This window comes from Artemia sp. Qi Xiang Cuo, chromosome 5 (genome assembly GCF_049724085.1).
Source record: "Artemia sp. Qi Xiang Cuo chromosome 5, ASM4972408v1, whole genome shotgun sequence".
Lineage (NCBI taxonomy): Eukaryota > Metazoa > Arthropoda > Branchiopoda > Anostraca > Artemiidae > Artemia > Artemia sp. Qi Xiang Cuo.
The window spans coordinates 39,966,833-40,088,728 of NC_142798.1; the positions used below are offsets into that span (position 1 = coordinate 39,966,833).

The 121,896-nt window shown below is 35.5% G+C and overlaps 4 protein-coding genes across 6 annotated transcripts in view; 1 reads left to right on the forward strand and 3 right to left on the reverse strand.

Annotated features, from left to right (window-relative positions):
* Window positions 1–5,546, reverse strand: part of LOC148952127 (uridine phosphorylase 1-like) — a 108,271-nt gene extending 102,725 nt beyond the window's left edge. The window contains exon 1 of the mRNA XM_089089569.1: window positions 5,437–5,546. The gene's annotated coding sequence lies outside the window, so the exon portion shown is untranslated. The remainder of the gene's footprint in view (window positions 1–5,436) is intronic.
* Window positions 5,547–31,100: 25,554 nt separating this feature from the next.
* LOC148952129 (dnaJ homolog subfamily C member 11) lies at window positions 31,101–94,939 on the forward strand. Of its 2 annotated transcripts, XM_089089575.1 has the most exons (12): window positions 31,101–31,203; window positions 39,668–39,794; window positions 45,694–45,826; window positions 57,706–57,837; window positions 62,189–62,378; window positions 64,836–64,974; window positions 68,613–68,820; window positions 71,886–72,002; window positions 77,733–77,924; window positions 79,160–79,388; window positions 81,741–81,870; window positions 94,800–94,939. In XM_089089575.1, the coding sequence occupies exons 1-12, from the start codon at window positions 31,138–31,140 to the stop codon at window positions 94,838–94,840; spliced, it is 1,704 nt and encodes a 567-aa protein (XP_088945701.1). In that variant the 5' UTR covers window positions 31,101–31,137; the 3' UTR covers window positions 94,841–94,939. The 2 variants fall into 2 exon arrangements, with proteins under 2 accessions (XP_088945701.1, XP_088945702.1); XM_089089576.1 differs by lacking the exon at window positions 94,800–94,939 and having other exon boundaries at window positions 81,741–81,884.
* Window positions 94,890–121,637, reverse strand: LOC148952130 (uncharacterized). 2 transcript variants are annotated; one of them, XM_089089580.1, is made up of 3 exons: window positions 121,571–121,637; window positions 100,721–100,881; window positions 94,890–95,211 (listed from the first exon to the last, which is right to left on the reverse strand). In XM_089089580.1, exons 2-3 carry the CDS (start codon window positions 100,863–100,865, stop codon window positions 94,967–94,969), a joined length of 390 nt encoding a protein of 129 aa, XP_088945706.1. In that variant the 5' UTR covers window positions 100,866–100,881; window positions 121,571–121,637; the 3' UTR covers window positions 94,890–94,966. The 2 variants fall into 2 exon arrangements, with proteins under 2 accessions (XP_088945706.1, XP_088945705.1); XM_089089579.1 differs by lacking the exon at window positions 121,571–121,637 and adding an exon at window positions 121,425–121,563.
* LOC148952131 (uncharacterized) lies at window positions 102,809–103,183 on the reverse strand. The gene has a single exon (XM_089089140.1). The coding sequence runs from the start codon at window positions 103,181–103,183 to the stop codon at window positions 102,809–102,811; it is 375 nt and encodes a 124-aa protein (XP_088945266.1).
* Window positions 121,638–121,896: the final 259 nt, after the last annotated feature.

The window sequence follows — 121,896 nt, forward strand, 5'->3', positions numbered from 1 at the left end:
TTAATTATTGTTAATGAATGTTCACTATTCCATGTAGCATGATTTGTCTGCAATTGTAAACCATACAATTCAAAAAAGTCCTTAATCTTTTTCCTATATTTTACATAAGATGGACAATCGAACAAAATATGTTCCATTTTTTCATTTATTCCACAGATTTCGCAATTGGGATTTTCACCGTAAAAACACCCCATATAACTTCCTGGGCCACAAGGTCCTTATCTTGTACAAAAATCCGCTCGTTCTCTGTGTCTATTTAGATGATGGTAAATGCCAAGATTTGATTTGTCTGAGGTCATGCTGTCATTGCTGATTCTGATTGTTGCTGTATTACTTAGCAATAATTGGTCATTTCTTATTATCTCTTGTATTATATTAGCAATCTGGCTAATTTCATTTGGTGTGTCTGGCATTAAAACCTCACCATCCAATATGGCTTCTTTTGCTAGTTTGTCCACAGCCTCATTACCCGGGATCCCAGCATGACCAGGCAACCATTGTAAAGATATTGACCAGCCGCTATTCAATGAATCAAGCAACATAGAGTAACATTTATAAATTTCAGAACTTTTATTCTTTTTTAGATGGAAATTTAGAATTGCTGTTAGAACACTCTTAGAGTCACAAAATATTACATATGGTTCATGCTTTTGGCAATAACTTCTGATCACATTGATGGCAATTTGAATTGCAATGCACTCTGCCTGAAAAATTGAAGAGAGAGGGGGGAGACAATACTTTTTACTTATGTGCAAACTAGGTATTAAACATGCCAAACCGACTCCCTGATTATCTTTTGAACCATCAGTGAACACCTGGATATGGTACTTATATAGGGATTCTGTAAGTCTCTTAAATAAAGGAAGTGCATGTGGTATTATGATTGCAGGGAATTCAGTGCTTCCTGATAGGGATTTCAGTGTCCAAGGGGGGATTTGTATCACTGAGGGAACCTTCAATGTCATTGTTAGGTTCAGTCTAACATCTTCTTCATTTAGCAATGAAAGAGCAAATTCAATGCAATACCGCTTATTCCTTTTCCTGGATGGATTTTTTGTGAGCATTTTACCAGTCTTTATGATTCTGGTTTTAAATTGTCACTGATCCAAACCCTTTGAAGATAACTTAGTGCTTGAATTTTCATGTGGGTCAAAATTAACGGTACTCCAGCTTCACTGTGTAGAAATTTTGTTTGCGTTGTTTTCCTGGCTCCAAAGGCAATCCGAAGTGCTGAATTTTTGATTGCGTCAAGTTTTTTCAGACAACTAGTCCCTGACAAACCATATACCTGCAAGCTGTATTCAATTTTTGGATGAATATATTCGCAGTAAAACACCACAAGGAAAGGAGCTTTTACTCCATGTTTGGGTCCAGTAAGCATTTTCATCACGTTCAGTCTCTTTTGGCACGATCTGCTAACATCATTAACGTGATTTATCCAAGATAACTTAGAATCAATTTTGCAGCCCAGAAATTTAGTCTCTTCAACAAATTTAATTTGATGCCCATCAAGGAACAATGTTGGCTTTGTCACAAACTTTTTATTTGTGATTAACATGGCTACTGTTTTTTCCAAGGAAAATTCAATGTCAGCATCACAGGCCCAGGTTTCCAGAGCTCGAAGTGAACTTTGTAAAGCATCTTTTATTTCTTCGATTCTTCTACCTGTGGCCCATAAAGCTAAATCATCCCCAAAGACAGAAGGGTGAGTAGATCCATCCTCTATGGGTATGTCAATGACACTATAATTAAATAAATGTGGACCCAATGCAGAGCCTTGGGGAACTGATCTCATAGGTGTTATTTGGTCCACTGTAGTTTGCTTTCCAACTTTGACCTTGACATTACGTTTGGTTAAGAAAATATAAATTACTGCAAGTATTCTTCCCTTAAATTTGGCTTCAATAAGATTATTAAGAATTTTTCTATGAACAATCCTATCAAAGGCATACTTCAGATCTAAGAATACTGCAACCATAATCAATTTGTTCTGGAGGCAATGCAGTGCAGTTTATCGAAACATTACCAAGTTTTCAGCTGTATTACAATCTTTGACAAATCCACATTGAAAATCATTCAAATTCTTTTTCTCTGTTGTGATGTAATTTATTCTATTTTTTATAAGTCTCTCATAAACTTTACCAATAACTGGCAACAGGGTAATAAATCTATAGCTATTTAAACTGGTTAGGTCCTTGCCATACTCGGGTAGCACAACTGCAACGGCTTCTTTCCATATTTCAGGAAATTCGTTATGGAACCATTGATCATTTATGATGTCCAAAAGAGTTGTTACCCAAGTCTCAGATAGATTTTTAATGAAATGGGGGTAAATTCCATCATTACCTGGTGCAGTAGCTGGCAAGCTACATTTCACACTATTCAGCTTAACAACTGTAAATAGATCATTATAAGGCTCTTCATTACTCTGGTTGTTGATGTGGTTTATTTTCCAAATAGTACGTGCATCTCCCTCAGAATCTGAGTCGTGGAAACCAACACTGCATTGAAGAAGTTCCAATCCTGCCTTAGCTTTTTTTTCATCTGTAACTAGTACAAGACCATTCAAATATAGAGGAGGATTGGAGCAGGCTGGTGGAGTACCCATCATTGACTTTATAAATCTAAAAACATTGGAGGAAGGTTTTCAAAAGTCAAGACCATCAAGGAACTTCTTCCATGACTCTTCTTTTGCTTTAACTATAGTTTGTCTAAAACTGGCTCTAGCCTTCTTAAGTTCTATGAGATTTTCAATACAGATTACAAGATTATACTTCTTTTTAAGATTGTTGAAATTTTTTTTTGCTTGTTCAAAACTTTCATTCCACCATTTAGACCATTTATGTTTGTTCCTGCCAACAATTTGTGGCACTGTACTGTCTGCAATTTTTAAAATTTCACATTGGAAAATATTTATACAGTCACAACTACTTATACCATGGCTTATAATTTCCTTTATGTCAGTTTGTCTGCACTTCATTGTATATTCATTCCATTTCGCTTTATTCAAGTTATATTTTGGTGGTGTTTGTTTTTCATTTTGTGGTGATAGGTGTTGGACTACTACAATTAAGATACAATTATGGTCACTTATAAAAGATGCAGAGTCTAAAACAGAAATGTTTGCTTTAGAAGCAATATTGGGGCTACAAAACTGAAGATCAATGGTGGTATATGTTAACCTCTGGGAATTATGCCTTGTTCTTAACCCTTTGGGAGTCAATAAACAACATGTGCTATTTAGGAGTAGATATTCCACACTGGTTCCAGCTTGGTTTATAATTGGCCAGTAGCACCAAACACTACTATGAGCATTCAGGTCTCCTACAATAATATAATCACAATTGCTTGGGATTTCACTGACTGAAGCAAGTAACTTGGTACCAATGTCATTGTTCCCTGAAGGATTATAAATATTAATTATATATAGAGGTTTCTTACCTTTAATGAATATATTGCACCCAATTACTTCTATTCCTTTATCATTCATAGAGTCCATAGAATGCATTGTAAATGGAACAAAATGTATATTTTTATTTATTCCTATCATTACACCACCACCATTACCACTGCTTCTGTCCTTCCTTATAGTTTGGTAGGGATATAGTTTTTGAACTATTTTATTCTGAAGCCAAGTTTCTTGTATACAAAAGATGTCAACATTTTCCTTGTCCATACAATTTAGGAAGATTTCTTTTTTGTTTCTAAGAAAAGATTGTGAGTTCCATGTTATTATCTTCAGATAATTAGTTGTTCTGTTCATTGTTGTGAAAATTTAAAATAGCACCTTTAATTTTAAGACTGTCTAATTTTACACTGGTCAAAGTTTGGATAACTGTGCATAAATGATCTATTCTGCTGTTTATACTGCTGTCCTGTATTTGAAAAATCTCAGGTGTGATAGCCAGGGCTGAAACAATAGGTATAAGAATATCTGCTGCTGATGTATTATCTTTACTTTTTTGATTCAATGAGCTGTGGCTGAGGGATTATTTGCAGGCTGTTGGTGCGTATGTTCTGTACACAACCTGGGATCTCTTGTACCCCATGTTATATTTTTCTGCCATCAGTAATACATTTCTATCTTGTTGCCTGATGGGACATTCCCTAGATGTTGAGGAGGAACAGACTTTGTAATTAGCACATCTATAAGTTTGTACTTTTTCTGTAGAATCACTATTTTTGAGAGGGCAATTCACAGACTCATGCTTTACAAAACATCTTAAGCAAACTGGGTCATTTGCTTTACTATTTTTTTGTAGATAACCATAACGTTGGCATTAAAAACACTGAAGAATTCTAAGATTATATACAAAAACTTTCTTTTTCCTTCCACAACACCACACAATAGGTGGCAAGTAATTGCTAGAAAACACCACCATAACAGCATAGCTATCTTCAAGTTTCCTTGACTCTCTATTGTATCTCTTCTGCAGTATAACCTCAGTGATCTGAACTGATGACTCTATGCACTCTTTTAATTGTTCATCACTCAAGTACAAGGGCACTCCCTTGATAATCCCTCTTCTAGTGTATTCCTTCTTCTGAGCTTTCACTTTTACACCTCCTATTGATTGAATTTTTTGAACTTTTTCTGCTTCTTCATTGGTGTTCGCATAAACTGACAGCATATTTCTTTCTCTATTTGATTCAAATTCAAACCTGATGGGGGAAACACACTCCTTTAGTGATTTAAGTATGGAAAATTCATCTACTAATTTTTGATTCTTATCTATAGCTTCAAGCTCTACTCTTGCCAGAAACAATTCATTTACAGGAATATCACAATGTTTTGTAACTGCTGACTCCATTTCTTGTTTTTTATTTTTGCTCTGTGTACTCACACAAGGGGATCTTTCTCATTTCCTTCACAAAGAAGGGTCCAATCCCAGACTCGGGAATCCGATTTTTCCATACTCATTACTGGCTATTATTCCCTCTGCCAACTTAGCATTAACACTTAACATATCTTCATCAGATTCTGCTGGTAAAGATGGGAAGTCATTATTATTGTCAAGAACCTGGAACCAGTTTTGACAGGTAGATTGTAGCCACTGATGCTGGCTGCACTAAGTTGTCCATTAGAGTTATTCACTGAGACATGAACAACTTGTTGATGGGGCTGCCACTGCCCCTGTTGAGAAAAATGGCGAGCCTGATACTGGCTGTATGACATAAGGGCTGAAACATACTGAACATTACTTCCATATTGTCCACAAACACTGGCGTTTGATTGAATGACATATAGGGTAGTGACTGATAAGCACCTGATAAAGGCGCACCCCCTAACTGGGGGTCTTGGTTACCCATGTTGAGCCTACAAGCCAAATTCTTACTGCTTTAATAAGGCACAATAATTGAAAATGTAAATAGTTAAGGCACAATAATTGAAATTGCAAATGATTAAGCAGGATAAAACACAGTAAAAATATATACTTAAGAAAGAAGATGTTTATCCAACCGTTACTCTTCTTCTTCCTCCCTCTATATAAAATTGGTCACTGACAAACGTCTTAAAATCTCCGCGGTTACATACAGTATTGCCGAATTGAAATCAAGCTACTGATCCAGAAAATTAGCTTAACACTGGACAATTCAGACAGACAGCAGTTTCACATAACCTGCCAAAAACTCGAAGACCAAAGCTTAGTTTATGTAAGGCCTATGATAGAAAAAAATATTTCTGTTTATGTAGTATTTTATCATCTTAAAAATCAAGAGTAATTTTATATTCCTAGGTCAAAGACTCAGTAAAGGCATTTTGGGTCTTTAAATATTTGGAAACTATAAGCATTGAAAATCCACTTCCCTAACACATTACTGGAGATTGAAACGACAAATTTCTGCGGCTTTGGTGCCATGATTTTACATCAGTGAGCACCACATAATTAAGATGGCACTGACTCTCTAGAAAAGTAATCTTTGCTTAAAATCATAGCACTTTATTTTTGTTGAATTTAGACTGTGTTTCGTTCAAGCCAAATTTTAGGAAATCAAACTTTTTTCTGAAAATAAGGTACAAGCTGTAGACTTGTCTACTTTCCAATTTTACAAGCATCAGAAAATATTTCGTGGTAACGAATTTTAAGTAAGGAGCAACGCGGCTCAATAGTAACTGAAATTTTAGAAATGGAATCTGGTACCAATAGACATATCAAAAGAATTGTCTGATTATTTTGATTCCAAATATATAGGTTTCATTAAGTTTAGTGTAACCCACAACAGGATATATACCTGATAAATTTTGATTGATTTTCGGAACAGTGAGGGAAACAGCTCCTAAAGGTCAAAGAATCTTAATGCACACGATCAAATTTATCAGAGAACCCTACTGTAGATGTTTCAAGCTTTTATCTGCCAAAACGCGGCATTTCGTATTTTTTTTTGCCAGAAGAAAGATCACGGATAAGTGTTCTTTATCACGGATAAAGATCACGGATAATCGATCCAGTGGTCTTAGTATATCGACTCATTCGAAGGGAAATTAAAAGTTCTAGATCCCTTTTATAGTGACCAACAAATTAGAAGGCAGAAAGGCTCCCTCCCACGTTCTATTTTTCTCAAAATCGTCCGATCTAAATTTTGAGGTAGCCATTTTGTTCAGCATAGTTGAAAGGCCCAATAACTATGCCTTTGGAGATAAACTGACCCCTTAAAGCCCCTAGGGAAAGGTCTATGATTTATAAAATTTAACCATTGTTTACGTATATTATTTGTTATTGGAAAGTATATATACATTTTTCGGTTGCAGGGGAAGAATTTTTGGCTGTGGGGTTTTCCACAATGAGAATTTTCTATGGGAAGGGAAGTTTCCAGGGGGTGTACTTTTCAAGAAAAATTTTTCTTTGAGGGAATTTGCCAGAATTCCTACACGAAATTCATTTTATATGTCTTGCTTTCTCTTTGCCGACTCTTTTCTACGCGCGGAGATGTTAAGGGTAATTGTCCGGGGTAAATTTTACCGGGACTGAAGCGTCTAGAGAATACTTCCTGGGAAAGGGGCATGTTTCCGTGGAGGTGGAGCCAGATCTCCTGGTATTACTTAAAAAAAAATGATCATATATTAAATAAGAAAACAAGTATTTTTCAACTGAAAGTAAGAACCAACATTAAAACTTAAAATGAACAGACATTTTTAGGTATATGAGGGGTTTTCCCCCTCCTCAACACGTTGCTTTTAACGCTAAAGTTTGAATTTTGTCCTAATTCTACAAGAAAGACACCTGAAACACAAGGTTCGTCTAATTAGAAAATTAAGAAGCTGTTTAAAAAGTACTAGAAAACTTTAGGGTGAAGAGCGAGGTGTTGAGAAGGGGGCGACCCCCCCAATATATGTAAAAATTTCTGTTTGTTCAAAGTTTTAATGTTGCTCCTTACTTTCGGTTGAAAAAAAACTTGTTTTATTTATTTAAAAATAGTAAGAGGGTAGAGTTGGGAGCTTCAAAAATTCTTTTCAAGTCTATATAGACATGTATCCTAAGGCCCTAGCTGTATTAACGGAAACCAGACAAGGAGCAGCTTCCTCAGGAGATTTATTAGTCGCACACTTGAGAAGATCACTCAATTTTTCAGTATTCTCCGAATGAGTATCTCAAAGTTAGTCCGCAGTATAATTCGAAGAAGTCAGAAGGTGAATTGTTCAATAGAAAGTGGCTACTTCCCCGCCAATAGAACCCGGAAGGTCAGTGATTCAACCTTATTTATGTCATCTTATTGAAAAACTTCAACCACTCACTAGGTCACTTTTCATTGACCATCTTACCTGTTGAATTTGGTGTCTTATTCCTCCATCCTCATATGCAATTTCTCTACTAGCAGTCATCAACCAGCTAGCCTATACAATACAAAAGCCTTCCCTCATATTTCTGTATATCCTCACAAAATCAGACCAATCAAAATTCGTTCACTGCGTTTTCAAAAATATACATCGGCTTTAAACTTGGCACATGAACAAACACATAGCTGTAAAATACAATTGCACTCCCGGTACCAGCTATCTTTAAAGCTATTGTAAAACTTAACAAAAGTTGAGCTTGTTACAAATCACGTTTACTTTTAGTGCAGTTATTTAATTGTTTTTACGATTCACCCAGTGATTTTTTTCTCTCTACCTTTTCTTTAATTGCTAGCCTTATTGATCTTCTACTGTACTTCGTTTTTACTAGTGTTTACTATGGGGGTTCATTAAATTAGTGTTCACTGTATTATAGAAGTTTCTATTTCCTTGCACTAGGGAATCCTTGGACTAAGAATGGTGGACAGCGGGAGAGATACAGCTTGCCGGATCCTCTTGATGCTGCAGATAAGCATTTTTCCAAGCTTACGGGTTATTCGTCGAACCACCCTTGGAAGGATTTTTTGTTTTAATGCTAGTTTCCTTTTATTTTTTTTTTTTGCCGGGTTACTATTATTTTTTTTGTATTGTACTATTTATTTGTATGATACATTTAAAGAGGCTTACAACCCTTGGAGTGGCTTAATTTTCTGAATTGTTTGGTTTATCGAGTTTTAATTTGCGTTTTAAGTTTTAAGTTTTTTATGTTTCATTTTCTTTCTTTTTGTTATATTCCATCTTCATGCTTTGTATATTTGATGGGTTATAAAATAAATAGATAAATAAAAAAAATCGCTACTACCTCTTTGTGTTAGTAGGGAAGCTTAGCGACAAATGTCATAACAATTGTGCACTTGGTGAAGAAAGCATGAAAATTCCCAGGAATAGGCTTTGAACTATGGAAAATTCAATGGGAACCAGTGTCACTCTGACAAACCGCTATTTTGCGAGCTTTAGGCCCTAAAAGCAAGCTTTTAGAGCGCGTTTCTTCATTTTATCGGTAAGTGGGTCAAAAAGGGGTCTACTAGATGTGCAAATCTTTGTTAAAATCTTGAATATCATATTTGTTTTTGTGTAGGTGCAATAATGTGGGCACTAGGGTGCCAAAAGTGAAAGCAGAAAGAGCCGAAACTGGATTTTAACTCGTCTAGCATGTAGGATGCATTGCATGAAATGGTACAAATAGAAGTAGTCAGTTTGGGAATATTATTTCTGTGCAGAGTAACCTTTTTTTCTTCTCTGGTGCATCCCCGGGGGCAATTGGGGGCAGAGAATAAGGTCATGAAATATCTAAAATGCTTACATAAGTGCCGATGTCAGCAAAAATGCATCTGTCCGATAGATAATTTTTGTTCCATCGGAATGTGTCATCATTTTTTCTCTAGGTAGAAAAATAGGGGCACTAGGGTGCCAAAAAAGTTACCAGTAAGCCCCTAAAATGTTTTTTTTTTACTTAAAACGTTTTTTTTTAGTTCGTATTGTTGGTACCAATACTTCTTTGCGATTAAAATATTTTGCTGAATCCAAATCTGTCATTGGTTTTTACATAGGTCCAAAAAGACGCGCCAGGGTGGAAAAGAAAACAAAAAATTGGCGAGGTCCTTTTTTTTATTCACCAAGTACGTTGGCTGTACTGAACGTGTACACAAAAGAAGACTGGTCTGTTTGGGACTTCCTTCTTTTAGACGAGACGACCATTTTTCTCTGGTAAGCCCCTGTGGGTGCCATGACAGGAAATATCAAAAGCTGTTTTAAATTGCCGCTATATGGGAAACTTTTTGGTAGCTTTATTTTGGATACTTTATTGGTTTTAAAAATCAAACTAGACTTTTATTTCTGTTTTTTTTTGCTTTGTTCATCGATTTCCATTTTAGATATTAGATCCTGTTTCACCCCGAAACCTTGGATACCGGATGGCAGAACTGATTCATATTTTTTCAGGCTGATCAGTGCAATGAGTCGCTCAGAATGCAGCAGTTTGACCCCGAGGCCACCGCTCTGATTGTCGGTGCCAGAAAGTTGTCAACTGACTGGTTCAGATGCATTTTTTATCAGGACGAGAATGTAAAAGATCCGGTTTCCCATCTGACAGAGAGCTACAAATCGGCCGAAGAGAATTTTCTTGGTTTTTCGTCAGTAAATGCTCTACCCCCATCTGCTTGCCTCAGTCGTGTTCAAGATGGAGACCTGAGCATTAGTGCTACCATGTCAATCAGTTAGGGTCTCTGGCACAAGCAGTGTCGACTGATGTATTCATCATCCAGGCTGCCCCAATCCAAAGCAAAATATGAGCATGAAGTTACTGAGGAAGCTCTTAGGAAAAGACTTGACTATAGCCCCTCCACAGGACAAAGTGCATAGAAAAAGCCTTTTACTAGGCAAAGTGGATGCTCTGCCCCCGCTGCGCTTATGTACTTTTTTGTGATACCAGTTTTGATACCGAATCTTACTACGAAGCAACTAGTCTTGAACATAGCAAAGTGATATTACAGCAGTCGAAAGATCTCAGAGATACCAAGCTCTTAGCAAACTTGGCAGCAGGTCATATAGTTGCCATAGAAGCGAAGTGCATTAAGCGATACTTTAATGCTTTTAAGAATAGACACAGGTCTTGGCTGTCAGTGCAATCGAAAGAACCCCTTGGCTGTGAGAAGCAGAGAATTTAGAAACTTTGGTTATTTTGTCTCTTTTTCCAACACGGCACATAAATCTTCCGAATCTTGGGATTATGCAAATTCAGATAACGAACTGACACCGTCTGATTGTCTGTACTGTTATGCCACCCAGCGTCATGCAGAAAGAAGAAATGGAATATGGTGGTCAGATTCAATGCTAGCAAAAAATTGATATTTCCAGTCCTTACTTCAGCACCCCGGCGCCCGCATGGGCTTACCTTAGAAAATTTCCGCCTCGTCTAGAGAAGAAAGTCTGAAACAGATTATTTACGCTTTCATTGCATCCTAAATACTTGGCGAAAAAAAAAAAGAAATCGGAGCTCGACGATTTTGTTTTGCACCCTGGCGCCCCTTTTTAGACCTATTTAAAAAAAAAAAAAAAAATGACGGAATTTGATTCGGCAAAAAAAAATTGCTTCGCATAGACGTTTCGGTACAAACAATACGAACTAAATAAAAACCAAAAAAATTTTAAATGAAAAAACATTTTCGGGGCTTTCTGATTATTTTTTGGCACCCTAGTGTTCCCCTTTTTCAACATAGAAAAAAAGTGATGACATTTTCGGATCGAGGAAAAAATTCTCTATGGGACAAACGCATTGTTGTCGACATTAGCACTTATGTAAGCATTTTAGATATTTCACGCCCTTATTCTCTGTGCCCCCAGAGTGCATCAGAGAAGAAAAAACAGTTAATCTGCACATAAATGGGACTCTCAAACTGACTGGTTCTATTTGCACCATCTTATGCAATGCACCCTACATGCTTGACAAGTTAAAATCCACTTTCGGCTCTTTCTACTTTCACTTTTGGCACCCTAGCACCCACATTATTGCACCTACACAAAAACAAATAGGATATTCAGAATCAGCAGAAATTTGCACATCTAGTAGACCCCTCTTTGACCCACTTACCTCCAGACTGAAAAAACGTGCTCTAAAAGCACGCTTTTAGTGCCTAAAGCGCGCAAAGTAACGCTTTGTCAGAGTGTTACTGGTTTCCATTGGATTTTCCATAGTTCAAAGCCTATTCCTGGAAATTTTGATGCTTCCTTCACCAAGTGCACAATTATTATGCTAAGCTGCCCTACTATGTATATTAACATTAGAATTACAGTCTCTTTTTTTGTTTTTTCGTTTTTTCTTTCTTTTCCTATTTTTTCCCCTTTTTTAATTTTATTAATGCTCCGTCTTTTTTTGTTTATGACGAGTTTTCAATAAAGAATCAAATATAAATAAATAATCTAGGTTCTTAATTCCAACTTGAGAGTCCATTTTCTAAATGTATCTATTTTATGAGCTAGTAAGAAGCCCCCATCTAGACTTTTGATACCTATGAATACGTACGAGTGAACGATGTTTTACGAGTGAACGATCACAATAATAAATAAGATTTTTCCTTCAGAAAAAATAGCCACCTAGAATATTTTAGAACTAACACTGTAATATTTTACAGTGTATTGTAATATTTTAGAATTAACACGTAAAAGCGCAAACTTCTTCTTGGTTGATGGATTGCGTTTAGTGGACAAACCATGAAAGATATCATGTTTTTAAGCTAATAACTAATGGAAGGTGTCAAACTTTGGGAAAGTTTAAGGAGCCAAATTGGGGTTTTCAATACGTAATTGAAATTTGAAATTATGCCTATTTTTGTTGCTTTGAAGCTATCATGCCAAATTAATTAAGAAATTTGGTATTTTCGTTTTGCTAGGGGTTCAAGAGATGTATACGAATGCATGCATATTTAAATAATATCTTACTGTGATAAGACCCAAATACCTCCAATAAGTCTTTAAGCCATTTTTGTTACATAATGGCAATATAGCTGTCTCCTTGCAAATGCAGAATGTTGTGCTCTAGGAGAAATCATGTTTTCAATATTTTCAATATTTTCAGTGACGGGATAGGTCAAAGCTATAGTTTGATAAAGTTACACTAAAAAGTAAAGAATTACGTTTATTAGGTCTCTAATCATAAGGAGTCATTTACGAATTAAGGTTTTCAGTACAACTTCGAATATTTTTAAGCTTTTTCCCGCTTAGTCTTATGTCGGATATAATTGTTTCATATTTTTAAGTAAGCCAATTACACTGACTTACATAAAGTTTGAAAACATTTATACTTAATTCTAGTGGGTAGATAAAGTTTAGTTTCAGTTTAATTTAACTTGATCGGTGTAAGTCACCAAAATTGCAAAAAAAAACGGTACTTGTTAAATAACCCGACCACAGTCAAGAATCTTGATCTGTAACATCTGAGAAAAACCGGTTTGTCTGTCTGCAGTAGGTTATAATTAGCTTAATCTCATTGAGAGAAACTACGATGTAGGTAAATTTTTATTAAATATTTAATATATAGAGATGAGTAGGTTAGGTATTTAACAGAATGCGTTCTGTGCGGCCTTCTCTGATATAGTTTTCATAATTTTATATTTAAAGTATTATAATTTCATCGTATTTTGGTATATTTCATAAGGTTTAACCTAACTTCACTTCTTGGGTGAGGTCGGGATAAATAACAAGTACCGAAAAAACATTTAATTCGGAAAGATCAAAGGTATAGTTAGGTATAATATCACTAAAAAAAATAAAGAATTACATTTATTCGGTTTCTCATCACAAAAAGTCATTTAAAAAATTAAGGTTTTCAATACAAGTTTGATTTTTCATGCTTAGTCCTATATCGGTAATAATGGTTTCACATTGTCTAAGTACACCAGTCACACTGGCTTACATAAAGTTTGAAAACATTTAAAATTGACTCTAGTTGGTAGATAAAGTTTAGATTCTGTTTTATTAAATTTTATCAGTGCACGCCACTGGAATTACAGAAAATTAAATCAGGAAAGATGAAAGCTATAGTAGATAGAATTGCACTACAAAATATAGAATTATATTTTTTTTGGCTTCTACTTATGATAAATCCTTTACGAACTAAGGTTTTAAGTACAATTTCGAACAAGTTTGAGTGTTTTCACACTTAGTCTTATGTAGGCAAAAATGGTTTCACATTAGCTATGTAAGTCAGTCACACTGGTTTATGCAAAGTTTGAACAAATTTAAACTTGATTCTACATGATACATCAAGGTTATTTTCAGTTTAATTTAAATTTATCAGTGCACACCACTGGATTATAAAGAAATAAATCAGGAAAGATGAATGCTATAGTTAGATAGAGTTGCACTAAAAAATACAGAATTACATTTTTTTTTTCTTCTACTCATGATAAATCATTTACGAACTAAGGTTTTCAGTACAATTTCGTACAAGTTCGAATATTTTCACGCTTAGTCTTATGTCGGCAAAAATGGTTTCACATTAGCTAAGTAAGCCAGTCACACTGGTTTACATAAAGTTTGAAAAAATTTAAACTTGATTCTAATTGATACATCAAGTTTAGTTTCAGTTTAATTTAATTTTATCAGTGCACACAACTGGAATTACAAAAAAAATAAATCAGGAAAGATGAAAGCTATAGTTAGATAGAATTGCACTAAAAAATGCAGAATTACATTTTTTTTTGGCTTCTACTCATGATAAATCATTTCCGAACTAAGGGTTTCAGTACAATTTCGAACAAGTTTAAGTGGTTTCACGCTTAGTCTTATGTCGGCAAAAGTGATTTCACATTTGCTAAGTAAGCCAGTCACACTGGTTTATGCAAATTTTGAACAATTTTAAACTTGATTCTAATTGATACATCAAGTTTATTTTCAGTTTAATTTAATTTTATCAGTGCACACCACTAGAATAAAAAAAAAAAAAAATCAGGAAAGATGAAAGCTATAGTTAGATAGAATTGCACTAAAAATACAGAATTACATTCTTTTCGTTGGCATTTACTCATGATAAATCTTTTACGAACCAAGGTTTTCAATACAATTTCGAACACGTTTGAGTGTTTTCACGCTTAGTCTTATGTTGGTAAAAATGGTTTCACATTAGCTAAGTAAGCCAGTCACACTGGTTTACATTAAGTCTGAACAAATTTTACGTGATTCTAATTGATACATCAAGTTTAGTTTCAGTTTAATTTGATTTTATCTGTGCACACCACTGGAATTACAAAAGAAATTAAATCAGGAAAGATGAAAGCTATTTTAAATAGAATTGAACTAAAAAATAAAGAATTAAATTTTTTTTCGGCTTCTTCTCATGATAAATCATTTATGAACTAAGGTTTTCAGTACAATTTCGAACAAGTTTGAGTGTTTCCACGCTTAGTCTTATGTCGGCAAAAATGGTTTCAGATTAGCTAAGTAAGCCAGTCACAATGGTTTACATAAAGCTTGAACAAATTTAAACTTGATTCTAATTGATACATCAAGTTTAGTTTCAGTTTAATTTAATTTTATCAGTGCACACAACTGGAATTACAAAAAAAATAAATCAGGAAAGATGAAAGCTATAGTTAGATAGAATTGCACTAAAAAATGCAGAATTACATTTTTTTTTTTGCTTCTACTCATAATAAATCATTTACGAACTAAGGTTTTTAGTACAATTTCGTACAAGTTCGAGTGTTTTCACGCTTAGTCTTATGTAGGCAAAAATTGTTTCACATTAGCTAAGTAAGCCAGTCACACCGGTTTATATAAAGTTTGAAAAAATTTAAACTTGATTCTAATTGATACATCAAGAAAAGTTACAATTTAATTTAATTTTATCAGTGCACACCACTGGAATTACAAAAAAAATAAATCAGGAAAGATGAAAGCTATAGTTAGATAGAATTGCACTAAAAAATGCAGAATTACATTTTTTTTTGGCTTCTACTCATAATAAATCATTTACGAACTAAGGTTTTTAGTACAATTTCGTACAAGTTCGAGTGTTTTCACGCTTAGTCTTACGTAGGTAAAAATTGTTTCACATTAGCTAAGTAAGCCAGTCACACTGGTTTACATAAAGTTTGAAAAAATTTAAACTTGATTCTAATTGATACATCAAGTTTAGTTTCAGTTTAATTTAATTTTATCAGTGCACACAACTGGAATTACAAAAAAAATAAATCAGGAAAGATACAAGCTATAGTTAGATAGAATTGCACTAAAAAATGCAGAATTACATTTTTTTTTGGCTTCTACTCATAATAAATCATTTACGAACTAAGGTTTTTAGTACAATTTCGTACAAGTTCGAGTGTTTTCACGCTTAGTCTTACGTAGGTAAAAATGGTTTCACATTAGCTAAGTAAGCCAGTCACACTGGTTTACATAAAGTTTGAAAAAATTTAAACTTGATTCTAATTGATACATCAAGTTTAGTTTCAGTTTAATTTAATTTTATCAGTCCACACAACTGGAATTACAAAAAAAAAATCAGGAAAGAACAAAGCTAAAGTTAGATAGAATTGCACTAAAAAGTGCAGAATCATATTTCTTTGGCTTCTACTCATAATAAATCATTTACGAACTAAGGTTTTTAGTACAATTTCGTACAAGTTCGAGTGTTTTCACGCTTAGTCTTATGTCGGCAAAAATTGTTTCACATTAGCTAAGTAAGCCAGTCACACTGGTTTACATATAGTTTGAACAAATTTAAACTTGATTCTAATTGATACATCAAGTTGAGTTTCAATTTAATTTAATTTTATGAGTGCACACCACTGGAATTACAAAAAAATAAATCAGGAAAGATGAAAGCTATAGTTAGATAGAATGGCACTAAAAACACATAATTACATTTTTTTTTTTTGGCTTCTACTCATGATAAATCATTTCCGAACTAAGGTTTTCAGTAAAATTTCGAACAAGTTTGAGTGTTTTCACGCTTAGTCTTATGTAGGCAAAAATGATTTCACATTTGCTAAGTAAGCCAGTCACACTGGTTTATGCAATGTTTGAACAAATTTAAACTTGATTCTAGTTGATACATCAAGTTTAGTTTCAGTTTAGTTTAATTTTATCAGTGCACACCACTGGAATTACCAAAAAAATTAAATCAGGAAAGATGAAAGCTATAGTTAGATAGAATTGTATTAAAAAATACAGAATTAGATTTTTTTGTTTCTACTCATGATAAATTATTTACGAACTAAGGTTTTCAATACAGGTGCGAACAAGTTTGAGTGTTTTCACGTTTAGTCTTATGTCGGTAAATCTGGCTTCTACTCACGATAAATCATTTACGAATTAAGGTTTTCAGTTCAGTTTCGAATACTAAAAATACAGAATTACACTTTTTTCGTTGGCTTCTACTCACAACAAATCTTTTACGAACCAAAGTTTTCAATACAATTTCGAACAAGTTTGAGTATTTTCATGCTTAGTCTTTTGTCGGTAAAAATGGTTTCACATTGTCTAAGTAAGCCAGTCACACTTTATGCATAAAGTTTGAACAAATTTAACTTGATTTTAATTGATACATCAAGTTTAGTTTCAGTTTAATTTAATTTTATCAGCGGACACCAATGGAATTGCATAAAAATTAAATCCGGAAAGATTAAAGCTAAAGTTAGATAGAATTAAATTAAAAATTAAAGAATTACATTTCTTTGGGTTCTACTCGATAATAAGTCATTTACAATATTAGAGTTTTTAGTACAGGTTTGAACAAATTTGAGAGTTTTCACACTTGGTCTGATGTCGGTATTAATTGTTTCACATTGGCTTTAGTAAGCCATCACACTGGTTTACTTAAAGTTGGAAAAAATTTAAACTTGATTCTAACTTGTTCATCAAGTTTGGCTACAGTTTAGTTTAATCTTATTAGTACACACCACTGGAATTACACCAAAATTAAATGAGGGAAGATCAAAGCTATAGTTAGATAGAATTGCATCAAAAAGTAAAGAATTGCATTTTTTTGGCTTCTAATCATAATAAATCATTTGCAGTATTAAGGTTTTCAGTACAATCTCGAACTAGTCTGAGTGTTTTCACGCTTTGTCTTATGTCGGTGAAAATGGTTTGACATTGGCTAAGTAAAGGAGTCATACGGGATTACCTTAAAAATTGAATAAATATAAACTTGATTCTAATTGGTACATCAAGTTTAGTTGGCCAATTGCAAACCATTTTAAATATGAAAGCTACATAGCGTTTAGTATGTTTCGGAAGTGGCTTGGCTGTGAATATGCCCATCATATTATTCATGAACAAATTCATGCATGCTGTAAAGAATGAAGTGCTTTTTTTGGTGTCATGAAATCTTAGAACGTTATATATGACTCAGGCCAACATGGACATTTTCTACAGCCTGTTTAAAAGTAGAGAGTGAATTTTTCTTTAATGAAGGCTTTTTGTGACCTTTATGGGAAGTTGGGTGCTTGAGTCAAGATTCATTCATCTCGCTATTAGTCTCGAACGGTGTTTGAAAGGGTGTTCCTGCTTCTTCACCACTATTCAATAATAGTGCTGCTGAGCCACAACAAAAAGCTGTCATGAATGGTGTTTTTAGAGAGATAATGTTTCGCGAACAAATTGTACTGACAATATTTTTAACATTAAACCTTTTCCAGGCTGGCTTAGAAGAAAATTTTCAAATACTTCGAAAGGAGTGTGTTCGTATTGGGCTAAAATTTTACAAGAGTAAAGCTGAGTTTCTGATCCTTAATCGCTGGTCCATGTCTTGATGAGTATGTTACTTTGAACAAGATCAGCTTACTTAAATTGGCGTGCCTAATAGAATATGCATACAGTTCGCTTTCTCTGCTGAAAGATTTATTTGTGAATAAAATTAGGAAAGTTTATCATCTGCTCGTCACCAGGAAATTTAAATCTTATCGACCCATTTTATTTTAACTGTTAACTGTAGCATCGAGCCGCCTGAGGCCCACACAGCTGTCTACACTTTTACTCAACCCCAATATACTCTAAGCCTCACTCTTTAACTCCTCCCAAGAATTCCCAGTTTCTATTAAGTCATTCCTTATAGCCTCATCCATCAGACTTGATCTTGCATTTCCTATGGCCCCTAGTGTTTTGCCGAATTAGTTAAAAAAAAACTTTCCGTAAAAGAAGTTTTTCAAAGAAAAGTAAAGGCGATTTTAAACTTCAGCTCAGCAGATACAAATACCTATTGAAATTCAAACTCAAAACGACCAGAAATTACTATTAAAGAATAAATGAAACCCCAACCGAACAGAATTAAATACACAATCATAGCAGAAATCATACAACAAGTAATAATATAAATGAATAAATAGATATTAAAGTGAGTAATACTTACATTGAGTATGAAAATCAAGCTTAAAACGAAAAAAAAATATTTTGCTATTGAAAATGAAACTTAAAACGAACAGAAATTAAATATCAATGCAAACAAACATACAATAGATATTAATATAAATGAATAAATAAATCTAAAAACGAGTGAAACTTAAATTGAATATGCAAATCAAGCTTGCAACGAAAAAAAATCACTACATACAATAGTTTTGGTATCGCGTCCTTCTCTCAATGTAAAAGTCTAAAACCTACTGCGTCATTGGCGCTTTACTGAAAAGCAATTTTATTAAAAATATTTTCTTTTGTACTTAATATTGAAAATAAACATTAAAATTATAGTAAAAGTTTGAACTGATGATCTTTCAGCAATTAATATAGTTTTATATCAAATATTTAGTTTAATTTAGTAGTTCTTTCTAAAGTTGTTCAAGACGAATATAGTTTCACTTCAAACATGAGTTTAGATACTGCCCCCTTCCTTAACTGTAAATAAAATTCAAAAGCCTGCTGCGTCATTGGCGCTTAACTGAAAACGAATTATATTTCAAATATTTTCTTTTCCAGTTCTTACAGCATTGAAAATAAAAATAAAATTAAAGTGAAATAGATTCTTGAACAGATGGATTTTTCAACAATTAATATCATTATACATCAAATATATAAGTTGATGTTTTTATACTTTCCAAGACTGTTCAAGACAAATATAGTTTTCAATAAAGCGCCAACGACGCAGTAGGTTTTGGACTTTTACAGTGAGAGAAGGAGGCCATACCCAAACTCTTGTTTGTAGTGATTTTTGTTCGTTTCAAGCTTCATTTGCATATTCAATTTAAGTTTCACTCCTTTTCAGATTTATTTATTCATTTACAATAATATCTATTGTATGTTTGTTTGCATTGATTGTTTATGTAATTTCTGTTCGTTTAAGTTTCATTTATACTTGAATAGCAAATTTTTTTTTCGTTTTAAGTCTGATTTTCATATTCAATTTAAGTACTAATCGCTTCAAGAATTATTTATTCATTTATATTATTATTTGTTGTATGTTTTCTCCTATGATTGCTTATTTAATTTCTGCTTGTTTTTGGGTTTCATTTATTCTTTAATAGTAATTCCTGGTCATTTTGATTTTGAATTTTAAAACGTATTTGTGTCTGCTGAGCTAAATTTTAAAATGGCCTATACTTTTCGTTGAAAAATTTTTTTTCCAGAGTTTTTTTTTAATTAGTTTTAGTTCGTCTTTTATTGCAAAAAATTTCAAGTTTTAAAAATAACCATAATTAAAAATAAAACTTTTTTTCAACATCAAATGTTCATCAAATTGTCAAAACTAGTATCAAAGTAAATATACCAAAGTAAAAAAAATTAAGAAGTAAATAAAGCATCAAAGTAACCAATGTATCAAAGTAACAATAAGCAACTTGCATAACTTACAGCCCTTGCACCGTAAATCGAAGTTGCAACTTAAATCAATAAATTAAAGTATTGAAGCAAACAAAGTGTCAAAGTAACAATAAGCACGTTCCGTCACTCAGAGCAATTTCTCCGGGGCTCAGAGCGGGTAGTGGGTTCAACCCCGGAAGCATAGTTATTTGGCCTTTGAACTTTTTTGAACAAAATTGCGTTTTCGAAATTTGGACCAGATGCTTTTTGATAAAGTAGGACGTTGGCTCGTTGCCTATTGATCACTTTTGACTCTTAAAAAAGAAATAGATATATCAATTTCTGATCAAATGAGCCCTCTCCGAAGTTAATACGACCAACCCTTCTACAAAACCTTATATTCTAATAATAGGCAGCTTACATAAGTTACAAAACTTGCCCTGGGGGCTATGGAAGATTTCTCGAGTAATGCCCGGGGAAAGGCATTGTAAGTTATGGCCTTGAGGCATATAAGGTTCTTATGGAAGGGATGCTCGTATAAACTTCAAATAGGGCTCATTTGGTTGGAAGTTCTAGTTCTTTTTTTTATAAATCAAAACCCCCCCCCCCTGCTCTTTTCCCCAAATGCATGAGATAAAAATTTTGAGATAAACTTTTTGTTAAAAATAGTTCAAAGTTCAGATAATAATAACGCCGGTGTCGACACAGCACCACAGGGCCCACCCAGGAGCAGGCGTTGTAAGTTATGCCCTGGGGACATATGAGGTTCTTATGGAAGGGATGCTCGTATAAACTTCAAAGAGGGTTCATTTTATTGGACATTGAAAGTTCTAGTTCACTTTTTATAAGTGAAAAGTAATTGGAGGGAAACTGGCGTCCTCTTCCCACCCCTTTTCCCCAAATGCATCAGATAAAATTTTTGAGATAGACATTTTGTTAGAAACAGTTCAAAGTTTAGATTAAAAAATACCAGTGTCGACACAGCCCCACAGGGCCCATGGGCAGGCGTTGTAAGTTATGTCCTGGGGGTATATGGTTATTATGAAAAGGCTGCTCGTATAAACTTCATTGAGAGCTCATTTGATCGGAAATTAAAAGTGCTGTACAAAACAGTTCCGGGTTTGAATCCACCCCCAGCCCTGGGATAAAGGGCTGTAAGTTTCATTAGCAGGCCATCGTTAACATATAGAGCTTCTATAGAAAGCTCGGTCGTATAAACTTTGGAGGACGTTCATCCAACCGGAAATAGAAATTTATTATGCCCCTTTTCAGAATCGATAGTGATCAAAAAGTAACAAGCCGCCCCCCTTGTGCCATTTCCCTACAAATGCATCTTATCAAAATTTTGAAATAGACATTTTGTTCAAAATAGTCCAAAATTCTAATTACTACAACTTAGGGGTTGAGAAATCCTTCACAGCCTCCGGGGCAAGGATTGTAACTGATGTAAGTTGCTTATTGTTAGAATATAAGGTTTTGTGGAAGGGTTGGTCGTATTAACTTGGGAGAGGGCTCATTTCATTGGAAATTGATAAATCTAGTTCTTTTTTAAGAGTCAAAAGGGATCAATAGGCAACTAGCCCACACCGCACTTTTTCAAAGGGCATCCGGTAAAAATTTTGAGATTGCCATTTTGTTCGCAAAAGTTCAAAGGCCAAATAACTATGCTTCCGGAGTTGAACCCACCCCCCACCCCTAACCCCGGTAAAATTACTCTGAGTTACGGAACTTACTTAATGTTACTTTAACACTTTGTTTACTTCAATACTTGGATTTAGTGATTTACGTGGCAACTTCGATTTACAGTGCAAGAGCTGTGATTTGTGCAAGTTGCTTATTGTTACTTTGATACATTGGTTACTTTGATGCTTTCTTTACTTTGCTCATTTATATCAGAGGTTCATTTACAAGTTGATGACCTATTTTAGAATCCCTTGTCTCAAAATTACATTTGAATTTGTTGAAGCTAGGAGGTATAGACCTCCTGTCTGTTTAAAGAAAATGGATACACTTCAGTGGGTTTTATTGCATTAACACCCTAGGACCATGGCAATACAAAACAAAGATTGAAAAATAACTTTTAATTATTTTACATTGCAGAAAAAAAAAACAAGAATCAAAACAGAAACAAAGAAACAAAATTTACAAAATTCTTCATCTTGCTCCATCTCCAACTTGAGCAGTTGTCCTAGGTTTTTAAATCCTGAAGCTAAGAGGTATAGACCTACTGTCTGTTTAAAGAAGATGGATACACATAAGTAAGTTTTATTGCACTAACACCCTAGGACCCTGACAATGCAAAACAAAGAATGAAAAATAACTTTTAATTATTTTACATTGCAGGGACAAATAAAAACAAGAACCAAAAACAGAAACAAAGAAAAAAAATTAGAAAATTCTTCATCTGTGCTCCATTGCCACCTTGGGCAATTATCCTAAGTTTTTAAATCTTACAAAATATTCATTCCCTGAATACATTCACAAGCCGTCTCCTATAAAACCTATACCTTCTATAAACTTTATTTTTCAACTCAGTCAATTATACAACACATTCATCACATGGCCCACGCTCTCATTTATACTTTCACAGATCAGACTAATGTAAGGAGCATCTTACTTACATTTTAATCTTATATTTAATGGGTTTAATAGAAGGCTTCTATGGATAAGTCAGTACTTTCAATAAAAGTTCAAATAGGGATAAAATACTTTTAATAGACTGTGATAACTTCCACAAACAGTGATAAAATTTCACAAAAAATAATAGATATTTCAGTCACATGCATATGTAAGCGAAATATCTAGTATTTTTTGTGAAAACTTATCACTGTTTGTGCAAGTTATCACTGTCTATTAAAAGGAGTTTATCCCTATTGGAAGTTTTATTTGTCGTCTTGGAAAGGCATTGTGGTCTCCAAAATTATCTAAGTCAGTACATCTTTGAGCAACCTAAAGGTGGAAAAATAGGGACTTTTTAGACCAAGGAACCAAGTTTATTAGGCTTAGTAATTTGTTCCCCTTTGAGTCCAAGCAATTTCTGGCCAGCATTTTGCATACAAGTCCAGTGGACATTGTCTGTCATGAGTCAAACTACAAATCTTGATCATCCCTTAGTTCTTTGACTATCTACCTTAGTTCTGCCTTAGGATGGATCGATGGATAATAGACTATCTATCAACAAGTAAAATGACTTCATTTTTATACAATCCTGAAAAGGCTGATGCCAAATTTGCCCTCCAATTAGCCTTGGCTTGATGGCAACTTCATTTTAATTAAAGTTGGTATTAAAGTATCTCCCAAATCATTCAACAGAAATTTGTCCATGGTTGGTTTAGACTCTTTCTAAAGTGTTTTAGTACAAAAGGGAATTTAAAATCAAGTTTACTGAATCAGCAATATGAATATTTACATCAGTTTCCAAACGTAGTACTTTTTGAAGAAAAATTTTCAGCAATGCAAATGCACAGCTTTAACTTTATTCTATGTCAACTCTAAAAAATTCCCCAGCAGCAGGTGCAAAATATAGCTGTGAGGTTCCAGATGTCACATTGTCTGCTACAGTTTCTAGCTGGATTTCTTTGTCGGAACCACTTACCTGCTCTAGCAATTCTAATGCTTTTTTTGCTGCATTCAGAGCTATTGTTTCCATTTTCGTTGCGGTTGAAATTCTATCTGGCTAATTGAAATTCTATCTGTGGTTTGAAATTAAGGAAGCTCTTATAAGCCGTTTTTTCAGCTAAAACGACGTTCTTAGAACGGCAAAATAAAACGCAATTTAAGAGTAAAACCGAGAACATCTTCCTATAACTAAAGGGCTGGGCACACGTAGCTGATTTCGAGAACTGATTTCCAAATCAGCGCCGATTTTAAAAAAAAAATCGGTGTCGATTTGAGCTTGAAAAATTTTCTATTTTTCGGCGCCGATTTACAAAATCAGCGCTAATTTTCATCACGATCATCACAAAAAAAATAGGGATACAAATAAATAGTCTGCCAGAGGTATTTGTGATGAAAGACCCCACTACTGAGCTGAGAACTAAACTGAGAAATAAGCTGATATCAATCAAGCAACTATTAATGAACTCCAGTTGACTGTTTATGTCCATGATTTTTTGTTTTGAAAATTTTGCGCAATAAAGTTTTCTTTCAACAAATTTTTCTTACCGATATCGTTTGTCCACTGATGCTGAAATCGGTTCCGAAATCAGCTACGTGTGCCTAGCCCTTTACAGGAAAGATCGACTTTGTGTGTTACAAATATTCGAGGTATATCATTCAGTGTTGGGTCCTGACAAATTAAAATGCTTGTATTGCATACATGCGGGCTTTGGCCTCGCTTGGGCTTATTATGCCATACACAGTGATTTTGTTATGTGAAAAACAATTTATCAAGGATTTGCCATAAAATGCAATATGTGCCCTATTGTTTAAGGCCTTCGTGACTTTTTTTATTTAACAGAACAAGTTGCCCATCGCCCAAGAACCCAAACAAAGAAAGATCATGTCAAGTTACAGGAGGGGAGATATGACTTCTGTCGGCAAACGCATTTCACAGAAACGTATCAAGTTACAGGAAAGATCAAATTTAGATCAACTAAACTGAGAAATAGTCTGAGATCAATCGTTCAAATATTAATAAATTCCAGTTGACTATTTGTGTCCATGATTCTTTGTTTTGAAAATCTCGCGCAATAAATTTTTCTTTCAACAAATTTTTCTTGCCGCTATCGTTTGTCCACTGATGCTGAATTCGGTTCCCGAAATCAGCTACGTGTGCCCAGCCCTTAAGAAAGACGAACGTCGAAAACGAACGCAGCTAATGATTTTGAGGATGGAGATGGGTTTCAGTGTTCTTCAGCAATACCTGAAAGGCATTGCAATCACATAGCTGTCTTAAGGTTTTAACCTGATTTACCCCACCATCCAAAATTTTTCATCGTCCGGTTTAACGAATTTCTCGAGAAAGAATCTGTTAAAAAATTACTTTTAGTCGGAAAACTTTGGAAAAGTATAAATAATTCTGAAATTTAATAGAGAAGTTTTTGTTTAACTAGCTATGAAAATTTCGGACGTTTTGACCTAATTTACCCCACTATCAAGGGTAAATCGTGTCAAAACTCTGAAAATTTTCCAAAAGCTCTGCAACAAAAATTTTCAGAATCTTGACACGATATGCCTCTTCACATAGGGGCAAATCGAGTCAAAATTTGGGAAAAACAGTGAAACTTTCCAAAAGCTCTGCAACGAAAATTTTCAGTTTTGACACGACTAGCCCCTTCATATACCTCTGGCATATGAAATAAGGCAAAGATGGACCAGGAATGGCAGTTCATATCGAGTGTAACTTTATCTGAAGGTTTAAATCTTGAAAATTTGAACGACTTTGCCATAGTGGTGCATTGGTGCCATATCTTTACACTAAATCTGCAACAGGAGCAGTAACGTTTTGAAACGTTTCAAAACTGATACAATACTTTTTTCATTGCCAATATCGAATGTCATTGCTGAGCGCCTTTTTTTGTTTTTTCGAGGATGTCAAAACTGACATGCAAAATCATTTTAGCTCAATAAAACGTCGGAAAAATCATGTTAGTTCAATAAAACGTCAGCAAAATCATCTTAGTTCATCAAAACGTCAGCAGATTCATTTCCTAACTCTTTCGTTAACATTAAAAGCGAAATGTAGTCTGAACCGCCACCAAAAAGGTAGGACAAGCCATGACACGGGGGGGGGCGGGTAAGGCCAATGTAGGTCTCGACGAGCATGACCACGTGACCTATGGGTGTCTATGCGAATGATTCCTGTTAACGTTTTATAATCTTTAATATGATACTTGTCATTAAAATCTAGTCGTTATCACAGTAACGGTCTTTTCCTAGCCATTTTGTTTTCTATTTTTCCATATTTTTTCAGACAATGCCACATCTCAGGGTCATTATACATTATTTCTCCCATAAAAGCTGCAAGAGTTACTTTTGCTATAAAAAAATGGCCTTAAGGTCACCACTAACCCAGTAAGTTCACATGAAGCTAGATGCAATCTTTTCAGGCCTAGTTCTCATGTCTCCAAATACCTTCAACATTTGATTTTGATCGGTCATTTTAACTAGTGTATGTCCCGGTAATGGAATCATGCTTCAGTAAAGAAAGGGGGGTTCAAGAAATAAAGTTTCAAACAACAATGTCTTAGGCACTTATGTAGACAATGGCGTCACTACCTTCTTTGCTTTGAGGTGAGTGATGGAATAAAAATACACTGACAAATCAAAAATCGAATCATGCTGAGGACTTTTTAAAGCAAGTAAATAATACGCTCTATCGAAAAGTTGAAAATTGTAGAAAATCATCACTACAAATTGTATTATTCTTTACATTAATTTTTTTAAAACATATTTTAAGAAAGTAAGTTGCGTAAAAACTGCTTTTGTAACGTAAAGTGTCTAAAATCAAAAATTAAATTAAAAGGGGGAGGGGGAAATGAGCATCTGGTTTGAGAATGTCGTTTTGCATATTTGCTGAGCCAGTAAAATTTTTCAATCCAGCATTCTCGTCTTTTGGAATGCGTCAAACTGTCTAATTTCTAAAAAAAAAAAAAAATGTGGCATAAGACAGGAAGTGTAGACTGGCACACTTGTCGCTCTTTTTTTATTTCCAGGCCAGTATATCAGAGGATCCAATAATTGAAAATTGGGACAAAAACGACAGTATACACAGTATCTCCGGAGAAAGTGCCGAAAATTAAACAAATATTGATAAATAAACTTTTAATATAGTTTAAAATAGAAAATGGTAGAATATCCTGCTTCCAATTTTCTAGAGAACCAATGGTCTGGACAAGCTATTATTCTCGTCTTTTGGAATGCGTCAAACATCTAATTTCCAAAAAAAAAAAAAAATGTGGCAGAAGACTGGAAATGTAGATTGGCAAATTTGTCTCTTTTCTTCGCTTTTAAATAGTCCCCGAAGCCGCGCCACGCCGAAATGACGGCGGCGAATGTGTGATTTTGTATCGGCGGCGGCGCGCCGCCAGGCGTGCCGAAATTTTTTTGGAGGTGCGCAACCTATTTTTAGCCTGGCGGCGCCCCACGGCGCGCCGATGTTTCTGATTAAAAATAATAATAAAAATTCCACTTCACCAAGCACGTTCAACCTCGATTTTAGTAAGGATTTTTGAATGGTTGGCTAAAAACATACAAGAACAATATGACAAAACAGGAATATGTTAGGCCGTGCGGAAAGTGTTTATGTTCACCGTCGATCAGACCAAGTAGAATTCTCATTTTTAGCCACTAGACCCAGGGAAACCTATGATGTGTTTATGTTTAACATCGCATTGTTCTTATAAAATCCCGTGTTTAGTCATTTCCTTCTTGTTAATGATTTGGGCTAATGTGTGTATAACTTTCAAAGTTTGAAGTTCAAACATCTCCTGTTCATCAAATACATACGAAAAGGAAGTGAAAAAACCAAAAAATAACAACATCAAAGAAATACTGTATTCAACTCAGTTACCGTAGCTTAACAACACCAACAATTTTAAAACAGCGGTTACATCACTTCAGTTACAATTGATGGAACAAAAGTAAGTTTGTTTACTCTGCCTGGAGCCCTTGACATTTTTTCCGACACTATCAGTCCGTTCGTGCTAAAAAGCCGTTTAGCTGGGGCACATGTGGCCGGTACAGCCAGAACTTGACGAGCGTAAACTGCCACTTGCGGGATCTGATACTAGTATTGGACCTTGGGGTCCCACAGAATGCCGCAAATAGGCTTCTTCTTTGTATCTGCTGGAATAAGTTGTTTTATAAGGGAGAACAAACCTGCACCTTCGTCATAGGGCTCCTGCGCCCTACACTACAGGAAGAACTACACTGCACCTTTACCCTCTTTTCTTATCAACATGGAATAACCCTCCGAAATTCTTTTTTGAAAGAAGTGGTCAAGTTATAACGTTTCAAGTCAAAGTTTAAGGCTACTTCAACTTCAGTGTACTCTGCTAACTCTGCAAAAAAAAAATGTAATTCATTTCTATAGATATATTTCTATACTAGCTCTAGATAATCTACCAAGTGGGAAACTACCGTAAATCAGCATCGATAAATAAATGAAACCCAAAATGAACAAAAATAACAATAAATAACTGAGTCAAACTCAAAACGAGCAGAAATTAACATAAGTTGGGTTCAAAACCCCTATGCCTTCCCAAGGCCAGAACATAATTTTTACTTTACTGAAAAAACATAAATGTTTTTACTTTTATAACTTTAATAAATAAAATAATATTAACATTTTGATTACTAAATATCAGTATATGTATATTAAACTGACAATGCATATTCATTTGTAGTTTTGTCAGTAAAGTACAAATTATGTTCTGGCCCTGGGAAGGCATAGGGGGTTTGGGCCTAACTTTTGTTAATTTCTGCTTGTTTTGAGTGTGAATCTGGTATTTATTGTAATTTCTGCTCGTTTTGTGCTTCAGTTATTTATCGATGTTGATTTGTGATAGTTTAACACGTGGTAGATTATTCGACTCTAATTTTGCTCATTCTTCGTTTAATAGAGTTTTTTACTTTTCTTTGAAAAAACTTATTTTTTGGAAACAGTTTAATTAATTTCTGTTCGTTTTATATTGACATAGTCTTTTCAGGGAAAAAGAAAATCATACTTTAAATCTTTTCGTTTTTTTAAGAATTTATAGTTTGGCCTGCTATTTGTATGCTGGAAAACAATTTTCAGCAAAATTTAACAACATAGACCCTTATAAGAATCTGGACACAAATAGTAGTGTTTAATTTAGTTTCATACCTCCTCTAGTTGACCTGAAATGGAAAACTTGATAACATTCGCAAAAAAATTTGTTTATTTTCTTTGATAGCTTGGATACACTTACGCTATTTTGATTTGGTTAAATTTTAAGAGTAGAAGAAGCCCTGAAAGTTTGAACATAATACCCTCAATCATTCTTGGGATACTGCTGAGATGCCTTATTGGAAATTAGCATAAACACAGTGCATTTTGATTTAATCTTAAGGCAACATTTACTTTTTAAACATAAAGGCAAATGGGAGGGTGGGCGTGGAGGGGGATTAGTTTCCCTCCAATCACTTTCGACAATTAAAAAGGACATCAGCCCTTTCTATTTTCAATCGAATGAGCCCTTTTCGAAGTTCCTACGACAACTCCTTCGATACGAAGTGCCCTGGTCTAAACAACAACAACAACAACAACAAAGTGATACATTATACCCACATCAATCTTTACTATAAAAATGTCAAGCCTTCCAATCACTTTTAACTATTAAAAAGGGCACTAGGCTTTTCGATTTCAAATCTAATGATCCCTTTTTGAGTTTCTACGGCAACGCTTTCTATAAACACCGTATATGCCCCCAGGGCATAAATTACAACCCTTACCCTAAGGGCTGTGAGGGTGGTTGTCATCCTCTAAGACCTAATTTCCAGAACTTTCAATTACGTTAAACAAAATGGCTATCTCAAAATTTTGACTGTATGTGTTTCGGGAATTGATGGGCGTGGAAGAGGTGTTAGTTGCCTTCCAATCATTTTCGGCTATTAAAAAGGGCACAAGCCACTCCAATCTCTAATTGAATGAGCCCTTTTCGAAGTTTTTACGACAACTTCTTCGATATGAAGTGCCCTGGTCTAAAGGAAAAAATAATAAATAATACATTGTGCCAACATCGTTCTTATATACCCCTAGGGCATAACTACAAAACCCTTGCCCTAAGCGTTGTGGGGGAGTAACCTCCTCAAAAAACATATTTTCTCTCTGGAAATCAGTTACTCTGAACAAAATTGCTATCTTAAAATTTTGATTGAATGTGTTTGGGGAAACGGTGGGCGTGGAAGGGGTGTTAGCTGCCTTCCAATCTCTTTCGACTATTAAAAAGGGCACTAGTTATTCCAATTTCCAATCGAATGAGCCCTTTTTGAAGTTTCTACGACAACTCCTTCGATACGAATTGCCCTGGTATGAAAAAAAAATAAAATAAAATAATACATTGTGCCAACGTCGTTCTTTACTTAGACAGCACGATTGCGCTGCCTATGACAACATCCTGAATTGCCTAATGCTCTTTTACCTACCTCTTTTCATCCGTAAAATCAGAAAGAAAAATGAACAAAATTTTAAAGTGGAAGGTAGAATTTTTGTTTCAAGAAAAATTTTTTCTTCTCCTTCCTATGAACCGATATACATGGCGAGCCCAAGATGCATTATTTATTTTTAAGAAACAGATTAGCCGGGATGACGGTTGAAGCCCGGAGGTCGATATCAATAACCAAAAAACAGAGAAAAAACAAAAAAAACGGCGGCGTATTAGTGACGCCACCGCCGATAGAATCAGCGGCGGCGTCAGCGTGCTGATGCAAGCTCGGCGGCGCGCCGCCGACTTTTCGGCGCGGCTTCGGGGTCTACTTTTAAAGCCGCTATATCAGAGTATCCAAAAATGGATAAATGGGATAAAAACGACAGTATACACATTATCTCCGGAAAAACTGCCGAAAATGCAAAAAATATTTATAAATAAACTTTTAATCTAGTTCAAAATAGAAAAGAGTAGATAATTCTGTTTCCAATTTTCTAGAGAACGGATGGTCTGAACGAGCTATTAATGATGAAGAACGGGTGAGAGTGCCAGAAAATGGAAAAAAGATATGAATATATTATTGGGGATTATTTTCTCCTTTTTTATATGCGGTGGGTATCTGGGGGATGTCTCTTTTCTTTTTTATTCTATCTTTCTCGTTCAAAGTCCATGGTAAAATCCACCACTAAAAAAAAAAAAAATAAACATAACAGTGTCTATTTGCTAGAAAAGTAGCAGGGAATTAATTGCTTTTTAAAAGTAAGTTTTTTGTTGAAAATAGTGACGACGTATTTACATTACGAGTATCAAAATATACCATAAATTATACCGTGTTTCGGTAAAAGGATACCGCAAAAACACTGTTTTTTCATCGGCCGGCACCGCTTTTTGGTATCGTTCAACTGCCAACACTGAGTCAAACACTGAAACTATCGAAAGTAATTTTCAAAATTTCTAAGCATGGAAGATGAGGAATTTGAGTCTATTGAAGAAGATTATTATGCTTTCTTAAATATTGCCAAAGACGTTAGTATTTTTATATAATAAAATATTTGCAGTAACAATTGAATGTATTAGCTGGTCTGAACTAAGCTTGATGCTGGGTCATAATAACATGGTTCTTAATTCACGAGGTTTGAATTTGATAAAAACCAAATTAGTAAAATTCTAGACAAGCTACTTTTCAATATTGGAAAGGGATTATTTTAGGAGAATAAAACTTTCAGTAATGAATCCAGGGCCAAAAACACTCCTGGAGGGTATTGCCAAGCTTCTATATTAACCTCCTTCTGATTTCTAAGTCTTAGAAATTTCCCTACTTGACAGGTCTATTACCTATTGGAACTCTGAAAAAATGACATTATACCTTAATTTTTAGTTTCTGTTCCTTTGGTTTTAGTTTTGAAGTGCAATTCCTGTTATTTGAGTAGAATGTTAAGCCACAGGCCCCTATCAATGATTTTTGGTAAAATTCTACATTATGTACTTTTGGCTATCTTGGAAAGGGGTTAGGTTAGGACAATGAAACTTTCAGTGATGGGTCTACAGGCTAAAGCATGTCCCAGGAAGGTATTTTGAAGTACTTACCTCCACTCTTTCTCCCTCTAGAGGGTTCTGAATTTTGCCTACTTTACAGGTCAATTTATTTATTAATACCAACAGCGGTAAGCTATATAAAAAGCTTGTTGCACTAAGGAATAACATAATAAGGCAACAATAAATCTTACTTTACAAAATATACACACAACAGAAATTCCCTATAAATATATGTGAAAACACATTTAAAATGGATCTTGAAAGGACCAACTGTGAAAATTTGTAGAAGCTAGTTTTGTTTTGAAAGTGTGGATTGTGAGAGTATCAATGGTCTCTGACTGAAGTGCATTCCAAGGCTTGCACACACAGCTGGACAGTGAGTTCTGACCTAATCTTGTACGTGGCAGTGGTGGGTGAATTTTGTGCTGGTGTTGATGGGTGGTGTTGTATTCCGAGAAGGCAAAGAACGTCTCAGATATGGTACAAGTTTAGTTGCCCTACGTTGAACTTTTTCAATCCTTGCTCAGTCTCTCTTGTTAAGGGGAAACCATACTGACAAGCAATACTCAAGTATTGGGCGGACAGTTGAAACATAAAATGATATGAGTGAATGGAGGTTAAATCTGGAGAATGTGCGCTTTAAGTGCAACAGTTGGTAGTTTGCCTGATGGGTAATCTCTGACACATGTTTATCAAACTTCAGGCATGAATCGAAGCAAACCCCAAGATCTCTAATATACTCAACGCTTGGAATTCGTTTTCCATCAAGGAGGTAAGGGTAATGTTGAGAAGGTCTACAAAGATAATGAACAGTACTGCACTTAGTCTCGTTAATGAAAATACCATTTGCTATGCACCACTGATGCAGAGCATCCAAGTCACTTTGGAGCAGTGAAATCTTTTGTTCATTCAGTACTGATCTGTACAGCTTCACATCATCTGCGAACATTTTTACAGTTGAGTTATTAACAACAAACGGTAGATCGTTAATAAAAATGCAGAAAAGTACAGGCCCTAGGCAACTGCCCAGCAGAACTCCACTGATCACAGGTGTGGAATCTGATAGGGCTTCTCCTACAACAACCTGTTGGGTTCTGTGTGTTAGATAATCTGTTATCGATGCAGCAGTCCGAGAGCCAATCCTGTATTGTTGACACTTCTTAATCAGAAGTGAGATAGAAATTTTGTTGAACACCTTAGAAAAGTCAATGTCAATGCCTAATGAAATTTCGACAAAACAACATTTTACCTCAATTTTCAGTTATCAATTTCTTTTCTCTGGCTTTAGTTCTGAAAATGCAATTCATGTTATTTGAATAGAATTTTAAGCCATATCAATGCTTTGTTTTCAAAATTTACAAAATGTTTTTGCATATCTTTAAAACCTTATAAATTAGAATTGAGTAAAGTTGTGAAGCAGAAAACAATTTTGTTGTGCTTTGTTTAAGCAGAAGATTTATTTTGTAAAGTTTTACTTTTATAACACACAGATTTTTAAGGGTCATCAAAGGTCAGGACCCTCTAGAGAGAGAAGGAGTAGATGTAGATACTTCAAAATACCTTCCCATGACATACTTTGGCCTGTAGATCATCCCTGAAAGTTTCATTTTCCTAACCTAACCCTTTTCCAAGATGGCCAAAAGTAGCTAAAGTAGAACTTTCCCATTTTTTTTTTCTAAATTTAGGTAATATATTAACTGATCTTTGAAACCCTATAAATTGGGATTGAGCAAAGGTGTGTTGCTGAAAATGCTTTTCTTGTACTTAATTTAGCCTAAGTTAAAAATATAGGGCTATTTTGCAAAGTTTCACTTTTATAACACAAAGATTTTAAATGTCATCAAATGGTCAGCACCTTCTAGACAGAGAAGGAGTAGAATTAGGTACTTCAAAGTACCTTCCTGGGACATAATTTAGTCTGTAGATCCATCATTGAAAGTTTCATTCCCCTAACCTAACCCCTTGCCAAGAGTTGTGTTTTTAGGCACCAGGCTTGGAGCAGGTTTGTGTGGGTTCCAAGCGTGTTGGACACAGACCCTTCAAAATTGTAATGTGGTAGAATAGCATGGTTGAACATGGGTTCTGAAAAGACATTCACAGCATTAAATATGGTACTCAAGATGATAATCTACAATACCTGTGTCAAACTCTGTGTTGGATTTGGGTGGCCTGAAAACAAAGCTAAGATAGCATCTCTTCTACAATTTTCTCTTCTACAATTTTACCAGCTTCAGACTGAGCAGCTTGACCTGGTAATTAGAAATTCAGGACTCGTTCACAAGTTGGTTCACTAGCTAAGACAAATTCCAGCTTAAACAACATCTTATGCATCCACCTGCTCATTATTCAGGGGCAATTCCATTCTAGAACTGACCCACTGGATGACTCGAAATTGTTCTAAGCTAAGGAACTCTGTAGTGTGCTTAGATCCCTTGTAACTCCTTGGATAATGGAATCCATGATAGCTCCTCTTTTCTAGATCTGGAGCCAGCATACCAAAGTCAACTGAGCACAATATACATCTGCTATTAAAGCCTTTCCAAAGTCACAATGATGTTCCCAAAGAAAACCTAGATCCCATGGAGCTCTTGTTAGATCTATTGACCAGGGCTAAGGTCAAAAGCTACAAAGTCACTGATTACACCATCTTTGAGACCCTACTTTGTGAAATTTATGCAGTTAAATCAATGTTTGTGACTCTTGGGTCAATTTTTCTATGGATTGTGACAGTACCACTAACTTTGACCATGGTGAAAAGAAGTTTCAGCAAACTAAACCTAGTCATGAAACATTTATGTACAACATTGGATGATTTCTGTTTTAATCACCTCATTATGATGTGCTTTGAGACTGCCAAACCAAGACATCTGACTGTTTAACTGAAATTTTGTAGTTGTATTTTCTTCATTCTGTATGTTTTATATGAAATTGTCAATTTCTCACTTTTAACCTCTGTTTCTATATAAATTATATTATTGCTTTTTTGTCTTGTATTACTCATTCTCCATTAGATCACCAACCAGTTTTATAGATGCCTCTTACAAGAAACTGGACTAAGGAGCTATTCTTCATCAGTCAGTACAATGTGTTGGGTTGGACTGAGCTCTAAAATTTCATGTTCGAGATGGACATTAGCCTATGCTAATTATTGGTTAAAAGCAATCAGTAACCACCCTAAACATTTTGGGTTGTAACACCCCTGCACACTAGGCCTATATTCTTCTTTTTCTTCATATGATTATTAGGTCTATGGATGCTGAAGGGGATCTTTTCACCTCTTCAAAATCTCAGGAATACTTTTTATTTTAACTGCTAAATTTGCCTGCTATGTATAACTCAGTATGCAATTTACTGTTAGTTTTTTATTGAGGTCTCAGATGACTGTTGATTCTTGTTTTGGAAGAGTCAACAGAGAAAGTGTTAGTGATAACTTTCCCAGGAAGATTGTTCCAGGTCAAAGTACAGTGATGAATGAAGCTGATCTTCACATATGCTGTTCATGTTTTACCAACCTCAAGAAAGTGAATAGAGCTATGTGCCTTTGTGTTTGTCTTGTCAGTTGGAAAATTGGGGACACAATATGAGAAAGCTCCAGAGAAGGAGGGGGATTCAAGTACTTGTAGAAGACAGCAATCAATGCTACATCAAACCTCTCACTAACAGACTGGAGAAAGTCATGGGGAATGACTAAACCTGCCCTATTGGCCCTATTTTGGATCTTTTGGAGGGATGCCAACAATGTTTTTGGAGCACCAATATACAGTAGGCATTCATATTTGGCAATCGGTCTAGTGCAAGACTTGTAAAGTGGGTTGATTAAGTTGAGCAGTGAAGGGTGATCCTTAGCTTTCTTGTACAGGGAACTTGCACCCAATCAAAGTGTTTTCTAAGAGAGATCTGATGAGATGAGGATTCATAAGAAACAAAGCTTGTTGATTTTCTTTATAGCTTTGTTCAAGAAGATGAAGTTGGGGTGTATATGTAGTACTTTTGATTGGGAGATCTTCAGCTCTTTTGCTTTTAAAGCCGTGAAACTGTCTATCCAGGCATCGGACCACTTTCCCAATTTCCAAAAGATTTGTCTGTAGGGGCAGGGAGGCTTTAATTGGGTCTTCATGTTTTGGGATGACTCCATGTGTTGTGGTGTCACCAGAAAAGTCATGCATAGGGTTTGCAAGGCTATCTACCATGTCATTTATGTAAAGAATGAAAAGAATAGGTCCCAATATACTACCCTGGGGTACACCCGCCTTTATTTAATACTCAAGGGACGTAAACCTGTCAAGAACTGGTTATTGGATGCTGCTAACTTTATTCTAAAAATGTCTGTAAGTTCATAACAATCAATATGAGGCTAGTAACAATGATGACTCTTTAGGATCATTATCACTAACCTATAAATTGTGGCTTCCAAATCATGAGAATAGGAATTAATAGGGTATCAAACAATAGGCCTATATGGATTCACAATTAACAGCAGTAGTTTCTCAGTCTCTTAGAATCCTGATCCATTGGAGGATGCTGAGTATTTATAACATACAATGATAATTTCCTTATAGGGGTGTATGGTGAATTCCCCATTTAAAAAGATCTACATTGAATAAAATAGTTCCAACTTTGGGGTGCACAAAATCATGATAAACAATTTTTTCTTAGGCTTCAACAACATTTTTAAAATTTAAGGTCCAGACATTTTTTAGAAGAGGAATATTTACTGCCTTATTTGCAAAGATATCTGTCATTTCATTACATTTAATTCTCTTATGGCTAGGGAAGTGAAGAAATGCAAAAGAACATTTGGTTATAAAACAGATTACCAAATTTCAGCATAAACCTTTCAGGTCATGCTCATCAGCATGATAATTTATTAGGCTTAGTGAATGAATAGATGAAAGGGAATCTGAAATTAACACAATCTTTCTTAAAAATGTCTCCAGAACACTTAGAGCATCTAATGCAAGTTATACTGCAAATAATTCAGCAAAAGGTATTGATGAATTACTTGGAGGGAGAGGGCAAAAATATTCAGGTTTAGGTTCTGGATACAGGTGGCTGTACCAGCTTCTAAATCTTTAACAAAACCATCAGTATAAACATGCATATTCTTGGGGGAACAAGTATTTACATAATTTTCAAAGATTGTCTCAACTTCTTGTGCTGAATAACATGATTTATTTTCTAGCAGCATGCAATATGCCACTCAACATGAGGGATCTCCATGGTGGAGAATCCAGAAAGGGATAAGTGTCCATCAACTGAGAAGACCAATTTGGAAACTCCCTTTGATAAATGTTCCAGGAATATGATACAGAATTTAAAGGGGGGTGGTTTATTACTAACAGTGAAGTAGTGAGGTAAATAAAAGGACAGTATATTTAACCAGGCTATCAAAGAGTGTGCCTCTGATATCTTAGGAATGAGTTGGTGGTAAAGCATTGAGGGTGTATTTTGAGAGGATAACTTGTATCTAAAATCTATTGGGTCAAGAAAACTCTTACATGTTGAAAAATCTTAAAAAAAACTGTTTTGCCTGAGAATGGGCTCAGAACTTTTTTTCTAATCACCTAAGACTTTTAATATCTTAGTACTGGTACTTGGCCAGTTACTTGACTTTGATTTTTTTTTTCTTTCATTCCATGCCATAGCCTAAAATGTTTAGGATGCTAAAAAAAAGTCGTCTCAAATTTTGTCTCTCCAATTGGCTTGAAAATAACATCTACAAGTTTCTTGGTCAGGTGGGCCCCTATGCAAAAAACAAATTTTGCCTGTATCATTTCTTGAAGTGCAAAAATAGGCCCATACCTTTTTCCATCTCTGATAGGCTTGTAATTTACAGGGCAAGAGGATTCCCAACAAAAGAAAAAAAAAACATTGAAGATTGATTGTATTGATAGTTTTTGTTTTCCCTTAATATTTTATTACTATTATTATTATTTAATATTATTAAAACAAACTTGTTGTAATTTATTCCTTACCCTGTGGCATGAATTCAGGGGTGGGATGTGGTCTGGGGAATTGCAATGCCCTCCGATTTCTAAGATTTTTGCCTTCCTGGATTTGAAAATACCTTTTTTCTGTACTTTCATTGAGAAATAATTTTTTGGGGTGAAACTGAAAAAAAAATGATTTTAGTGGAAAACTGGAAAAAATCCCCCCCTATATTTAGAAAAATATATTTTGCTCCCCCCCCCCGGAATTCCCGTGAATGACGCCAATGTTGGTGACAACCTATTTTTTAAGACAACAAAGCTGAACCCTTTTTAATAAATGATCTTGAGCTATATTTATTTAAATAAACAAACAGTTAGAGCAAAATATAAGATTAAAAGATTCTTTTGTCTTCTGAATTAAAATTTTGACTGAATATTTAATTTTTTACCAAAATTGAAATTGGAATATAGCAAAGTAATTTTTAAACAGAAAAACTGAAAAAAAAACTTTGAAAATACTCCTAACACTAAGCAAAAATAAAAGAACGTCCATTATAAACAAATACACGAGACCAGAAACAAACAGAAATTAAAATGAAAAATCATCTCAAACATAAGAATAACAGATACTGTTATAGATGAATAAATGAAACCTAAAACAAACAGAATTTAAAATGAATAATCCAGCCAACCTTGCAACAAACTGAAATTATAACAAACAGGAGAAGGTCTACCGCCACCTGAATCTTATCAAGGCTAGAACATCATTTGCACTTTACTGTAAACAAAGTATATTTTGTATTTTAGATATAATGAGATTGAAAAATCAGAAATTGATTAGACTGCCAGGAAATGATACCAGTATGTATTAAGGAATCATTCTACTTTCTTGAGGTCTTTTCTGTATTTTGGGTTATTCCGTTTTTTCTTTCAAGGTTATGACAAATGAAAACCACACTGTTGGAAATGTATGTGGTTCTCAATAAAAAGTAAATGACACATTGAAACGTTTAAAGAGTTTTAAAAGGAGGGAGAGTAATAATAAATTATGACCTCTTGTAATAAATAATTAATAATGATTTATTAGCCTTGGTTTAATAGTAATAGTAATTTATTAACACACACAAGGACAATACATTTTACTCACTACCGACCCAAGAACCTGGGGTCAGGTTGTCCTAAGGGTAGGCATATATCAAAATTTCATATTCACAACAGAAATATACAACCTAGGCCTAAAAAAATAAAATAAAAGAAAAATCATTCCCCTTCGCACGCGGTTCCTACCACCAATCACAAAATCACTATACTTGTCCTCCAGGTACATAAAAAAAAAAAAAAAAAAAAAACAATAAAAAAAAAAAAAAAAAAAAAAAATTTAAAAATCATATTTCTCATATAACATTCCTTTTATTTTATTTTTAAATTCCTTCAGATCCCCTATTTCTCTTAACTCTTTATTAACCCCATTCCACAACTTTAGCCTTGTGATATTATTTTGTTGCTGTGCTGCTGTTGGTGTCATAAGAAATAAATAGCAAAATATCCAAAATTCAAATCATTTTCATTGAGGTCCAATTGATGCCCCGACCTTTAGAAGATTTATTGGGCAGTGGCCGTACTCCTGGTTGGGTGAATTTCTGTTCATTTTGATTTCCATTTGACTTCATTTTAATTTCTGTTCATGTTAGGATTCTTTTTTTCATCTATAGCAGTATCTGTTATTTTTATATTTGATGCAGTTTATCATTTAATTTTTGTTTGTTTCTATTCTCATTTATTTATTGGTAGTAATTTTGTTTGGATTAAAATATAAACTTTATTTCTGCTTGTCTCAGGCTTTTACATGGGTCTGTACTTTTCTTTGAAAAACTTCTTTTTTGGAAAGGGTCTTAAAAATTAATTACCCGTAAAACATGTTCCAAGCGCATTTTCTATGAAATAGATAATGGCATTGACCAGCAGATACTGCTAATCTTGTTCTAAAAAGAAAAGTGTTAGTCTACAACTGCAAATTTTTCCAGGCCAGTCAGGAAGACATTACAAATGCTTACAGGAAACTAAGTCGAATTTATCATCCAGATAAACACCCTATTGAAAGGAAAAAACAAGCTGAAGTACTATTTAACAAAACCAAAAAAGCATATGAAGGTAAGCTTTACATTCTCTTTTTGTATTCTACTATATCGAAATTTACAAGTATCCTATCCCTAAGTCAGAGCTTAAGGGAATTGTGAAAGTAAATAATATACATGAGCAAGTTTCCACAAATTTAGATGGAAACAGCTCTCTTCCAGTGAGAGCTTCCAATTTTGCTACCAGAAATGAAGCAAGGTGCTAAAATATTTAAAAATGCATTCCTGTAATTTAGAAGACATGATTGTGCCCAAAACCAAGGGATGTATTTGAATCCAGAGGGCTGGGAGAGAGGGCCAGGCCGTGCACATATGGGAAATATCTTAAGATTTTGATAAGTCACTATGCAGTTACCTCTTCGTTTATATAGTTTTCTTGTTTTCAATAGTAGTGTCCTCTCCATGCTCTATTTTGGATCAGAAACAGGGCACTTAGTTCAACAACTTGAAAATATACTCATAAGTTCCAAAAACTTGTGCTTGAGATGGATGCTCAACATCCATGGGATGCAAAAAGTAAGAAATATTGACATGGAGCAAAAGAGATTCGAGCCTCTAATAATCTCAGTCATCAGGTACGGAAAGTGGAGGTACCATATCTTGGGAACGTGATTTGCATGACTGAAACGTGACTTCTCAAGATCGTTTTTATGTGGTATCCATGTGGCTTTGGGAAAAGAGGTATTCCAAAAACACAATGAGACAGAGCTACCAAATTGATTTGCAAAATCCCAATTCTTTACTTCAAACTGACCGAAAAGACATGTGGGGGTAGGGGGGCATGTAAATCAGAGGTGACTTGTGACTCTTCTTGGATGTCTTAAGCCCCTTTGGAGACACAGGAAGATCTAAGGCAGGTTAGGTTGCTTCTTTTCTCTGTTTATTTGAACTTGCCTTGCCCCTCCATGAAATAAACTCGTGGGCATAGGCCTGATACTGTCTTGTATATTTTATAATCATAGTTCATACAATTTCATTCTTGTTCATAGTAGGGTAACGTTTGTGTCAAAACCTCTAAGACCTTCTCCAAAACCATAGGGAATCCAGGGAATATTGATTGAATAACCTTGATGTAGGGTTTTTCCATCACCATATATAAACTTTAATACTCAGGAATAGATAGATAGATAGATATTTACTTATATAAATAAACTATCAGCAGTAAACGCTTAGAGCACATACATGATCAAATACCCCTGCTCCTGCAAGGCCCTGAGGGCGGGAATGCAGAGAGAAAGAGAGAGAGAGAGACAAAAAAGCAAAAAAGTAGTAAAAAAACGAAACTGGGAAAAAACACAAGTAACACATTAAAAAGGAAAATGACGTGCAGCTGCCCTCCACTGACTATCCGCCGAAAACCAAGCGAGAAAAACGTGCCATTCGCATCAAACCATATACCTCACAATTCCGACTTGGCGCAGAGACATCAACTGCATGGGGGCATGAAAAATATATCCAGAAATTGAAAACGTTTTTATAATTCTTCTGAAGGCACCAAGTCAGTGACAATTTTGCCTTACACAAGTAGAGCATTCCAGGAAGCATGAAAATCAATCACGGGTTTATAGTCTGATCTAACTAATGGACTGAATGGAATTCAAATTTATATATGTATGTATAAATTTATTGCCCATCATAAATGTAAAATACAACACTGACGGAGTATAAAGAAAGAAAATGGAAAGAAACAAATAAATTCTGACAGATACAAACAGAACCAAAACAAAGAAGAACTGACAAGAAAAAAAATATATACAAATAAGGGCAATTATATGTAAGAACAAACATATTATCAGCAACGGACAATTTCAGAGGTGTTTCCACCAATAATCTGCCTCCGATATCTCTTTTTTTTCTGCACCGCGGACACTGGACTTGCAACTCCATGCCGCGAGGATAGTGAGCTGTTATTAGTCCAGAGAGGCAGCCGTAGTAAATGTTTCGCATACTTGTAGAAACACGTATATCCTTAATATCTGAAGCAGTAAGAAGAGACCAAAATGGTGCAAGGGCAAGTAGATGCAGAACAGCAAATGCATTATAAACGCTAGCTAAGATACGGCGGTTAAATTTAAACTTTATCGCAACTAGTAAACCATACGCATTCCTAGGTTTTCCGGCAAAGAAACCTTTCAAAAGTTGACGCATGGCGCGAAGATTTGACCCAATCGGTACACCAAGATACGTCAGTGTGTCTTGTAGTTTAATAAGATATTCACCTAACTGAACATTTGTCGGGCAATCTGAACGGTGATTGAATGCCAGGAACTCAGTCTTACTCTCATTAAATCGAAGACCAATACGTTTATACTCCCTATCGAGAATTCCAAAAGTTTCCTGAATTCCAAAGGATGTTCTACTAATATCAAGGATGTCATCTGCATAGTTAGCTAGTGAGACATCAACACCATTAAATATACATGTGGTTAGAACCTTCTGTTGTGGCACAATGACATATGAGAATGCTATGAGAATTGCAAAGACAGTATGTAGAATGGTCAGAGACTGCTGGAACTACCATATAACTGAAGAAAAACATATAACTGAAGACACACATGATAGATAATAGAGCGACTTCAAGTCAAACAGCTCATTAACAGAGCTATTGGTTCCAAGTATAAGGTTCCTCAGTTTATCATATACCTTACAGAGCAGTATCAAAAGGGAAGAAAAAGTTGATATCCACAGTAGGGTAATAAGAGATGTAAGATTGAATTAAATAATGCTTTAATTGCTTTTTTCAAGAAAAAATTTGAACCTAGCCAAAAGAAATGAGTTTGAGCTTTCTAATAATCTCAAGGCTCCTTGATGTATTTATTCGGATTAACCAAAATTATGCATGAAAGAGATATGCTCAACTAGAAGGAAACCTAGGAACAAGACATACAGGCCACTAAGTGTACTGAGAGAACCCTTTGAAAGATGAATTTTCGATAGCCTGAGGGAAACCTGTGAAATTCGGGAAAAAATCAGGAAGCTCGACTGTTTGGTCGCTTTACCCTAATTATCAGATAAATGTCCTTTTTTGTAAGCTCAATCCATTTCCACTTTAGGAATCTCTGTTTCACCCATCCCCACCTACTCTTAAATAAAAGTAATCTTTTTTTGGGCGTTTCCTTGGTTAATTCTCGCAGTTTCGCTAATTATCCAACCTTAAAATAGATAGTCTGGTGGTGACTCATTGCCTAGCCAAAAACCAGGGTTTCACGATTAACGATGAGAAAGATAGGAAAGGAGAGGGCAGGCCATTGATTTGGACTAGAGAGTGCTCACAGGGTCACCCATTGAGATTTGTGATTGGGTGGATCTCTTGAACTCTGCTCTGCACCCTTCATGCGCTGAGCAAAGGTCTGGGTGTTTTTAGTTGAGTACGTTTTGTGAGCTTGATCTGTAAATAGTAAGTTCTTTCACTTCTTTACATAGGTTTCCTTTATCAGTTATTTGACTTGATAATGAGCTCTCTCTAGACAGAAAGAGAGTAAAGAGTTTTTGGAGTGTAGGAAAGAGGACCTATACTATTTTGAGATATTGTTCCCAGGGGAAGATAAGGTTTTGGGAAGGAAGATTACAGTCTGGTGACACCGTGAGCCAAATATTGTGGGACTTTCTTCCCACAGATAGTACTCTTGTAGTAACCATACCGGTCATAGCTGTGGGCACCCTACAGCACAAACGCCGGTGAGGGCAGAACTTGCAGAAGCCTGTAGCCCGTCACAGATAGTCCGCGAGAGAGCGTGGGTCGCGATGCCTTCACTACTGGCATCAGTGCTTGCATTGATGATGCTAGAGAATAAATACTGGCAGCAGCGTTTGCCTGTATACAGATACATCATTTAGGGCCACATCATTTTAGAACCATAGAATTACTATCTCAAACAAACAGTCAATCTGATATGGATCTTCGGTTCTTATCTGACATCATTATCAAGATACATTGTCGCCAGCGAAGATAGATTGAGTGTCCTCATCCATTTATGGGGTCATAATTTCTTGGACATGGAAAGATTTGGGGTGATACAGAAGACTACAAACTGTTGATTTTTTTTCGTATCCGTAACAATAAAATCAGTAACATAAGTTGAAAAAAAACTGGCCCTAGAACTGAGTCTGGGGGGACACCAAAATCATCTTAAGATTGTGAGCAGGAAAGACGAGCCAATGAAATAGTCTTTCAGACAAATAGTAATCAAACCAAGAGCTAATATTCCGTTTTATACCATTATGTGATAATTTACATAGTGGAATTTGGCGGGTCAAGAAATTCAAAGCTCATTTTAATTTACAACAAAAGCAAAAAAAAACTAAAAGTAAAGCTAACAATTGAATAGTTCTAACATTGTAATTTACGTTTTCTTGTCTTTAAGTCGGATAATTTGAATTATCTTGTAAGTTGAGTTTTTTCTTTATTCTAATTTTGCTGAGGATGGCTATTAATGACATAGCCGGCATATTCAATTAGTTTTCATTGGCAATTTGCTGTGTTGAAAGTTTTTATTGCTTTAACTTCTTTATTGTGTTTATGATAGAAAGGCTGTGTAGTCTTTGTCTTTATTTGCACTAATGATTGTTGTTAAGTGCGGCTCTGAGGCTTCTATGCTTCAAAAAATTTAGAAAAATATGTAGGTTCAGGTACTGGTTTTAAGTCACCATTAAAAAAAGAATAAAAAAAATGTGAGTCGAATCCGCTTTGAGGTGTATAACGAAAGAAAGGTTAAGATGGTTGGATCACGTTTTACTGATGATTGGTTGCCAAAAATTGATCTTTTTTTGGGGATCCAGTTGGGATGAAACGAAAAGTAGCATGTCCTCGAATGTAAAAAAGAAGGTAAAGGATGCGTCACTACACCCTAAAGTCCAAATCAGCGTTGCTGATCTTCGTTTCATGGCCCTTCCGCCAGGAAGTGGAATCGGGGGCTAGGCCCAACCATTTGTGCTTTTGCACCCCCTTCCTGTTTGGCTTCCCTATATTTCTCCAGGTACCCATTTTGAGCTGGGTCGAATCTAGCTGAGCTTACAGAGTGACGCCAAAGACTCCTGCTCCAAACTAAATAATCAGGAACACCAGGACTCCAACGAGAGTCCCCACTGATACAAGATTTCAAATCTAGCGTGCTAACCACTTAGCTAAAACTGCTCCAAAACTTGGCTATAACTCGGCAATGAAGCTTGGAATAGAGTGGGGACGAGGAACAGCTTACAGCTATGTTGAGCCCAGGTGGCTTATTGCTACAATGATTTGTTCTTATTAATTACAGTTTATGGCGGAAGTAAATTTATTTTACTGCCAAGCTGTTGCAACTAAGTTTTCGTGTTCCTGGACTCCACTACAGATATTAATTAATTTTAAAACACGCCTTGAAGCACAGGTACACACAGGTCCAGTTCCTGGTGTCATAGCATTTTATACCAAGGGGGGATACGAAAGCACGGGATTTTTAGGCCTTGGGAGGGGAGGGGATCCTTTGGACCTGTATTGGAAGGATCCCCTCCCCATGTGTGTAGGTATTTTGATTGGGAAAGGATATGGTTGATAGTGTAGAAATAGCTTTTTTCAAAGATGTAGGAAGACTTGTCAATTTGGGCTATGAATATGCAAGTAAAAAAGTCTAGTTTTACTGGATGTTTGCCAATTAGAAAGTTTGTGAGGTAGGTGTGAACAGATGCAAATGTGGCTTAAGGAAATACAGTGACAGTCTTTGAGTTGAGGGATTCTTATTCACCTTCAAAGTCACATCTGATCACCTCCCTTGGGGAAACTTTAAAAGAAAGGCACGTGAAAATCTCTGCTCACAGGGGGAGGGGATGGGTTGAGATTCATACGTTCGACAATTGTCTCAAATGACCCTCTGTTGAGATTGGCTTCTATTACCTAAAATTATCATAAGTCGAATTCAGGTTTTTCTTTCATTTCGTAGTGCTAAGTGACTCACATAAGCGAGCAATTTATGACAATCTTGGCGTTAAAGGATTAGAAACTGAAGGATGGCAAGTGATCCAACGGACAAGAACCCCTCAAGAAATTCGAGAGGAATATGAAAGACTGGCACGGTATGTTTTGTCTTGCTTTTTTGTTCAGAGAGCATATATCATTATGTTTAAAAGTTACTAGTCACTTAGCCAATTCGTCGATTCCTGTGATAAGATAAGATAAGATTTATTCATAATCAATTAATCATACAAGAAAATACATTGTGCTAATCCCCCAAAGGCTCCTAGGCCTGTAATAGAGGGGGAATACATATCGTTTAAATCAAACACTAAATCAATAGAAAAAACATTAAAATAGGCCTACATTGAATAATCCAATCAATACATACAATCCAATCACAACATTCCTAATCCCCCTCGAAAGGCTCCATGGCCAGGGATACAATGGGGAATGAGAAAAAAGAAAAAAAAGAAAATACAATATATCCAAACAACCATAAAAAAGAAATCAATCGCAAAACAACACATAAAATTAAAAAGAAACCATACCTGAGGCCTGGGAGTCATAGCGCAGAGAAGATCACCATAAAACAGAACTAAACATTCAGGGGACATCAAATCCAAAAAAAAAAAAAAAAAAAAAAAAAAAAAAAAAAAAAAAAAAAAACAATTCTGTTTGATTTTTAACAAAATGGTCCTTAAAAATCCTTTTGAAAGTGCCAAACGAGAGGTATTTCTGTACTGAAGAAGCCAGGGAGTTCCAAAGCTGATGACAAGCGATGAGGGGATTGAAATCTGACCGCACAGTGGCAGTAGGAGGAATGCAGATATTATGTGACGAACGAAGGTTATATGGAGCTGAATCAGAAATAAACTGAGGAGTTTTTTGAAGAGATTTTGGAAGATTGCCATGAAGCTGATGAAAAACAAAAGAAGCACAAGAAAGAATGTAGAGAGACTTTAGATTTAGACGTGGTCTTGGTTAGGAACGTTTGGTGTCAATAACAAGAGGCCTTTTTTTATCATACTTTAAACAACGCGACCGCAGTGTAGAAGGAAAAGTAGACATCCAAACTATGGGGCAATAAGAGACATATGACAGGACAAGGCAGAAAAAAAGAAGCTTCAGAATAGATCCAGGAAAGGTGTGTTTGAGTTTTTGAATGACACCCAAACTCCGTGAGACCTTAACCCTAATCATGGCTATATGGTGTCTACACGAAAGGTTCTCATCAAGCAGGATACCAAGAAACCAAACCAACCGATTCTTTGGGCTACACAAGGAGCCTTGTGATAACTGAAACTGTATCAGTTGAGGGAAAGCTACACCCATTCGAGAAAAAAATAAGAAAATGTGACTTGGCAACATTCACGGCCAAGTAATTCGGCTCAAACCAAGAAACTAATCTGTCAAATATTGCCATAAGATTAGACATGATATCACATTTCGTCTTCCCTAGAGTCCCAAAAGTGCTGTCGTCAGCAAAAGCAACGAGGCAATCTTCATTAGAAGTAGCATTGGGACACGAAGGAACATCCGGACGACACAGATTGCAGCATACTAGAGGACTGGTGTTCTTGACTGCTGAAATCAGATCATTAACGTAAATCAGAAATAAAACGGGGCCAAGAACAGATCCCTGGGGGACGCCATATTCTGCTTCAGAAGGGCTCCGGAAAATCGGATCCATTGAAATAAGTCTGCCAGAAAGATATGATTCAAACCAAGAGAAAACATTTGATCTTATACCAATATGCGATAATTTCCAAAGAAGAATCTGATGAGTCAAAGAATCAAAAGCTTTACGAACATCCAAAAATAATGCTGCCGGGATAAGACCAAAATCTATTGCCGAATGAATAAAATTGAAAAGAGATGCGCAAGCATGCTCTGTAGAGGGATTCGCTCGGACTCTGAACTGGAAATCATTGAAAAATTTTTTGACATCCAGAAAACTAAGAACCTGGATAGCATAGCCTTCTCAAAAATTTTGCTAAAAACAGATTGAAGAGCAATTGGCCTATAATTAGCAGGATCACTCCGGGACCCACCCTTATACAGCACTATAACCTTAGCTCGCTTAAGTGATTCAGGGAAAACTCCTTTCTCGAAAGACAGATTAACAAGCTTAGTCAATGGTGACAGAATAGCGGGCAGAACAGCACGGATAACCCTGAAAGTATTCAATCTGACCCTGATGACGAAGAACCTTTAAGTGTATTTAGGATCTAACTTACCTTAAGCTCGGAACCACGGTTAAAGACTATTGACTCTAAACATTGGGGTACAAGATAGGCTCTGAAATCGCAACGAGGAGTTCTGGAGCTCACAGATGAAGCAGTCGTCTTTCCTATATTAGCAAAATAAGACGTAAGCTCTAGCTGAACATTTTCTTCTCCTTGGACAATTTTACCATCGAATAACAGCATTGTTGGAACTGAGGGCGGAGGGGGAGTAGGTTTAAGTAAAGAATTAATAATTTTCCATGTCTTCCCAACATCCTTTCCACACTCAGAAAATTTCCTGTGATAATACTGAGACTTGGCCTTCCGACACAGAGAATTAAATATACTCCTATAGGCATTGAACCGCTGATGATGAGAAGCAGATGACGAAGCCTTGTATAGCTTCCACAGATAATTTTTCCTTTTCCAGCTTTTATGGAGACCTGGGGTCCTCCACGGATTTAGCAGTACTCTCCTTTTTGAGGTATGAGGCGTTGGATTCTGGTGGCAAACTTCTAGGATACCTTATTTTACTAAATCATAAAAGAAATCAAAAGAGCGGTTAAAATCCGATTCAGAATCCAAACTATCCCATGACTGATCAGTCAAACGAGATTTAAGTAGACTGATATCACTGACACCAAAACGGAAAAATGGGAGATTAGATGGCGAAGCTTTACGCTGCGATCGATTAGCAGTCCTATATCGTGAAATAGCAGGGAAATGATCAGAAATATCACTAACCATCACCGAATTATCTAAGACATCTAGTGACGAAAAAATATTATCAATAAGTGATGCATGCATCTCAGTAGCTCGGGTTGGTATACAAACTGAAGGTAGAGTTTCCGCAGAAAGCATCATTGACAAAAAATCTGCAGCCGAAACAGAATTTTGATCCAGCAGGTTAAGGTTGAAATCCCCCATAAGGATTAGTTCGCAAGGATGCTTTTGGACTAAGTCCAAAACCTCTTCCAGAATTGTCATAAATGAAGGAATAGATCCACTAGGGGATCTGTAAATCAAACCGACAACTAAATCCTTACAACTTGACTTAATCTCAATAAAAAGGGATTCAAAGATTCCTTCCTCATTTCTACTCAAATCACTTCGGAAATTATGAACAAGATGATCGGCAATATACAGGGCGAGGCCACCTTTCGCCATCTGTTTCCGGTTCATCCTCGCCATCCTAAATTTTTGGATGTCTAAAAGCATATCCTTTTTTGAATCCAGGAAAGTTTCACATAATCCAATAACATCCGGAGTTCCACCACTGACGATCCGTTTTAGCTCATCAAAAGAGGAGCAAAGTCCCTGAATGTTTAGGTGAAGCACAGAGAAAATACCATCTCGTTTAGAAGAGGCAGAACCACTTAATTGCGAAACATATTTACTTTCAATAACCGATTTAGGATCATTATAATTCCTATTTCTACTTCCAACTGAATTATTAATTATGCTTTCTATATCTAAAGGATTATTTTGTAACTCAACAAAACGTTCCCCCAAAGAGTTGACATCACCCTGGTCACTATAAGAATTAATTATTTTACTTACGGTGGATGGTAGATCCGCTCCGTGACCAAACTCACCAGACCAAAGGTTAACGACATCACAGCAGAGCTATGGCATCTATGCAGAAGAAAAATATTAACATCGAAAAATGACACAACCGAAGTAATAAAAAGAGAAAAAATACCGAAAAGTGCACCCAAAAATAAATAGAAACAAACAATATTTTTGACAAAAAAAATAAAAAAATAAAAAAAAAACAAAGAAGGAAAAAAAAACTAGTGAATTGGTAGAGATAAAAAAAAAGAAAGGGGACAATAAACAAACAATCCATGAGAAAATAAAAAACAAACAGACAGAAAAAAAAACTAGATACAGTGAGCGAGAGACCTTATTTTTTTTATTGGAGTCCCGTCACTAGGCTTTGCCAATATTTGACCCCGATCAGACCAAGCATTCCGCTGACCGAATCTGTCTTTCGCCACATTCAGAATATCTCGTCTCTGCTTGGTCAGAGACTCAACAACAAAAATACCACTAGAGGCCAACTTGGATTTGGCCTTGAACACTTTACAAGCAACGCTTTTGCTCGAAAACTTCACTATTATCGGAGCGACCCTTGGAGCAGATGGAACCGCCTGAGTTGAATCAGCTGTAGCAGCATTATTCAGTTTAAGTCTATACACAGTCTATTCTATAGATTCCTAAATCTTGTCTTGCAGAAAAAGTTCAAGGCATTCTGGATAAACGTTGTACATAGATAAAAAAGGGTTCAATGTTAAAATATAGTTTCCAGTACCTTTTTAGCTAATGAACACTTGTTAAAAATTCGTGATAATAGATAAGACAAGGTGAGTCAGATTTTAATTAGAAAAGGTTTCTATCAAGATTAAAAATTTCAAATTTTTGCCTCTTGTCAATCTTTTAAATATCTAAACGAAAAGGTTAAAATCACACCTTATAAAGGAACCAAATGTCATTCAGCCAAAGGAGCCAAGTTCATTTTTCACGATCGCATTTAGGACTATTTTTCCTGCTAATCCCTAAAAGACGAGTGTGAAACTTTGGGAAAGATCTCACCAAGACATTGCAGAGATAGAAAATTGATACCAGAGTAGGTGTCATTCCGTTGCGATGAGAGATTTCTGTTAGTTCCTCATCAGAGAGTGCAGTAGTTAACATAAAACAAAGGAATAAACTTTAATTATGAAAAATTTTAGTACGTCAGCAATAATCCTTTATGTACTGTTAAATCTTTTGTATTCTTGAATACTAATTAAACTTTCTAGTATTTGTTTTATCAAAATATTTGCACTTCTTTTTCAAGATATTTCGACCTTCTGTTTAACAATATTTGTAAATATAACTATTATTTAGCTACTTGTGGAGTACGATAGCAACTCTATGACCAGACGCGGTTTAAAGATTTGGTTTTTGTGATAGAATTGACTCAAATTAATACAACACATCAGTCAAATGGTGATACATCCCAATGGAGAGCAGAGCTAATAATTGTTGTGGGACAACAAACATAGGAATTGAACAAATTAACGGGATAAAAAGTAAATGAATAAAGATCAATAGACAAAAAAATAGAAAATGAAAGGCAAGAAGAAAAAAGAAAATGAAAATACAGGGGGAAATAAGCAATGCTGGGTAAGCAGTACACAGGAGGTGACCCCAATAAGGGCAAATAAACAAAACAATAAAATGACGACATAAAGGGCTTATGCTCCATCGTCAAAGCTCGTTAAATAATTCTTTCTTTTTTCAAATTATTAATAAAAAAAAATAATCTACCAAGTATAACTACCACAAATCAGTATCAATAAATAAATGAAACCCAAAACAAACAGAAATTAAAATAAGTCGAACTCAAAACAAGCATAAATTAATCTGAGTAGGGTTCTCATCCCATGGATACATCCCAATGGAGAGCAGAGCTAATAATTGTTGTGGGGCAACAAACATAGGAATTGAACAAATTAACGGGATAAAAAGTAAATGAATAAAGATCAATAGACAAAAAAAAAAATAGAAAATGAAAGGCATGAAGAAAAAAGAAAATAAAAATACAGGGGGAAATAAGCAATCTGGGTAAGCAGTACACAGGAGGTGACCCCAATAAAGGCAAATAAACAAAACAATAAAATGACGACATAAAGGGCTTATGCTTTATTGTCAAAGCTGGTTAAATAATTCTTTCTTTTTTCAAATTATTAATAAAAAAAAAAAATCTACCAAGCACAACTACCACAAATCAGTATCAATAAATAAATGAAACCCAAAACAAACAGAAATTAAAATAATTCAAACTCAAAACAAGCAGAAATTTATCTGAGTAGGGTTCTAAACCCTATGTTTTCTCAAAGCCAGAATATAATTTGTACTTTACTGAAAAAAATTCAAATGAGTTTACTGAAAAAAATGTGCATTGTCAAATTAATATACATATACTGACATTTATTCCTTAAAATCTTAATTAATTTTTGTTTTCTAAAAGTTATAAGTGAAAACGTGTAAAAGAACTTTTTTCAGTAAAGCACAAATTATATTTTGGCTTTTTAATAAACTTTGGCTGGCTGTTTATTTATTTTTCCTCCATACCCGGGCACTTCGTATCGAAAGATTTGTCGTAGAAACTTCGAAAAGGGCTCATTCGGTTGAAAATTGGAGTACCTGGTACCCTCTTCAGTAACTAGAAAGGATTGAAAGGCAACTAGCCCCCCCCCCACCACGCCCATCAATTTCTACAATTAATCCCATAACAATTGCGAGATTGTCATTTTGTCCCGTGTATTTGATTTTCCATTAGAAATAATGTTTCTGAGGAGGATACTCCCCCACAACCCGCCGGGCAAGGGTTTTAAGTTATGCCCTGAGGGCATATAAGAGCGATGTTGGCACAACGTAATATTTATTATTTTTCTCCTTTAGACCAGGGCACTTCGTATCGAAGGAGTTGTCGTAGAAACTTCGAAAAGGGCTCATTCGATTGGAAATTGGAGTGGTAGTGCCCTTTTTAATTGTCAAAAGTGATTGGAGGGCAACTAGCCCCCCCCCTCCCCACACCCCGCAATCCCCCAAACACATCCAATCAAATTTTGAGATAGCCATTTTGTTCAACGTAGTTGATTTCCAGATAGAAAATATATTTTTGAGGTCACTCCCCCACAACCCTCAGGGCAAGGGTTTTAAGATATGCCCTGGTGGCATATAAGAACCATGTCGGCACAGTGTATTATTTATTATTTTTTTTTCCTTTTGACCAGGGCAATTTGTATCGAAGAAGTTGTCGTAGAAACTTTGAAAAGGACTCATTCAATTGGAAATTGGAGTGGCTTGTGCCCTTTTTAATAGTTAACATTGATGGGTAGGCTACTAAAACGCCTTTCAAGCCCAGCAATTCCCGAAACACATCTCCCCAAAACCTTTATACTGCTACTCTGTTCAACTGAGATGACCTCCAGATATAAAATATGTTTTTGCGGCGAATACTCCCACAGCCCATGGGACAATAATTTTCGGTTTCGCTCATAAAGTATACAAGAACAATGCTTGCACAATGTATTGTTTTTTTTCATTTAGACCAGGGCACTACATCTCGAAGAAGCTTTCGTAAGAACTTCGAAAAGGGCTCATTCAGTTGGAAATTGAAGTGGCTTGTGCCCTTTTTAATAGTCGAAAGGGATTGGAAGGCAACTAACACCCCTTCTACTCCCACCATTTCTCGAAACGCATCCAATCAAAATTTTGAGATAGCCATTTTGTTCAGCGTAGTGGATTTCTTGATAGAAATTATGTTTTTGAGGAGGACACTCCCCCACAGCCCTCAGGGCAAGGGTTGTAAGTTATGCCCTGGGGGCATATAAGGTTTTTTTTATAGAAGTTGTTGTCGTAGAAACTTCAAAAAAGCCTCATTCGATTGGAAATTCAAAGGGCTAGTGCCCTTTTTAATAGTCGAAAGTAATTGGAGGGCAACTAACCCCCCTCTCATGCCCACCTTTCCCCCAAACACATCCTATCAAAATTTTAAGATAGCCATTTTGTTCAACGTAGTTAAAAGTTCTGGAAATTAGGTCTGAGGATTACAACCCCCCCCCGCCACGCCACAGCCCTCATGGTAAGGGTTTTAAGTTATGCCCTGGGGGCATATACGGCTTTTATAGAACGTGTTGTCGTATAAACTTCAAAAAGGGCTCATTGGATTGGAAATTGAAATGGCTAGTGCCCTTTTTAATAGTTGAAAGTGATTTGAAGGCAACTAACACCCCTTCCACGCCCACCATTTCCCCAAACTCATCAAATGAAAAGTTGGAGATAGTCCTTCTGTTCACACAGTTTAAAGTTTAGGAAATTATACATTTGAGCAGGAGACCCCTCCCCCAGGCTTCAGAGATAGGGTTATAAGTTATGCCCTGGGGGCATATAAGTTTTTATTGAAATCTTTGTCCTAGAAACTTGAAAAAGGGCTCATTCAATTGGAAATTCAAAGGTATAGTGCCCTTTTCGATAGTCGAAAGTGATTTGAGGGCAACTAACCCCCCTCTGCCGCCCACCTTTTCCCCAAACACATCCAATCAAAATTTTTAGATAGCCATTTTGTTCAGAGTTGTTGATTTCCAGATACAAATTATGTTTTTGAGGAGGACACTCCCCCACAGTCCTCAGGGCAAGGGTTGTAAGTTATGCCCTGGGGGCATATAAGGTTTTATATAAACTGTTGTCGTAGAAACTTCAAAAAAGGCTCATTCGACTGGAAATTCAGAGGGCTGGTGCCCTCTTTAATAGTCGAAAGTGATTGGAGGGCAACCAACCCTTCTCTCACGCCCACCTTTTCCCCAAACACATCCAATCAAAATTTTAAGATAGTCATTTTGTTCAACGTAGTTGAAAGTTCTGGAAACTAGGTCTTTGAGGTTGACAACCCCCTCCCCCCCACAGCCCCCAAAACAAGGGTTGTAAGTTATATCCTTGGGGCATATAAGGTTTCTATAGAACGCGTTGTCGTAGAAACTTCAAAAAGGGCTCAGTCGATTGAAAATTCAAATGGCTAGTGCCTTTAATAGTCGAAAGTGATTGGAAGGCAACTAACACCCCTTCCACGCTCACCATTTCCCCAAAAACATCCCATCGAAATTTTGAGATAGCTATTTTTTTCCACGCAGTTTAAAGTTCAGGAAATTGTACCCTTGATTAGAACACTCCCCCCAGAGTCTTCAGGGCAAGGGATATAAGTTATGCCCTGGGGGCATATAAGTTTTTATTGAAATCTTTATCGTACAAACTTGAAGAAGGGCTCACTCGATTGGAAATTCAAAGGGCTAGTGCCCTTTTTAATTGTCTCGAAAGTAATTTGAGGGCAACTAACCCAGCTCTTTCGCCCACCTTTTCTCCAAACACATTCAATCAAAATTTTTTGATACCCATTTTATTCAACGTAGTTAAAAGTTTTGGAAATTAGGTGTTTAAGGATGACAACACCTCCACCCCTACAGCTCTCAGGGCAAGGGTCGTAAGTTGTGCCCTGGGGACATTTAAGGTTTATATAGAAAGTTGTTGTAGAAATTTCAAAAAGGGCTCATTTGAGTGGAAATTGAAATTGCCGTTTTTAATGGTCGAAAGTGAGTGGAGAGTAATTAATCCCCATCTCACGCCCACCATTTCCCCAAAAACATCCCATCGAAATTTTGAGATAGCTATTTTTTCCACGCAGTTTAAAGTTCAGGAAATTATACCTTTGATTAGATCACTCCCCCCACAGTCTTCAGGGCAAGGGTTATAAGTTATGCCCTGGGGGCATATAAGTTTTTATTGAAATTTTTATCGTAGAAACTTGAAAAAGGGCTCACTCGATTGGAAATTCAAAGGGCTAGTGCGCTTTTTAATAGTCTCGAAAGTGATTTGAGGCAACTAACCCCGCTCTTTCGCTTACCTTTTCCCCAAGCACATCCAATCAAAATTTCAATAAGTCGTTTCATCCAATAAGTTGGGCTCAAAACCCCTTTGCCTTCCCAAGGCCAGAACGTAATTTGCACTTTACTGAAAAAAATACTAAGGAATGTGCATTGTCAGTTTAATATACATATACTGATATCTATTAATCAAAATGTTAATATTATTTGATTTATTAAAGTTATAAAAGTAAAAACATTTATATTTTTCAGTAAAGTGCAAATTATGATCTGGCCTTGGGAAGGCATAGGGGTTTTGAGCCCAACTTATGTTAATTTCTGCTTGTTTTGAGTTTGACTTGGTTATTTATTGTAATTTCTGTTCTTTTTGGGTTTCATTTATTCATCGATGCTGATTTGTGGCGGTTTCACGCTTGGTAGATTATTTGATTTGATTTTTGCTCATTTTTTGTTTACTGGAGTTCTTTACTTTTCTTTGAAAAACTTATTTTGTGAAAAAGTTTTTTTAATTAGTAAATAATACATAGTGCCAACATCGTTCTTTACTTAGGCAGGGGGATTGCGCTTTCTATGATTCTGGTTATGTCCAAACGTCTCGGTTAGGATTTTTCAATCAATCTGTATTTATTTGAGATTAACGGTATCTGATATCAAATTGAAAGCGTAGATCTTTCAGACTTGTTGGAAGGAAGTCGATATGCTCTAGAACGCCTAGGAACCCAAAAAGAAAGCAGAATCAGCAGAGACCTCTCATCGAAATTGTAACCGGGCTTTTATATATTAAAATACCAGTAATTTAATTTGGTTTTGCTTTCATTTAAATTCTGTAATAACTTTGAACCCATATTTACAACATATTTTCCGAAGTTTGAAATCTTTGGGTTGTGGTATTAGGATAGCTGCCGTGCGTAACATTACTAGGGTTATCCTCGATAACACCTTTTAAGGCCAACGATACTCAATGCTTTTAACAATGAATAGTAGAGGGGTAGACAGATAAGAGGTAATTTTTGGGTATTCACTGTGTATTTGCCGCTTGGCGTATTACCACTGTACAAAACAAAATCATGACTTCACAGTTTTTCAAATCTATTAAGTCATTTAAAGCAGAAGTATCTCTATTTAATTCTCTGGAATTAGTGGGTCAATTAGTCTCTGACTCGTATTAATTAAAAAAAAAAACGCTTTCGGAAAAAGAGGTTTTTCAACCCTGAGAAATTAAAATCGATAATCACATAAACAATAAAGACAATAGATACTGCGATAGACGATTAAATAAGTCCTAAAGCCAATCAACAAAAAGAGAGAAACAGAAATCAAAGTGTTTTGCTTTTTCTTCAACTTCGAAAATCCGTTTAGTGTTTATCTGTATCGGTTTTAATTGTAAAAAATAGGCAGATTCGTATCTCCCCCAAATGGTCGACACGAAATAAGAATTGGAGAAAACACACACAGAAAAAACAGGGAAAACAAGAATATACTACAAAAAGGAGGGAGGGGACACTTTGTAAAAAAAACGAAGGTCCCCTTTCTTCAAAAAAAAAAAAAAAAAAAAAAAAATACAGCCTGAGATGCCTACTAACATTCGTACTAAAATTTTTGTGATTTGTATTAAATCGGATAAGGGAATGAATTTATACTTTTGGCAATATATTCTCTATTGCATTTCCCTGCTACAACAGTAAAAGTAATGACTGAAACGGATACTAAATTGGGCTATTCATAATGGTGGAATCAATTTGACTTCACAGCCACCAAGAGCTATTGTCGACTGAACGTCTGTAATTTAATCCATATAAGCTATTTACTCTAGTGTCGTGGAGTGGATCGTCTGATTTTTTTTTAAAACAAGACACAAATATGTGAACTACATGGACTACCATTAAAGTAATAATGTTCCAAATACATATATATGGTATTTTTAGAAATAGAGGCTCCCGGGGACTTTTCCTTGATATGCTGGTAAAATTAAAGGCCAGATTAAAGAAAATCGAGAGGCTTGAGCTTAAAAATATACTTATTTTGAAGATCACGCCCTCTGAAGGGAAAGTAGCTTAAAGTTTATGCTCTATCAAAACATTTTGTTTACTCTTAAATTGTAGGTAATGGTATGAATACAAATCGTTCAAGAAACTGTTGCAAATGCACAATAGGTAGTTGCATAGTATGCTAAAGAGGTGCAAAATAATAGAATTCTTATCAAGAAGCTACCAATCTACCTGTTCAACCAAAACATTTGATTCGTTTCCATTTTCTATAATCAGAGTTTGAAAGAAGGTTTTAGTATTGTGCATAAAAGATTTTTTCCTTCCGTTTATTTATTTTTTTTTTTTTTGTCCTTAGAGAAGAGGAGGAAAGGAAACGTCAACAGCGCACTAATCCAAAAGGGAGTGTTACAGTCAATGTAAATGCCACAAGTTTGTTTCCAGTAACAAGTTTTTATGAAGATGATGACGGGATCTACGAATATTACGAGTATGTGAATTTTTCTTTTAATTCTTGCCATGTATATTGATTATATAATCTTATAGTATCTCAATTTTCTGCTCTTCTCATCCTCTTTCAAGATCATATTTCGCTCTGAGGTATTTTGATATATAATGCGATTGCAAAATTTCTCTCTTGATTGACAATTTGCTTTTAAAGTCTGATTAAGTCGACAACCTAGAGTATAGTTTTCTAGAATTTCAAGTTGGCAATAAATAGGATCTACATCAAAAGGGTTACTTATGTCACTAACCGTAACTTTACGAGATATAGTCTGCTATAGAAAAAATGGGATTACTCTTCACCTGTGTAGTGAACTTTGTAATGCCTGGTGTAGCTATTTTGGCTCCAATGCTAAGAACAGGTAAACTAGAATAGACTGACCCCCCCCCCTTATTTTCGTTGATAAGTGAAATCTTGGCATATGAAGTCTCCTTCGTTGAAGTTGCTTCTACTACTACTACTACTAACAACTCACCGTAGCATCAAGCCGCCTGAGGCTAACACAGCTACGCACGCTCCTCCTCCAGTCCAATCTATTCAAAGCCTCCCTCTTTACACCCTCCCAGGAAGTTCCCATTTCCTTTAAATCTTTCTTTATGTCATCCTCCCACCCCAGACGAGGAAGACGCTTTCAGTTAGGCCCTGGACGGTTGGCCGAAAAGGACAATCTTCGACAATCTATCATCCTTCACCTGCAGAACGTGCCCTAGCATATCAACCTTTCTTTCATTATAGCCCTAGAAAGAAGGATTGAACCACATTTTTCGTACAACCTACTGTTTGAAATATGGTCAGTCAGCCGAGTACCCAGAACAATCCGTAGGCGATTTCTCTGGAAAACATCTAGTAAATCTTCATCCACTTTTCGGAGCTCCCATGCTTCGACCACGGTCATACTATACCTTCCAATATTTTAATCTTGGTTTGCAGATTTTATCTTCCTATTCTTCCAAACTTTTTTTAACTGTGAAAAAACACCATGATCCTTGGCTATTTTACTTTTAACATCTTCACTGCTCCCACCGTCTTTACTTATAATACCACCAAGGTAAGTGAAGCTGCCCTCCTAATTAATCTTCTCATTATTCTGAATAGGTTTTTATCATTATGTTTCTTCTCATTATCCTTACCTTTAGTAATAGTAGTATTAGTAATAGTAGCAGTAGTAGCAGTAATAGTAGCAGCTTAGTTTCACCTTAATACCTTTAGTCTTAGTAGTAGTAGTAGTAGTAGTTTTAGAAGGTAGAAACAGTAAAGTAGTAAAAGTAATAGTGGCAGTAGTAGTAGTAGTAGTTGTAGTGTTAGTAGTAGTATTAGTAGCATTGGTAGTAGCAGGAGTAGTAGTATACACATAGTGCCTTTTGGCTAGTTCAATATCCTGCTCAAACTATTCTGAAAGTTTACACTTAATTCTCTTAGCTGTTGCTGACATATTACTGATAATCCTTTTTGACAACCTGCATGCCCGTAGTGAGTTATAATTTAGTTCAATACCTCTCTTAACATACCCTGTAAGTTTTTCCATCATGCCCTTAACTATAATTAGCAGTGGCAGTATTAGTAGCCGTAGTTGCAGTAGTGGTAGTTGGATTAGTTGTAATAGCTGTTGTAGTAGTAGTATGCACGCTGTGCCTTTCGGTTAGTTCAACATCCCCCTCCATATGCTCTGGAAGTTCCAACTTAATACTTTAAGCTGTTCCTGAGACACTGTTGATACACCTTTTTGACAACCTGCAAACACTTAGTTTGTTTTGATTTAGTTCAACATCCCCCTCAGCAATCCCTAAAAGTTTCGCCCCTATAACCCCAGCCCTAGTGGTAGTAGCAATAGCAGTAGTAGTCGTAGCAACAGGAGTAGTAGTAGTGTGCACATAGTGCCTTTTAGTTAGTTCAACATAAACCTTAACTTCCTGATATTTTCAACTTAATACTCTAAGCCGTAGCTTAGATATAGCTGACGCACCCTCAAGACAACTTGCGTATACATATTGTGTTTTAATTTAGTTCGCCATCTCCTGAAAGTTTCATTTTAATACCCTTAGTAGTTGTAGTAGTCGTCGCAGCAGTAGAAGTAGTAGTAGTAATAATAGTAGTAGTAGTAGTACTAGTAGCATTAGTATTAGTAATAGCATTAGTATTAGTTGTAGCATTAGTAGTAGTAGCAGTAGCATGCACTACTGCATTTTGTTTTTTTCAACACCCCCTCAATAAGCTCTGAAAGTTTCAACTTAATACCCTAATCTGTTTCTGAGATATTGCTGATCCGTCTTTTTGCCAACCTGCATGGCATGTAGTGGGTTTTGATTTAGTTTAACATTCCCTGAAAGTTCCAACTTTATAACCTTAGCAATAGCAGTATTAGGAGCAGTAATAGTATTCACATAGTGTCTTTTGAGTAGTTCAACCCCCCCCCCCTCAACATTTTCTGAAAGTTTCAACTTGGTGCACTAATCCATTCCTGAGATATTGCTGATGCGCCCTTTCAACAACTTGCTTGGACATAGCATGTTTAGATTTACTTAAACATCCCCTCAATAGGTCCTAGAAATTTCACCTTTATACCCTTAGCCTTAGTAGTAGTACTATGTACATAGTTCCCTGTGGTTACTTCAACATGCCCTGAAAGTGTCAAATTAATCCTCTTGTTCTTCTGCTTTAGTTTTACATCCTGCTCAACATGCCCTGAAAGTTTCAACTTATTCCCCTAATCGTTCTTGAGGTATTGCAGATACGCTCTTTTACAACCTGGATTTATATAGTATCTTTAGATTAGTTCAACATATCCCTCAACATGCTCTGAAAGTTTCAGCTCAATGCCCTCAGGTGCTCCTGAAATATTGCAGATACACCCTTTTGACAACCTGCATGCATATAGTGTATTTTGATATCCCTCAGCATTCTCTGAAAGCTTCACCTTAATTTATTTAGGCTTTTTGGAGACCCAGGAACATACATACCTCACATTTTCAACAGTAAAACTTATATGTAATCATGGGCAACTTGTCTAATTTACAGATAATGCTCCACAGGCTATGATGGGTCATGTCATCCCGTAGGTATAGTCATTAGATCTTTCGATTATTTTGGACAAAATGGCTATTTCAAAGTTTTGGTCGGGTTTGAGGAGGTTGCAAGCCAGAAGGGACATGGGAGGGGGCTGGTCATCCTCCAATCATTTTGACTCTTAAAAAGGGTACTCTAACTTTCAATTTCAATCGAATGAGCCCCTTCCAAAGTTTCTACGTCAACTCCTTTACGAAGTGCCCTGGGAAAACATGCATTGAATTCATATCAATCTTTACTTAAACAGGGCTATTGCTTTGCCTATGAAATTGCTTTGTATGATTATATTTAGTTAGAGATGTTGTAGGTCAAGTTAAAAGAGGAGTAGGCTATAGTTCGGTTTCAGTTTTAGGAGTGGGGAGAGCTGCGTTGAGCAAATTATCACGTTTAATAAGTGAGAGGTTTCTGAATCATCAAGTCTCTTGAGTCTCGAATTTTATACATTATAAACATGCACTGGATTCAGAAGATATAAAAGTTTTTGGTGAAGCTCCTATTCTTATATGATATGCCAGATGAGAACATCGAATGAAATAGGGCTATGCACGAAAGTAATATAGTTCTGGTTAAAATGAGGTCAGTTGGTAGTTTGGTTAGCAGTTCAATTTAAGAGTAGTAGTTGAAGCTTATGTTTTTAAACCTCAGAGATTTGTAACCTCCTGGCAGTGTTTTATGTTTATATGGGTTGTTTGGATGGATTTCTTCCCTTAGAAACACACCAGTTCTTTTGAAAAATGCAGAATCAGTTGGGAATTCAAAAATTTTACGTTTCATGAATGAAGGTTGATAGGCGGCTCAAATTTTGTGTTTTGTCAATCAAGGTGAGGCCAAAATAAACAAAAGGTTCCTTAATGTGGTGGGAAGAGGTCATTATCGAAAATAAAGTCGCGATATAAAGAAGTCAAGATGAAGTCACAAACCTCATGACAGAAAGAGCTTATAGCTTTATTGTAGGGAATACAAGAGGAAGCTCTGAACAGAATGGACCAGAGGTAGAACTTGTGGAGCTGTCTTGGTTAGAGGTGGTGTGTTCCTGCGATGATCTATTAACATTTGTGGTAGAATTTCTAGTTTCAATATAAACAATTTTAAACTAGAATCTTGTTTTACTTCTTGAGTCGATTGATTTGCTCTTATTGAACCTCTTATTGAAACCACTTTGTATTTCTCTGTTTCACTTTTCTTCTGATTTAAAATGGATTTGAATTTAAGCATGAGCTTGAAATTTATTAGAATAGATTTCGTGTTATCATACATCAGTCCCCTTTTGCAGGCAGTCACCGAGTTTGCTAGATGTCGAGATTCGTGGAGTTTCTTTCGATATGTCTACAGAAGCACCTCTGACTACAAAAGACACAGCCGTTTTAGCAGGAAGTGTAAATACCTCAAATGGCACAGGCTCTGGAACTGTTGTCACCTCTTTGAGAAGAATTTTGTCACCAAAATCTTGGGTTGAGTATGAGGTTAGAATTCTTTTTATTTTTTACCACGTAAAAGGTCCATCAATTAAAGTATATTATTGATGTATTCCGAAATGTACTAAATGGAAAATATTATTCAGAACTGTATTTGGCACCATCAGGGGATGGCGTGCAATAGTCATGCTAGTGACCACTAAAGGAAAGCTCTGAATCCGGAGAAGAAGCAAATTTGATTCCAAGTTTACCTTATCGTTTCAATCCTTAAGAAAGCACGCCAAAATCAAAATATTTAAACAGTTTACGTAGCAATTAGTCATTCTTAAAAGCTTATTTTGAAGTCAAAAAAGGGAAATGCAACGAACAAAAATAAGATAAATAAGATAAGAAAATGCAATACTTTTGTTATTGAGGCATGGCATTTCAGTGGACCAAAGAAAAATAAACAGTGATATTGAAGCCCAAAATGAGCTGAAAAAAGTCGTATAATAAGTGAAAATTAAACGAACATAAACTAGATTATGCTGCCTCGGTAGCTTGAAGCGCTGTAGCAAACCTTTTTCAGCTTCGTTGTCAAAAGTGTTTTGGGAGCAACAGTTCGGTTTTTGCCGTTGATTTGCTGCTGTAGTTTTCCATCCCCTGATAGCTTTGGATTAGTTTGTCCCAAGAAGAAATTTTCTTAAAAAAGGGGAAAAAAGAAAAAAAAAATTATACATTCCGTAGAGACGGTATCAAGTTGCACTCCTTCTTAAAACTAACTTTATTTAATATTTCATGACACCTTATCGATGTTGTCACTTTTGAAATGCACCATGATTACAATGTAATATTGTATTATTTTATGGCAAAATATGAAACCTAGTTCAGTTTATGCTGTTATTAGAATTAAGTATTAACATTTAGTGAACTCTAATACCCAAGTTGACACATATAGGCAATGACCTTATCCTAGCTAAGGCGATTTGGCATAGAAAAGGAAATAGCAGTGACAATAGACTGCTACAATTTTGAAGGTAAAATTGCATAGCAATAGTCAATGTGGTTATTGTGACTATATGGTAATTTGGTCATGATCTCTGATGAAAATCATCATTTTTTTGTGGATTTCAAAATGTCCTGGGTAAAATTGAATTCTAAAAAAAGTATTGTTTAGTATCTTATATCCCAAGGGCTTTGTTTATTCTTTGATATTCACGGGAAAGGCTTTTAGGGTGTGTTAAAGTTATAAGTAAATCAAGTACAGTTCGCCTTGTATCACATAGAATTAAAATGTGGACCTACTAAAATTGAGTTCCGGACGGCAGAAATTTGTAACTAAGTCGGGAGTTTGATGTCTCCGAGATATAAAATTTTTATTCCTTCGTCATGGTGTCTTCTAACTTATGGTCCCTTTCTTCTATTTTGATTAGAATATTACTGAAAAAATGCCACATAGTTATTATATTTGATATTTTTTATTCAAAGAGATATATCATTCAAGATCGCGCATTTGACTCTTATAGTAGTCGAATTTTTCACTGGAACTTTTTTTCTATAGTCTAATTTTTTTCGACCTAGTGAAATTGAGTTCCGGACGGCAGAAATTTGTAAATAAGTCGGGAGTTTGATGTCTCCGAGATATAAAATTTTTATTCCTTCGTCATGGTGTCTTCTTACTTATGGTCCCTTTCCTCTATTTTGATTATAATATTACTGAAAAATGCCACATAGTTATTATATTTGATATATTTTATTCAAAGAGATATATCATTCAAGATCGCGCATTTGACTCTTATAGTAGTCGAATTTTTCACTGGAACTTTTTTTCTATAGTCTAATTTTTTTCGACCTAGTGAAATTGAGTTCCGGACGGCAGAAATTTGTAACTAAGTCGGGAGTTTGATGTCTCCTAGATATAAATTTTTTATTCCTTCGTCATGGTATCTTCTTACTTATGGTCCCTTTCCTCTATTTTGATTATAATATTACTTAAAAATGCCACATAGTAATTATATTTGATATATTTTATTCAAAGAGATGTATCATTCAAGATCGCGCATTTGACTCTTATAGTAGTCGAATTTTTCACTGGAACGTTTTTTCTATAGTCTAATTTTTTCAACATTTTTATATGAATGACATCAAAAATACTTGGTATAGTAACAATAAATTTTACTGAAGATGAGTGTCTGTGCTGATTTTAAAAAAAAGCCCAATACAATTTAATGTAATTGCTGATAGTATAGAGTAATTTGTAGGTATAAATATGCAAAAAGGTTTTCGAAATAAAGTAGAATGAAATTAAAGCTCTGAAAAAACTCGCTTCCTTTTCATTGAGTGAAGCTCGGTCTCTTTATACTTATTTTTAATATATCTAAATTTAAGGATTTTCTAGTGCTTTCAAAAATGAAGAGAAATGAATTAGTGTTTGCTACGAAAGGACACATAAAGCTTTAAACTGACTACCAACTGTTTTTTCCATCTTAGCTCCTTTTTGATAATGTTCTGTTATGTTTATTTTAGATGGGAGCAGGAAATGGCCTTTCTTTCACAGCACGGGCTTACCGATCGCTGTCTCAAAGAGTATTTTGTACCTGTGGTCTTATGACAGTCTCAAAAAGAAGACCTGGTGGTATGCTTTTTCGACCAGGCCTATTTGCAAGTGCGTATATCCTTTTTTGGTGTTGTCTTCTTTTTAAGAAAATCGGATTATTCAAAACCATATCTGCCCTTATTATTTGATTAATTAAAAAAAAAAAAAAAAACGCTTTTCAGACGACTTAAAAAAAATAAAGTAAAGAGTGATAGTTAAACCCGAGGCAAACAGAAATAAGGTTATACAATGGTGCAAAGTTAAAATGGACAACTAATATTATGAACGGCTAAATGAAACCTAAAACGAACAAAAACTAATGTCAATATTCACGTCAAGCTAAAAATAACAGATATTATTATGTGTGAATAAACTAAATCTAAAACGAACAGAAACAAAAATCAATAGTTATTTCAAACTTAGAACGACCAGGGAGTGAAAGCTGAAACCTTCTAAAGGCTAAAGGGTTACTTGCGCTCTACTGAAGAGTTTATGTATTTCGAGTGGCTCGTTTTTATTTCTCAGAACATAAAAAAAATAAAAAATTATCACAAGAGTAATCGAGATTACAGGAAAGAAACAAATATTTCTAAAATGAATACGTTTATGACTGTCTATTCTAAAAAGAGCTTTTTTTTGTCAAAAATTCTCATTCTCATTATATATCATTTAAAGGCCTTAAAAATTTATGCCTGCCTTAAAGTTTTAAAAGGAGTATTGGTAATTTTAAAGAAATCTCTTTAGTTTGTTGAAGAAATATTTGGAATTGATAAATCAATAGATCAACTAATTGATTTCTATGAATTTAAAAGGACTGTACTTAAAAGGTAGAACAAACAAAGGATAAGAACGAAATATTAGGGCTTTTGCTTAGAACCTGTCGAAGAATACTTTAGTTGTTGTCATCTGCCTGAAAGCTGAACAGCGAAAGTGAAGACTGAGACTGAAACTGAACAACGCCTTGCGCATATTTGACAGATGGATATAGATATCTTCTCTAAGGTGATCTGTCGGTGTCGTTTTCTACTACGTGGTGTTAGCTAAATCTTATTTCAGTTAGTCTTCAAAAAGTTTTTAATTTGGTAGATTTTAGTTTCCTGACCTATAAACCACTAGATTTCTATAGGTTGAACCCATTTTGTAGACCTACCATGATTGATTATCTCTCAAGTAAATTATGAGTTGTCAGGATATTAAAATACCTAAAGCTGAACTGGCTTACCATGACAAACCAAAGAAAGAAATCTTGAGAAAACAACAGGTTTATGGCTAGAAGGGGGTAAAAAATTTAACAAATTAGAAATTAGCAAATGTATATAAATTGATTTGGTCGTTTTATTTCATTCTTTTTTATTTTAGATTTTCTCCTTTTCTTTTTTAAGGATTATGTTCTGGATTAAGTCTGTTTCAAAGCTGAAGACACCTAGTAGGATACAGGTGAAATATTTTGTGATTGTTTCTTTTGCGTGTTATTCGTGTGACTGTTTCCTACTGGTCATAGACTCGTTGTTTTCTTTGATTTTTTGTCAGGATGATAAGACGACTTTTCTTACTCTGTATTCAAACTGCAACAGATTTATTTCTGGCAACATAGATATCCTGCTTTAAATACCAAGAACTTTTCAAAACAATTCCGTTTTTAAGGATAAATTTTCGATAAGTATGCTTTCTTACCATACGCTTTTGGTATAAACTTTTTTTTAGCTTTTAGCTTTACTTTTAACTGCTGCTTTAAATATAAATGATTCACTTCTGTACGTATAATAACTAAATTTTGTTTCTTGAGTTTGGGTATTTTTTTCTTAAATTTGTTTCTAAGCTATTTTAAAAAAAAATGTATTAATACAAGTTTGATGATAGGAACAACGAAAAAATATTTGGCTATGATCCACCTTTAAATTTTGTTACTAAAAAGAGAAAAAAAAATAGTGTGGTTCTCAAATAGCAATGGTAGAAATGCATACGCAGAATTCCATAGCATATGACAATTTTCCTGCTTATCACTTACTCTTTTAAAAAGAAATCCTTGACGAATCCATACTCTTTTCAAACGAATCCAGACGATCAAATTGTCATTCGAAGAAACCAGTGGTTCTTAGAATGTCATACCAGACCTTTTATCTTTTTCAGTGCTTGTTTCTCATTAAATCCAGATCCCAAATTTTACTGCGATACCTATAGATGCGTCGTCAAGCTTTCCATGAGCCAAATTAGAATTGCCTTAGTGCAACAAGATTGCCCTACAATTCAAAAGGAAGAAACAGAAACCTCGGTTTGAGTTCTGCAGGGATAGGGATATTTCAGCAGGACCCTTATGTTCCCATTCTTTGCTATGCTTGCATGCTTTCTTTGCTTTTAAATCAATATTTGTTATTCGTAATATTCCACTATTTTTCTAAATATATACATAATTCCATTAAAATGAATTGTATAATCAGGGTTGAATCAAACTAATAGACAGATTTGTCTAGCTCGTGGGAATGGACCAGGGTTGACACTGACCAAAGAAAAATGAATAACTAAACAAATAACTAAAAAATTACTAAACTGCAAATACTTAAAATGCAAACACATCAAATCTTCCAAGTCTTTCCTTGTTGTTTTTCATGAAATGAAAAAAAAATTTTTTTCAATGAAATCAATTTTCTTTTGGAAATTGTGATCTTTGCCTTCTGTACTGCTTAGGAATTTAAGTTTTCTTCTGGACTTAAAAGCGCATTTATATACAAGAATATCCAGAATAAAGTGAAATAGCTATCGAGAAATGAAAACAAAACAGGAAGAAAGGTCATTTGAAATTGTGGCACTAAGACTAGTGTAGCTAATGCCTCAGTAGGAGTGGTGGTATGTTTCGCTTGTTCTCTCACAAAGTTTAATCAAGATTTTCTAAAATTTCAAGCTTCTTAAAATTCTGTAATAATGAAGGCTTAAGTTTATCAATATTTACTATTTCATTATTTGTTCCAGTTGGCTATTTCCTTTTCATCTTAAAAATTGGACTTCATCTTGTTGAAAATAATTATTTGAGAGATTTAACCCCAGGTAATAAAGAATTAATATTTGCAATCCTAAATACTAACTGTAGATTTACCTGAGTTTCCATTTTCTAACTTCCTGCCTTCCAATCATGTGTTTAAACTGTATGGTGTCTATTATAAAGATTAGAAATGTCACATAGGCTAGCTTATTCTTGGCAGAAGATTCAAAACACCAGATGCATTAACTCTTAAGACCGACAAATTTGTTTCAACATACCAAAATGCATTGTGTTTAATTTGTTTTCGTTTTGTGCGTGTATTTTCCTTATTAACTATGTTTTTTCTAATGAAAAAGGCCTAATGTAATAAAGGATTTGTTTTAAATTAATTGGTACAGCTATGTTGCAGTGGATCATTTTTGAAAATTCCATTCAAGGTGACAAATATGTCGTAAGATATTTTCATTATTATCAGCTATCATATCTTAAAACATTGTGTTCCTTCAGATAACTTTTTTAATTCAAGTCCAGCATTCTTTGATAGCTTTGTCGAATGGGTGCTCCTCTAATAATATTAAAAATATTTTTTTGAGAGGCTGGAGGTCTTAAAAATTTTCCTCATAAATTTTCAACAACAGAAAAAGTTCCAGTACGTCATACTGTTTAGAGCGTGGCCTATTTTGTAATTTTTTTTTTTTGTATATTATGGTTATAGTATATTAAATTATAGCTTTTGGAAGCCAGCTTGACAAGAATACTGTAGGCTACTTTACGTGGAAGGCTGGTTTGACCTCAGGCGTGAGCAGCAAAATAGTGCGAGACACGCAATACGGTAACTTCTCTGGAACAATACACCTTGGAATCCCTCACAGTTTTGTGTCATTAAATGGTGTGAAAAAATTCAATGGTGATGGTTTAAAACTCAAAGCGTCATTTCAGTAAGTTTGTTCCCCTTTACTAGAATACTATCATAAGTAGCAGTCAGTGCAATAGGATATTTATTGTTTTTGCAATGAAAAATGCTGTTGTTTTTGTACCATTGATGTAAGCTTTTCATCGGTCATTTCAGAACTAGTGTTTGTATTTGTTTGAGCCACACAGAGTTGTATTAATTCTTCGACTTTTGATACTGTTTTGTTTGTAAAGAAGAGGCTATTTGCCGAAAAATCATTGCATACTATTTCTTCTTTTTTTCTTTACAAGATATTCAAGTTGAGATATGATTCGTGACATAAAAACCAAAACAAAATTGACAGATAGGATGTTAATAGAATTATCTATAAAAATTTATAGATAATTCCGCAGAGATAACTCCATGTGCTACAATATCTGTGCCCGGGTAACAGCCAAACCACACAAGGATCGTTGTGTCGTCTACCGGAAGACGAAATATTATGTTCGAGAGGGTTCTTTCCAGTATAAATGGCTTGGTAATTTCTAGCCATTGCTGGTCTCATCGTACCCCGTCTTCAGGACTTTCAAAATCCAGAGGCCGTTTTTAAAGTGGTGAGCCGTGTCTTTTTCGGATCTCTGACCCTCTTCTTCTCTGTGGGAAAAAGACGGTGCTTTATGTGTTTTTTTTTCAATATAGTTGCCCAGTGAGTGTAAATTTTCCTATTGTTTGGGTCGACAGACACCAAGCTGAGTATTGCAAGCAGATGAAATGAGTCGATTGGGATAAAAAATCCCTATTTTGGTTTTTGAAAAATAACTGTCAAGCAGCATAGGAATAAGGCTATAAAACTCAATTTCAGATGTTCAGGTTTTGCACTTTTGAGAATTTGTTTCTACTTGTCATAGAAACCGGAAATTTTCTTTTTGCTATTTGCTTGAAATTTAAAAAATCTATGTAGCTACTTTTAGGTCCATATAGCAAGTCATTGATCACAATTCCAATTTGAATTACCTTTCAGATCTAAACCTCACTATTTAGGTTATTTATGCTGTTGAATCTGAAAAAGAGCTAGCGGAACCCGTTGAAACCCCCCTCCCCTTTATCTTCATAGTTTGATGTAAACTTCAATATCTGCTTTATTGAAGATGTGGTAAAGTGACTCATCCAATTTTAAGCTCAATAAATAAAATGCAATACGTAGTGAAGTAAATCACGCTTTTTCGCGCTTTTTCAAAACATGTAAATTAATAAAGATTGTATTGGCTCGCCCCAACTAATTTGAAGAAGAAAATGCGTATATGACCAAAGGGGAAGGGTTTATACCCCCCTCCTAGTCTAGTATTAGGATACCTGTATTTCAATAATGTGGCTGATTTATTTCGAAAATATCGAAATTTCTTTCATTAATCTTTAACAGACCCACTATAAGTTGAAGTTGTCCAACGATTTCCTAGCCTTCATTAATATTAAAACAGACCCACTATAAGTTGAAGTTGTCCAACGATTTCCTAGCCCAATTCTACAGTGATTTATGATACTTCCTGAAAATGACAGCCAAATCAAGAACTTGAGAAAAAGTGAACTAATAATTAGATATTCGTTAAATCGACATGGTTGTTTATGAAAAGTTGTCCAATTGATATTGGACACCATACCAGATATTAGCCTTGTTAGTTTCATGCAAGCTGTCAAAAAAACAAGGAGTTACTATGTTTGATTCATATTAATATAACATCAATAACGATTAATAAAACAACAATTATGTATAATCAAAATTCCCCGCTCTTGTACATCCTCCTTCCCAGCCCCCTTAACATTTTTCATAAATCGTCTGCTTTTCGACCACTTCCGAATTTTCACACTCTGGATGACAGTAAAATAATACAACATAAAAATACCCCCTCTTGTGTACCCCCCCCCCCCAAACTCCTTAATATTTTCCATATATAGTCTGCAGACTTAAATTAGAGACTTCTGAAGTTTGAAAGCCTTGAGCATAAGTAGGAGGAGTCTCAAAACGCATGATAAGACGAGTTTTGCTGCTAGATTTAGATGAAGTGTCAGGCTGGCAATGAACCATAAGTTTGATACAGCAAAATTATAAAACAAACACTATTACACAAGACTTGATAGGGCAGCGGTTAGGACACTTGCCTGTGGTTGTAGTAAGTTAGGTTTATATCTTAGATAGGACGAATTTTTGTCTTTAAGAACATTAAACCTTTTTTTGGTCTTAGTAAAGGCTAAAAATTAGAAAATAATTAAATATATATATTTTGTTAAAACCCCTTTTCAAAATGGAGCAAAAAGTGAAAAATAATTTTCGTCTCGCGAATCATGAATTCAAGTGAAAACGAAGCGCGCAAAACAGACTGGGCTTTATGTAATTTGATCTTGTTAACTCGTTTGCTCAACTCATTTAATTTTTACTTATTTATGTATTTAGAAGCTAGATGAATTTAATATCTGTGTTATGTATAATCCAATCCGTTCTGCGCTCATCGTTTTCACTCACATTTATAGATTTTCGAGATAAAAACTGTTTTCTGCTTTTTAGTTCATTTAAAAAAAAAGAAAATATTTATTATCATATCTCGACATCCTTGTCCGGAAACGGTGAATGGAACAATATATTTGTAAAATATCGACATTTATACCGAAAACAAAGCTAGAATCGAACGAAGCTATATAATATATATATATTTTTTTTTTTAAATAAACCCATTGTTACTTACTTACTTAGGGAAATAGATTATATAAATGCACTAGTAATAAGATCAAAGGCTCAAATCAGTATTATGTATATATGATTGTAAGAATAATCAGTGATTGATATCACTAATACTGGTTCAAATTTCAATATTTTCTGGGTCATGGTAATAGACATCAAAGTAGATAAGAAGATATTTTCCCAGACTCCTCCTTTTGCACCTGAAATACGTTTTTTTTTTCGTATTCCCAGAATAATTATGTTTGGAAAAAAGCTTGTATATTAGAATTTTAGTATGTACTACAAAAGATGAAATAGGGGCACAAAAAAAAAATTGTCGTATGTTCTTTGTTAATTTCGCATATTTGCTTAGCTCCTATATTTATCTCCTTTTTCAGGTTTGGAACCTATGGCGGATCCTTTGAGTACGGCGTAGTGAAAAAAATTTCGAAATTTAGCTTCTTGGGAGCTTCCATGTCAATAGGAGCTCCTACTGGAGTGATACTCAAAATTAGGTACTTCTTGTCCGCTTTCTTCTCTTAAATCGTTTATTCGTTATCTATGTTCAAAAGTAGTAATCCTAATGAATTTTATTATCACCGATCTATCATAGGCAGTGCAACAGCGCTGCCTTAGTAAAGAATGATGTTGGCACAATGTATTATTTTTTTTTCTTGGTCTTAGACCAGGGCACTTCGTATCGAAGGATTTGTCGTAGAAACTTCGCAAAGGGCTCCTTCGATTGGAAATTCGAGTGGCTTGTGCCCTTTTCAATATTCGAAAGTGATTGGAAGGCACCTAACACCCCTTCCACGCCCACCATTTACCAAAAGACAACCAATAAAAATTTTGAGATAGTCATTTTGTAAAGGGTAGTTGATTTCCTGATAGAAAATATGTTTTTGACGAGAACATTTCCCGACAACTTTCAGGGCTAGGGTTTAAAGTTATACCCTGGGGGCATATAAGAACGATGTTGACACAATGTATTATTTATTATTTTTTTTCCTTTAGAGCAGGGCACTTCGAACCGAAAAAGTTGTCGTAGAGACTTCGAAAAGGGCTCATTCAATTGGAACTTGGAGTGGCTTGTGCCCTTTTTAATAGTCGAAAGTTATTGGAAGGCAACTAGCACCCCTTCAACGCCCACCATTTCCCGAAACACATGCAATCAAAATTTTGAGATAGCCTTTTTGTTCAGCGTAGTTGATTTCCAGATAGAAATAATGTTTTTGAAGAGGACACTCCCGCACAGCCCTCAGGGCAAATGTTGTAAGTTATGCCCTGGGGGCATATAAGGTTTTTATAGAAAGCGTTGGTGTAGAAACTTAAAAAAGGCTCATTCGATTGGAAATTTAAAAGGCTAGTGCCCTTTTTAATAGTCGAAAGTGATTGGAGGGCAACGAACCCCCCTCTCACGCCCAGCTTTTCCCCAAACATATCCAATAAAAATTTTGAGATACCCATTTTGTTCAACGTAGTTTTAAGTTCTGGGAATTAAGTCTTTACGGATGAGACCCCCCCCCCCCCCACAGCACTCAGGGCAAGAGTTGTAAGCTATGCCCTGGGGGCATTTAAGGTTTTTAGCGAACACGTTGTCGTAGAAACTTCAAAAAGGGCTAATTCGATTGGAAATTGAAATGGCTAGTGCCTTTTTTAATAGTCGAAAGTGATTGGAAGGCAACTAACACCCCTTCACGCCCACCATTTCCCCAACCACATCCAATCAAAACTTTGAGATAGCCATTTTGTTCCATGCAGTTGAAAGTTCAGGAAATTATGCTTTTGAGCAGGACACTCCCCCACAGTCTTCAGGGCAAGGGTTATAATTTATGCCCTGGGGGCATATAAGGTTTTTATTGAAATCTTTGTCGTAGAAACTTGAAAAATGGCTCATTCGATTAGAAATTCAAAGGCCTAGTGCCCTTTTAAATAGTCGAAAGTGATTTGAGGGCAACTAACCCCCCTCTCACGCCCACCTTTCCCCCAAACAAATACAATCAAAATTTTTAGATAGCCATTTTATTCAACGTAGTTGAAAGTTTTGGAAATTAGGTCTTTAAGGATGACAAGCCCCCCTCCCCCCTACAGCCCTAAGGTCAAGGGTTGTAAGTTATGCCCTGGGGGCATATATGGTTTATATAGAAAGTTGTTGCAGAAATTTTTAAAAGGGCTCATTTGTTTGGAAATTGAAATTGCCCTTTTTAATAGTCGAAAATGAGTGGAGAGTAATCAACCCCCCTCTAACGCCCACCATTTCCCCAAAAATATTCAATCAAAGTTTAGAGATAGCCATTTTGTTCAACGTAGTTGAAAGTTAAGTGATTGGAGAGCGACTAACGCCCCTCTCACGCCCACCATTTCCCCAAACACATCCAATCAAAATTTTGACAGAGCCATTTTTTTGACATAATTGAAAGTTCTTGAAGTTAGGTCTTAGAGGATGACAACCACCCTAACAGCCCTTTGGGTAAGGTCTGTAATTTATGCGCTGGGGGTATATAAGGTGTTTTTAGAAAGCGTTGTCGTAGAAACTCAGAAAGGGCTCATTCGATTGGAAATCGAAAGGCCTAGTGCCCTTTTTAATAGCCGAAAGTGATTGGAAGGCTTGACAATTTATAGTAAAGATTGATGTGGGTATAATGTATTATTTTTGTTGTTGTTGTTTAGACCAGGGCACTTAGTATCGAAGGAGTTGTCCTAAGAACTTAGAAAAGGGCTCATTCGATTGAAATTAGAAAGGGCTGATGCCCTTTTTAATAGTCGAAAGTGATTGGAGGGCAACTAATCCCCCTCCCACGCCCACCCTCCCATTTGCCCATTATGTTTAAAAACTAAATGTTGCCTTAAGATTAAATCAAAATGCACTGTGTTAATGCTATTCCCAATAAGGCATCGTAGCAGTAATCCCAAGAACGACTGAGGGTATTATGTTCAAACTTTCGGGGCTATTTCTGCTCTTAAAATTTAACCAATCAAAATAGTGTAAGTGTATCCAAGCCGTCAAAGAAAGTAAACATATTTTTTTGCGGATGGTATCAAGTTTTCTATTTCAGGTCAACTAGAGGAGGTATGAAACTAAATTAAACACTACTTTGTGTGTCCAGATTTTTAAAAGGGTGCATGTTGTTAAGAATTGCTTAAAATTCTTTTCCAGCATACAAATAGCAGGCCAAACTATAAAGACTTAAAAAAACGAAAAGATTTAAAGCATTATTTTCTTTATCCCTGAAAAAGACTACGTCAATAAAAAACAAAGAGAAATTAATTAAACAAACTTTTTTCACAGAATAATTTTTTTAAAGATACTAAAAGAAATCCATTAAACCAAAAATAGGCAAAAATATAATCAAATAATCTACCAAGCGTGAAACTACCACAAATCAGCATCGATAAATAAATAAAACCCAAAACGAACAGAAATTATAACAGAGTCAAACTCAAAACGAGCAGAAATTAACATAAGTTGGGCTCAAAACCCCTATGCCTTCCCAAGGCCAGAACATAGTTTGTTTTTCTGGTGAATAAATGTTTCTGATGGTTATATTGGACAAGAGAAGTGTACGGAGGTTAGTAACAACTAGAAAAAGAATAAATTTACTTATCTATTCGACCCAATTTTGTGTGTTATCTTTGTGATTGTAAAAGTAGTATAATTTGACGTTCATTTTTCAGTGACATGATAGCTCTTTAAATTAGCAAATACAAAATACATCTAAGCAGAAAAATTTCTCCCTGTTGCCATAAACTTCTCCAATTTGAAAGACGCTCGTGGTCCTTTTGACTATGAGCTTTACCTTATTAGTCAATAACAACTTCTTTCAACTCGTTAGTTTCAAGAAGAGAATATATACCATTCTGAAGGGAAATACTCATGATTAAATCTTTACTGTTGTCAATACAACTCTTTTTTAAGCTCTTGAAACATCGTTTTAACTGTTGTCTTAATGTTACTGTTTTCTATTCGTGGTGTCTTGTTTTTGGTTATTTTGTAAAACATTGGAATATGTCAAGAGAGCCATTAAGAGTCACAACACTTCACATAATTTTTAAATAGTCTGAATAAGCTGCGTTTCAGCAAAAAAGTACTCATATGCTGATTTTTTTTTTTTACAATACAAGATCATAACATCGATATAAAGCTAAAAATGTATTTCCCTTCTGAAAAGGTACCTGTTAAATCTGATAGAGCCCCCCTCCCTCTAAAAAATGTAAGCTGGTCGAATTATCCTTCCAACTTGGTTTGTATGATATTATTTTTTGAATCCTTCTTAATCAGAACAGCTACTATTTAACAAATCAGGACCAATGAAAATTTGAGGGGATCATGTTTTATTTTTGCCAACCTGTTTCCCACTCTGGAACGTAGTAACCGAAACTTAATATGGAATCGGTTTGGTTAGTGCCTTCTGGATGATTAATCTTTTGATAATTGACCTGATCACCCTTTCGCCTATATATTTATAGATAATATTGAATATGTCGCTAGTAAGAATATAACACCGATAGTAATCCGGCTCATTCGTTTTATGTAGACGTTTTTGCAAAATCCTCTCATAGGCCGTGCGAATACCGTTAGAATGTACTCAACAGATGAGCTTTGGGGTATTGAAATACCAATTAGCTATTCAGCGTCACTAAAATATCAAGATTATTGGCTCATATGTATTGATTTGACCCCATTGTTTCACTAAAATTTATAAAGTGAACAATTCACTTAGGCGGAACCAATTCCAAGAAAGTCCCAAAGCAGCTATCATACGCTCGGGTAGATGATACCGAGGTAATTTGATTTCTGAGTGATATCTTCCTTTACATTTACAGATCAGTTGAAGCCTTTTGATTTCAGCCCTGAATTAGTGTTATTGATATGGCAAGTTAAAGAGGATTCAGTGACTTCTAGGCTTTGTTAACCTCCGACAGTCAGTCTTGACATTATTGGTCACTAATTTATGATATTGAAAGTGCCTTATTTTGTGACTTATATAAATGGAGGGTGCACTGGAATTCCAGATAATCTTGACTCAAATAACCTGACAGTGGTCAAGTATGGCTCTGAAACACGAGTACTTCGAAGTTCAGGAAGATATGTTGAATGTTTTCCAGAGGAATTGTCTAAGGATAGTTTTAGGTACTTGACCGACCGTAAATCAAACAGTAATCTTTATGTAAGTCTTGATAATCCCGCTTGCTAGGGCTATAGGCAGGCCCTAATGACAGAAATGTTAACATAACCAGGCCATGTTCTAAGGATGAAGGAGGATAGATAGCCAACTCAAATATCGTGCGCTCGGGAACCGACCTGGGGGGGGGCGGAGGAGGAGCGTGTGCAATTTTGTTAGCCTCAGGTGGCTTAGGGTTTCAATGAATTATTGTTATTAGTAGTGGTAATAGTAGCTTGTAACCTTGGCCAAATCTTCTTTTTGAGAGGAAAGAAATTTGACTCGAACATCTGTTTCAAGGCACATGTTGCTCTTTGAAAAATGTGAATATTGGGGAACAAGTTTTGAGGCACATGAAACTCTGAAGAATGCTTCTGGTAATGAACGCTTTGCATAATGAGTAGGCGGTAGTCTGTTATTAAAAGTTTTTGTGTCAGGACAGCCAATTAATTTATATATCCGATATTCTCCCATATTCTTTTCTAGCAGGCTTCACGAACAGGATCAGAATATTTTATGTAATGTGTCCATTAAGCAGAGCTACATATTTTCTGTATTTTCATGTTAGTGAAAACTATAGGTTTCAGTATTCTCTGACAATATTCTGCAAAAGGATGCGAAGAAAAGGTTAACTTTAAAAAAATATAAGAAATGATAGGTTAAAGCGCACAAATGTGAAGATCTAACCATGTATGTGCCTACTCTGAAGTGGAGAGAGTAAGAAAGGAGAACTAAGATAAAAGAGAGGGAACAAAAAAGAAGAAAAACAGCTACTGTAAAACGTACATAAAGAAAGTACCTGTATACTGATAGAAATCTTTGCTAGTCTCCTTTCAGTAACTGTTGTTTCGAAGCTGGAATTTTTATTTCTATTTTTACTTTGTCTTCGGAAGAAAGGGACCTTCTGATCTCTTTCTTCTTCTGTTCTGGCGGGTGAAGATTTTAATGATGTTAAAGATTGATGAGAGTCATCACTTCAAATTAAAACAAAGTGGTATATTCAGGGTAAACTGTCACTCATAGAGGGATCAGAAAAAGGTGTTCAGTTATGAATAGAGAAGCGTTTATAGAAATTTGTTATAGGTTGGCTCGATCCAATCAAATTTACAACTTCCCAATTCACTTGTGCGAAGAAATTGTTCCCAGTGCAATTTTTTATGGGACTTTAGTTCCTGTTGGATGTTATTTCGTCATTTCAAAACTTATACTGGATCCCTACAAGAAAAGACAAAAGATTCTAGAGCTTGAGAAACAAAAGGAACTCTATAAAACAGAGTAAGTGTACCTCCTTTTTTCGTCTTTAAATTAATTGAGTGTTTTTAAAAATATTAGATTTTCGGTTTGTCCATTACTTCATAACTGGTCTTTTTTGTTCTTTGTGTTACAACATAATACTTGGTTCGATCGTAAATTACATCTGTACTCGAAAAAGTTGCAATACAAATGTTAAAATAACCTCAGTGTTGTTTTACTTTCGAAGTTATTCGCAGAAATCGTCCCAGCATGTTAGCCTAAATTATGATAGGTTGTCTTGGCGCCGGGTGAATATATCTCGCTTATTTCCAAAAACAGATGATGCGCCTGATGCAACTATTCGATGCAAATAATTTATGTTGCGTAAGTTGACATTCTGAAGGAAATGTGACGAAACTCGGGCGAGTGTCTGTGATGCTAGTAATTTCAAGTTCAAAAGAAACTTTGCAGCACAAACAAATTATAGTGAGTTACTTGAAGTTTGAGTGATCATTTTTGAAGTAAGTTAAAAAGCACCACTTTTGACAAACAAATGCTATTTTCCAAGAAAAATCACCAAATCTGCAAAATGATCTGGGGGACAAAGTTACCTAATTCGTCATCGCCTATGGTGGTAATTTTTAGTGTAACATGTCCTCCTTTCTCTTTATACGTATCTACGAAGTGTCTGTTTTAAATGGTGTATTTGCATAAATTTTGGCCGAGGTCTTCGGTACTGCACGGATCATTCTTTCCCCAGAGAGATTTTTTTTTACCTTTCAACTGCTATGATTAATCTTGAAATTAGATCTAATTCCTTGCCGCACTCCGGTTGTGCCTGGGGCAAAAAACTTTGCAAAAGCTGATTGGTTGTCCTCCTTTCGGTTCCAATCTTATAGAGGATCCTAGAACTTTCATTTTGTGATTGGATTGGCAAACAACACATTTTTTTGCCATCATACTTTGAGTTTCATGTGGCAGAAAAAAGTATCATAGCACATAATAAATGGGCCGCACATTACTATTTGGTAAATCAAAGTCTGTTTTTTTTTTATGATATCCAAAGGAGTAATTTCTTTTCGAGAATTTTTTCTAGGAATACTTTAGAAAATTTCGCTTTCAATCTGAGAGAGCAGCCAGAATGCAACGGGTCATTTTGCCAGGGAGGTTTTCATTGATAAAATTACCGTCTTTATCTGTTAGAACAGTCTCTTAACTTTAAGTTAGTTATTGATAAATTTCTTCAGATCCCTTATTATAAATAATCTTTGTTATAGATTAGTCAAGAAAAAAAGGGAAGCGGAGGCTGCAATTGAATTGATGCGATCAACTTATGAAAGAATAGTAGCCGAAGAAGAAAGCAAAAAGGGTCTTGTTATAATCAACGCACTTTACGGTCGTCTCGTGGGAGATTACGACCAAAGAGCTCCAGATATTATATGTACTACTATACCTTTGCAATGTTTAGTCAAGGATTCGAAACTGATTTTACATGAAAATTCAAAGGTTCGTTTTATCCAGAAAACAAACTTAATTGTTTCAGTTTCAGCCATCTTAGCAAACCGAGCAAAAATATATACGTATATATATATATATATATATATATACATATATATATATATATATATATATATATATATATATATATATATATATATATATATATATATATATATATATAAAATAATTTTGATTGGGTTAAAATACGTCTTTTAGGTTAAGAATACACTCGTATATACTAAAAGTAGTTTATGGTATGCTTATCTTTAAAAAAAATAGTCTTACCATTTACGTTTTTTTTTATTCGCCGTTTCGCATTCAAGGATTCTTAACTCGTTTCAAAAATAATTTCAAAGGTGCGTTGTTTTTGTTTTTTAAGTAAAGGATTTAGTGTGCTGTCTTGTTAAATGTACATTTAGTCAAGCACTTTTTCTTTATAGAATTTAAGCAGATTAGTGCAGTTATAAATACCAGCTTGTTTTTTCTTACATTCCTACAAAAATATATAGGCATTTGGGTTCCGGCGTGTTCCCTCGGGACCAACCCCTCTCCCCCCAGCATTTCTACCCTAAAAAATCCTCCCGTATATAAATTTGAGCAGCCAATGGGAAATCAAAAGAATGACGAAAGAAGGGATTCTGGAATATTCTACCTATAGTTCATAAACATATGTAAAATATATGGTATAGAATCAGATACTTCTCTGGAACTGCAAGGAATTTCTGAATTGTGTATTTTTTTAGTGATATTTTTCAACGATTTAAATAGTAAACCCTCTTCGTCCTGATGGTTCAATATCATTTCGACCTGAAGGTTTCAAACAGAGAGACACTTGATTTGATAGGTATTTGCCAGTAAATACAGAGGCGCAGCTAGGGTTTTCAGTGCCCGGGGACAATATCGGTTTGCCCCCCCCCCCAAATGTCACTACCACAATATAAGTAAACGAAAAATCTCAGTTTGGTGCTCCCTCAGAGGCTCCGACGGGGAAAGTCACCCCCCCCCCCCTCTAGCTACGCCACTGATTAAATAACTATATCAAGTGACAACACTTCGTTATATATTAGTTTTAATAAACTTCTTGTCGCATACAGAATCTCCCTCATAACCACCAGTTATTGTAAGAATTGCCTTTGCTTAAGCGATTTTAAGAAAAATACTTACGAGTGTGCAGACACGCAGGGTAAGAAGATGGAAGGCTTCAAGTGTGGCTCCTTTGCAAAATATCAGTACTTTACATCTTTCCTCATAATTTCCTATGTGCGATTTATCCGCTGTTCACCTGTTTTTGCCTCTTTTTTTTCCTACGCCCCGTCTCCTTTCCCTCCCAAAATTAACTCCGTGCACGTGACAAAATATACTCTATCAATACCGATAACTGACCACAATTTTCTCGGATCTTCGCTACAATAAACCTCTACTGAAGATTAATTGTAAAGGAAAATATATTTTTTTGCCTTTTTTTCGTTCCACCATCATGGACTTTAAATTTTACCGATAGTCCTGGGAGCTACTCTGGATAAAACCAGTATGCATACTTTTTTCCTCGAAAATGAAATCCCAGGGAAAATATTGCTATTAAATATAAGCGACGATCAATGACCACATAGTCATCCTCAGTAAAGGTGATGCTAGCCATTAAAATAGTAGTTTTACCCTTAAAAGCTCGTTCTAATCTTGTAAGAAACTATACCTTTTAAAAATAGTTTTCTGTACTGACCAAATGTCTTCAAAAAAAACAAAAAACATTAAAAGTGTTATCATATTAAAAAAAAATGCGCTAACAATTAATACCTTTATTTCCCCTACTTAATCTAACATGAGAGAGGGAAATAAAAGCTTTGAAATTAGAGAATCATTTGGTGTTAAGTTATTGGCCATTTGATATGTTTTAGGAAGCCAGTTTAATGAATTTTGTGTTACCATGTACTTAACCACATTCTCCACAAGCAAAAAAAATGTTATTTTAATGGCAGATATTATTTTGTTATAATCAAATCAGCGGTGTGTGGTATTTGTAAATTTTCTCTAATGTTTGTCTGTGGATTTAGTCGACTCTCCATTTAAATCCCCTTATATAAAAAACATCACAATTTTCTAAAAAAAAAATTGTTCTAAGTAGGCTTTTACCCTCAGTGATGATTTTATATTTATTTCTCGGAGATTCCACCGGATTTCTCTAAAATTTCAAAGCCTTTTCAATAGATGCCCCCCCCCCCCTCCCTGTGGATGCCTGCTCTGGTATACTAGTCTTATAATTATAATTGTTTAATAATTGTTTATAACATCAACGAAACGTTGTCGTGCCATTTGATGCAAAAAGAAAATCAGCACACTAATCTTTTGTATAAATTTCAGGTTCAGTTACCTGGATTTTTTGACCCATGTCTTGGAGAGGAAAAGCAGCTCAAGGTGTCATATCTCTTCCATGGAGCACATCATGATGTTACTATAGCTGACAATGAAGGCTTACGAATACCGCGCCAGTGTAAGTACAGCTAACACATTGCTCTTTTCATAGATCCACTAATCCCTCAAAGATTAGGAGAAAAAATAAGGTTTTCTGATCCAATGGTCATTTCATCATCGTTTAAGTTAATAATTCTTAGCTGGAAAACCACGGTTTACTTTTTTCTTTTAAGTCAATTGTTTTTGCATATCTCAATTACAAAATACCATTGTGTTTACTCAAGGCAGGATTTTTGTGAGGAGGGGGGGGGGAGGTGAGGGATAAAAAAAAACAGGTGAATTCTATGGAAAATACAAGAGATTATAATATATATTGCAGAAATCTAAGTATTTAAAGGAACGGTATCCGGCATGTTCGCTGGATTTTTTTCGTTTCGAGGGTGGGGACACAATAATGATAATACAAATTTAATATATATCTTTAATAAAAAATGCTAAGATATGGGTCCAAATCTCCCTCTCTCCTTCTTGCTTGCCGACTCAATGACATTTTTAGTCCTATTTTACTTGTATTAATAGCTGAATACAAGTACATTAACAGGGCAATGTATGTTTAGTCACTTAATGATCCAAATGATCTACACTGCCATGCAGAGGCGGATCCAGGTGGGGGGCGCGCCCCCTTCCCTAACGTATTAGCGGATTTGGGGATGTGATTACTTGCTCTGGTTAGCGTTGGGACGAAAGTTTTTTTTTTTAATTTGGTTTTTAATAGTTGAATTATTAATACATTCTTATTTGTTAAGACTGTTTTTTTTTTTTGTTTTTTTTCAAACAAGTTTGAAACAAAGTTTCAGTACTGCCTAAAAGTATTTAATTGAATTTAGATTTATGAGGGGAAATTGTTCATCATAGGCAGCGCAAGACTAGCCCCCCCCCCCCCCCGCCCACGCCCATCATTCCCTCAAACACATCCAATAAAAATTTTGAGATAGCCATTTTTTTCAGCGTAGGCTAGTTGATTTCCAGATAGAAAAAATGTTTTGAGGAGGACACTCCCCCACAACCCTAAGGGGAAGGGTTTTAAGTTATGCCCTGAGGGTATATAAGAACAATGTTGGCACAAAGTATTATTTATTTTTTTTTTCCTCGAGAGCAGGGCACTTCGTATGGAAGAAGTTGTCTTAGAAACTTCGGAAAGGGCTCATTCAATTGGAAATTGGAGTGGCTTGTACCCTTTTTAATAGTTAAAAGTGATTGGAAGGCAACTAACACCCCTTCCACGCCTACCATGTCCCCAAACTCACCCGATCAAAATATTCAGGCAGCTATTTTGTTCAACATAGTGGATTTCCAAAAATAGATTATGTTTTTGAGGAATACAGTCTCCCACAGACCTTAGAACAAGGGTTTTTTGCTGTACTCTGGGTCCTTGTGAGATTTATAAGGAGAATTTTTTCGCAGAAACTCAAAAAAAAGCTCATTTGATTTGAAATTCTAAGGACTACTGCCGTTTTTAGTAGTCGAAAGTGATTGGAGGGCAACTAAACCCCCTCTCACGCCCACCCTTTCTCCAAACACATCCAATCAAAATTTTGATATAGCCATTTTGTTCAACGTAGTTGAAAGCTAAGTCTTTGAGGATGACAACCCCTCCCCCCCCCCACGGCCCTCAGGATAAGGGTTGTAAGTTATGCCCTGGGGGCATATAAGGTTTATATAGAAAGCTTTGTCATAGAAACTTCAAAGAGGGCTCATTCGATTGGAAATTGAGATGGATAGTGTCCTTTTTAATAGTTGAAAGTGATCGGAAGACCAGGGACCCTCCTCCCACGCCCACATGTTCCCCAAACGCCTCCAATCAACACTTGGAGGGAGCGATTGTGTTCCGCACAGTTTAACGTTCTGAATATCATACCTTGGAGAACAATGACTTCCTCCCAGTCTTGAGCGCAAGAGTTACAGATTATATCCTGGAGACATGTAAGTTTTTATGGAAATCTTTGTTACAGAAACTTGAAAAAGGGCTTATTCGATTGAAAATTCAAAGGGCTAGTGCCCTTTTTAACAGTCGAAAGTGATTTGAGGGCAACTAACCCCCCTCTCACGTTTTATTGAAATAGATAAAGGTAAAAAGTTAATTGTTTACCTGGCTTATAGACCCCCTGGTGCTCATCCGAAGGAATTTTTTCAGGAGTTTGATCAGTTTTTAAGTAGGGTCCAGTCTAGTCGATCGTAGTGCGTTATTCTGAGTGATTTTAACTTTGATTAAATGGTTTTAATTTAGAATTTTTAAATCTTGCATTATCTCATGATTTGTACCCAGTGAATCTGATTCCTTCCCATATCACTGCTGAGTCGGCAACATTAATTGATAACATATTTGTTTCTTCAAACCTATTGAGGGAAGCATTCTGTGATGTTCTCCTTCAACCTGCTTTTGGCCAGCTCCCGATTGTTTGTATGAAAAATAGTTTTAAAACTTCGGCTAAAAACCTAAGTAAGAGAGTTTATAGGGATATGAGAGACAATAACTTGAGAAAGCTGAAAGAGCAAGTTAGTACTATAGCATGGGATGAAGTTAGCGAAGAGCAAAATGCAACTACAGCGTTCGATAGGTTTATGAATATTCTCTTACCCCTATATGAGGTGTCTTGTCCTCTTAAGGAAATGAGGAAAAACAAAAATGAGCCAAGAAAGCCATGGGTGACCACAGAATTGCTTGAAATGATGGAAACGCGAAACCAGCTTTTTGAAAAACATTTACAGAGCCCGGAAAATGTGAGTTTATTTGAAGAATTTAAGCGAGTGAGAAACAAACTTAACCATAAGCGTCGCAGTGACAAAAAAGCATATTATGCTTCTGCTTTTGATGGTAAAAGTGGTGATGCAAAAGGAGCCTGGCGACTAATAAATAAGGTTTTTAAAGGGAAGGCTAAAAAAGGGAAAGTACTAAGGAAGAAGTAGCTAAAAAGTCTGGAAGACATCTGGAAAAGTCCTTTATAGATAATCGAGGCGAAGGGCGCAGTTTTTCGTTCGAGAATTGCACAGCAAAGGAGATCGAGAGCACAGTTAAAGGACTGAGGTTCAACTCGACTGGAATAGATGGGCTTAATCTTAGAGCTGTAAATGCCATCCTAGTTTATATATTACCTTGTCTACTTGGTTTGATAATTCTATCACTCCAGACCTGTGAATTCCCTAGTGGGCTTAAATAGACTAAGGTAATACCATTTTATAAAGGAGGCAATAAAAGAAAACTATTGATTCAGTGACTAATTTTGTTATAGCCTATTTTTTCTAAAATCCATGAAAAGATAATACACAGGAGACTTTATGAATATTTGGATAAACTAGGAATATCGTGTGGCAGCAAATTCGGATTCCGGAGTAAAAATTCTACTAGCCATGCTGTTCACCATCTTCTGGATGTAGTCAATGGAGCTCTAGAAAAAGGTTTTATTCCTTTAACGATCTTTGTCGACTTCAAAAAAGCCTTTGACACTGGATTTTGAGTTGTTGCTGTGTCGCCTATCTAGTCTGGGGATAAAATATGTTTGCTAGGATTGGTTTAAATCATATTTGTATGGAAGGTCAACTAAAGTAATGTTAGGTGACATCATTAGCGGAGTTTGTCCTGTAAAATGCGACAGGGCTCAGCCTGGGTCTGTTACTCTTTCTCGTATACGTCGATACTCTGAGGTTCTACATGCCTGAAGCAACTGTTACAGCATTTGCAGATGATACTGCTTTGATGATTTCTGCAGGGTCACTGGAAGAACTAGTAGATAAAGCAAACCGAACGCTGGAAAACCTTTTGGTTTTTACCTCCTTGAGTTACCTTGCTGTTAATACTCTAAGACAAATTATCTGATTTTTAGTAGGGTAGGAAAAATTGTAAATGGTGCTTCTATAGTATTTGAAAATTTGACGCTTTTACAGGTTTTTGAAAATAAATATTTGGGATTTTATGCTGATAATAATTTTAGTTGGAAGAAACACATAAATATGATTTCTTCTAAACTTGCACGAGGTCTTGGAGTGATGCGGCGTTTGAAACACGTGTTACCTTTAACTGTTTTAAGAAATACATATCATACTCTTTTTCACCCTTTTATTGTTTATGGTTGCTGTATTTATGCATCTAATTTTTCTTCAAATATTAAAATACTGCAGATTCTTCAGAATAAGGCGCTTTGAGTACTGGGTGAGTTTGTGCAGTATGAGCACACGCGTGAATGTTTTATGAATTTTAGAATTTTAAATATTCATCAGATCAGGGACCATCAGGCAGGAGTATTTACTTACCATGTGCTTAATAGATTATCTCCTGAATATTTTTGAGATTTTTTTAAGTTTAATTCAGATTATCATCATCATAGGACTAGAGGTCGTGGAAGCTTAGTCTCAGAAGTAACGAGGACGTGTCAATCTAGTTTTGTAATTAGAAATTATGCAGTTAATTTGTGGAATGGTTTCCCGGAGAGCGTTAGGAAGTCAGAAAACCAGTTTCAGTTTAAAATTAGATTAAAAAAGTTTTTGTTCGGTGGGACTTAAATATTTTTGATTGCTGTTTGTTATATTTTTGTTTTTGGGTTTGTTTGTTTTTTTTTTTTTTTTTATTTTGTTTTTTAATCGGGAGAATTAAAAAGTATTGAATGGTAAGAAAAGAGTATGAAAAGTGAATGAGTTTGGTTTATGATTAAAGATTGTGTGACGTTGCTCAAGTCACAATAGTGGCTTAATAAAACGTCATACGTTCTTACCATTTCTACGTTTGTTGATAATGTTATTTAAAAAATGTGGTAAGTGTCAGTTAAGTATGATGTAATTATTAGTTGAAAATAAAAGTCATCTCATCTCACGCCCACCTTTTCCCCAAACACATCCAATCAAAATTTTTAGATAGCCATTTTATTCAACGTAGTTGAAAGTTTTGGAAATTAGGTATTTAAGGATGACAACCCCTCCTTCCTCTCCCAAAGTCCTCAGAGCAGGGGTTGTACACCGGTCCTTGGGGGCACACAAGGTGTTCATTGAAAGCTTTTTAGTGGATAGTTGAAAAGAGCTCATTCGACAGAAAATTGAAAAGATTGGGGTCATTTTCTATCCATGAAAATGATTGGAGAGTAACTAATGCCCCTCTCACTCCCACCATTTCCCAAACACATCCAATCAAAATTTTGAGATGTCCATTTTGTTAAACGTAGTTGAAAGTTCTGGAAATTATGTCTTTTAGGATCATAACCGCCCTCTGAGCCCTCAGTGCAAGGGCTGTAAATTATGCACTGGGGGCATATGAGGTTTATATAGAAAACTGTTGTAGAAATTTCAAAATGGGCTCAATTGATTGGAAATTGAGATTGCCCTTTTTAATAGTCGAAAGTGAGTGGAGAGTAATTAACCCCCCTCTCACGCCCACCATTTTTCCAAACACACTCAATCAAAGTTTAGAGATATCCATTTTGTTCAACGTAGTTGAAAGTTCTGGAAATTATGTATTTAAGGATGAATAACCCCCCAGAGCCCCCAGGGCAAAGATTGTAAGTTATGCCCTGGGGGCATATAAGGTTTTTTTTATAGATAGAATTGTCGTAAAACTTCAAAAGGGTCTCATTCAAATGGAAATTGAGAGGGCTAGTGCCCTTTCTAACTGTCAAAAGGGATTGGAGGGCAACTAACCCCCCTCTCACTCCCACCAGTCCTCGGAGAACAGCTAATCACAATTTTCAGCTATCCATTTTGTTGAACGTAGTTGATTATTCTAGAGATAAGGCTTTTGAGAATGACATCCCCCTCCCCCTAGCCCTCAGGGCAAGGGTTGTAAGTTATGCCCTGGGGGTATATAAAGTTTTTAGTGAAAGCGTTGCCTTAGAAACTTCAAAAGGGCTAATTTGACTGAAAATTGAAAGTGCTAGGGCCCTTTTTCATAGTTGAAAGTGATTGGAGAGTGACTAACGCCCCACTCACGCCCACCTCTTCCCCAAACACATCCAATAAAAATTTTGAGATAGAAATTTTGTTTAACGTAGTTGAAAGTTCTGGAAATTAGGTCTTAGAGGATGACAACAACCCTAACAGCCCTTAGGGTAAGGATTGTAATTTATTCCCTGTGGGCATAAAAGGTGTTTATAGAAGTTTCAAAAAGGGCTCATTCGATTGGAAATTGAAAGGCCTAGTGCCCTTTTTAATAGTCGAAAGTGATTGGAAGGCTTGACATTTTTATAGTAAAGACCGATGTGGGTATAATATATTATTTTTTTTTGTTGTTGTTGTTGTTTAGACTAGGGCACTTCGTATCGAAGGAGTTGTCGTGGTAACCTCGAAAAGGGCTCATTCGATTGAAAGTAGAAAGGGCTGATGCCCTTTTTAATAGTCGAGAGTGATTGGAGGGCAACTAATCCCCCTCCCACGCCCACCCTCCTATTTGCCCATTATGTTTAAAAACAAAATGTTGCCTTAAGATTAAATCAAAATGCACTATGTTAATGCTAACCCCAATAAGGCATCTCACCAGTATCCCAAGAACGACTGAGGGTATTATGTTCAAACTTTTAAGTCTACTTCTGCTCTTGAAATTTAACCAAATCAAAATAGTGCAAGCGTATCGAAGATATTAAAGAGAGTAAACAGATTTTTTTGCGAATGGCATTACGCTTTATATTTCTAGTCTACTAGAGGAGATATGAAACTAAGTTAAAGAGTACTATTTTTGTCCAGCTTTTGAAAAGGGTTTATATTGTTAAAATTTCCTGAAATATTTTCTCCAGCATACAAATAGCAGGCCAGACTATAAAGTCTTAAAAAAACAAAAGATTTAAAGTATTATTTTCTTTTTCCCTGAAAAGACTATGTCAATATAAAAGGAACAGAAATTAAATAAAAAACTTTCCACAAAAAAAGTTTTTCAAAGAAAAGTAAAGAACTCCATTAAACAAAAAATGAACAAAAATAAAATGAAATAATCTACTAAGTGTGAAACTACCACAAATCAGCATCGATAAATAAATGAAACCAAAAACAAACAGAAATTACAATAAATAACCGAGTCAAACTCAAAACGAGCAGAATTAACATAAGTTGGGCCCAAAACCCCTATGCCTTCCCAAGGCCAGCACAAAATTTGCACTTTACTGAAAAAAATACAAATGAATGTGCATCTGTCAGTTTAATATGCATATACTGATATTTAGTAATCAAAATGTTAATATTATTTGATTTATTAAAGTTATAAAAGTAAGAGCATTTATATATTTTTCAGTAAAGTGCAAATTTTGTTCTGGCATTGGGAAGGCATAGGGGTTTTGCACCCAACTTAAGTTAATTTCTGCTCGTTTTGAGTTTGACTCAGTTAATTATTGTAATATTTGTTCGTTTCGGTTTTCATTTATTTATTCATGGTGAGATGTGGTACGCTTGGTAGATTATTTGATTTTATTTTTGCTCATTTTTTGTTTAACGGAGTTCTTTACTTTTCTTTGAAAAACTTATTTTGTGGAAAAAGCTTTTTATTTAATTTTACCAAAAAAGTCAACTGGGAGGCGAAAATCTTCATTTCGTAAGAACAAGGAGGGGAAACTTAAAATCCTACCTTCTTTAGGCTATCTAAATAATATTTCAGTATTGTACTGTCACAACGAGGCTGAAAAACTTAATATTTAAACTTCTATATAAAAACTCCTTTTTACTGTCTTATATTTGTTTTCGAGTCTTTCTATCGCACAGAGGTGAAGAAACTGATGTCATTACTTTTTTGACTGTCATTAAATTTGGGTTTGCTTTTTTTGCGGAGCGGGGTGATTTTTAGAACATTGTTGTTTTTTCAGGGGATTAGTATAATAGAAAGTAAACGCATGAGAAGTGCAAAGATATTACTAGTTTAAGTTTTGGATTTCGGTGAGCAAATGGTGGCCACTTTACTGCCTATTTCCATCTAATTAAAGCTCTGTGTTATGACATATCACTTCCTCTGTTCATCCTAAAACATTAAAGTAAAGGCCAAAATCTTTAGAAATATCTGAAGTTTAATAAAGGTTCGTATAAGTATACACTTAAAACTAAAAATTTAAGCCGAAATACTCCTTCAAAGGTCGAAGTAATCGTTTAAGATAAATAGATTTTCGAAAAATTGTTTATAAAAGAAGGCAAATAATAATGTGTTTATTTTTTTATCTAGCCGGTATAGATGGGTCTCTGAATTCTCAATTTAAATCAGCAGAATAGCATCAATTTTTTTAAACATTTACTAACAAAATGTTGAAATAAGAGGAAATTCAGACCATTTGAGTTAACCACGGAAACGAAATGCAACTAGAATAGGACTTCAAGATTTCTCACTTTCTCCAATACCATCCAGTCATAAAATATAGTTATGTTTTTGTATTGGGGTTGCATATATTTATCCATAAAACTGTATAAACTGCTATATATACCGCTCAGGATGTTTATATTTATTTTGGTACATGTCATGCAATCATGTCTCAACGATTAGTTGTTTATAAATCATAATTTTTACAGGACAATTCTCTTACTTAATGCTAAATGCTAAAAGGATTTCTTAATGCTTAATGCTAAAAGAATTTTAAATTTTCATTTTTGTGCTCAACAGAAATATCAAGATTTAAACGTTTGTATTGAAAATCTGAAAATTTCTAGATTAAAAAAAAAATAATTACAAATCTACCACAGCTTGAAACTCTGAGAAATTAAATCACCAACCTATACATGTAAATACAAAAACAACAAAAACATAATTATTTTTTTAAAGAGTATTTTGACTCATATACTTAATTTGAAGTACATATCCTACATTCATCTTTATTAAAGTTCATATTTTTCTGACCATTTTGGTCTTAATTCGAATATTTTAGGATGGATAGAAGAGGAAATGCTAACGAAGAGCTCTAAACTTACAGGACTAGCAATTATAAACGTTCACCAAAATATTGAGGTAGACATCGACCGCGCAATAAAAAGATATGGCGGGAACAGAAATAAACAAATAGACTTTTTCTTATAAAATTGTGAATTCTGTAATTTAAACAAAATATATCAAAATTTTAAAAGTTGGAAGATGCTCTGTTGTTATGAAAAGTGAAATTTTGATTAGTAAATTTTTTAGATTTCGCCAAAGTTGACACTGTTTATTAAAACTCTATTTTCAAAAAAAATAGTGATTAGTTAATGCTTGATTGCCTATACTTAAAACACTCGTTTTAAATGTATTCTATGTATTTCCATCTCTGTTCTATTTTTCTTGCTACACCCCTAAACGAACTAGTATTTAATTTTTAATACATATTTTACGAATATATAATTTGTATCTTAACCCTCATTTCCTACTCTTCACTATTGTCATAATTACGAAGCGATGCCATAAAGTTAAGCGACATGCTAAATGGTTTGACCTATACAAATAGTCACAATGAATAGATGACCCCAAAAGATGGTTCAAGACCAATTTTTTTTTGACAATACAAAGCTTAACTCACTCGCTATAGTGGTCAGAAGTGCAAAGGCGAAAAATTATGCAGAAAGCAATTAAATATCATATTTTTTTTTATTGATGATGAACACCTTTTTTTTTTATGGCGGGGTGGTTTTTATAACTTACTATTTTTGTATACAATATTTTGATTTTAACAGATTTGTTAGAACTTTAACCCTCACCAGATTTCAGATTAAATTTGACCATTTTTACTACCTACCTACGACGTATAATTGTCGAGGCTCCCTTTAAATTGCTTTAATTTCTTTTTTTTGCAAGTTTATCGAAGCAACCTATTATGCCCCCCCCCCCCGAATAAAAATCCTGGATCCGCCCCTGCTGCCAAGCTGATCCTCCTTTTGAGAACAGCTTAGCAAACTGTATATAGTAATTATCTCAGAAGTATGAAAATGTCAAATACTACCTTTAGATGTGACAGTGACGTAATGTGGACATAGAGCTTCTCTCACCGTTAATTGACTCTTTTATATAGTAGTGAAAATACAAACTATCTAGATGGCAAGAGGTAAACAAAACAATCAACAAAATTAAGCGAAAACTTCTCGTATCGTTTTCCTTTTTGGGTTAATTGAAAAGAGTGAAATAAAAGATGGAGCCTCTCAACATTCTAATGTGGAAAGTAGGCTAGTCTTGGAAGTCCTTTATTAGGATCAAATTGAGGAAACTGATGTCGATAAAAAAAAGGAAACTTATACTACTGCTACCAACGACTCATTGGAACACCAAGCCACCTGGGGCCAACATACCTGCACACGATCCGTCTCTACCCAAATCTTTTCAACGCTTCAGTCTTTCCTCTTTATCATGAAGTTCCAAATTTCCTTTAAATCCTCTATGTGACCTAGGCCCTAGATATAGCCCAAGAAAATGGGACTGAACTACATTTTATGTAAAGCTTGTTGTTTGATGTACAGTCTCTCAAACTAGTACTTAAATCAATCTTTAGACAATTCTTCTAAAAACATCAACAACATCATCCTCAATATTTTTTGAAATTGACACGTTACGGAGCCGTAATTTATCACTTTCAGTTTCTAGTAACCTAATGGAGCTCAATGTTGTTTTTTTTTTTTAAACGTGAAAAAAATGCTGCAACTTGGCTATTTTACTTTCTACATCTTCACTTCCTTACTAAATGCTATTATGTTCTTGTAGTTCGTTCTTTCACGTTGCAAGACTTTGCTCATTGTAAGGTTTGAGATACGGCGACATATTTGGCTCAAGGAGGGCCTGTCTTTAGTTGATGACTCGACAACCGAAAACCAAGTTTTGACCCCAGTGTCCACCATATGTCCTGAATCCACCAAACGGTTTCAAGTCAAACTTAATGGTATATAGTCAGGTTTTCTTTTACCACCGGCTCGCTCTCTTCACGATGGCGACAGGAGACGCTTTAGGTATTACTTCGGTATTGCGTCTTAGTTTGTGGCCGAATCACCAGAGACGTCTATGTTCGAATACGTTCTATATGGGTGTCCTGTTTCCAGCTCTACTGCGGATGGTGTCATTACTTACTCTTTCAAACTGCCTAAACTTCAGAAAATGTTAAAGCCAGTTGTGATAAAAAGAAAACTACCCTAGCTGAAGTTAATCTATCCTCTCGTTACCTATTATTACTTCTTTATCTTCATTTTTTCCTAGGTTAAGCGACTTAGGCTTCTTTTCATTAACTTCCTAACCTATTCTTGCACCCTGAATTCTCGACGTTTCCAGTAAATTTTCCATTGTGCTAACACTTTTATCCATGGTACTCAAATAATCTGTTCATATTTTATACCATTTTCTCCCATAGATTTTGCTGTGTTACTTAGGACAAAGTCCATCAAAGTAATCCATGTAAATGGGAAAAAGACAAAACTCTGCTTAACCCCTCATTCCACACCGAACCAATTACTAGCCTCGCTTCTCACCTCCGCAGCTATGTTATTCTTTTATATTACACTAACCCCTTTAGCGTACTTATCTGGTGTATCATGCAAGGATAAACCTTCACCTAAGCTTTTCTATCAACGCTGAATCAAACGCCTGTTCATAATCTACAAAACTCAGCACTAAAAGGGGCTTATGATTCAAAAAATAGCAATGTAATTTTCATATCAAATTGTGTACACCATAATGATTTATTAATGAAGTTTTCCTATTACTTTGTATTTGTTAAATTTCTCTGTCTAACAAGCCTTTTTGGAGGGAAGCGTTTTTTTTTTTTTTTTTTTTTTATAAGCCTATTTTTATTTTACAATAAAAGGATGCAATGGATATAAACACCTTGCTTTTAATTAATAAAATTAGTTACTTGATTAATAGATTTATAAGTGAAGATCGTTTTGGGGCTGACCTATCTTATCTGTAATCATATCATCTAAATACTAAAAAATGTATATTTACTAACAAAAGTGACCAAATACAATCTGTTTATTGGAATGCAAAATTGAAAATTCAGCTGGGATAGCTATTTACCAGTTTTCGAACTCCAAATTAGAGAAAAATAGATTATACTGAGGTTGCGTATAACTATTTCCTTCCTTGCTGCCCTGAAAGCTATGAACTTAACATCAGAAAAAGAAAACTAGAAAAAGAAGAAAAAATTCGAATCAATCCTAACCTGTAGACCTGTTTGGCCTTGCCAAAACTTGTAGACCAAGAAAAGGAGAATCTCGGCTAGAATTTTTTCCATTGTTAAAAGAAGACGCTTTTAACAGAATGTTTCAAGCCTTGCAAGTAGGGAAAAGGTGTAGATAGGAACTTGGAAAAGCTCCCAAGGCCCTAATTTGGGATGTAGATCCATTCTTGAAGTATCCTTCACCTAAGAAATTTCCTGAGGAAGCAAAAGTATCTTTTCCACTTTACCAAACAAATTTTCTATCTCCTATTGAAGATGCTCCACCATCAAGCTAAGGTCATCTTTGAAAATAACGCCATCAAGAGAATTGACGAACTTCATCTCCTGGTAATTTGATTCCCCGCTTATTTCTCTTGGAGCACTGATCTTGATGATATCCGATCTTCCTGCGCTTTACTCGTAAGTCATTCAAGCCATTTGGCCTTAGATGACTTGTGAGTCCATTTTAAGGCCAAATAGCGTATTGAATACAACTAGATAATTGTAACTGCAAGATTGGTAATATTCTATTGCCATTACTATTCTCTTCCCTGCACCAACTCGGTCTTTGCTAGTATACCCTCTACATTAATTTGTAGCTATCTAGGTATTTAAGTTACTTGATAAAAATACCTTACTTTAAAACTGATTCCTCGTCTCTTTGTCCCTGCAACTGTAAATAATAATGTATCCGAGTCACTACTGTCTCCTTCGGTCGATTCTACAGGGAAATTTGAATAATATCTTGAACTGTTTAGTCATCAATAATCCATAATTTCTTGTTTCCTAACCTGGGAGAGGAGTTTTCGAAACTGCTGAAAAGTCCAGTTGAAAGCAAAATAATAATATGTACTCTAATTGTGAATTCATTGTCTCCCTTCTAATTTTTCTTCCTTTTTAGCGCACCGAGTAAATGAAATATCAGGACTTCTGCCTTCATAGTCGGCGAATGTGTTTTATTGGCATAGTTTGGTGAGAAATAAACAACAGATTGCGAATAATTAATTTTATATGTCAAACAAAGTGGCTTAGTGAACATAGTAAAAAAAAAGAAAAGAGAATTAGTAATTATTCCTTGTATTCTTTAAGAACAGCCTTTTCTTTGGCAAAATTGTAATTAAATTGGGATAGATCAAGTTTCTTTACGAACGGGAGTGCATTACTGGAAGCAGAAGTTGAATTTTTCACCAGGGCTTCACATTGAGATGAAAGTTGAAAAGGTACTCCTTCTAATTCGGAATATTTATTTGTTTGATTATCTGCTCCAATTGGGGTCGTCTCAGCAACAGTTGTTGCACTAGGTGCTTCAGGCTCTGTGAAAGAGGGAGACTCTTAGTCACGACCGTCGTCAAATTCCTACTAATTTAGCTTATTTCAAGGTTCATTTTGGCTATTCTCAGATGATTTTGGTTACATTGGTTATGCTCATTTTGGATTACTTATACGAGTTACTTTCTTCTCTTAATGGCACTTAACTTTTCAGTCAAGAAAATTATTTTTAGAATTCAACTGGATTAAAAAAAAGTTTCTCAACGAAAAGTAAAGGGCGATATTAAATTAAAAGGTGAATTCATACAAAGGTCAAAGTTTGAACGAACATAAATTGCCATGAACAAAGAGTTGGGCTACTGCTCCTCCCTCAAACCCTCCTCGAGGCCTAAGTGTCATTTGCGTTTTACTACAAAAGGAATAGATTGCTTTAAGTATTGTCAATTAATATGCTCGTGGGTTTTATTTTTCTGCCAAATTTCTAAACATATGGCCAAGGGAGGAAAGAGTGGAGAAAATAAGTATCCGTATAGAATGGTAGAACTGAACTGCTAGTAGCATACGTATTTATATCGAAGACTTTTTCTTCCCGGAACATTTTTTTTATAATGCTACAATAAAAAGAATAGGCGCTTCTCAAAATACACCTCGTTTTCCTTACTGTATAAATTAGACGTTTACCTTAAGAGAGATCCAAGGGACAGAAACATCATTCTTACTTGTAGTAGTTTTGTTCGTTTCAATCTTAACTATTATTCAGTGTTCAAAAAAATAGCTCGTTTAAAATTTCTAGTTTTATTTTTATAATACCTAAATATTATAAAAATTATGCTTCACCCCCTAAAGACAGAATTCAGAATAAAGTGGAATTCTAAGAAAATACTTCAGTGCACGTTTTGCATTTAGAAGGTCTTTATCCAGTATGAACCTTCATATGGATGTATAAACGAGAACTCTGACAAAAGATCTTTGTCACTTCACAATTATACAGTATTTCTGCGATACGAACTCTCATATTTCTGGATAAATTAGAAGCGAAAGAAAATACTTCAGCGCAGACTATACATATGTAAAGCTTTTCTAGTGTATACACTTGCATATGATTGGATAAATAAGGACCGAAAAAAACTTTTTATCGCATATCTCTCATTTATAAGGCCTTTATCTAGAATGAACTCTCGTACGTATATGAATAAGTTAAAACAAAAAGAAAATTAATTATCACAGACTGTACATCTATAATGTTTAGTTCTTTTTTCTTCTGCTAAAGGCTATTTTTACTGAATTAATAGAATAAAATAAAACTATGTCACAGGAAAAAAAGAAAGACTATTTAAGGCTCTTGCTGGAACTTAGTAAACAACTAACCATGGGGAATCAGGCAGCAAAGTCAGTCAAATCTGATATCATATCCCAGAGAAGCAAATTTTTGATGGATACATGTGTTATACTATCACGCCAAAAGGTAGGTGTGTTAAATCATCTTGTATATGGAAGATGTAATTTTTGTCAAAAATTACATTTTGTTTTGATTTTACCTTTCGTTACATAAAAAAGTAAGTAGATATAAAAATTAGCTTTCAAATGAGTCGGTAAACATCTCTCTATGTTTCAGTACCCAACTAGCAGTGAAGAAAAAAGAGACAGAAAAAAGGAAACATCACTGCTTCCCATGCGAAAAGGTCATTTTCCTTGCTACTCAAGATGGGACTGTATTTCTCCTATAAGGGGTTTTCGGCTACGATGATTCTAATGACGCAGTTTTCATTTCGATCACAAGTCATTTTCGAGGGGTCTCAGACCATTTTCGAAATTTCCATAAATTTGTTTGCGCAATATACTTTTACTATTAATTTTAATCGAATATAGTTGTAATCGAATATACTTGCCATTCCTGAATCAGCTTCAAATGGGGATCATTTTTCACTTGATTTTTTTTTTTTCAAGAACCATTTGAGATAATGCAAAAAGCATATTGGTTGCGAATACTGCAGCTATAATATCATTATTATGTTTGGCTCAGTAATATTTGTAGTCGTAGTCAAAACAGCAGTGCCAATCGTAGTACAAACTCTGTCCCTATATTAGATACCATAATCATTCAATTGATTTAAACTGATTAACATTTATTACTTTAGAACAATTCTCTAAAAAGTCATGACTAATTCTGAGTCGAAAGAGCTGCAATTGCAAATGTGAGCCATTTTTGGGATGGCAAAAACTCAGAAAATGCCAAAAAAATGAATTTTTCAGGTACATAAGAACTTGATCCAAACATAGAGTCCTCAGTGAGTGTATTAGAGTACCTAATCCTTTACTTAAATTACATTCACACAAAAGAAATTTCTTAGATAATTAAAAAAAACGAATTTTTAACTTATCTCGCTGAAATTGAAATCAAACTTTTAATTCTCCCCCTCTATTTGTGGAATCATCATTTCTGTGATAGTGGCATTACCACACATGCCACAATTAAATCTTTTACGAAGAAAGTTTGGAGAAGGTGTAAGAGACTTTTGAATAAACCCTTGGTCTTAGTTCGGTTTTTCCTTCTAAAACAGTTGAATACCGACACTGGCCCTAATTTAAGGGGCGCAACAGATGACATTTATCATGTAAGGATTTCTGTCACAGAAAGTCTTAGAGCTCAAGATTTGATTTTTAAGGGGCCCTTTTAGGAGTTTCTAAAACAAACGGGTCAATTCAATTCAATTATTCGCTGAAATTGCCTTACGTAGAATGTCTAACTCAAGACAAGCAGAAATTATGGAATTAAAAGGAAGAGTTCACTGATGAAAATGCATTCCACATTAGATTGATTAAACTAGACTGTTATAGACATATTGATATCGAAAACAAGAATTGCCCAAAGTTTGAGAAGTATTTGACGTTATAATAAAAGAAGAAAAACTGCAAACAATATAGCCTATACTGGTTTCGGTAAAGGGCAAATGACAATTCAGCCTTTTGGGAGGACAGATTACCAGCATTACTATCCTTATTTGTTGCAATGTATATTGTTAAGTAATTTCTAACTGTTCTCAGTTTGACATTCTACATGCTACAATTTTAAATTAGGTCTTTATTTTTCACGAAAACACCTTGCTTTTTAAGTTAATTCCTAGACTTAACGAATAAAATTTATTCATTTAGGACCATTCTCTAAATAACTCCTGAAATAGCGAAAATTTAGTTAAAACGAATAAAAATTACACAACATTAGTGTATTTTATATAGAAGTTGTATCCTTTTGACTCAAGGGTGAATACAAAGAGTATATGTAATTTTAAAGAGTGGAAATTGACCCTAGTGTCATTAAAAGAACACCAGCGCCATTTAGCATTTCTTGGCATTTTCCAGTTGTATAATTGTGTTTTGTCTAGTAATTGATATCGAACGCTTATAACTACCCAAATTTTTCAAGTATTCTAATAACACTAAGTTTGCTTTATTATTACACTAAAAAATGCCAGAAAACGCCAAATGCTAGATGGCAATGGTATTTTTTCGATTTTAGCGCAAGTTTCCACTCTTATATTTACCCATGCCCTTGGGGTAAATCCTTACCTGTTTTATTTTTATTTTAGCCAAACTCGTTTAGGTCAATTTTACTTTGAACCATTGTGACTACATCATTTATAGAAGTCACAAAGCGAGATGTTTGTGAAGAAGCTGAAGAAATCGTGTTATAGCTCCAAAATAACCTATATGCCAGAGATTAAGGCTTCAGCAACCTATGTTATCGAGTTATCTACAATTTGTCCGATATCGAATGAAGCCAGATACCTAAGCATGAGTCCAGAAGCACTATCCCAAGCAACCAGCTCCAATCTTGATAAAAGTTAGATATTTGAAATCAGCGCATAAACTGAATATAATTCACCCTATATTCCCCTGAACCTGCTTTTTTTTTCTTGTTAACTTAAAGGTGGGGTGCAAATCTCCCTTTGCTAGGTGTACCCAAAACATAAAAAAAAAAAAACTAAAAATACAATAGACACATGATCCTTTACTAACTGTCCTGTATTACCTGCACAAAGATGGGGAAACTGCCTCCATCCTGTATTTGGTCCAAAGAACCTCTCCCGGAAAAAAAAAATTAAAAGTTGAAGGGAACGAAAAGAAATTCGCTTGTATAAGATGTAAAACAAAAAACGAGCAGAGTAACCGAAGATGAAGGGATAAAATCTTAAAACAGACAACAAACAAGGAAACCAAACTTAAAATGAACGTAGATAACCATCAGTAGTTGTTGTCCTCAACACCCCCCCCCCAAAAAAAAAGTGAAGGTTCATTTGTGCTTTACTGAAAAAAGCTATATTTTGAAGTTTTTGTTTTCCTATTTATTCCAATATTAAAAAAAAAATCACAAAATTCAGTTTATAAATATGCTTAATTTTCTGTAAAGAACTAATGACACTCCAACCTTTTTGGGGGGCGGCAAAACCCACCCTTGTTTGTAATAATTTTAAAATGTTTTGAGTTTACCTTTCTTATTCACTGTAATTTCTGTTCAATTTAGGGACTTTCATCATTCATAATAATTTAAGCCCGTTTAGATTTCATATCTTTGTGGACTATTTTTCATAGTCTGAAGTTTTTAATTTACTCTTTGCTAAAACCATTTTTTTTTTTATTCCCATACGTTTTTGGACGAATTTCACTCTGCGTGGTAGTATGTTCTCAGAGACTGGGAGCCTTATATGTAGGTTTCTCATAATTTTAAATTAACTGACTATCTCAGAATGTTCGCTAGATTGCACTCTGCTTATTCGGGCTGAAATTTCTGCTTACAGCACAAAGTAGCCAAACGGCACTGCTGTGTCATAGTCTCTCTTGTCACTTAAAAGCTACACTATAACTTAACATGTAAATTCGAATTAGCCCTCTTTCAATATTCTACGAGCACCGATTCGGTACAGTTACTTTGGAACAAAAAAAGAAGATGAACAAAATAAATAAGCGCGCATCTGTGACTGTCTTTCTCAAGAAAAACACCAAATTTTGGTTCTTGTAGGTAGAGGGCTGAATCTTCCGTTGTCTAGTTCTCAGAGGTGCTGAATTTCAAGCTGTAATTTTTGTCTAATGTTGAGGCTGTTTCTCTTTCTCTTTGTTTTTTTAATGCTCCAAAGGTTTTTTTCTGCAAATAATTTTTTTTTAGTTAGCCTTAGTCGTAATATTTAGTTATATAGTCGGAATCAGCATAAAAATTAACACGTTTTTTTACATGTATATATGGTTTTAGAATGTTGGTTACTATTGACAAGGGTCAATCTCTACTTAACATTAATTGCCTTGAGTGGTTTGAAAGGTGCACACAGAGGAGAAGGGGCAGGGGATATTTCTAGGGGGCGAAGTCCAGGCATACAAATTGCATTTTCTAGTCGAAATTCTTCAAGTTATATGGAACAGGGTGAATCTGAGGACCAACCTAAGGGAGGAATCCCCCTCAGTGTGCAGATATGCTCAGACTATTTCTTCTACATAATGCTAAATAGTCCAAATGACAAAAAATAATCGTATTTGTGGACAAATTAATGTTTGAAAACTCACTTGTGCTTTGATTTGCCTGATTAAAATAAGACGGCAGAGGCGGCAAAAATGTGAAGTCGTCTCGTGTCACTCCATGGGATACAGGTGGTTTTTCTGACTCCTTTTGTTCCTGCTTTGTCTTTTTGCTACCAAAAAATCCAAACATACTTGAAGTTTACAGTCTGTGTAAAAAAGAATCAACAACACTATTTAGCATCAAGGTAAAACGAAGTTTACATAAATTACCACAAGCTTTTTTTGTTATTTTTTACATGGGCATATTCTTATAACCGCCTAAATAAGACATAATTAGTAGTTAAATTTCTGAACGACGGTTGCATTGGCTTTACACAATCGTTCTACTTATTAGGAGTTTTTGGGGGGCTTTTATTGTAGAGGTAATCCCCCCTTACACTACGACCCACCATCTCTCTTCATAACATCTTTTTATTTGTTTTATTTTCCCTTTGGCTGCTCAATTTTACGTTTGAGGGAAATTTCCAGGAGGAATTGTTGGTAGGAATTTTGCGAGTGGGAGAATTTCCGCGGGGCGAATAAACCGGACCCCCTAAAAACCAGCATTAACATATCACATTGTTCTAAGATACCTGCCCTATAAGTTCAAAGCGAATCCATGAAAAAATACCAGACCACCTCTCTGCTAAAAAGTTGATGGTAGAAAACGTATTTGAGCCTCCACAGGCCAGCTTAATGCCTCCAATTTTTGTCAAATACCACAAAGATCTTTGTCAAACTTAGGCAGTGATGGAAAAAAATTGTCAAAAGTCAGCTTTCACTAAACAAAGTTCTAAACACTGGTTTTCTCACCTACTGCTCTCAAACTTTCCTACGAAATATGCACAACTTTGTCATATAGATAAGAATCAAGAGGAATCCTCAACGTTATCTTTGAAAAAAAAAAAGATAGAAAAATCAATTTCATGATGTAAACTTCTTTATTGCACATTATTAAATAAATAAGAGATGTTTTTAAAATGACAGTAAAGAGCAATATTAAAACTTAAAACAAACAGAAATGATTCTGTATGTGAGATAATTCCATTGTATTCCACATTCCATTACCCCATTACTTATTCCATATTATTCCTACACTATGTAAACGTTGGGCCCCTAACCCTAATTATCCTCAGATAAATGTCCTTTTTCTTAATTTAATTCCCTCCACAAAGTTATTGTTTACCCCTTGCTCTTGCTATCAATGAAATATCTTTTCCCATAACTCTAAGCTAAGCATAAATTTAAGCTTGTTTCTACGTTTGCTGTATTAATCTGTTAGAAAAAGTGACCAATTAAAGTAAGGGTAAGTGAACTAGACAGTGACTCATCGAGCCAGACAAAGCGGTTCCAAACTCCGTTTTAGGCTAAGATTCGGCTTCAAGGTCGAATTCATTAATTACAAAAATTACGTAATTAAGACCTTGGGTAAACCTTGGCTATTGGTCAGAACTCAAAGAAAACCCACCCCTAGAAGCAGCGCATTGACTGACTTACTTGACTTTGACTTATGCCCCATCCGTCCTTGAAGGTCATTTTGGGGCCTCTTCTTTAACCAGTTCATTGATATGCCTCCTGTAGGCGCTTCTGTTGTCGGCCAGGCGGCAGAGTCGTGGTAGGTTGTAGGGTGAGAAGTTTTTTTCCATGTCTTCAGAGGGCGACCTATGGGGTAAGAACCGTCTACTCGTCCAGCGAAGGTTATCTTTGGGACACAAGTGCTTGCCATGCACTGAGTATGTTCAAGCAGTTTGAGTTGCTGTAGTTTTATTTTATTCAGCGTTGTGTATTTGAATTTCAGATTGTGGAGAAGTTTGGAGTTGGAGATTCTGTCGTGGTAGGTGATACCAGCGATGCGTCGTAGGGATTTGATTTCAAAGGCAGCTAGGCAGCGTTGATCGTCTGTTTTAAGCGTCCAGGATTCACAGGCATAGATGGCGATCGGAATAATGAGGGAGTAGAAAAGTCTCGTTTTGAGAGTTGTTGTTAAGTTCTTATTCCTCCAGATGGGCATCAGAGCTTTAAAACTGGAGTTCGCTTGATGTCTTTGAGTTGGTTGTTATCAGAAGTAAGTAAGCTCCCAAGGTAGGTGAAGCCTTACACCCACTCAATGGCATCTCCAGCAAGCTGAAGGCTGAGATTTACCTGTGAATCGAGCTTGCGTGAGCAGCGCATGGCTTTCGTTTTCGAGGTGTTGATGGCCATCCCGAAGAGGTTGGTAGACGAGTGAACGCTGTTAGCCTGAGATTGTAGATCTTGAAAGGACTCGGCTATTAGGTTTATGCCATCAGCATATGCTAGTTTGTCTATCACCACTCCTTCGACAAGCGCGCCGGGTGGGTTGTCTGCGAGTGAAAGGGCTGCAGTTAGGAAGAGATTGAACAGCTCCGGTGATATTAGGCAACCTTGAAGCACTCCGGTAGAGGTTTTGAGGCTCTCGGTAAGTCCTTCTCCAGTCATGACGCGCGTCATGTTCTGACATTTTACAATTTAATAGTAAGTTTCTTACCTTTTTTCAGTGCTTACAATTTATTATTTTCGTCTAGGTTATAAGTTTTGGGAAGTCGATAAGTTTGATATAGGAAGCAAGTCCTAAGTTACTGGGGTATCTTCTACAAAAGGAGATATTTTGTAAATACGGCTGAAAGGTCTGAGCCAGTTCGTCGAGTATATATACAAGATCACCATTCGGCAGAACTGGAAAGTCTTCTCCCCCACTCAAGATCTGCTCAGGGACCTGAAGCGACATGAGAATAGAGACGTTTAAAAAAGAGTCACAAAGAGGGTCTTTCTCCCCCTAGAGACGATTTGGGTAATCACAGGGAGATAACCGCACTAGATGTAATTTACTTAGGTTATCCTACTTAGAGAGCAAAGGAGGAGCCTCAGTACCACTCTGGCCCCCTCCTCCAGCCTCTAATGCTGGTGGCAGCAGACTAGCAACTCTGCCAGCACTGACTTGCAGCAATTCTAACACGCCTTTCTGAAGATACAGGATAATTTAGTCTATAATTATAGCCCATATAAATTACGCTAATACCCACGAAATTAAATGCCATCTAATAATTTAAAACTAAGAGGGATTAACCATACCCAGGAAATACGCTTTAGAAAAATAACAGCACTTTCAACCAAAAGGAGAGCTCAAAGGCATAGCCAAAACGGAATGGACGTAAAAAAACATGCAATCCATCTACGTGGTTTGAGATTAAAAATAAAAAGAAATAATTTGAGAGAACCTCCAAGAGATTATTTTTGCGAATTACTTAGAATATGCCGTGAGTTTAAAGAGGAAGGTGCGGGAGCCTGTACTTAGTTGTAATCTGCTAGGTGAGAGATCACATATTTGGTTGTGTAGGGTGGTGTAAAGCCTGTCCCTTAGAGGCAACCTGCCAGTTAGCAGGTTAAAATATTTAGCAGTTTTGGCAAAAACTGTTGATTGATGCTGAAGAATTGAAGTCTTCAGAGAAATAGTGAATTGGTAAAACATAGAGGATTTTCCCAGGACATTTAATAGTTGTGCTATCTAAGCGAAAAGATTTTCGTTGCGTCTCTATAAATGTATGCGTGTTTTTCTCTCGGGAAATAGACACGTTGAAACTTGTGAAATTTATTTCATGTCAAGAGATTTTTTAGAACAAATTATGCCGGGACTTGATACTTGAGCACCAACATTTCGAGAAATTTACGATACTAGGAAAGTTCAGATTTATGTCAGATGCACCTAAAAAAATAATACGTTCTATCTCTCTTAGGAGAAGAGAGGAACTTTGTAGGCCAAACACGGAATACTACAGATGATTTCAACAGTTTCAACAGAACCGTGGAAAATTTCAGACATCTGGTTTCAACGGGAACTTCGCTTCAGCATATAGAAAACGTCAACGGTTGACGAAACCAGATTTGAATCAGCGCACGAAATAAAGATTTATACACAGTAGGTAAATTCCCATCGAGTTCATGGATAGCTACTTCTCCAATACAAACAGAGAGGGGAGACCGAGATAAACTCCAGAGTCACAAGGAGTTGTTTCCAGAAAAGGAATATCCAAACAAGGAGAGAGATTGGGAATTAAAAAGGGTGGAATCATGGAAGAAAACACCCAGAATTGAGCTTGGGTACCAAGAATATATGGACGCCAGCATTCATGGAAACCCAAATAGAGTAAAAGAAGTGGTTAAAAATACGCAGAAATCAAGGCAAACCAACCCACTAGATGCTAGGCAAAATGAAGGTGATCTGCCTGATAGGTATTGGTCATATGCCGGCCAGAGAAGTCTGAAACTCACAGATTCAGAGAATCAGATAAGAGAAATTTACAAAAATAAAAAAAAACATCCCCCAAACAATCAAACTAGTATGAGCTAAAAATCAAGCAGGAGATTATGAAAATCTAATGTTTCTAAAATTTAAGAGCACAACTGGCAGTGAGCCTGGGTACCTAGAATATATGGAGGCCCTCTGAGGTTGATCCCTAATATGCAAGAAATCGAGGCAAAGCAACTCATTAGATGTGAGGCAAAATGAGGTTGATCCCTCTGATAAGTAGGGGTCATATGCTGGTCAGAGAAATCTGCTACGCACAGATTTGGAGAATGGGATAAGAGAAATTTATGAAAATAAAAATCCAGATTGTTCAAACAGTCGAGCTAGTATGAGCTCAGAATCAAACAGGGGATCGTGAAAAACTAATAGCGTAGATTCTAGGCTATTTATGAGTTACCTAGAACAAAAAAAAGACGCTGACAGAATAGCTAGGGAATAAAAGGAGGAGGCAGATAGGAGAGAAAGTGAGCGGAGAGATGAACAAATGATGAGACTTGTGGAAAGAATTTCCCAAGCAACTCAACAACCGTCTACAAGAGATTTAACATGTACTGTAGGCCTTCAGCCAATGAGGGGAAACGAAGATATATATTTATACATTTCGAATTTTGAGAAAAACGCGGAATTAAATGGTTGGCTGGAACAAGATTAGATAACCATAATATAACTCTACCTGAATCACAAGGCATAAACTACCTTTTCGGCTTTACCAAGGGATTATGCAAGAGACTTTAGAAAATAAAAGAACTGATTTTTCCCTGATTCGAGTTACCTCCAGAAAACTTCCATCAAAAATTTTGAAATGAACTAAAAAGAAATCCGGAAGTTTGAAAAAAGTTCCAATATAAAGTAAAAGATCTAACAGATGGGCCAAGATGGGCTATTCTTAGTAGAATAGCGCTCGGTTCAACTATGAGATTGAGCATCTTGTGCTGTGCATAGGGGTCTGGGGAAGTGGAGGGGGGATAGGTGCTACAATGTCAGTAGAGAAGTTAGCAAAAATAAGCCTAGCGTATAAAACATTTACCTTTGCCCACCCATAACCTTGTTTACACTATACTACTGTCATCTAAAGCAATTCATTGCTGATAATTTTAGTCACAAACCAAGCAACAATATCTAATTTTATGTTTGTTTATTATTTATTATGTAATGTTTTGAATTTAACCAAGTAGCATCTTTGCTTAACAGTAGCTTTTCTTTACTACCACTTGAAGAAAAATGCAGTATTGTAGACTTAGGGTAGGCACATGTCACCTCTACTTTTTTTCACTGGGTGTTCAGTATCTATTGTAAAATAGCTTCCCAAAAAAAGTTTTCAGACATCTTGAAAATTGTGTTTTCACAAATGTTCCAACACTTTTTCCCCTGAAGGATATCCTATGCTCCTTGACTTGGCGGATGTAGACCCCTTCTCCCCCCCCCCCCCTATCATAATATTGGAGCTATGCTCCTGGGTAAAAGTGTCAGTGTCTGATGAAGTAACTTTGATACCAGTAACTAGACATAAATACCACTACCATTATCGGTTTACTTGATAAATGTGGACATATTTGGTAAGCTGAAGTTTTTCACCGCGAATTTTTCTTTTTGGTGATTTTTTTCTAAAAGAAAATGGTTATTTTTTTTGCTTGCCTTCAGCGGCAACCCTGGGTATCTGCTTCAAATTTAAGAAGCATGATCAAAACAACAATGAAGATTGTATGGAAACAACATTGTAAAGAAGTATGGATTGCATGAAAGCATGGAAACAACAGCAACATCTTAAGAAATTTATAAAAATTTCTAGTGTATATTTACCTCGAGTTATCAGAAGGAAACCCAACCAATCGTGAACCAAACCACTCTCGGGACACTGTGGTGTACACTCTGGTACACTGCGTTTTTTTTATGGATGGTGAAGACCTCCCTTCACAAGAGTGCAGACGGCCTGGTATTGTAATTTATTTTCGTTGTCATTAAAGCTTGTTCTAATGGGCAATACTAAGAACAACCCCCAAAGTCCCCCCAGACCCTACCCCAAATATTCCCGAAAAAGTTGCCCCATCTTGACTGGTCTAGTCTCTCTCAAAGCTCACATGATGGGTCACCTCCCCACCTTCGATGGTGGAGGTGGCGGCATATGTCACTATCCATGATGAAAATGAAAATGACTTTCAAGAGGTCCTTTCAAGGAGCTCCAAAAAAAGGAAAAAAATCTCCCCAATCAAAAACAACTCCCCTCTCCTTGCACCAACTCCATTTTCACCAAACCTTGGAATATGCCTAAAAATATCTCCTGAAACCCCCTTTGAGATAAATAAAATAACTCTAATAAGAGGTGCAATTTTCAAATTGCTAAAATCAACATTTTCATTAAACATCAACCGTGATGGATCTTTGCTAACAGCTCTCCAAGACTTAAAAACCCTTTTCAACATTCCAATAAAGTCTGCTCTCTGGAACCCAAACCATGACCCAACTAAAATAGTTGTGCACAACAGTCTTCCAGGAATATCATAAAAGGAGCTAAATGAAGGACTCTCTGACAGAACTGGCAACCCAATCGCAGTTGCAGATGTCATTCAACTGGGCAAACCAGATGCTAATGGCCAAAAGTCAAGAAAATCTTTCCTATTCACACTTAGAGAAAAAAGGAATATCCCAGGCCAGATACTCCTCTTTGGACAAATAAAACCACAAAAACCATAAAAGCCATAACCAATCCAACTACAAAAATGTCTAAAACTGGGACACATGACAAACAAATGCAGTGAAATCTTACAAACATGCAGTAAATTTAAAAGTTCCCATCCCAAAAGAATGCTAATTGTAAAAATGATCAGCCAACTTGCAAAAGCTGCAAAGGCCCCCATGATTCTTCCAATAAAATATTATGCCCTCCATATAATAAACAAGCACTAACACTCTAAATAGCAGCAGAGAAAGCTATATCATATCCATTTGCAGCTCTGGAAGTAAATGCAGCCCAATCACCCCAAACTAAACCCTTTATGAAACCATCTAATACTAACTCACAGAACACCCAACCCCAATCTACTCAAAGCAACAAGCATCCCCCAAAGGACTCTTTCCCCAAATCACCCCAGCTCACAATCCAACCGGAGAGAATCATCAATGCTGAGCCAACTAGCCTCCTCATCCAATGAGAAGAGGTTTGCCTGGCCACCCCTCCCAAGCAGAACTGAATTAGAAGCATTACCAGAAATTAATCCCTTATTTAATGACAAGCCTGATGAACAACCAAACAAGCTAACACCTAACATATGACTCTTCTTATTAAACTCTAATGCAGTTGAGTCTATGAACCTACAACAGCCACAGAAAGCAACAATCATAAATGAATTGGCGAACATGTACTTACCCAATCACATAGCCTACTTATTGAAGCAGAAAAGGATCTTGCTTTACTCTTAGCAAAGCTAAACATTGACTCACAGTCAAATGAAAACTAAAGCAACAAAGCAGCACATCCCAATACTTCAGTGGAATGTAAGATCACTTTCAGAAAATAAGTTAAATGAACTAATATATTTTATGAATACAAATTTCATTGATATTGCTTGCCTTCAGGAAACCCACTTGAGCAAAAACCAAATAAAGTCCCTGGGATATACTATACTATCCTGAGAAAGGATAGGTCATCAGAAAGAAAAGGTGGTGGTGTAGCTTTAATAATAAGTAATAATGTCAAATTTTGTGGAACTAATTTTTCATATTTTTTAAATGATATTGATACAATTGGAAATGTATGGCTGAATAACACCAAAACTTACATAATAAGCTTCTGTAACCTAAATGGCCAAACTACAGATGCTATTAATTTCTTCAGTTATCTAAGCATTTCTATTATGCTAAAAAAAATAATTATTTGTGGAGATTTTAATGCCCACAGCCTTTTCTGACCCCAATGTGTGTCAATAATAACACCCATTATGATAATGAAGAAGCGAAATTATTTGCAACTATTTTCTCCAATAAGCTAACATCAAATTATAACAGCTATTCCACCCCAATTTCCATAAATCCCGTATACTAGCCTCGCCCAGGTTCAGAGTATATAACTGTCCATTCACAATTCATGAACTGAAGCTTTAATGCTTCAGTTCATTAATTCTCATTAATGAACTTTAAAACTAATGTTACAATAGCTGCAATAAGACACAACGTACATGGATAAAAAAAGATCTTACCCCTTCTTATGAACAAGAACTCTTAAAGTGCTATAACAATGCATGGGCTACATCCACATTCCCAAATGTTTGGAAATACGCCTCCCTCCTACCAAGGCTGTACCCAGAGGATGGGTTAGGGGGGATTGAACCCTCCCGAAATGTTTGTCTGACTCGTAAAAACTTGGCAGAAATTGATATAAAAACATTGTTTTTGCTTTTTTTGAGGTTTTTTTGTGTAACCCCCCCCCCCGATTTTTTTTTAGTAAAACCCCCTCCGAAAAAAAAATCCTGGGTACGGCCTTGCCTCCTACCAATCTTAAAGAATAATAAAACCAAATATGACCTTGTGTCTTACAGACCTATAATGATTACTCCTGTGCTTGAAAAAATAACAGAGAAAATAATTTACAATCAACTCCTTTGGTTTGTTGATAAGAATAATACAATACCTTAAACTCAAACTGGTTTGCAAGAAATATCACTCATTGACAGATGCTTTTATCTTATTAACAAATGCTATAAATGAATCTCTATCTAAAAATAATGTCCTAGTTGCTGCATTCCTAGATTTTGAAGGGGCATATGACTGTGTGAACCACCAGATCCTTTTAGCCAAACTTGCAAATCTTGGATTACACCCAAAGCTAGTATCCTTCATAAAATCCGTCATTGAAAATATATATTTCATTGCTTGTGTAGGTTCAATCTCCTCGCCCAAAACTTCAATAACCAAAGGTCTTTCACACGGTGCAGTCCTTAGCTGCCTCCTCGTCCCCCTATTTCTCTGGGACATGAGCCTCCCACACACCAATTTACTATGTTAATGATCTGGTATTATGGGCAACTGGCAACACCTTTGAGATTACACATTCAAAGTTGCAAAAGTCACTTTTCCAATTTGAAAAGTCAAATTGGAGTCAAGTCAAAAATCATCCAATTCCATGATAAGTGCAAAACTAACGCTAAATGGCATAATCATTCCAGAGGATAATCAAATAAATTACCTATGTCTTATACTTGACCAAAAACTACATTTCCACTTTCACTGCACAAATCCTATATAACAATGATATAAGAAAATCAGAATAATAAAAAAACTACTATCCACACCCTGGGGTTGTAATGAGAAAACTACTCCAGTTTTATAAATCCCATAACTTACTTACTTAGAACTTAGTTCCTCCTGCGCCATTGGTGCTACATAGGGCGTTGACTAAGCCTCTCCACTCGTCCCAAAGCAATGCTGCAGTGGTGACATCTTCCCATTCTGGTATGAACGAGGTCTCAGCCATCCTCAGATCTCAATCAAAAGTTTGCTGCAAAGTGTTCTTTGGACGACCTCGTCTTCTTCTGCCGTCTGGTTTCCAGTCGTGAGCTGTCCGAGGAAGGCGGCCTTCTTTCATGCAGAGTACATGGCCTAAATATGGTCACCTCTTCTTCCTCAGAACAGCAGTAATGAGAGACTGTCCTGTTCTATTCTGGATTTCAAAGTTACTGACTCTCTGTTGCCAACTTATGTTTAAAATTCTCCTCAGGCACATATTTTCGAATGCAAGAATTCTTTTTTTGAGCTGCTGATTCATTTTCCAGCACTCACTAACATAGAGGAGTATGGATAGCACATTGCTACTGAAGAGACGTAGCTTCAGTCACAACGAATATTTGCTGCTTGATGGGCTTATGTCTATTGAAAGCTCCAGTTGACCAATTCTGCGTTTAATCTTGGTCATTATTTCACCATCACAATCAATCCAGCTACCCAGGTATTTGAAGTCCTTCACCTGTTCTAGACTTGTATTCTTGTGATGCAGAATAAGTGGTGAGCTGGTGATGGACATGCTCTTTGATTGTGTCTTGTGGCTTGAATGCTTAACCTGACATTTTCTGTAATTGCATCAAATAGCTGCTGTAACCTCTGTTTAGAATCTTCTAGCAAGACTACATCATCCGTAAAATCTAAATCACAGAGTTGCTTGCTGCTTACTCTTATGCCATATCCAGAGTTTTGTCTTAATATATTAAGAAACATTCCTGACACACACCAGACATTATCTTGAAAAATCTGGTTGTACCATTCTTGGTCTTAACACAGCACTTGGTCTCTTTGTATAGGAATATTATCATGCTCACTAGTTCTTCTGGCACCCCATAATACTTATTGACTCTCCACAAGCATTATTGGTCAATTGAGTCAAACGCCTTTTCAAAGTCAGTAAATAGTAGATATAACTTGTTCTTCCATTCTTTTGATTCATTGACAAGCGTTCTCAGTACAAATATCAAGTCAGAGCATGACCTGCTGGTTCTAAAACCATGCTGCTCTTCTTGCAGATGTATATCTAGTGCCTCTCGTATCCGGTACAATATAATGGAAGCCAATAGTTTGCACGGTACTGGCAGAAGGTTGATACCTCTCCAATTATCGCACACCATTGTGTCTCCCTTTTTGAAGATTTTCACCAATATCCCCTTAGTCCATTCATGTGGAACCTTCCCTATATTCCACATATTGGTGAAAAGGGCAATCCACACAGAGAGGCATCTTCTAATTGAATACTTCAGTATTTCTGCTGATTTTCTGTCTATGCCAGGAGCTTGTCCGTTTTTTAGCTTATTTGCTGCATACATGACTTTGGCAGAGCTTGGCAGGTCTGTATTTATGTCAAGTTGTAAAAAGGGGGTATCAGGTACATTTTCTCGGTCACTAGGTCTTGGTCTATTTAATAATTTCTCGAAGTGGACAGCCCACCTTTTGTCAATTTTATCAGGATCTGATAAAATCACTCAATTCTCGTCTTTGACCAGGGTGATTCTGCTGCTCTGTTTCCTGACCATCTCATTATTCAGCTGGTAAACAGTTTTAGAATCACACTTTTTAGCAGCTTCCTCTGCTAGCGCAGCTTTATTTTTGAGGAAAAGTCTTTTATCCTTCCTAGCACTCTTTTTAATTTCTTTGTCCTTCTCCTAGTAGAGAAGCTGTGAAGCTGACAGTGCATGCTGTGTGGCAGCAGTCAGTAAGGTCTGCCTAAGTACCTTAGGTTCATCCATCAACTTCCAGGTGGTGTCAGAGATCCACCTTTCCTTTCTTTCTGAACCCCAGCTTTTCTTCAGCAACTGTAGTGTATACACTTTTTACAGTGCACCCCTTCATTTTAATGTTTTCTGTTATGCTGGCTTCCACTGCTAGAGCATCAAACTTATTCTGTAGAGTTATACAAAACTCTTCAAACCAGATGGTCATGCAGTTTATCCATATTGTAAGGTTTCTTTAGGTTTGAACTGGGTTTCTGAGGGGCATGAAGTTTGATTTGAATGCAAGCAACCATAAGTGTATGATCGGACTGTGCATCAGCTCCTCTGTACCCACGTACATCTAAAAGGTTTGTGCGCCACCTGTGGGAGATCAGACAATGGTCTATCTGATTCTGAGTTGAGCTGTCTGGTGACATTCATGTGTACTTATGCACTGTTTAGCAGTCAAAAAAACTTCTGGCAACAATAAGGTCATTACTAAGTGCATAGTCTACTAGTAACATCCCATTTTCATTTATTTCGCCAAGTCCATGCTGATCTAAAACTTCAGGACAATACCGATGATCGCTTCCCACTTTTGCATATAAGTCACCAAGAACACACAGTACATCATGCTTGGGGATTTCTTTAGCAACAGCCTGTGATATTTTGTAAAAAATGTCCCGGGTAACCCCATCTGCCTCATTTGTTGGCGCATATCACACGATCACCAAGAACTTCGTGTGTTCTATAACGAATCATGCTAACATTATCCTGTCATTCACAGGTGTTCATTTGAGAACAGATCAATGAGCTTCAGGGGACAACAGTATTCCTGTCCATGATCTATGATGGGTGTCATTGACACTGTAGAATAACATATATCCATCCTGTAGGTTCTCATGGCCAATACCTTTCCACCAAATTTCATTTAGGGCCAGAATGTCAATTTTGTACTGTTTCATCTCTCTGAGAACTTGCTTGGTCTTTGATAACTGACTCATAGTTCTCACATTTCGGAATCCAATTTCTGTTGGTTGCTTTGCAGTCAAGAATTGTGTCCAGAGGCCCACTAGGTTTGTTATCAGCAAAGAAGATGATTCATCCAAGGCTATTGCTGACGTTTCTGTTGCTGGGCGTTTTTTTTACAGGAACATGTAGCAAACCTATCGCCCAGCCCTCCTCCTTCATCCTGGCATGGGACAGGCTGTCATGTCAATGAAGCCAATGACAGGTGGAGTACAAATTGATTGTGGGCTCATTGTTTATGGTGCTTGTGCAAAGACCCAGATGCAAAAATCAAAACAACACTAAATGATATAATCCCCCTCATATTTGGTCTATGGAAACCAACAAGTACTAAGTTTCTGCTTACTGAGAGTGGATTATCAACAATAAATGAAAGATGAAGATTTAAAAAAAATAAATTATCTGATGAAAATTGAAGCCAATAGCTCAAATACCCTGTATAACTGGTTAAGAAATCCATCCATGTATAGAGGCTTAGCAAAAGAGTTTGCCACTGCCCAGAAGAAATTTCTAGTGCCAGCAAAGCCTATTGCACCCACTCCCCTCCCCCCCCCCCATGGAATTGGTCAATCCCAACAATAAACACTAATTTCTCAGAGTGGACTAAAGAACTTACCCTCATTGCTTTCATCCAGAAAAAAATTCCTGAATTTAATACAATTACATATAAAAACCATTTCCCATTTTTTGTTGATAGGTCCAAAACGAATGAGAAGGTCACAAGTGGAGCTTTTCTCTTATCCCTCAACACTCTAAAGGGTAAGAGAATGTATGACAATGGGTCTATCATTTCATCCGAGTTAAATGCCATGGCACTAGAGCACCTTATGAATAATCAACCTTTGATTCCTAATTTACAAAATATTATAGTTTATCCTGACTCTAACCAAGCCTAGAGCTGCTGTACTCAGCTTCTCAGTATAAGATGGATAAAGACACATTATATTGTCTTAATATTATTGAAACTCTTGCTCCAAGAGGCATAAGAGCATACCTTCAGTATGTTCAAAGCACTGTATATATAATTAGGCAGTAAGTTTACCGCAGATGATTCTGGCTCTTCATTCTCGGTGCAAACAAAAGGCTCCTCCCACTTATTCATGCATTAGCGGGTTAGTGTGTATGTGTCAATCAATGAGAAATGGTTTTACCAGAAAATAAATAAAATGCATTTCTTACTGCTCTGTATAATCTTAGACCTTTTACAGCACAATTTCTAAAATATTTCTAAAACTTTTTTAAAGGGGAACTATAAGAAATAATACATTTTTAGCTATATATTTCAAAGATTTCAGCCACTAAATTTTATGTTTGATTTTCCAGGGCAACAGAATGGCTAACAGTATTAATATTAAATTATTTAATAATAATTTCTGGTCGTTTTGAGTTTGAGTTATTGTAGGCTTCTATTTCTACTGATCTTAATTTTAATATGGCCTTTACTTTTCTTTAAAAAAAAACTTTCTTTTTTTGTAAAGTTTTTGTAGTATATATATATATATATATATATATATATATATATATATATATATATATATATATATATATATATATATATATATATATATATATATATATATATATATCAGAGTGTACAAACAGCTCCTCTCATTTGATCTGCCATTTGCAGTCCAATTACACTGGAACACGTATTTTGGCAGAAACTTTCTCAAAATGCCTTTAATATATATATATATATATATATATATTTATATCAGCACATACAAACAGCTCCTCTCATTTGATCTGCCATCAGCAGTCCAATTACCCTGGAACACGTATTTTGACAGAAACTTTCTCAAAATGCCTTTGAAATCAACTTGAGACTTTGAAACCTACTTTTAATTCCTAAAAACATCTAATAATAACATTGCACTACTAATTACTGATTTTCATATATGTATTGGAATAAATTAATTTAAAATTAGTTTCTTCAAAATTTAGTGTTCCAATGTTAAAGCCAAGTTTTGAGTTCAAGAGAAATCTGACTTGTCTACCCATGAAAAGATCTAATGTTGCTTATGTTTATAAATTCTGTGGAGCACTCACACCTTGGTCCGGGTTTTTATAATGGGTGAGATAGGGAAAGATCATACTGCTAATTATATATACAGTGGTTCCAAGCCACTCAAGTATAACTGGTAACCATCAGGCTGATGAGATTGTAAATAATGCTCTAAATATTGACCAGCCAATTGGGAGACCAATCCCCATTACAGACATATAGTGCTGGAGATCATCAGAGGGAATGTTAAATAAGAATAAACCAAATTTATCTCCCTTCTCCAATAAGCATCTCTACAATATATCATTGACAAATGGGCTAAATTTGCTGGTGTTTTTGTATCAGTTTTCTAATTCAAGTGGTTCAATTACCTCACCCCCAGTGTCTTTGCAGACATTGCAATGCAAAAAATGAAACAATTGACCATTGCCTATTTGAATGTAATATGCTGATATCTGCACATCAAACCCTGCATTGTAAACTGTTAAAGGGCTTCAAACACCACAAATCTCAGTATCAGCTAAGAGTCTAGCTGACCATACCAGCACACAGAGCACAGAAATCAATGTAAATCCTCTGATATTTCAACTCCAAGAAACAAAAGATTTACATCAAGATATCTAATTAGATTCAAGATAAATAAGGAGCAACTTGCAGTAGCTCATTTCAAATCACAGAGCGAGTCAAACAGAAAAGGGCTGCTTAGTCTTGAGTGTAAAGCCCACATTTGCTGAAACAGAAGCAGAAGAATAATATAAAAAATGACTGTAACACTAGCATTTATTAGAAATGTCAAATTGGAAAAGCCAAACATTCAAGAAATTTGTATAAAAAACACGCAAAGTCAAATTCTTCAGAAACATTACATTTTTTGTGCTGATCTTCAAAAAGTCATTGAGTTACCATGCATAGATTCCTTGGAAGAAGTAATTTTTTTAAGAAGAATTATGGTATTTGATTAAAGCTTTGTCTTACTTGGCACTCAGGCCAAGCCCATAGCATTAGCTGTATTGTGGAATGGAGTTATTAGTAGAAGAAAAAAGGAGACATCTTAAATTCTATGTATGCCTTTTTTGTCACTTTAGGGATACCAAACATATTTGCCTTTGGCTAGATAACTGTTCTGGGCAAAATAATAATTGGACAATTTTCACCTTTCTAGTCAACTTGGTAAACTATTTTAATGAAGTTTCCTGGGACAAAGCTGAATTTTTTAATTTAAACCTGGCAGCATCTTTCTGGTTACAGATCCCTTTCATCATCAGGTTAAACACTGAATAAAACAATGTGGGAAAGCATATGATTTCAATGATTTAATTGATTGTTTAAAAAAGTCCATTGTGGGAGAGTTGACATAAACTATTCACTGCCAAAGATACTTTTGAATGGCAGGATAATACTTCAAAAATAATAGTAAAAATTCAGGACCAAAGTATGCTTTTCCTGAGGGATATAGTAAAAATGCCATTCTTTGGAAGAGAATGGCATTCTTTTCTTAGAAGAAAGAGGAAATGCCCTTCTTTTCTATTCAACTGAATATGGAGGTGCTAGTGTGAAATAATGAACTTTTTACAAGCAAAATATTTAAAGAAGTTCCCAGCACCAAACAAATAGAGACAAAGTGCATACTTTCTCATGTCATCAAACTTATCAACTACATAAAACCTATAATAGGCTTGTGAAGTTGATAAGTTTGGTGAATGAAGCAATTTCTATATTATTGAAATATCTTCTATAAGAGAAGATATTTTGGATATTCAGCTCAAAGGTCTAAGCCAGCTTGTCAAATGTATAAATATATAAGAACAATGTTCAGTAAGACTGGAAAGCTTTCCCCAACTTAAGCCTGAGCACAGGTTCTGAAGTGGTGTGATATATATATATATATATATATATATATATATATATATATATATATATATATATATATATATATATATTAGGGTGGTCCTTATTTTTCAAAGTAGGATTTCTTCAGCAGGCACCCCCTAATCTTGTTTCTATTCTTAAAATACCACAGAATCCCAAAAAAGAGCCAAATATATTGACATTAAGAGGTCCCTACCAGAGGTTAAAGTTTTTGGTTGCTGCATGCTCATTGATGATTGCTCAATGCTGCATGTCTTGCACAGTTTTCAACAGTCAACCCTACACTATAGTACAGCATGGTAGCTTTCTGAACTGCTGGACTTATTTACTTATTTATCTGCAGGCTTCCCACAATGCATTTCAACACAGGACGCCATTTTTGTTGTATGCAATGTGAGTGAAAATGCAAATTTCGTTTTTTTTTAGTTTTATGAACTGCAATATATTAATTATGCTTCACACTGATACAGGTAACTTTATTAATCAATGGACAGCATGGACTGCATGGTTTGTACAAGTGACAGTACTGATACAATATTAAAACCAACTACAAGAAGTGAAACAGACATATGGCTCATCAGGCAATTATCAGACACTCTGATTTCAACAAAACTACCGTCGAAGAAGGAGGTCATGGCGCTATTTTATCACTACAAGCAAGTGACGAACAAGACAGTCCGTGAAGCGGCACATTCCACAGCCAATGACGTTCTTGCAGTTTGGGCAAGGCACACATTCCAACGAGGCTCAAGAATCATGTGGTAAACAAAATTCAATGTCTCTTTTAGGAGTATGACAACCTTAAGAGAAATAAAGAAAACACAGCCAAGAGTTCTTAGACATTGAAAAAGAAGGACGAAGAGTGGAAAGAGGTCCTCGACGTTTTATTTGACATTGCCCACGCCCACGCACTGGAGATGATATGTATACAAGAAGACCATGAGTTTCTGTTAGCGCAGCGGGAACCAGGACGCCATGGAAAGATGGGCAGTGTCCCCAAGGTTTTAGAAATAAAAAGAGCATAATCTCAGAAAAGAAAAGAGTACCATGACATAAGAATTGAGACGGAGAGGCAAGAAAGAACAACAAAAGGACAGAAAGTGACACTGGAATCATCATCTGACATCGACACTGACAGCAAAAAAGGTCAAGAAATTAAAGACCGTGAAACAGAAGATATGAAACCGTCAACCTCAGCAAACCTTCAAAACAGAGGAAGAGTATACATATTAGATGAAACAATGTCAGCTTGTCTGGATGTGGCTAAAGTTAGTGACAGAAGTGCTGCATTACTTCTTGTTCTGACTCTGCAACACCATGTTTATGATCCTGTTGAATACAATGTCAATTACTCTTCAATTCGCAGAGACAGGATGAAGCGGCGCCAGGCAATAGCCGAAAATCTACGACAGGAGTTTAAACCAACAGTTCCTCTAACTATTCACTGGGATGGAAAACTCCTAGAGGATATCTGCAGCAGACAGATTGTCAATCGCCTTCCAATTTCGGTCTCTGGAGTAGGTGTAGATCAGCTTCTTGGCGTTCCAAAGCTGGCCTGGGGAACTTGCCAAGCTTCTTCGGCAGCAGTTTTTGAAGCAGCTGTGGCTTGAAACATTACAGATAATGTAAAGTCCATGTATCTTGACACCATATCTTTCAATTCCGGTCCAAGAAATGGTGATTGTATCCTTCTAGAACAAAAACTTGACAAGGACATGCTTTGGTTTGTTTGTCAACATCGTATTTTAGAAATAGTCTTAGAAGCAGTGGTTCTTCATTGCCTTGGTCCTAGAAAAGGCCCAGAGATAACAATTTTCAACCGGTTTAAGAACACCTGGCAGTTTATTAAAAGAGCAGACTTTCAGACAGCTTCATCAGATGAGGGTGTGTTTACAGCTGTTTCACATGTAATCATAGATATCATAGCATTTGCAGAGATGCAGACACTACTGCATCAACCCTGTGATGATTACCGTGAGCTTTTGGACTTGACAATGATATTCCATAGTGGCACACAATCTAAGGGAATCTCGTTCAGAGCTCCAGCTGGGCTGCATCAAGCAAGGTGGATGACAAAGGCCATCCATGCACTAAAGATCTGGATGTTCAGAAGTCAGTTCAAACTCACAAAAAGGCAAGGAAGGGCTCTTGCTGATATTTGTCAATTCACTGTGATCATCTACGTGAAAGCATGGTTTCAAGCATCGTCAGCACCATCAGCCCCTTGCATTGACTTCCAACTTCTAAAGGACATCTACAGCTACAGAAGAATATCAGAATCAATATTAAAAACTGCCTTGAACAAAATAATAAGACACCTATGGTACTTATCAGAGGAATTGGTGGCACTCGCCTTCTTTGACAACAAAGTATCAAATGACACCAAACATCATATGGTTACGGCTCTGCAAACATCAGGAGCAGAGTACCCTCTGAAGAGGATAAAAGTGGACCCGTTGACACTCAGGGAGAAGAAGTTAGAAAACTTTGTCACGCAGAATACCAACAGATTCTTCAGCATTACCGGACTGTCTTTATCATTCCTAACTAAGAACATTGATCTGTGGTCAGTTGACGAAGACTACCAGACAGTTAAAAATATAGTGCACAGCATGAGGGTAATCAATGACATTGCTGAACGTGGTGTTGCACTGATGGATGACTATAACAAACAGCACACAACATCTGAAGAACAGAAACAGTTCCTGTTGCTAGTTGTTAAGGAGTACCGACAGCATTACAGTGATCGAACCAAAAAGACACCGATGAACCAGTCTGAAGCCCATATGTGAACTGTGTAGTTTGACAATTGAAGTGACTGGCCGCTATTACTATTGCTGGACACTATTGCAAATCACTTATTTTCTATTTAGTGTACAGCAACTCAACAGTCATGTTTGATATTATTTAATTAAACGGCATTATTTTGCGCTTTTTTTTTTTATCAAAGCTCACTTACACATTTCTAATAGTTATGGTAGAGAACTCTGAAACTGAAAATAATGATAAAATGTTTGTTTATTATTCAATTATAATCAGAATGGAATCATTTCAGACCGTGCCCCATAAAAAAAGAGTAAAAAAAAATTTTTCCATCTCTTAAGGACCACCCTAATATATATATATATATATGTACATACATTTATATATACATAGAAACAAAATCTTTTTAAAAAATCTGTAAATTTGTGTATTTTACTATGAAGACTAAGAAAAATAATAATTACCGTTCCTGAATCAACTGCAAATGGCAATTTTTCTCACTAGACAGTTTTGTTTTTAAACATGTATTTATACTTTTTGGCATCTATTGACTATTTTGCTTTTTGGGGCCTGGTATAGGCCTAGATAAGCCCCTTCACATAAGGAAACATGTTAAGAAAAGGATTCTTTCTTCATAATATGCAGAATAATCCTAGTTAACACATTTTACATCGGGAGAGCCTTTATCTTCACTTCTTTAATTGTTGTACGATTTTTTTTTACAGATTTCTGAAAAATAAACATGGATTCAACTGCATTTTTTCTATTTTCAAATACTCTATCTATGTACTTAAACAATATCAGGGCCATCTAATTTATTTTTCTCATCACATATCAAGACAAATAGTGATAAATTAGGTTAGGTTAGATGGCATTTGGGTGTCTTTTTATAAACAATTTTCAAGACTTAGAGAATAGACACAAATATTTAGAAATGTGATAGAAAAACTGGAAATACAAGGAAAGAAGTGAAAATAAATGTCCTCCTTATGCAAAATGTGTTAACTAGGATTTTTCTGCATATTATGAAGTAAGGATTGTTTTCTTAACATGTTTCTTTATGGGAAGGGGCTGTCTTAGGCTTACAACTGGTGCCCCATTAAGGGAACAAAATGGAAGTTGCCCCATAAGCAATCATAGAACTACAAAAGAGCATAAATAAAGGTATCAAGTGATGTTTTCATTTTCATCCTAGCTAAATTATGTTGTAGGGTAAGATGACAGGTGGCCTAAATTGCAAATTTACGTTTAAAGCTTGTAAGCCTAGAAATAACAAAGGGGCTGATTTATTAACTTTCTAATACCTTGTCAGAGTATATTTTTGGCAATGGATTCAATCCTGAGAGTTTTATTCACCTTACTCAACTGCTTTTAGGAAGAAGCCCCTAGACTAGAATTGTACCCAAATTAATCATGGAAGGAAAAAACTACCTAACTTTGTATTTTTGTAATGTTTAATTAAGAATAGGCTATGCACAAGACTAGGCTATGATCCAAATTTGGACAGCAAGCTATCCTAAGAGTTTCCCTTACCTAGATGAACACCTTTCCAAGATGCCAAATATACTAAAATTAGCCTATCCCAGAGGAACGTCTTTGGTATTGTGAGTTACAAAGTAAAAAGATACAAAAGGATAAAAAAACAAAAGGACAAAATGAAAAAGCTAAAATTAATGTACTTCACGTTTGAAACATTCAAATATGAATGTGATGTAATATTTTACAGTGCTGATAACTACTCTTGTCTAATTTAATTTCTGAAACTGTTCGAAACTGTTACAAAATGATTTTTCGCTAAATATGCGCTCTTCGCGTAGTCCTGCTTGGGTTTGGTTAATTAGTTTTTACGCTAAGTTCAGACCTTTAAGTTCAATCTTTGGTTCATATCCATGGTATTTTGAATCTTCCCAACAACGCATGCGTTTTCAGCACTACTATTTTTTTTTCTGGTGCAAATCGATGGACCAGACAGTGTAGTCTTTTATTTAACGCAGATCTTTGTTCA

Coding starts and splice junctions, on each gene's coding strand:
- LOC148952129 (XM_089089575.1), top strand. CDS start 31,138: ATGGAAGATGAGGAATTTGAGTCTATTGAAGAAGATTATTATGCTTTC. Junction 31,204..39,667: donor TCTTAAATATTGCCAAAGAC/GTTAGTATTTTT, acceptor AAATTTTTCCAG/GCCAGTCAGGAAGACATTAC. Junction 64,975..68,612: donor TCGACCAGGCCTATTTGCAA/GTGCGTATATCC, acceptor ATTAAATTATAG/CTTTTGGAAGCCAGCTTGAC.
- LOC148952130 (XM_089089580.1), bottom strand. CDS start 100,865: ATGTTTGGATTTTTTGGTAGCAAAAAGACAAAGCAGGAACAAAAGGAG. Junction 95,212..100,720: donor TCAGGCAAATCAAAGCACAA/GTGAGTTTTCAA, acceptor CCTCTTTCACAG/AGCCTGAAGCACCTAGTGCA.
- LOC148952131 (XM_089089140.1), bottom strand. CDS start 103,183: ATGACGCGCGTCATGACTGGAGAAGGACTTACCGAGAGCCTCAAAACC.